Genomic DNA, 143,502 nt, shown 5'->3' on the forward strand with positions numbered 1-143,502 from the left:
TGGAGTCCCCTTGCCCTGCCCTGCTACTTTCCACATAAAGTTGGGCCACAGTTCTGGAATCTCACACAGTGCCAAGCGATCCAGGTGGTAGGAAGCAGGGTAGTGACTATCCCTCAGCAGGAGTGACTGTTGGAGCAATGATCATTATCATGAGCAATAGCCATCATGCTGGGGGATAGTCACGACCCTGTTCACATCACTCTTTGAGTCTGACTTATCTGCTACTTCTGTATGCAGGAATGTCTGTACACCAGCAATGGACATGACTGCCAAGGTATGGAATATGGCTACTCTCTCCCTGGGATCTTGCTGTCTTCCTGGCTGCATGCCCAGAAAGCAGGGCAGAGGTCTCCTCTGCCTCAGAAACTGCTTACCCCACTCTTCTTCTTATATGTTCTCCCCCAGCTAAGGACTCTCTTTCTAGTCTCGGGTAAGTTCACTTTATTTATTTTTAGGGCCAGAAGACTCTTGTTCCACATTGTACTCCTTTTTCTTTTTCCTTCTTAAGTCAGGACTCAGTCATTTGAAACAAACTAAAAGAATTCAGATTCTCGAGACTCTGTCTCAAAAAAAAGAACTCAGATTCTGTCTATTTTCCAACTACAATAGTGACATCAGAGCGGGAAATCCATGTTCAGGAATAGACCTGGCGAGGACACAACTACAAGGACAGATTGGAGGCCATGATGAGGCCGTCGTCACCTAAACTTCTAGGCGTGTCCCTTCAACACCTCCATCAAACCACCACTGCCACTTAGGGATGGCTTCTTAAAGCTCAAGGGTGAAAGAAATATCATGACCACATAAAAAGAAGATTTGGAAATAACTAATTGAAGCTATTTATTGGAATCAATAGATGAAATGACACAAAGGTAGGGCATCTGCAAAGATGTGGAGAGCAGTGAGAATTCTGTGTAAGATATAAAGGTAGACATTACCTTTATTAAAAAAAATAAGAATTGGGAGGCCGAGGTGGGCAGATCATGAGGTCAGGGGATCAAGACCATCCTGACCAACATGGTGAAACCCTGTCTCTTCCAAAAGGCACAAAAATTACCTGGGTGTGGTGGCATATGCCTGTAATCCCACCTACTTGGGAGGCTGAGGCACCAGAATCGCTTGAACCCAGAGGGTGGATGTTGCAGTGAGCCACGATCACACCACTGCACTCCAGTCTGGCAACAGAGTGAGACTCTGTCTCAAAACAAAACAAAACAAAGCAAAAAACCCAACACCCAAAGCTGAAATTCTAATTAAACTACATCCAGGAAACACTGGAATGACTGTGAACCAGCTGATTCTAGATGTCCATCTGATACGCTAGGTAAACAGGGCAACCTCACCCTGTGCTATTCATCATTACTTTCCATCTACTTTGTTCACTCAGGGCAGCCAATGCCTGGGCTAACACAGCAGAAGAGAAAGGGCAGCTTTTGCCTTGAGATTCATGAAGATGACGTTGACTTTGAGTGATATTTGTGAGAGTCATTGCTGCTGTGGTCTCATGAAAGAGCATGAGCAGCTGTGAGTCCTTGGGCAATAACATCCTAATAACATCCCTTCACGTCAGCATTTTTGATGGTAAAATAAGAAGTGGGGTTTGGGGTTCATGTTCAGGCCTTCCGCTACTGAGCATTGATGACTATAAGAATCTATGAACTTGTAATTCTGTCCTGTGAACACTGATCCTGTTTTCAGGAATGGCCAAAGAGATATGTTGTGACATATGAGGGGATGTGTGAGGACTCGGGTCTGCTTCTGTGCTTTGCACATACACTGAGGAAGAGGGTTTTGTTGTGCATGTGGGAGGTGGGTACTCAAATGCCAGGCTCTCTGACACATGAAGATGAATGAGCAAAGATTCAAGACTTCAGTTCCAGAAAATGAGAGGTTCACACTCTCAGGAGTTCCACCACTTTTTCCCTTGAAACTGTTTGGGGTATGGTCACGAAGCTTTAAATAGTTCCGTGCTGGTTCTCTTGAGGATTTTTGGTGCCAACAGGATGCAGCACACAGACGCTAAGAAAATGCAAGTTTTGAGATAAGCTTTGATGAAGGAAACTCCAAATGCATTTTAAATGGACAGTAGAAAGATGATGCTTCTTTTTGCTCTCTCATGTCCGACCTAAGGAAGGCAGGATGCAATGACTCAGCAAGGCCTGAAGAGCCTCTTTCTTACAGGTGATCAGACAGTGTAAGGTAATAGCTACAAGACATTCTCATGAATCTCAGGATCTCAGAGTGATTGATTTTAACTGTATCACACATTCTGGTATGGTAATCTGTTAAATTCTTAATTAATATAAAATCAATCATACAGTGGTATTCAACCCCCATAATGCCATGATTTACATGAATAAAAAGGGTCCCTGCCCTCATGGACTCCATTATTCACTCTTCAGAGAAGAGAAGGGAGACAGGTTCCCCTGGTACTTGATACACCTTCCTCTAAAGAAATTCGAGACATAAAAATAGAGATTTACAATAGGTAGGAGAACATTATTACAGAGACATGGGCTTGGGTCACACTTGCTTTAGTTAACATCTGAACCTCATCACTTAAGAGTCATGTAAGATTACATAAGAAGGCAGTTCCTTAAATTTTTTAACCTTTTTTCACATGTAAAATGAGGTTAGTAACAGCATTAGCTTTCAGGATTCTTGTTAGAATGGAATAAGATGCCCTATGTAGCACACTTCCCAGGTTATTCTTAGCACTTGATAAGTATTGACATCAATGTTTAAATGCCATGAACTCTACCATTTACAAAGCAATGATACCTGTTATCTCATTTAATCTCCCAACAAGGCAATAAAATATGATGCTGACAACTTAAGAGATAAAATACTTGTGACTGGAAGAGGTTTAATGACTTGTTCTCAGGAACACAGACAAGGTGTGATGAAGACATGACTCTGTACCAACAGTGTTGATACTAAAGTACATGCTTTTTTAAAAAAAAAAAAAAAAAAACTTTTTTAAAAAAGAATTATCACAGAATTTTTCAATGGCAAATTTCACTATGATTCTATATACAAAAATTCAATAGGTAAGCTACTGCTGCAGGAGGTTGCTTTAAAGAAAGGTTCTGTATCTTCTCATCTCTCCGGGCAAAACTTTATATTAATGATGCCTCCTCCTCCTTGACAAACACAGAAGGACTGTTTAATATTAGCACTTGATGAGTGGCAGTGGTGGAGGCATCATGAGTAGGAGTTACCACTGAGACTTGGCATCACAGGAAAGGAAGTTCAGCTCTGTTGCTGGCTGCCTGATTCATCTTGAAGAAGTCGTTTACATTCCCAACCCTCGATTTGTCCACCTATAAAATGAAAGTTATTGTCCTTTCCTTCCATTGAGCCCCCATTGCCATTTTCAAACCTTAACTGTGACACTGCCATCTTCTTTCTTCGGCATTGGCCAGTGCCAAGGATAGTCCCATCCTCTTAGATTTCCTCAAGGTAGACTCAAGGATAACAAGCCCTACAGAAAACAAGCCAACTAAGCAATTGAGAATGATGACTTTCCCTCTTTCAGAGTGGACCAAGTCTAGTGAGTTGCAAGAGTGTTGAGTCTCCACTAATATCCAGCTGGAGTCTGAGGGCCCAGGCTACAACCTCACAGCAGAAACTGAACAACCTCCCCTCTCCAGCTGCTTCACTGGACCAGCTGCCTGTTAATCTGAGCCCCTTCCCCCCCATTGTGGCATTTGGAGGAATCAGAGTCAGGCAGCAGATACAGCTCTCCTGGAAGAACTGCTCTCCTGCAAGTTTTTAAAATATTTTGGAGGGTGTGGGAGAAGTGTATATCTGTTAGAGAGGAAGGAACATCCAAAGAAGAAATAGAGAAAGACAAGAGCATATGAGGGTTGTGTCATTACAACTCATTCAATATTAACCTCCTTGAACTGTGAGAGAAAACTGAGGCTCAGAGAATGAGTGGTGTGGCTGGAACTAGACAGTTCCCTGCTCACTCTATGAGGACTCGTGCTCCCACCCAAAGATGTTTTCAGAGCAGCTAGCCGATGTTTGTCATGCATTCTGAAAATGTAACATTAAATTGATTGTGGTATATACAAGTAAAGAAATAAAGACAATGAAGTTGCTCAAAGAATTTTTGAACTCATGTGCATTCAAAAGAGTTTTAAGACATATTGTTATGGGAAAGGTTACAGAACAATATTTAGAAAGAAGTGCAACTGCTAATATTACACCAAAAGTATAAAAACTTTTCCAAGAATTGGGGAGAAATAAGATTTGGAACAAAAGTAAAACCATGTCCAAGTCAGTCAACCTTGAATGAATTTGAAAATACTCCTTGTAGTCAGGACTCTCAGTGCTGAGACTTAGTCATTCCTAGCTTTTATTATTAGGCACAGAATCTAAGGGGAATAAATTAGCCTCAAATTTATTATATAAATGTATATAAAATAAGATGCAAAGCTATATTTTACATCTGTCCCAGAAATCTTAGTTCTATTTTTTACACGAGTACAAAGATTTACTTCATGGAATTTTTTAAATCAGAAACAAAACTGAAAATAATTCAAAATTTGTGTCCCAAGTAAAAGAGAGAGAGAGAGGAAGAAAGAAAGAAAGAAAAGAAAGAAGGAAGGAAGGAAGGAAGGAAGGAAGGAAAGAAAGAAAGAAAGAAAGAAAGAAAGAAAGAAAGAAAGAAAGAAAGAAAGAAAGAAAAGAAAGAAAGACAAAGAAACAAAGAAAACAAGGGGAAAGAGCAGGAAAGTCAATATGAGCATGGCTCCATAGATTTTTAAACATTATAATTTGAGGCCGGGCACAGTGGCTCAAGCCTGTAATCCCAGCACTTTGGGAGGCCGAGGTGGGTGGATCACGATGTCAAGAGATCGAGACCATCCTGGTCAACATGGTGAAACCCCGTCTCTACTCAAAATACAAAAAATTAGCTTGGCATGGTGGCGTGTGCCTGTAATCCCAGCTACTCAGGAGGCTGAGGCAGGAGAATTGCTTGAACCCAGGAGGCGGAGGTTGCAGTGCACTCCAGCCTGGGCAACAAGAGCGAAACTCCATCTCAAAAAAAAAAATTATAATTTGAATAAGGAGGAGATGGAAGAGGTTAAGTGTTCAGCCTTGGAGAGTAATGGTATCAACATCCTCAGACCTCTGTCGAGAATATTAATTTTAAATTACTAGAGTTTTCCAGTTTTCCAATATTGGTCTACAGATGGCTGTCATTACATAGTATACTTTCACCACTCTGTTTTGAAATGGAAAAAGAAGGATGAAAATATTTTTGTATCTAACATTTGTTCCATCCAAGGACTATTCTTTACTCTCACGTGGTGCTTCTGAGGTTTCTATGGTTTTCTTATCTTTGTTATCAAAATATCATTCATTTTGTGAAAGAATGATCGTGGTAGATGATAGTTGTTTATACTTTATCAATTGGGCTAGATAACAATTTTAGAATCTTTTTTATCCTACTTTTCAAATTCATTTGTGGAATCCAAAATCTGAGTGGCATTGGTCTAAATCCAATGTCTAACTTCTCTTAGAAGTTGAATGTCTAGCTTCTCTCTGTGTGTTACATGATAGTACTTATTTTTCTGTCCTTTATCAGACATATACAATCATCAATTATGTGCAACTCCATTTGGCCTATTGCCTCCATCCTGGTGGGTAGGCATGAACATTCTCTGACTGCCAACCCTCCATTTAAGCCCCAAGAATCCAGTGATCATCATCATCCTGACAAGCCATATAAACATAAATTGCCCACTTTCAGCAGATGAAAAAGATGACTCAGACATTAACCACTTCAAGGAGGGGCTCCTCCACTATTGCCCCTCAGGGTCTGGATATAACCATGTCCCTTCTAGCATGATTGGAACTCAAAGTTACTCTCATAATCATAATTCCAGTAAGCCTCATCTTCATGGACACCATCTCCAAGGACACTCACTGTTTCCATGCACAACACCACCATGGCCATGATTTCTGTGACAATGGACCCTGTAACCCACCACCCTGTAGCCAAGGTCCCCAAGGTGACCATCACAATGACCGTGGCCTACCACCTGGGCATTCAGAAGAATGAGGTCAAGGTAAAGGACACTATTCCTTCTATTGCAGACACACTGGATCTGTGTATCAACTCGCTCCTGTAAGGAAAGGTAGGTGCCACCTCTTCCTGAAGCCAGTAGTATCCCCAGATTCCCATTGCCACCCCACAACAACCCTCTCAAGCCAGACATTCAGCCCTCCCTCAGTCAGCCTCTGAATCATGTCCAGGGAAGTTCAAGAGTGAATTTCCAGAAGGTACTCAAGGTTTTTGAATATACATTTCCAAAATAAAATGTGATTTTTTTGTTGGGGAAAAATGAATAATAGTTTGAATTAGAATCGTAAATTAAATGCCCAGCACTCATGAAAATCACAATTCCTTTCACCTTACTTGCATACTCAGGATGCAGCAAAATATGGATGGGGGGGGGGGGATGGCCTGAGAAAATAGATCAAATGGAAAGGAGAGAAAGAACTCAGCACTGCCAACTAGTAGTTAATTCTGTCACTTGCCACTACATCACTTTAGGAAATCTATGCCCCTCAGAATTTCCTTCTTTCCTGGACTTAATGCTAATTCTAGAGTATCCGTTACTGCTTGGGCTATAACTGGGCATAGCAAGAAATTATAGTACCTAAACTATTATTGTTATTATTAAAGTGACCTAAATTCTCTCCTAGTGATTGTTTCCAGTCATCTAAATTTCCTTTAGGAAAAATAAGTTAAATTCAATCATGAAGCAAACAAAACTCTGGGTATAAACTGCAAAGAAGTTTGCTGGCATGTATCATGACCATAAATTCAGGTGCACAAGACGTGTCGCTTCATGTTCAGAACAAATTAATTTCTATCTGAGGCTGCCATCCTATTGGGCTAATAGGAAATTTAACCCTAGTCCTTCTTGGAGTCCCTTTGCCCTGCCCTGATACTTTCCACGGAAAGTGGGGCCACAGTTGTAGAATCCAACACAGTTGCCAAGCTGTTCAGGTGGTGGAACAAGGAGGTCAGATCCTTGCTCACTGGTCCAACAGTTGCCGCTTCGGAGGGATAGTTACAACCCTGTCCACATCACTCTTTGAGTCCAGTTTATCTGCTACATCTGTTGCAAAATGTAAATGCAGAAGTATCTGTACAATAGCAATGGACATGACTGCCAAGCTATGTCATATGGCTACTCTCTCCCAGGATCTTGCTACCTTCCCAGCTGCATGTTCAGAAAGCAGTAGCAGAGGTGTCGTCTGCCTCAGAGACCCCTTACCCCACCTGATTCTTATAACTTCTTCCTCAGCTAAGGACTCTCCCTGTAGTCTTAGGTAAGTTCACTTTATATATTTTTAAGGGCCAAGAGACTCTTTTTTCACAATGTAATCTTCCTTTTTCCTTCTCAAATCAGGGCTTGATCATTTGAAACAAGCTAAAAGAATTCAGATTCTCTACAGTTTCCAACTGCAATGGTAATATTCAAAATATTGCATAACCAATATGAAACAAGCACTGATCAATCAGCCCAGATAAAACAACGAATCAGAACAGCTGCCATCCATAAACAATCAGTGTGGCCACACTGGCAGATGCACTGAATGTGGCCCTGCAGAATCACATTCTGCCGGGAGGCATGGACGCCAGGTCAGCTGCTGGAATGAGGAAGAGTGAAAGCTGAGTCCTGGGGAGGAGGAAAAGGTGAGACCCAGGGAGGACAAAAGACACAGAGGTTAATAACTCAGAATGTATCCTCCGGCAGAAGCACTGGAGTAGGGTGTAATAATTTACCAAGTACTTTCATAAACATTGCTTGAGTTAATGACAATAATACCTGGAATACAGAGGAGCTGAAGCTCTCAATTCATTTCGATTAAGTGCATTCTTCACATGCACACCCAATACTGCAGGAGAATTATAGAGTAAGAAACCATTCCCACACTAAGACTATACGTTCTATGCCAGAGGTTTTACACAATATACCATGGATCATTGTTTTTCTAGACATTTTCTGTGATCATGGCCAAAAGTCCATGTATCTTGTTTGCAAATATTCCAAAAACTTTCATAGGTGAGGTTCACAGACGGAATATAATAGTGGTGCCTCTTCAAATATCTAAAACTCAACCTCCTTCTTCTCTAGAAAATTTCACTTCTTACCATCACCTTTGCTGTCAGTGGCACAATCATTCTTTAAGTCCTACAGGTGAGAAATATGTATTGATTCTCTCTTTTTCTTCATCCGCAATAAACTATCACAGCACAGGTTTTGCTGTGTTTACTGAAGTGCCTCCCACATACTAGGGACAGAAGGAATGTTTGTTTAATGAGCTGGTACAGTAAATGTGTATTGTGACTCTGAAGATTTTTCTATTTTGTAATTTCCAAAAAGTCTCTTATACAGAAAATATCCTTGTATCAAAATAGGTCAGTTGCTAGAACAAACAAACTCAGTGGCCTAGTGATGGAGAATTTGATTTCTCTCTTCATGTTACAGGTCAATATGGGTTATCAGCAGGCAGCCATCCACACAGTGATTCAAGGCTCCTTTTCTCTGTGGCTCTGCCCTCCCTTTGGCCTCAGAATTGGCTCTTGGATTGTCTGCATCCAGCCCACATGGGGAGAGTGGAGCATCATGAAGGTGGTTTCTGTGGGCCAGGCCTGGAAGGCACATGCATGATTCGTGCCCACATTTCACTGGCTAGAGCTCAGTCATATGGCCACACCTAATGCAAGGGAGATGGGGAAACAAAGTCTATCTGTGCTCCAAGGAGGAGAGGGACATAGGAAGGGAAAATGGGCTGCACAGTCACCATTTATTAGGGAAACGAGAGAACCAAAGAGGTTGAATTACTTGCTTAGGATCTTACAGTCGGTAAATGTGGGACTGGGATTGGAACCTTGATTGGCCTCTGCCAAAGCCACATACTGTCTTCTTTACAACACTGCTGGTGATACTGCCCAGGCCTGTTTGTGAGCCTGCACTGGAAACACACTTGCTGGTCAGTCTCGGCCATTCCTGTCCACTTCCCCCTGGACGGTGCTCCCTCATGCATTTCCCCATCCTCCCAGTGTTCAGCTTCTGCATCCCTGCTTCTCCTCCTTCCTCTCTGTCTCAGAACTTCACAAAATCTCTTCCACACTACATGTTTTCCACACAACTCTGCATTACAATCTACCTTCTCCCATGACTATGCACTGAAGCTATTTCAGTCAGGCAGGGATTCTTAGACCCCTTTTCCTAGCACCGGAGATAACTTACAAGAACTAATTACCATGCCTTGCATGTATATTAATATTATCTCATTCACTTCTCAAAAACACCTGGTTAAGATATTATGATTTTCTATCATTTACATATGAGAAACCTAACGCTCAGAAATGTTATGTGACCCTGCCTTGCTTGGGATCACACAGGTAAGTAGCAGAGCTAGATTGGAATCCAAGTTGGACTTACTGCCAAGCTCATGTTCCTGCCCCACCCTACACTGGCCCCATTGGCTCCCCACTGACCATTCTTCTCCAGGGACTCCAGGGAGAATCAATCAACAAGTTGGAGATCCTAACAACAACAGAAAGTCAACCTTTATGTTTGTAAGGCTTGAAGACACACATTTGCTACAGGAAAACACATGTCTCAAACCTACGTTTAAAACTCCTCTCTCTGAACAGTCTAACTTTATTTAAAAGGTTGCTTAGGCTTGGAGAATGCCAAACACCATATCTTCTGAGCAAGAGAAAGCAGAGCATATTTATTTAATCCAAGTTTCCACAACATGAGAGCCTTCAGAATGAAGGCCCAAAGACCCAAGGGACAATTGTCCATTGGTAAGATTAGATTCAATGAAGACTGGACAGCAGTGTGATACAATAACAACAACAATCTGATAGGAATGGACTATCGAGGAAACCCCACAAGGCCTTCAGCATGAGCTCTCCATGGCCTCTCCGTGTGGCATTTCTTGCTCCCAGGTATGGGGCAGGACTCATCTGACATGCAGATCTTAGGACCTTACTATCAGACAGAGTAGGTTAGAGAATTTGTTTTACGGCCAGCTCCCACACAGAAAGTCCTGGATGAAAGGTGAGAGTCATATTTTAGGTTTTATGGCTGCTTTAGGGTCTTTCTGTGACCTGCCTGTGGGAAGAGGAATTCTAGTTTCTATGGCTTGCCTTGGGGGAGAAAGGAGAGTAGGGGAACAAAGAGTGAGAGCAGGTCAGACAGATCTTGCTTCTGAGGCCCTTTTGGTTTCCTTCAGTTCAATGGCTCAGCATGCCAAGGCAACATACTTTGAAGTATCCTTTTCTGAGTCCTAAAGTATTCACGTGAACACAAGAGTGGTAAATGTACTGGGGCAATTTAATGAAGGGGGATCTATTAGGACTGCATGGGAGAAGGCTTCAGCTGAGTAGTGCTGCATGGATAGGATCTGCATAGGAAGAGAGTCTGTGTAAAGGCATTCCCGGTGAACTCATGGCACACCACTTCTAGATGGGTAGGGAATCAGGAAGAAGGGTGCTATACACAGAGGATCTGCATCTATGTGGGCTCTGAAGCTGCCATCACATGGGAGGAGAGACTGTGCGCTTATCTTCAGGCCAAGCAAGTTTACTGTCTTTGTTTAGATTATTTGCCTACCTGAAGTGGATTTGAGAGGCTACTAGACATTACAGAGAGAACTGAAGTCTCCCTCCTGTATCCCGAAATAAACTACCCTCCCTTTGGTAGAACAACTGAAGTCAGGAGGACAGACCGGGAGCACTACAGAGGACAAGCAGAGCAATTTACCCTTCAGCACTTCTTAAAGTATCAGAGAAGGGAGCACTACAGGTTATAGAAAACAGGAGTGCAGGAATTTAGGATTCAACCAGTAATTCAGTGACCATTAGTCCCATGCCAGGCTCGTCGTCACATGTTAGGGCACAGGATGCATCAGCACAGAGCTACCGCTGAGAGCTAGTGTAGAGAGCAGGTGGGTGGGGAAATGACTTGGTGCATCTGGGGAAACTGAGGCAAGAGACAGGGACATGAACTAGGAAGTTATTTTCTGTATGCAGGTGTGAGAGAATAAGTGCCAGACCCAGGCAGTGGGTATTAGGGCAATGAGAATGAGAAATAGACATGAGAGACATTTCCAAGAAAGGCTGTTCAGAGCCTGGTGACTGGATAGCAAAAGCAAGGACAAGGGAGACATCTCGTAGGTTTACATGTTTTACCCCAGAGGCTAAGGCAATATGTAATTAGTGGTGCCACTGACAAAGACAAGGGAAGTGGAGAGGCAGCTGGTTTGTAAGAGAAGAGAGAGGATTTGGCTTTGGACAAGGTGACATCAAAGCAGGAAATCCATGTTCAGGAATAGACCTGGGCAAGGACACAAGTGCAAGGACAGACTGGAGGCCCTGATGAGGCAGTCATCACATAAGCTCCTAGGCGTGTCCCTTCAACACCTCCACCAAACCACCACTGCCACTTAGGGATGGCTTCTTAAAGCTCGAGAGCGGAAGAAACATCATGACCACATAAAAAGAAGATTTGGAAATAACTAACTGAAGCTATTTATTGGAACCAATAGATGAAATGGCCCAAAGGTAGGACATCTGCAAAGACATGGAGAGCAGTGAGAATTCTGTGTAAGATATAAAGGTAGATATTACTTCTATTTAAAAAAAAAAAAACCTCTGGACTGCCATGTGCTACTCACATATTGCTTTTGGCATTTTTCAGGAAACTACAGCTGTGTTGTATTACTCAGGGTTCTTTAGAGGGACAGAACTAATTGGATATATATATATATATATATATATATATATATATATAATGGGTTATATATATAAAATGGGTTCATATATATATATATATATATATATATATACACCCCATAATGCCATGATGTACATGAAAGGAAGGGTCCCTGCCCTCATGGACTCCATTACTCACTCTTCAGAGAAGAGAAGGGAGACAGGTTCCCCTGGTACTGGTACACCTTCCTCTAAAGAAATTCAAGACATAAAAATAGAGATATGAGAGATAGTATAGCATCATTACAGAGACATAGGCTCTGGAGTCAGACTTGCTTTAGTTTGAATCTGAACCTCACCACTTAGGAATTGTGCAAGATCACACAAGAAGGCAGTTACTTAGACTTTTTAACCTTTTCTCACTTGTAAAGTAAGGGTAGTAACAGCATTAGCTCTTAGAATTCTTGTCAGAATTAAGATTCTCTAAAGTAGCACACTTTGCAGAGTATTCTTAGCACTCAGTAAGTATTGATGTCCACATTTAAATGCCAGAAATTACTCTACAGTTTACAAAGCAGTAATACCTGCTATCTCATTTAATCTTCCAACAAGGCAATAAAGTACAGGTTGTGATACTGTCAACTTAAGAAATAAAATAATTGTGACTGGAAGAGGTTTAATGACTTGCCCTTGGGAACACAGCCAAGGTGTGATAAAGATATGACTGTGAACCAACAGTGTTGACGCTAAATTACATGTTCTTTTTCTTTACTGTTTCTTAGTTTTAGCTAAGCCTTTAAGCTGATTCATGTGATATATGAAAGTATATGATTTTATAATATATATGATATATACCTAAACTTAAAACTGGGGTTTTTTTAACCATTCCTTAGAAGGGAGGGAGGAAGCAAGATTCACATAATTTCTCTGCCCTCAGGTTTCCCATCTGCAAACTGGGGATTAAAATAGTATCTATCTCATAGGATGGTGGGAGGGCTAATAATTTACCAAATTTGTAAAGCACTTTTTTCTCATTGTTCAGCTCCTAATTATAGGTGAGAACATGTGGTATTCGGTTTTCTGTTCCTGTGTTAGTTTGCTGAAGATAATGACTTCCAGCTCCATCCATGTCCCCTTAAAGGACGTGATCCTGTTTCTTTCTATGGCTTCATAGTATTCTATGGTTTATAAGTACCATTTTTTCTTTATCTAGTCTATTACTGGTGGGCATTTGGGTTGATTCCCTGTTTTTGCTATTGCAAACAGTGCTGCAATGAACATATGCGTGCATGTATATCTGTAATAGAAGGATTTATATTCCTTTGGATATATACCCAGCAATGGGATTGCTGGGTCAAATGGTATTTTTGGTCCTAGGTCTGTGAGGATCACCACACTGTCTTCCACAATGGTTGAACTAATTTACATTCCCACCAAGAGTGTAAAAGCATTCCTATTTCTCCGTAACCTTGCCAGCATCTGTCGTTTCTTGACTTTTTAATAATTGCCATTCTGACTGGCATGAGATGGTATCTCATTGTGGTTTTGATTTGCATTTCCTTAATGATTAGGGATGCTGACCTTTTCTTTGTATGTTTATAACCAGCTTTTATTAAGGACCTACACAGCAAGTATTTTTATTCATTCTGACTGACTGACACCCATAAAGATCTTATTTGATAAATGAGGAGGTAATTGATGCTCAACAAATGAAGGGTCTTGCCAATATTCACAACCAAGCTGAGATTAAAATCCATTTGTTTTCCTGCATAGTCCCATGGGATTTTCCCCTGATTATTTACAAATTGATACCCATGTACCTGCAGGAAAATGTTGCTAATAATAACTGGTATTTGCATGGTGACCTACAGTTTACAAAACGCTGTCACATATATTACAGCCATTTCAGAACCTTAAGATAATGCCACTGACAAGTAAAAGCAAGTGTCTGCCTCAATTTCCCCACAAAAACGTAGCCTAGAGTTTTAAACATTTACCAAAGGACCATTTTCTATAAAGTTTTAGGACACGGAATTTTAATTCTGATTTCACATTGAGGATTTTTCTGAGGTTTGACAACATATCGTTTGTAGCTGAAAGCTGAAAGGAAGGAATCACATATTAGTTCTTTTTCAGGCTGTAGAAATTTTCAACCCGATGCAGTTTTAGAACTCTGCTTAGTGGCCACCAGAAAAGACACCTCCTTCCCCTATCTCCATCCCCAATGAACTCTTCTTTCTTCATGAAAATATGGTACATATACACCATATGCAGCCATAGAAAGGAACAAGATCATGTCTTTTGCAGGAACATGAACGGAGCTGGAAGCCATTATTTTCATGAAGAGTTCATGAGTTTGGTGTGGGTAATGTAAGCCCAATGGTGAACCATGGAAGTCGGAGAAGAGGCTCAGGACTAAGCGTTTTATAGCTCATTTAACTGAGCCCTTCGCTGTCTGGCGTGATGCCTGTAATCCCAGCACTTTAGGAGGCAGAGAAAGGCAGATCACTTGAGGTCAGGAGTTCAAGACCAGCCTGGCCAATATGGTGAAACCCTGTTTCTACCAAAAAGTACAAGTTAGCAGGGTGTGGTGGCAAGCTCCTATAGTCCCAGGTACTTGGGAGGCTGAGATGGGATAATCACTTGAACCCAGGAGGTGGAGGTTGCAGTGAACTGAGATCTTACCACTGCACTCCAGCCTAGGTGACAGAGTGAGATTCTGCCTCAACAACAACAACAGCAGCAACAACAATACTAGAGCCCTCCTGTACCCATGAGTACATAGTATTATACCAATTTTACAATGGCTGACTTTCAGAAATTTTGTGTAGCTTTCCCAAACTCACAACTAGGAAACGGAGAAGCCAGGATGAACACAGGTCTCTCTGATTCCCAAACCGTACTGAGAACCTCAATACTTAACGATTTCTTCTAGCAGACAGCCATCCTCTTGTCCTAGTCAATCTTTCACAGCTGGGTTTAGGGGCCTCTGGAGCATAGGCGTGCCAGCCAGTTGCAGTCCTCGTACTTAGGGTGGAGCCAGCAGACGCTTGCCTTGACAATGTCCATGAAAAGCCATCTTTATGCTAATCAGATTCCCTCCTGTCTAACACTTTCCTTTAAGGAACCAGCTAAAGTTACAAAAATCCTTCTCCAATGCTATTCTTCATTGTTTCTAGGCATGGGCAACTTAGGTCTCCAGGGCAGAAGGGTTGGCCTAAAGGCAAGGCAGCAATGATGTGGTTTTCCTCACCACCACCCATGGGGAAGCGCAGTGCTGGTGCCCACTCATGAAAGAAACTACAGCAAGTTGAATGATATACCCTTTACTACCTGCACCTTCCCCAAAGTGTTAACAAGGAAAGATTGTTGAACAACTGGTAGAACTATCTGATCATATAACTCTTATTTTTCTAAAGCTCTTCTCTCTTTCCTGAATGTCTGGAAGTTCACACCTCCGGCTGGGCATCTTCACTTCCCCATGTGCGTACATACACACCACACACACACACACACACACACACACACTAACAGGTTTCTGTCTCCTCTGAAAGTCTATGGAGTCTGCAGAGTAGATTTGTCCTATGATGCAGGAGCCTTGAACTTGAAAAGCCCAAAAGACCTTGTCATAATCTGCCAAGTCTTCAACCCTCAGGTGGGTTGTCTAAGCAGACTTTGTCATGAGCAGTGCTAGACGAAGTGATATTTGCACACACATAGTGTAATTGGTTCTTATGACTCTGTAAGAGCGATTGTGTATGCATGTGTGTGAAAGAGAGAGAAAGAAAAAGAAAAGAAAAGAAAAGAAATACAGAGAGTGCCCCATCCCTGGGGAAAGGAGTGCAATTGCTGGTATCACACAAAAAGTATGAATACTTTTCCAAGAACTGGGGAGGAACAAGACTTGGCAGAAAAGTAAAATCATGTCCAATTGAATCAACCTTGAATGAATTTGAAAATGCTCCTTGCAGTCAGGACTCCCAATGTAAGACTTAGTCATTCCTAGCTTTTATTATTAGCCTCTAAGGGGAATAAATTAGCCTCAAATTTATTATACAAATGTATATAAAATAAAATGCAAAACTATATTTTACATCTGTCCCAGAAATCTTAGTTCTATTTTTTACATGAGCACAAAGATTTGCTTCATGGAATTTTTTATATAAGAAACAAAACTGAAAATAATCCAAATATCCACATCCCAAATTTTGAAAAGAAAGAAAGAGAAACAAAGGGCAGGATTGTCACCATGAACATGACTCTGTATATATTTTTGAAAATTAAACTCTAAACAAGGAAAAGGGGGTAGAAGTTAAGTGTTCGGTCTCAGGGAGTAAACAGTGTCAATACCATCCAGCCTCAGACCTCTGTCAAGAATATCAATTAGAAGGCACTAGTTCTCCAACGTTGGTCCACACATGGGTGCCAGGCCATAATATAGTTTCACTACTGTTTGTTAAAATGAAAAAAATAAGGATAATAATGTTTCTTTTTTTTTTTTTTTTTTTTCATAAAGATGGGGGTCTCGCTGTGTTGCCCAGGCTGATCTCAAACTCCTGAGCTCAAGTAATCTGCCTGCCTGGGCCTCCCAAAATGCTGGGATTACAGGCATGAGCCACCATATCTAGCCAATAATAATGTTTCTTATATCTAATATTTATCCATCTATAGGACTATCTTTTACTCTAAAGTTGTATTTTTGACCCTTTTGTGAAACAATGATGATGGAAGATGACAGCTGTTGTTTACATTTTAAATATCAACTGAGTTAGATAACAATTTCAGAATCCTTTTCTAAAATTCTGCTTTTCAAATTCATTTGTGGAAGCTAAGATCTGGGTGGTCGCCATTGGTCTAAATCCAGTTAAATGTCTAACTTCTCACTGCATGTTACATGATGATATTCACTTTTCTGTGTTCCTTCCCAGGAATATAGAATCATCAATGGTGTAAACCCCATTTGGGGTATCCCTTCCACTCTGGTAAGCATGAGCATTCTCCTATTGCTAGGCTTCCATTTAAGCCCCATGGATCCTGAGATCATCATCATCCCCACAAACCAGAAGAACTGAGAAGCCCACCTCCCCCAGATGAAAAAGATTACTCAGACAGACCCCCACTTCAACAAAAGGGCTTATCTGCAATTGCATCCTTCTTGGTCAACAGGTCATCACATCCCTTCTGGCACAGTCACCCTCACAATCATAATTACAATGAGCTCCATCTTCATGACCATCATCTCTGTGGACACCATCTGCATGGACACCGTCCCTACGCACAGCACCACCATGGCCATAATTTCCATGATGTTGGACCCTGTGACCCACCACCCCATAGCCAAGGTCCCCAAGGTCACCATCACCATGGCCATGGCCCACAACCCAGGCACTCAGAAGGATGAGATTCAGGTAAAAGAAACTTTCCCTTCCATTGCAGACAAACTGGATCTGTGTACCAACACCCTCCACTAAGGAAAGGTGAGGTGTTCCCTCTTCCTGAAGCCTATTTTCCCAGCTTCCCATTGCCACCCCACAACCCTCTAAAGCCAGACATTCAGCTCTCCCTCAGTCAGCTTCTGAATCATGCCCAGGGAAGTTCAAGAGTGAGTTTCCACAAATTTCCATGTTTTTTGCATATACATTTCCAAATTAAAATGTAATTTCTTAAATGGAAAAAAAATGAAAATATTTTTGAACTACAACTGCAAATGAAACGACCAATAATAATGAAAACCGCAGTTCCTTTCACCTTTCATGCTTACTCAAGATGCCCCAAAATATGGATGGGAAAGGAGCTCACATGAGCGATTGTGAAATGGAAAGGAAAGCGCTCAGTGCTGCCAATCACTAGTTAATTCTGTCACTCTCCACTACAGCCCTTGAGGCAATCTATGACCTTCAGAATTTCTTTCTCCTTTGGACTTAACTCTGATTCTATTCTATTACTGCTTGGGCTACATCTGGGCATACCAAGAAGGTATGGTGCTTAAAGGATGGATGATTATTATTATTATTTTTATTTCCTCGGGGGTCCCGCATCCGCGGATTCCTCCTCCCTGGTAGCCGCGTCCGTGGCTAGCATCAGAAAAATGGCTACAAGCTTCCTAGTACATGAGAAGATCTGGTACGACAAGCTCAAATATGAAGATGCAGAAAGGAGATTTTACGAGCAGATGGATGGGCGTGTGGCCGGCACCAACATGACCCTCCACGACACTGCGAGAGCCAGAAAGAACATCCAGAAACTCGTGGCCAGAAGCTCAGGCCCCGGGGCCTCCAGTGGCCCCAGCAGAGCCCACAGCGAGCTCGTCGTCCGCATCGTGGGTCTGGAAGTGGTGAACCAGAGCCTGGCGCCCCGCGGCGCGGTGCAGGAGCCGCAGCAGGCCATCTCCAAGCTGGAGGCCGCCTGAACGGGCTGGAGAGGAGCTCGCCCGGCCCCCGGGCCACAGCCCCGCACATCCAGCCACGTGTCTCTCACGCATGCGCCAAGTGGAGCCCCTGGCCAAGAAGGCAGCCACAGCAGCAGAGGACGACGAGGACATTGACTCACCTGGCAGTGAGGATGAAGAGGAGGACCAGGAGGCAGCACAGCTGAGGGAGGAGCGGCTGCGGCAGTCCACGGAGAAGAAGGCCAAGAAGCCTAGGCTGGTGGCCAAGTCCTCCATCCTGCTAGACATCAAGCCTTGGGACGATGAGACGGACGTGGCCCAGCTGGAGGCCTGTGTGCACTCCGTCCAGCTGCACCGGCTGGTCTGGGGAGCCGCCATGCTGCTGCCTGTGGGCTACGGAATCCGGAAGCTGCAGATTCAGTGTGTGCCTGAGGACCGCAAGGTGGAGACACACTCGCTGGAGGAGGAAACCGCCAAGTTTGAGGAGCACGTGCAGAGTGTCCACACCGCAGCTTCCAACATGATCTGAAGCGTGTGTGTGTGTGTGTGTGTGTGTCCCTGCCACGATTAATAACTGAGACCAATGCCTGGCGTGGTGGCTCACGCCTGTAATCCCAGCACTTTGGGAGGCCGAGGTGGGTGGATCACGAGGTCAAGAGGTCGAACATGGTCAACATGGTGAAACCCCATCTCTACTAAAAATACAAAAAATTAGCTGGGCATGGTGGCGCATGCCTGTAATCCCAGCTACTCAGGAGGCTGAGGCAGGGGAATTGCCTGAACCCAGGAGGCAGAGGTTGCGGTGAGCTGAGATCGCGCCATTGCACTCCAGCCTGGGTAACCACGGCGAAACTCTGTCTCAAAAAGAAAATTAAAGTTCGAACAAGGACCAGATTGAATAGGCCAATTTTTATCTTTTAGGAGTAAGGACGCTGATACCATCAAGCCTCAGACATCTGTTGAGATTATCGACTACGTTTTTCCAATGTCGGCCTTCACATGGGGGCCATTCTGAAATATAGTTTCTCCACTCTGTGTTGATGTGAGAAAAAAATAAAGTTTTATTGCTGGCTTTGAGGGAAACCCAGAGGTGGGTCACAGAACACTAGCTTCTATGGCCTGCCTTGAGGGAAGAAGTGGAGCAAGAGAAAGACAGGCAGGAGAAGGCGAGAAAGAGACTTTGCTTCTGCACCCCTTTTAATGTCCTTCAGTTTAAAGTACTCAGCATGCCAAAGAGCCATATTCAGGGCTATCTTTTTCTGTGCCAAACCAACACCACCAAACCAGAAAGAAGCAAGCATAGGGAAACCAAGGCTTCACTCAACTCATCTCTTCCTAGGCTTCTCCTCTCTCTCTCTCTCCCACCCTGGGAGCATTTTCTTTTATAGAACTAATGCAATTGAGCAGAGAGAGGCTGGCCTATGCAGAGACCAGATAGGATGCCCATATGTTATTTTCAGTCCGATGTCCTGCATGGGACTCCTGGAACTCACTGGATGCCCCTGGGCAAGAGCTTTTTAGGCATGTCATATAATTAATAGCAGTCTGCGTCTATGCAGGTAGGTATCCCGCAAAGAAATTTTGTATGAAATGTGTCTGCATATTGCAGTCACTGTTGCATTGTTTACCCATGTAGTGACCTTCATGAATGGCTCTGCAAAAGTCACAAGGGAGTAATCGAGTTAGCAGGCACTTTGTTCCCCTCCTTTATCAGATTCTGCTCTGATTTGCTATATAAAGTGGTGTAATCAACTGGAAATGTGCACTGTGCTCCCACGTGCTTTTCAAATGCAAATGAGCAGGTTAACAACCCCAGTGTTGCAATGTTCTAGCCTTAAATATGTTTGGATAACCCAGCAGAGCCATTTGGCCTTTGGGAACAGGGCAGCTAGCCTATGGCAGCAGGAATCCAACAAGTGCCCTGAGTGCTGAGGCAGAGAGGAGGACAGCTGGAAATTACCAAATTCAGCATCCCGCTTGGCTCCTGATTCTTGGTGAAACCATCTCTCAGCTCCTAGAGGGAGAGTGTTAGATCATGAAACTAATTACCATCCTTTTCCTCTGCTCCAGGCTGCTACTAGGTTTAACCCAGGAATCACAGTCCGAGGAAATTGACTGCAATGACAAGGATTTATTTGAGGCTGTGGATGCTGCTCTGAAGAAATATAACAATGAAAACCTAACTACCAATCAATTTGTATTGTACCGCATAACTGAAGGCACTAAGATGGTGAGTGAACTGTGTTTTTAACCTTGAAATCACTTGGGATCCTAGTGGGTACTATCACTAGGAGCCCAGGCCACACACACACACACACACACACACACACACCCCACCACCACCACCACTACCACCAAAGAGGAGATTATTAAAGGTAGAAGCTTACAACTTGTGGAAAGACCAATACCACTCTCTGGCCTGGGGAGGGAGGACAGAGTATGACTCATCCTCAGGCAGGTTGGCTTCCTGGATGATCAGAGAAGTAGAATCTAGGGTGAAATGAAACAAAAGTAGATGGAGAAATCTGAATAGGACCAAGTAGAGTGGGAGAATTTAGAAATCTAGTTAGACTGCACCAAAAGAATTCACTGCATCTCTGCCCTAAACTAAAAAATATAGACCTCCAAACCTTAAATGGGAGGGGGTGCTTCATAGGGTATGTCTAAGAGGAGTCAGGAATGAGATTAGTGTGATTCTATGGAATGAGACAGAAGTCTGCATGGCTGAATGCATCAGGTTTAACACAACGTTTTAGTTGGTTTTTGATATTTTTATTATTGCAATGATTCACTCCAGTAGGAGACAAATCCTGGCAGAATGCATGGTTCAAAGAAATACCAATCTTTCAAGAGTATGTTTAAATAAATTTCATTATAAAAGACGATATCTCTGGGACAGGTGAGCCACTGGTTGCTTTAGCAGGAAAAAAAACCTCACCACGTGAAAACAAGGGGATCACGAAAAAAACACAGTGGACACATTATTTTTTCTGAAAGTAAAATCAAGCCATTTTGCTTCATAATCTAATATGGTCATGTGAGAAATTCTGCTTCATGGTGATCTCAAACAATTTATTGGAGGTGTGGTTCCCAATAGATTGTGGGTATGATTGTAAATATACTAAAAAACATTAAATTGTATACCTTTAGTGGGTACATTGTATGGCATGTAAATTACATCTCAATAAAGCTGTTTAAAAAAGAAAAAGTAGGCCGGGCGCAGTGGCTCACGCCTGTAATCCCAGCACGTTGGGAGGCCGAGGAGGGTGGATCACGAGGTCAAGAGATCGAGACCATCCTGGTCAACATGGTGAAACCCCGTCTCTACTAAAAAATACAAAAATTAGCTGGGGATGGTGGTGCACGCCTGTAGTCCCAGCTACTCGAGAGGCTGAGGTAGAAGGATTGCCTCAACCCAGGAGGCAGAGGCTGCAGTGAGCAGAGATCGCGCCACTGCACTCCAGCCTGGCAACAGAGTGAGACTCTGTCTCAAAAAAAGAAAAAAGAGAAAGTCGGAAACAAAACAAAACAAATAAAAGTACTTAAATCACCCATAATTAGTTCCACCATACAGCGATAACTGTTAACATTTGTTTAAAGTTCTCTTGTTTACTTTTTCTAATTCATAAAAGTCATATATGTTCATCGGGGGAAAAGACCACTTAGAAATGTTTGCTTGAATAAGAATATGAAGGATAATTGTTATCGTACCACTAAAGACAAAAATTTTATCAGCTTGCTGCGTGTCTTTCCAGATTTTTAAAAGACATAGATTTATGTATAAACCAGTTTTTATAAAAATGGGCTAATACTATGCATATTGCTTTGTACCCTTTAAAAATACATCGTGAGTATATTATAAATATTCTTTCACATAAATGTTTATGATACAAATATAAATATATTTTAAGTGAATGCTTTGCTCTCAAGTCAAAAAGATCAATATTCCTAAGTTTACCAGAACCCACTACAATTATTTGCTATTGGGTCAGTTGGATGAACCCTAAGTATCTTTGGCTGCTTTTTAGGTTGGCTCTGACACATTTTATTCCTTCAAGTACGAAATCAAGGAGGGGGACTGTCCTCATCAAAATGGCAAAACCTGGCAGGACTGTGACTACAAGGACGCTGCAGAAGCGGTAAGTGTATTGGCCATTCTCGGGCCTTTGGTTTTCTCCACTGACCCTGCTAGATTTTTTACTCATGGAGAAATGACGACTATTGGTGAGCCTGTTTATGAGAAATCACATAAACACTCCAAAGTGTAGGAAAGTCAGATGCTTGGCTGGGCACGGTGGTTCACGCCTGTAATCCCTGCACTTTGGAAGGCCAGCGTGGGTGGTCGGAACTTCACCTGAGGTCAGAAGTTCAAGGCCAGTCTGACCAACAGGAAAAAACCCCGTCTCTATTTAAAAATACAAAATTAGCCAGGCATGGTGGCAAATATCTGTAGTCCCAGATACTCAGGAGGCTGAGGCAGGAGAATTGTTTCAATTTAGGAGGTGGAGGTGCAGTGAGCCGAGATCGCACCATTGCACTCCAGCCTGGGCAACAAGAGCGAAACTCTGTCTCAAAAAAAAAAAAAAAAGGAAGAAAAGTCAGATGCTTTATATCTGTGTTCTTGTATAGCCAGAAAAATCATGGAGAAGCCAGCAATAAAACATGAGACGGGGACTCTAGTGTCCAGCAAGTACATGTGGCTCAGACTCCAGAGAGAGAACAGATCGACATTTGGGCCAAGTTGAAGGGCTGGTGAGGGAAGAGCATGGGTGCTTTGATTGCACAACCTTGAGTGCAAATCTTGACTCTGCCTTCTAGGGGCTGTGCCCTGTACTACCTGTTTCTAGAGGCTGTGTGGATAAAGAGAGGTACGATAGTGAGTGACGTGTGACCTCTCAGAACTGGCACTCTCCGCTGTATATGGGAGATAATATTGACCTCATCAGGTTGTTGAAGGATGAAATGAGATGGATTATGCAAATAACATTGATAACAATGGCTATCTCAACCAAATGCCCAACATATAGGCCTGGCACACCACAGCTGGTTGTTTTGCTTTAATTAAGGGAGATTTCAGACAGTATGTGCCTCAGAAGCAAGCCTCTCTTTTCATGGATTGATTCCCTTCTTTGATGTGAGAACCTAGAAGATGACTGCCAGTCATCTGTGGTTACCAAAGAGCACTGGACTCTGAGTCAGGAGTCCAGGATTTTCTACTGCTGCTTCTCCCTTCTCAGTGATCTCATCTGGAAGGTGGAGATAAGTAGCTGCTGTGCCCTATACTACCTACTTCTAGGGGCTGTGTGGATAAAGGGAGGTGTGCTTTATCCTAATAGAATAGTTTCTGTCACTTAGTATCCAATGGCTATGACTGAAGAATGACAAGACAGAACAAAACAAAAACATTGTACAGGCCGGCGCTGTGGCACACACCTGTAATTCAAGCACTTTGGGAGGCCGAGGGGGCAGATCACCTGAGGTTGGGAGTTTGAGACCAGCCTGACCAACATGGAGAAACCACCATCTCTATTAAAAATACAAAAGTAGCCGGACGCTGTGGCGCATGCCTGTAATCCCGGCTACTCAGGAGGCTGAGGCAGGAGAATTGCCTGAATTCAGGAGGTAGAAGTTGCAGTGAGCCAATATTGCGCCATTGCACTCCAGCCTGGGCAACAAGAGCAAAACTGTCTCAAAAAACAAACAAACAAACAAACAGAAACACTGTTAAACAATAACCAACAGCTGCCTCTTGTTAAGTGCCTGCTCTGTGGGGGGACTCTGTTAGATACTTTGTGTGTGCTTACACACACCCTTCACAACAACCCTCAGAGAGAGATGTGTCCAATCTCCTACAAGATGGGTAAACTGAGACTCCGAGACTCAAGGGGACATAACAGAGGTAACAGCTAGCAAGTGACAAGGTTGGAACTGAACAACATTTTGATGCCAAGGTCCTTGCCCTTTCTATTAAGTTAAACTGAAGTTTATGTGAACAGTATTAACCCACTGAAGTTGAGAGGTAGATAAGGAGTGTTTAGCAGGCTGGTTCTAGACCCTGTGTCCATCTTGGTTAGAAAGAAGTATCTCCAGGGCTTAGCCAGGCCCGATGACTCACACCTACCTGTAATCCCAGCACTTTGGGAGGCCAAGGCGAGTGGATCATTTGAGGTCAGGAGTTCGAGACAAGCCTGACCGACATAGTGAAACCCCAACTCTACTAAAAATGCAAAATTAGCTGGGCGTGGTGGCACATAAATGTAATCCCAGCTATTTGGGAGGCCGAGGCAGGAGAGTAACTTGAACCCGGGAGGCAGAGGTTGTGGTGAGCCAAGATTGCACCATTGCACTCCAGCCTGGGCAACAAGAACAACACTTCATATCAAAAGGAAAAAAAAAAAAAAGAAGAAAGAAAAGAAAAAAAAAGAAATATCTCCAGAGCTTGGCCGGGCGCGGTGGCTCACGCCTGTAATCCCAGCACTTTGGGAGGCCAAGGCGGGTGGATCACAAGGTCAAAAGATCAAGACCATCCTGGTCAACATGGTGAAACCCCGTCTCTACTAAAAATACAAAAAATTAGCTGGGCATGGTGGCATGTGCCTGTAATCCCAGCTACTCAGGAGGCTGAGGCAGGAGAATTGCCTCAGCCCAGGAGGCGGAGGTTGTGGTGAGCCGAGATCGCACCATTGCACTCCAGCCTGGGTAACAAGAGCGAAACTCCATCTCAAAAAAAAAAGGTATCTCCAGGGCTCAAAACAAAGACTCAAGCTTTAAAACTACATCAGTGAGGCCAGGTGTGGTGGCTCATGCCTGTAATCCCAGCACTTTGGGAGGCCAAGGCGGACAGATCATGAGGTCAGGAGTTTGAGACCAGCCTGACCAACATGGTGAAACCCCATCTCTACTAAAAATTAAAAAATTAGCTGGGTGTGGTGGCATGTGCCTGTAGTCCCACCTACTCAGGAAGCTGAGGCAGGAGAATCACTTGAACCCAGGAGGCAGAGGTTGCAGTGAGCCGAGAGGGCACCACTGCACTCCAGCCTGGGCAACAGAGCGAGACTCCATCTTAAAAAAAAATAACAACCTTACCATTTACATTGTCTTTCCTCCAACATCTCATGAATATCAGTGGCTTATATAAAGTAATCATTAGGCTACAAAAAAAAAAAATCTATTCTCACATCTCAAAACTCTTTTGGGTAAAATCTTCACAATTTTTGTTTGTTTGTTTGTTTAAGGAAAGCCACATTTAGCAACAGTACTAGGTAGATATTCCCATCTGAAAGATTAGACTAACCGATTTCTTTTTCTTTTTAGGCCACTGGAGAATGCACAGCAACTGTGGGGAAGAGGGGGAATACAAAATTCTCCGTGGCTATGCAGTCCTGCCAGATTACTCCAGGTAGCTGGTTTATCCTCTGGCACTGCCCTGGTGGGAAATTAACCATTTTCCGTGTTCCAGGAACACAACCTTGACCAGGCTCTGCTTGCTCCCACAGGGCGGCAGTAGCAAAGCCATTTGCAGAGTTAGGAAGCACTGGGTGGGGTGGTAGAGCCTGAAGATTTGGCCAGGCTCATGCCCATCACCCCCTTAGGACTATCCCAACCCTTCCCTCATGCTACGTTGTATCCGGTGTGTGCAAGGGCTCTGCAGAAGGACCAGAAGACACAAGACCTGCCGTCCATTGTAGGCAGCATCCCAGAGTGAGGAGCACATAGGCTTTGAGGGCAGACCTGGGCTGGAATCTTTCAGAGCTTGGCTCTCCTATTCCTCGTCTAGAAAAGGGAGGTGACAGTACTTCCCACTTCACAGAACTGTTGTGAGGCTGAGATGAGATGATATGCCTGGAGGGACAATCATAATAACACATTGGCCAGGCGCAGTGGCTCATGCCTATAATCCCAGCACTTTGGGAGGCCAAGGCAGGTGGATCACAAGGTCAGGAGTTTGAGACAAGCCTGGTCAATATGGTGAAACCCTGTCTCTACTAAAACTATAAAAATTAGCTGGGCATGGTGGCAGGCGTCTGTAGTCCCAGCTACTAGGGAGGCTGAGGCAGGAGAATTGCTTGAACTCGGGAGATGGAGTTTGCATTGAGCAGAGATTGCACTACTGCATTCCAGCCTGGGCAACAGAGTGAGACTCTGCCTGAAAAATAAATAAATAAATACAAATAAAAAACATATTAATCATAAAATAACATATTATCAATAATCAGGATAAAAAAATAGCTAACATTTATTGAGTACTTATGTATCAGCCATGATTGTAAGCACCTTACATGTATTAACTTCTTTTTCTTTTCTTTTCTTATACTGATACATAATATTTTACATATTTATGAGATACATATGTTTTTTGCATGCATAGGATGTATAATGATCAAGTCAGGGTATTTGGGGTATCACCTGGAATATTTATCATTTCTATGTATTGGTAATATTTCAAGTCCTCTCTTCTAGCTACGCTGAAATATACAATATATTGTTGCTAACTATAGTCACCTTAGTCTGCTATATAGCATTAGAACTTATTTCTTCTATCTAACTATAATTCAGTACCTATTCACCAACCTCTTCATTTCCGCCTTCTACCCTGACCCTTCTCAGCCTCTGGTATCTGTCATTCTATTCTTTTCTCTATTTCCATGTGATTAAGTGTTTTAGCTTACACATGTGAGTGAGAACAATGTGCAGGTTTATCTTTCTATGCTTGGGTTGTTTCACTTAATGACCTCCAGTTCTGTCCATGTGGCTTCAAATGAAATTATTTCATTCTTTGTTTCTGGACAAATAGTATTTCATTCTGCATACTTACCACATTTTCTTATTTTTATTTTTTTTTTTTGAGATGAAGTCTCTCACTGTTGCCAGGCTGGAGTGCAGTGGCACAATCTCAGCTCACTGAAACCTCCCAGGTTCAAGTGATTCTCCTACCTCAGCCTCCTGAATAGCTGGGATTATGAGCGACTGCCACCACACCCAGCTAATTTTTGTATTTTTAGCAGAGACGGGGCTTCACCATGTTGGCCAGGCTGGTCTTGGACTCCTGGTGATTCACCCACCTCGGCCTCCCAAAGTGCTGAGATTATAGATGTGAGCCACCGTGCCCGGCCCCCCACATTTTCTTTATTCATTCATCCTTTGATGGACACTAAGGTTGATTTCATATCTTTGCTATTGTGAATAGTGTTGCAACAAACATGGGAGTGCAGGTCTCCCTTTGATAGACTGATTTCTCTTCCTCTGGGCAGATGCCCAGTAGCTGAGCTACTGGATATATGGTATTTGATGTTTTCAGCTTTTGAGGAATCTCCATACAATTTTCCATAGGGGTTGTACTAATTTACATTCTCAGCAGCAGTACTTAAGAGTTTCCTTTTCTTTTTGTCATTTTCTTTTTTTCTTTCTTTCTTTTTTTTTTTTTTTTGAAAGACTTTCGCTCTTGTTGCCCAGGCTGGAGTGCAACAGCACAATCTCGGCTCACCACAACCTCCACCTCCCGGGTTCAAGCAATTCTCCTGCCTCGGCCCTGAGTAGCTGGGATTACAGGCATGTGCCACCACGCCCAGCGAATTTAGTACTTTTAGTAGAGATGGGGTTTCTCCATGTTGGTCAGGCTGGTCTCAAACTCCTGACCTCAGGTGACCCACCCATCTCGGCTCCCCAAAGAGCTGGGATTACAGGTGTGAGTCACCGCACCCAGCTAGTTCTCTTTTCTTTTTTTTTTTTTTTGAGATGGAGTTTCGCTCTTGTTACCCAGGCTGGAGTGCAATGGCACGATCTTGGCTCACCGCAACCTCCGCCTCCTGGGCTCAGGCAATTCTCCTGCCTCAGCCTCCTGAGTAGCTGGGATTACAGGCACATGCCACCATGCCCAGCTAATTTTTTGTATTTTTAGTAGAGACGGGGTTTCACCATGTTGACCAGGATGGTCTCGATCTCTTGACCTTGTGATCCACCCGCCTCGGCCTCCCAAAGTGCTGGGATTACAGGCTTGAGACACTGCGCCCGGCCTTAGTTCTCTTTTTTCCACCTCCTCCTGGCTGTGTTTGACTCTTACATGGCAGGCAGCAAGAGCACGGTGGGTGCAGAAGCCCAGGCTCCGGGGGGTCCCTGCGCGTATGCCGCTCACTCTGCAGCTACATTCCCTTTTTTATGGAGTTTGCCTCTATTGACCAGTAGGTTAGGGCTACCTGTTACAAACATTACTTGGTAATTGAATACAAACTTTTAAAAATAATAGCTATTCCAGCTGGGGTGAGATGATATCTCATAATGGTTTTGATTTCCATTTCCCTAATGCTCAGTGATATTGGGCATTTTTTCATGTACCTGTTGGCCATTTGTTTGTCTTCTTTTAAGAAATTCTGGCTCAGATCCTTTGCCCACTTTTTAATGAGATTACTTGTTTTTTTGTATTGGTGAGTTGATTGAATTCCTTGTATATGCTGGATGTTAGTCCCCTGTGGGATGAATGATTTTCAAATTTTTTTTTTTTTTTGAGATGGAGTCTTGCTCTGTCACCCAGGAGAGAGTGCAGTGGCGTGATCTCGGTTCACTGCAACCTCTGTCTCCTGGGTTAAAGCGATTCTCCTGCCCCAGCCTCCCAAGTAGCTGGGATTACAGGCATGGGCCACCACACTCAGCTAATTTTTGTATTTTTAATAGATGGGGTTTCACCATGTTGGCCAGGCTGGTCTTGAACTCCTGACCTCAGGTGATCCACCCACCTTGGCCACCCAAATTGCTGGGATTACAGGAGTGAGCCACCATGCCTGGCCTCTTCTGTGTTTAGGGCAATGTATGTGAATGCTGATTGCGATCATTAATGCTGTCTTTTTGTCTGCCCTTTGTTAAGCCAATGGCCCTGTGATGACAGCCCGGTATTCCTGCCTCGGCTGTGTGCATCCTGTATCAACGAAGAGCCCAGACCTGGACCCCATTCTGAGACACGGTGTTCAGTACTTTAACAACAACACGAATCATTCCTCCCTCTTCATGCTTAGTGAAGTAAAACGGGCCCAAAGACAGGTTTGCCCTTTAATTCTCTATGTCACACAGTATTACCAAAATTTGTTAGATCTTTACATTTAAAATGTATGATTGCATGGCCGGTGCTGTTTTCACCTGACTAGCCCGGGAAGTGAAGGGCTTTCTCATTCATCAAAGTGAGTAGGAAAGTGACAAAAGATGGCTAATCAGACCCCCTTCCGTTGACGTTTGATTTTAACAAATGGGTAATCGTCATTACAGCCTCTTCCTAGAGACATTGAAAAGGAAGTCATACTGGGCTTAAGATTTTAAGAAAACTAGCCAAGGCAGTGGCTCACGCCTGTAATCCCAGCACTTTGGGAGGTCGAGGTAGGCGGATCACCTAAGGTCGGGAGTTTGAGACCAGCCTGACCAACACAGAGAGACCTCATCTCCACCAAAAATACAAAATTAGCCAGGCATGGTGGTACATGCCTGTAATCCCAGCTACTCAGGAGGCTGAGGTGGGAGAATCACTTGGACCCAGGAGGCAGAGGTTGTGGTGAGCCAAGATCACGCCATTGTACTCCAGCCTGGGTAACAAGAGCAAAACTCCATCTCAAAAAAAAAAAAAAAGAAAAGAAAAGAAAAAGAAAACTATATTATCCTCTAGCCACCATGAGTTAAACGCAGCCCCAAAATATTAAATTGTGTCGAAAATGGTTGGCATGGCTTTCTGGGTACCCACTAAGTTACACTTCCCATATCATCAGAAAAAAAAAAAAGTAAATATCCATAAATCTTTTTTTTTTTTTTTTTTTTTCCAGACAATCTCGCTCTGTTGCCTAGGCTGGAGTGCAGTGGCATGATCTTGGCTCACTGCAATTTTTGCCTCTTGGGTTTAAGCGATTCTCTTACCTCAGCCTCCCAAGTAGCTGGGATACAGGCGCACATCACCACGTCTGGCTAATTTTTTGTGTTTTTAGTAGAGACGAGGTTTCACCATGTTGGCCAGGCTGGTCTCGAACCCCCAACCTCAAGTGATCCACCCTTCTTGACCTCCCAAAGTGCTGAGATTACAGTTGTGAGCCACTGCACTCAGCTGTGATCTTCTTTCTTTCTTTTTTGAGATGGAGTCTTGTTCTGGTGCCCAGGCTGGAGGGCATTGGCATAATCTCAGCTCACTGCAAACTCTACCTTCTGAGTTTAAGCAATTCTCCTGCCTCAGCATCCCGAGTAGCTGGGATTACAGGCACTTGCCACCACACCAGGATAATTTTTGTACTTTTAGTAGAGACAAAGTTTCCCCATGTTGGCCAGGCTTGTCTTGAACTCCTGACCTCAGGTGATCTGCCCATCTCAGCCTTCCAAAGTGCTGAGATTACAACAGGCATGAGCCACTGCACCTGGTCCAGCCAGACTTTTCTGATAGTTGACTGGGTCCCTTGTATTTCAGCCTCTTTATGAGTGATTCCCTTTGATCAATAACATTCTCTGCATTTAATAAACCTTACAACTTGCTTTTTTGCAAGTGTGCTTTACTCAATTATGTCCGTATAGAGCTATCTGGGTGGGACCAGCCCAGAATAAAGTAGGAGAAATCTTACTACTTGGTAACCTGGGAGCCTGAGGACTCACCAGTAAAGACCACTCCCCTCCAAAGTCTTCTTTATCCACCTAGAAGGGCATTATTATTTCATGAACTTCAGGAAATATTTCTCTCTGCAGCCTGGCAGAGGAAATATTGTTAGAATTTACTTAAGGAAATCCATGTTCCAAAACTGGCTAAAGAATTTAAAAATATATCTTGTTTGTCATTTTCAGATGGCTAGCGGTGTGTGTGTGTGCGTGTGTGTGTGTGTGCGTGTGGAGTGTGTGTGTATGTGTGAGAGAGATATGAGAGTCTTATGGTGCTCAATATTTATTCAGCATTTTTTGCCTAGTAATAATAATTTCTATTTCTTGGACACTTTTTATGTTGCCATACAGTGTTCTAAACTCCTTGTAACATTCATATCCCACAGTGAATAATATTTAAACTACCATTTAAATATTCAATCTGAAATTGTTTCAGGTGGTATCTGGATGGAACTTTCTAATTACCTACTCGATTGTGCAAACGAATTGTTCCAAAGAGAATTTTCTGTTCTTAACTCCAGACTGCAAGTCCCTTTGGAATGGTGTAAGTAGCCAAAAATTTAATTATGAAGTTCTTAGCATTTTATTTACATCTTGATGGTAACTATCAAGCTGGGTGGGAAGACTGTCACTAAAGTATAGATGACATTCAGTAATTCACATTCACTTTCACCAGGGCCCCCTAAAGCTCACATCACAGGTCAAGCTACCTCACCTACCTGGCCAAAGAATCTGCACAGCTAGCAATAAGTATTATTTATAACTTTATTTTATTTATTTTACTTTTTGAGAAAGAGTCTCACTCTGTTGCTCAGGCTAGAGTGCAGTGGTGCCATCTTGGCTCACTGCAGCCTCCACCTCCCAGGTTCAAGCAATTCTCCTGCCTCAGCTTCCCAAGGAGCTGGGACTACAGGCACCTACCACTGTGCCTGGCTAATTTTTGTATTTATCGTAGAGACAGGGCTTGACCATATTGGCCAGGGAGGTCTTAAACTCCTGACCTCAGGTGATCCACCCGTCTTGGCCTCCCAAAGTGCTGGAATTACAGGCGTGAGCCACTGTGCCAACTGTGTCCAGCCAGCAATAAGTAGTTACAGAGTGAAACCAGGGAGGAGACATAGACAAAATGCTTGACCTGTCAAGTGTATCTGTGTTATGTTTCCACACTTTCCTATTTTCTTTTCTTCCCCATGTGCTCAATGCCCGTGTGTTTGCTCCCTTGCTCTACCCAGGACTATTTTCTTTTCTTTTTTGAGATGGAGTCTTGCTCTGTCACTAGGCTGGAGTGCAGTGGCAGGATCTTGGCTCACCGCAACCTCCGACTCCCTGGTTCAAGCAATTCTCCTGCCTCAGCCTCCCAAGTAGCTGGGATTACAGGCATGTGCCACCATGCCCAGCTAATTTTTGTATTTTTAGTAGAGATGGGTTTTCACCATGTTGGCCAGGCTGGTCTCGATCTCCTGACCTTGTGATCCATCTGCCTCGGCCCCCCAGAGTGCTGGGATTACAGGTGTGAGACACCACGCCCAGCTGCCAGGACTATTCTTCATGTTAAACTTTTCTGTTTGTTTTCTCATCTTCCCTCCCCTACCTTTATCTTTAATAAACAGACCCTGAGTCTCTAGCTTTCAGTGGTCCTTCACAGCATCATATCTTGTTATCTGAACCAAAATTACATTAAAATGGTGTATCTCAATGTAGTAGTATCTAGTGAATGTTAAGATGGCTAAGACATTATACGTTCCCAGGGATGTTTGCATTTGCGCAGACGACTGTGCTTTAGCCAAGGAATTGCTGCAAGTCCTTTAATCTAGGAATTCTGCTTCTAATTCTTTTATATGGGAAATCCAGACCATAAGATGTTAATTTCAGTTGTTTTTAATAGGAAAATATTGTAAATTAATTATTTATACAACATTACAGAATGGCTAAATAAATTACAGTATATCCATACAGTAGAATATGATACAACTATCAAAAATTTTTAGTTTTTAGTAACATAGTAAAATGGTTACAGTGTTAATTTTAAAAAAACATAAAAAATAGGATACAGGCCAGGTGCAGTGGCTCACGCCTGTAATCCCAGCAAAAGGCTGGAGGATCACAAGGTCAGGAGACTGGGACCATCCTGGCCAACATGGTGAAACCCCGTCTCTACTAAAATACAAAAAATTAGCAGGGCGTGGTGGCACGTGTCTGTAGTCCCAGCTACTGGAGAAGCTGAGGTAGGGGAACCGCTTGAACCCAGGAGGCAGAGGTTGCAGTGAGCTGAGATCACACTACTGCATTCCAGCCTGGTGACAGAGCAAGACTCTGTCTAAAAAAAAAAAAAAAAAAAAGTAGGATACAAAACTATACTGTTATACAGATTTATTTAAATATACAAAATAAATGTAAATATAAAAAGTGATGGAAAACAAATTATGACAAAATATAGAATGTAGTTAAATTTCAGTCGGAATTGTGGGTGCTTTATCTGATTCTTCATATTTTTTGGAAATTTTTGATACTTCCCAAATTTTCTAATTGAGAATGCATTAATTTTATAATTGGAGAAAAAAGTAAAAAGGACACAAGAGAGTGAAAATACAAACCAAAGAATGAGAGAAAACGTTTGGAAATCATGTATCTGATAAGGGTTTAACATGTAGAATATATAAATAACTTCTTTTGTTCATAAAATAACAAGTATTAGAAAGGACAGAAAAATTAGAACTTTTGTACATTGCTGGTAGGACTGTAAAATGCTGCAGCCATTATAGAAAATAATTTGGGGCAATTTCTGAAAGTGTAAACCATAGAATTACTACATGACCCAGAAGTTGCACTCCTAGGTATATGCCCAAAAGAACTGGAAACACATATTCAAACACATGCTTATACATGAAAGTTAATAGCAGCAAAATTCATAACAATCAGAAAATCAAAATAACCCAAGTGTACATCAACAGGCGAACAGATAAACAAAATGTGCTTTATATATATACACAATCAAACACTGTTCACCCTTTAAAAAGAATGAAATTCTGATACATGCTACAATGTTGATGAAGCTTGGAAATATTATGCTAAGTGAAATAAGCCAGATACACACACAGAATATTGTATGGATTCCACTTATGTGAAACATCTAGAATAGGCAAATTCATAGAGACAGTGAGTAGATGAAGATTTGTGAGTGGATAGGAGGTGAGAATGGAGGTTTATTGCTCGGTGGGTAAGAACTTCTGTTTGAGGGGGATGAAAACTTTTAGAAATGGTGATGGTTGCATGACATTATGGAATGGAATTAATGCCACTGAACTGTATCCTTTAAAATGGTTAAAATGGCAGATTTTATATTACACATGTTTTATCACATTTATCACACAGAACCTGGCTATTTTTGTTTATTATTCTTTTTTTCTCTTTCTCTTAATTTTTCTCCATCTGTTTTTAAATTATGAAATCGTGTCAAGTCAAAAATTAACTTAGAATGCTGTTCTGACAACATTATATGGAATTCTCATTTTTGTTATTTTGTTTTTTGTTTTTTTTTTTTTCTTATCCAAAGAAGACCCTAACTTTTTAAGCAAGCATGCTTATATTTCCAAGCATATTATTTTTGTTTGTTTGCTTTAAACATGTTACTAATTTTTAGAGATTATTTTTTCTTTTTGATGCTGAGGTGAAAGAACATACCCTGTATTGTGTCTGCTTTGTAAAATGTATTGAATCTTTTTGTAACCTGGTGTAAAAACAATAAAATGTGCTGGGATTGCAGGCATGATACTGGCCGGACGCAATAGCTCATGCCTGCAATCCCAGCACATCGGGAGGCTGAGGTGGGTGAATCACTTGAGATCAGGAGTTCGAGACCAGCCTGGCCAACATGGCAAAACCTTATGTCTACTAAAAATACGAAAAAATTAGCCAGGTGTAGTGGCACACACATGTAATCCCAGGTACTTGGGAGGCTGAGGCAAGAGAATCATTTGAATCCAGGAGGCAGAGGTTGCAGTGAGCCAAGATTGTGCCACTGCACTCCAGCCTGGTGACAGAGCAATACTCCGCCTCAAAAAAAAAAAAAAAACAAAAAAAAAACAAAAACCAACAACAACAACAAAAATACAAATACATACAAATTTGTATAATACTTATGAAAGTATCATTTAAAATCATATGTAGCATATGAAAATACCATTTAAATAAATCTTTATTATGTTATTCAAATCTTCTATGGTCTTTTTTCTTTTCTTTCCTTTTTTTTTTTTTGAGACAGAATTCTACTCTGTCACCCAGGCTGGAGTACAGTGGCTTGATCTTGGCCCACTGCAACCTCCACTTCCCAGGTTCAAGTGAGTCTCCTGTCTTAGCCTCTGGATTACTGGGATTATGGGCAGGTGCCACCACACCTGGCTATTTTTTGTATTTTTAGTAGAGATGGGGTTTCACCATGTTGGCCAGGCTGGTCTCGAGCTCCTGACCTCAGGTGATCCACCCACCTAGGCCTCCCAAAGTGCTGGGATTACAGGCGTGAGCCACCACACACGGCCAACTTGAAATTGCTAATACTGAATTTTCCTACCATGATGATTTCTATCCATTTCTATTCATATGTGTAATTTTTTTACTTTATGTATTTTGATTCCAAGCCTTCTGGTCTGTGCTTTTGAAAAATAAAATTATCATTTTTACTACCTTTATGAGTGTTTTGTTGTGTTGAATTTTACTTTGTCCAATATTACTAACATTGTAGTTCCTCTTATGTTCATAGTTGTCTCATATAGCCTCGCTCATCTTTTATTTTTAAGCTTTACATATTGTTTTTATTGTGAGATAATTCTTGAAACTGTAATACATCAATTTGGTGTCTTAACAGTCTGAAAGTCTTACCTTATTCTTTTTTTTTTTTTTTTTTTTGAGACGGAGTTTCGCTCTTGTTACCCAGGCTGGAGTGCGATGGCGTGATCTCGGCTCACTGCAACCTCCGCCTCCTGGGTTCAGGCAATTCTCCTGCCTCAGCCTCCTGAGTAGCTGGGATTACAGGCACGCGCCACCATGCCCAGCTAAGTTTTTGTATTTTTAGTAGAGACGGGGTTTCACCATGTTGACCAGGATGGTCTCGATCTCTCAACCTCGTGATCTACCCGCCTCGGCCTCCCAAAGTGCTGGGATTACAGGCTTGAGCCACAGCGCCTGGCCGTCTTACCTTATTCTTTTAGAAATTTACCTTTTTACTTACATGGTTGTTATTTCTATACTAGATCTTGTGATCTTATTTCCTGCTTTCCATGTGCTTGTGTACATGCATGTATTTGTTGTTGCTATTGATACTATTACTTAACTGTATTTTAGTCTCTCTTTTGCAGTAAGACTTTTTTTTTTTTTTTTGAGACAGCATCTCACTCTGTTGCCCAGACTGGAGTGCAGTGGCACAATCTCGGCTCACTGCAACCTCTGCCTCCCAGTTACAAGCGATTCTCCTGCCTCATCCTCCTGAGTAGCTGGGACTACAGGTGTGTGCTACCACACCCAGCTAATTTTGTATTTTTCCTAGAGACAGGGTTTCCCTATGTTTCCAGGCTGGTCTCAAACTCCTGATCTTGGGATTATAGGCATGAGCCACCATGCCTGGCTTCTTTCTCTTTTTTTTTATGCAATGATTTGGAAAGTATGCATCCTATTTTTCAATTTTACTAGTTGTATAAAGACTCTAAAAAATGTTTTTAACTTAGCACATATATGCTTTTTAAAAACCAGGATATCGGTGAATGTACAGATGACGCATACATGGATATTCAGCTACGAATTACTTCCTTCTCACAGAAATGTGACATTTATCCAGGTAAGGAATAACACATGTTGACATACCCCTAGAGGAATAGTGGTCCCAGACAACTGGCTGGGTCTTTTCCTATAAGTTGTGTTTTGGTTCCCACGATACACTCCAAAGTCTGTGTAACCTGTGGAAATAGATGCCCCCCTTGATGAGAACACAGTACCTCTTCCCTGCCCAGTTGTACTGCAGCTCAGGCTGTTCTGTAAGTGGCCAGAATGGGTTACAAAGATGGAAGGGAAATACATGACCCCTGGGTGAAGTTGGCATTTGGGTACAATGCCAACTGGTCTCTCTTCTCTACAAGTTGTCAAGTCAGGTGCTTAATTTGGAGAGACCTGTATTTTATTTCTAACCACTCAGAATAAAACCTTTTCAATTAAGGTGGTTTTTTCCTGTATGTTATAATGGGAAGAAATGGCGATAGTATGAGTTTGTGGTCAGGTCAGTATTTCTTATAACAACAGTCGACTTTTCTCATACTTGGAAAACACTTGTATGCGTTCCACAATGAGTAATCTGAAGCTACCCGCTCACCAGAGCCACAGCACTTAAATTTTTCTTATGAGAGTCACTCCTTATGGCCGGGCGTGGTGGCTCATGCCTGTAATCCAAGCACTTTGGAGGCCAAGGTGGGCGAATCACCTGAGGTCAGGAGTTCAAGACCAGCCTGACCAACATGGTGAAACCCCGTCTTTAAAAAAAAAAAAAAAAAAAGAGAGTCACTCCTTTAAATTAAACATTGCTTTTTGCAGTTTCCATCAAAACTGAAAACATTCAAGAAAAGTGTAGCATTTTGATTGAGTCACTCACACCTTCCAATTGAATATGTTTCCCTAAATACAATGGGCTCTGAGGAGGAGAAAAGAATAGAGGCAGGAAGTGAAAGTCAGACAGACAACCTTCACCCACTCACTTCTAAGTCTGGGCTACCATGTGGCCTTTTATAAATGTGGGTGCCGGTTCTTATGCAGGAAGGATGCTAGGCCAGACTGCTACTTCAGTGTACATGCTGACTTAATACCTGATCCTTCCAGGGGAGGATTTTGTACAACCACCTATCAAACTTTGTGTTGGCTGCCCCAGAGATATACCCACCAACAGCCCAGAGCTGGAGGAGACACTGACTCACACCATCACAAAGCTTAATGCAGAGAACAATGAAACTTTCTATTTCAAGATTGACAATGTGAAAAGAGCAAGAGTACAGGTGTGTAAATTATGCTACAAAAGCAGTAACACTATAGTGTATGTGCAAATTGCTTACTAATTTTGCCACTGATCTTGGCTCTGAATTGGGAAACTATCATTTGATAATGTGCTTTGGTAGATTAGATTTGGTAGATTCAGTGCCAATCTCCCTGCATGCTTGATCTTGGACAAGTCTTTTACAACATTCTCTCTGTTTAATATCTGTAAAAGACTGAGGTGAATGTATTTCACATATGTAAAAGACATATGTGAATCAAATAAATTCACATAGATCACTTTTTCAAACTTTAAAGTGCTATATGAATGCAATAGCAACCATGACATAATTAATAAAATTCAGGGCTAGGGCCAGCAAGACTTACTCTATGTCTTTCTTGACTCATCTCTCATAATATCACATAATGCCTTGGGCTCGGCCGTATCAGTCTATCCATCAATGCCCAGGTTCCACACTCTCTTGCTTCCATATCTTTCCCCTACTGTTCTCTCTGCCTGGGATGGCTCTTTTGGAAATGTACACTCTGAGAATTCATCTCTCCTTTCATACCCTGTCAATAGAAGATTGACAGGAGTGTCTTCTGGGAGTCAGGAGACTCAGTTTCACCATAGCATCTGCCGCTCAAATCCCAGATCACTCTGGGTGGTCATTCAAATGTTCTAAGCTTTTGTAGCCCCATCTGTAAAATGAGTGACTGTATTAGAAGAGCCTACATGGGCCATGTGCAGTGGCTCGTGCTTGTAATCCCAGTACTTTGGGAGGTCGAGGCGGGTAGATCACCTGAGGTCAGGAGTTCGAGACCAGCCTGACCAACATGGAGAAATACCATCTCTACTAAGAAGACGAATTAGCCAGGAGTGGTGGTGGGCACCTGTAATCCCAGCTACTCAGGAGGCTGAGGCAGGAGATCGCTTGAACCCCAGAGGCAAAGGTTGCAGTGAGCCGAGATCACGCCAGTGCACTCCAGCCTGGGCGACGGAGCAAGACTCTGTCTCAAAAAAAAAAAAAAAAGAAGAGCCTACATTTCTAGCAACTCCAATAGTCTCTGACTGATGTTTTTTATGGACAGATAAAAAAGAGACTCAAAACTGGCTTTCCTACATACAATTAAAGAAAAATAATCAAAATAGAGCCAAACAATTACAGCAAGCCAACATAATCTTCATAATCTGGTGAAAAGAATTCTCACTAAAAAGTTTATACATTTGGCTCGGAAATTGAATTTCTAGGAATCTAAAATAGGACTCTTTCTATACAATGATATTCACTGAAGTTGTAATTATAACAGCAAAAGTAGTTAACTGTCAAAATGATTAATATGAGAATGATGAGATCATGCCTGGCATATCCTTAGAATAGAGTGTTAAGCAGCAATTTAAAAGGATCTTTGCGAGGCACTCTTGATGTGGGGAATGTCTTGTGTTATAATATTCAGTGAAAAAAAGGAGGCATCAAATTGAATATCCATGATGTTATCAGTTGCATTATTTAAAGGTACAGAAAATAATATAGCAAAAAAGGGGGGTGGGTGCAGTGGCTCACGCTTATAATCCCAGCACTTTGGGAGGCTGAAGTGGGTAGATTGCTTAAGGTCAGGAGTTTGAGACCAGCCTGACCAACATGGAGAAACTCCACCTCTACTAAAAATACAAAAAAAAAAAAAAAATAGCTGGGTGCAGTGGTGCATGCCTGTAATCCCAGCTACTCAGGAGGCTGAGGCAGGAGAATGGCTTGAACCTGGGAGGCGGAGGTTACAGTCAGCCATCACTTGAACTTGTGAGGCGGAGGTTACAGTGAGCCTAGATCATGCCATTGCACTCCAGTCTGGGTGACAAGAGTAAAACCCCATCTCAAAAAATTAAAAAAAGAAAAAGAATCTTAAAAATTAGCTGGGTTTGGTGGTATGTGCTTGTAGACCCAACTACTTTGGGAGGCTGAAGTGGAAGGATCACTTGAGACTGGGAGGATCACTTGAGACCAGGATGTCAAGGCTGCAGTGAGCTATGATCATGCCACTGCACTCCAGCCTAGGTGACAGAGCAAGACCCTTTGGGCAACAGAGCAAACAAAACGAGAGATGGAGATAGATAGATAGAGAGAGAGAGAGAGAGAGAGATGGGGGTCCCATTCTGATGCCCATGTTGGACTCAAACTCCTGGGAGCAAGCAGTCTGCCCATCTCAGCCTCCAGGTGCACACCACTGCACCCAGGTCCCTTATTCTTTATTCTCAATGTTGTAGGAATAATCCATCATGTATTCCATGTCAGAAATTTGCCATCAAAGAGAGAACCACTCATTCTCAAGCATAAATATCTAGTCCTCTTAGTAATTACAGTTCTCTCTGTGGTTTAACAAATCAATATCGTAGTGTGTGTGTGTTTATGTTAAGGATGCCAGGGGACACCAAGAGGTCACCCTTCAGTTAGTTGCCAAGTCAATCTGAATATTGTGAGAATTTCAAACTTACTTTACAGAGATGAATCTTGACTGATTTTTGCATTTAAAGAGAGCAATTTGGCTGCTTGGACATAGTCACCCAAGGAAGCATTGGTGGAAGCAGCCAATTACTGGAAATTAGTTAAACATGATGAATTTGCTAAAAGCTAATCTCCAATCTACCAGGACTGAACTACAAATGACCAGTTTGCCAAATTGCTAAATATTTATTTTATAGTTTTAATCTTGCCTTGGGTTTGCATATTTAGTCCTGTTTGGACACATGTTGATTCCACATCGGATTTATATTTCAGATGCCAAACATTTCTTGAATCTTCCATTTTCACATGTTAGGAATTGCAGCTTCATATACGTTTTATTTTGCCCTGCCATCACTGCTGCTGTCCCCAAGCCTGTTGATGCTCCTTCCTGCCTCTGCTGAGATGAATATACTTCCAAGATATGTGTGTGCACATGCAGAAATGTTGCCTTTAACAAAGTCCTAGAAATGTGAAAAAATATGTATATACCTAAGATATGTAAATATGTATGTACATATCTTAAGTATATACATATGTATATATGTATAAATAAAATTACATATTACATAATTAATGTAAATTACCAAAATCACCAAACTATTTGCAATGATGCCAATTTCCATTCACATCACCTGGGTCTGTGACACCAGTTGAGGATCTTAATTTGAATTCTCTTCCTACCAGCAGTGACTGAGGCCGAAGGTTTCCTATGCCTGGCCAACACCAGGTATCATCAATTTTTGTTTTCATCTTTGCCAGCTTGGAAGATTAACAATGAGGTCTCATTGCTTTTTTTAATGAGCATGTTTTTGTTTATTAATGAAGTTAAACTTTTTTTTCAAGCTTAATGTCTATTTGAATTCATTCTCTGAAATATCTGCTCATGGTTTTTGTCCATTTTTTAGTGTTGGGCTTTATATGCATATAGGTATTGATTCTATGTCATAGTTTTCCCAGTTTGCCCTTTTACTTTGCTTACCTGTCAGGGTCACCACCTGCGGGGGTCAGTCCTGCAGACCCTGACTCAGTGACAGATTCGTACACAGAATACATTCATGCACAGACATACATTCACACACAGAATACAGTGAATGAGCGGGCTGGGTGTCCATGGTCATTTACAGCCTCTCCTGGGAGTACTGTAAACGGTTGTGACTGCCAGTCACATGCTGGCCTCTCTGGTCTTTATTCAGCACACACTAAATGACAAAAGTTTTGAGTCAACACCAGTAGAGGTTGAAGATTAAAGGACAGACTCTGATGCCTAAAGCAAATACCATTTAGTAGGTAATATCCTTTGTTGGCCTCCCCACAAGAGGAGCCATCTGGAATAATCACAGGTTAATTATAGAACCACAAGTAAACAAGTTAGTTAGGTAAACTCCCTGCATTCCTTTGTTTCTGCTCTAATTTATTTAAATAAGGGAACAAGGCTGCCTTCAGCCAGGAACTGTAGAAAAAACCCTTAGGCCTTCCATAAGGGTATGAGACTATATTCTATAACTTTCTCTAATATTTTTCCCTAATATTTTTGTCAGTATCTTGACTGAACTCCTACACTTATTATGATTTTTCAGAAGCAGTTTTCATTTTTGTTTAGTGAAGTTTTAATATTTTCCCCTTCCTTTAGATTTCTTTCTTCTGCTTTTCACCTAAGAAAGGCCTTTCTCCTCATGAGTTTTGGTGAATATTTATTTATTTGTTTTCATTTTTTTTGTTTTGTTTGTTTCATTTTTCTGAGACACAGTCCTACTCTTTTGTTCAGGCTGGAGTGCAGTGGCACAATCTTGGCTCACTGCAACCTCTGCCTCTCAGGTTCAAGTGACTGTCCTGCCTCAGCCTCCCCAGTAGCTGGGATTACAGGCGCCTGCCACCAGGCCCAGCTAATTTTTTGTATTTTTAGTAGAGACAGGGTTTCATCATGTTGGCCAGGCTGATCTTAAACTCTTGGCCTCAAGTGATCCATACACCTTGGCCTCCCAAACTGCAGGAATTACAGGAGTGAGTCATTGTGCCCGGCCTATTTTTACTTTTTATTTCTTTAATTTTTTTTGAAGGTAAGCTTAAACGAGGAAGACTTCTGATAAGCATGACCCCTGAGAAAGGTGGCAATGTGGATGCAATTTTTAGGCCCTCAAATGGAAGATGTTATTTAAGGTCTATTTAATTCCTCTCCTCTGGACCCTGAATAGAGTTGAGCCATCAGCTGTGGTTTGCATTACAACTTGTCAGCTTCCTTAGGCTACATTACATTGATCAACTTTAATTAAGGTATACTCTGAAATTAGCAAGATAATTCCTGCGTACAAAGGGAAAACTCTGAGTCCCTCTTGGAACCTCTTCGCAACTTCCACACATACCGAGATTTTCCAAAGTTAATCACTAAATTCATTTTAAAAATGTAACCATACTTAGCCAGGAAAACAATGTCAGAAAAGAGAAGTTTAGTTCTTCCAATGACTCCTCCCTGCAATCATCTCACATCATGCTTTTATCTTTTTTTTTCCTTTTATCTCATTTACACTGAAGGTCTACACATCGTGCTTTAAAAAAAAATCAGGAGATAGAGAAGACTGTTGTAGTTTGCTTTTACGAAAATGGGATTGGCCGGGCACAATGGCTCGAGCCTGTAATCCCAGCACTTCGGGAGGCCAAGGTGGATAGATCACGAGGTCGAGAGATGGAGACCATGCTGGTCAACATGGTGAAATCCCGTCTCTACTAAAAATACAAAAAATTAGCTGGGCATGGTGGCGCGTGCCTGTAATCCCAGCTACTCAGGAGGCTGAGGCAGAAGAATTGCCTGAACCCAGGAGGCAGAGGTTGTGGTGAGCCGAGATTGCGCCATTGCACTCCAACCTGGGTAACCCACCAGAGCGAAACTCCATCTCAAAAAAAAAAAGAAAATGGGATTACACTATCACCCCGTAACTTCCATTTTTTCAATAGTGGCTGTCCCTGTAGGTAAATAGATATAGGTAGCATGCATCCTTTTTAATAGCTACATACTACTACAAACACACCCACACCCACACACATTTATTTATTTATTTATTTTGAGACAGAGTCTCACCCTGTTGCCCAGGCTGGAGTGCAATGATGGGATCTTGGCTTACTTTAACCTCCACCACCCAGGTCAAGTGATTCTCCTGCCTCAGCCTCCATAGTAGCTGGGATTACAGATGCCTGCCACCATGCGCAGCTAATTTTTTGTACTTTTAGTAGAGATGGGGTTTCACCATATGCTGGCCAGGCTGGTCTCAAACCCCAGACCTTAGGTGATCTGCCCGCCTCGGCCTCCCAAAGTGCTGGGATTACAGGCATGAGCCAGTGTAACTGGCCAACACATTTAAAATGTAACTTAGCCAGTAAAACAACACCAGAAAAGAGTTTAATTCTTCCAATGACTCCTCCCCACAATCACCTCACATTGTGCTTTTAGCAACCAAATATTAAATAATTTGGTTGAGAAACTGGGCCACAAAATATTTAATGAAAGATAGTGTTGTATAGTGATTAAAACTGTTGCTAGAGATTAAAATAATTAATTTTTTTTTTTGAGACAGAGTCTTACTCCATTGCCCAGGCTGGAGTGCAGTGGTATAATGTCAGCTCACTGAAACGTCCCCCTCGTGGGTTCAAGTGACTCTTCTGCCTCACTCTGCCAAATAGCTGGAATTACAGGCAGGCACCATGATGCCCATCTAATGTTTATATTTTTAGTAGAGATAGGGTTTGACCATGTTGGTCAGGCTGGTCTTGAACACCTGGCCTTAAATGATCCACCTGCCTCTGCCTCCCAAAGTGCTGGGATTCCAGGCATGAGCCACCATGCCCAGCCGAAAATAATTTCTTAATATTAAAAATAGTAGGAGAAGCAATAAAAAAACAAATAATTTTTCTAATTACATAATTTAATCCACATAATTACTACTATATTAGTACTTCACCAAGTCAAGAGTCGGCAGAACAAGACATGTTTAAAGAGTCTTAAGTTTTTCTTCCTATTCCTCTTAGATTCTTGGATATTACAACTTGAACTCTTGAATTACTAGTGAATTTAACAGCTGTTGGACAATAACACTCAAATAAATACATACATAAATAAAAATTGTAGCTTGCTTTTTTTCTTCCTTCATTTAGAAAAGGAAATGGAACCAACCAATTGCCAAATATTTTAAATATGCAGGTAAGATTTAATTCCAAACATTTGTACTTTTTATGTGTAACTCTCTAAGTTGATCAATTAAAATTTCAAGATTCTCCCTTAAAATTTCTTAAAGATAAATGATTTCTTATGCAAATATTTCTTAAGCATTTATTTTGTGCTAATTAATTTTTCAGGTGGTGGCTGGCAAGAAATATTTTATTGACTTTGTGGCCAGGGAAACCACATGTTCCAAGGAAAGTAATGAAGAGTTGACCAAGAGCTGTGAGGCCAGAAACCCTGGCGTGAGTAGTCATGCACCTGTCTACGTTTTCACTGGAAGCTTATGTGATGTCTTAAAAATCATTTGCTTAAATATCTCATGAATAACACCGTCTCTCTTTTGACTTCTGTTTTCATGGATAGCAAAGCCTAGATTGCAGTGCTGAAGTTTATGTGGTACCTTGGGAGAAAAAAATTTACCCTACGGTCAAGTGTGAACCACTGGGAATGGTATGATTCTAATTACAGTCTGCATGGGGTCAGTTCTGCTCAATCTGAAAATTCATATCTAGGGGTTGAAAATGAACCATTACTGAAATGAATTGTGGAGCTATCTTCTTTTTTTTTTCTTTTTTTTTCAGACGGAGTTTCGCTCTTGTTACCCAGACTGGAGTGCAATGGCGTGATCTCGGCTCACTGCAACCTCCGCCTTCTGGGTTCAAGCAATTCTCCTGCCTCAGCCTCCCGAGTAGCTGGGACTACAGGCACGCGCCACCGTGCCCAGCTAAGTTTTGTATTTTTAGTAGAGACGGGGTTTCACCATGTTGACCAGGATGGTCTCGATCTCTTGACCTCGTGATCCACCCGCCTCGGCCTCCCAAAGTGCTGGGATTACAGGCTTGAGCCACCGCGCCCGGCCTGGGAGCTATCTTCTTAAAATGGGGAGTAACTCTCACACTTCTGTCATCTCTGTTCAATGGCCAGAAAGGAGAGTAATAATCCTCTTGCCCACTTCTCACATATTGTCAGTGTCTCAGTGACACTGCTATAGACCCTCTCCTAGTGCACTGCAGTCCTGATGTGGAGGAGCAACATCGGCTATGCCAGGTGCACCTGAGGCCAGATGCAGCACTCCACTGCATTCTGCTGACATGCAAGGATCATGTGAAAAATGCACAGCCGGGCATGGTGGCTCATGCCTGTAATCCCAGCATTTTGGGAGGCCAAGGTGGGCAGATCACCTGAGGCCAGGAGTTCGAGGCCAGTTTAGCCAACATGGTGAAACTCCGTCTCTACTAAAAATACAAAAATTAGCCAGGTGTGGTGGCATGTATCTGTAATCCCAGCTACTAGGGAGGCTGAGACAGGAGAATCACTTGAACCCAGGAGGCAGAGGTTGGTATGAGCCAAGATCTCATCACTGCACAACAGCCTAGGCAACAAAGTTCTGTCAAAAAAAGAAGGGAAAGGGAGGGGTGGGGAAGGGAGGGGAGGGGAGGAAAGGGTAAAGAAAGAAAAGAAAGAGAAAAATGCAGACTTGCTGACTGGGTAATGCAGAAAAATGCAGACTCACCGGCCTGTAATCCCAGCAGTTTGGGAAGCCCAGGCAGGCAGATCGCCTGAGGTCAGGAGTTCAAGACCAGTCTGACCAACATGGAGAAAACCCCATCTCTATTAAAAATACAAAAAAATCAGCAAAGCATGGTGGCAGGCCCCTGTAGTCCCAGCTACTCGGAAGCCTGAGGCAGGAGAATCGCTTGAACCCAGGGGGCAGAGGTTGTGGTGAGCTAAGATCGTGCCACTGCACTCCAGCCTGGGCAACAAGAGCGAGACTCCATCTCAAAAAAAAAAAGAGAAAAGAAAATAAAAATGTAGACTCACAAACCCCACTTCACAGCTACCAAATTTTAACAAGATGCCCGGGGATTCGTATGTACGAATCAAGTTTGAGAAGCATTTGTTGATGTCATCTTTCTTTTTTAAATCTTAAAAGAACCCTGGGAAGTAGTGACCCTTTCCCTCTTGTCAAGGATGAGACACTAAAAACTAGAAAGACTTTGAGGTCCTGAGTGAATAATGACACTATCAAATACTTCCTCTGTCCCAGGCACTATACTGAAGGCTTCATACATTTTCCATTAGTTTTCCTTGTAACTCAATGAGGCAGGTGCTGTTATTATTTCTATTTTACAGAGGGGAAAAGTGAAGCTAGTAGCACCTGGATTTAAATATTGGTCAATTCAGAGTCTACCCTTTTCATGAGGATGCTGATGACCAGTAGGGTCTGGCTTGACTCCAAAGACCATGTTCTTTGCATCACCAAAGATGACGTTAATCATTGCCTCCGATTAACACCTTCTCACGGGTAGTAAGTGTAGGTAGAATTAATCCACAAATCAACATCTTTGATGCAAGTTGCCTCTTCTCCCTCTTTTCTGATTTAGTCTTTTGTCATGTGTAGGTATGTAGATGGACTAACACAAACATTGTACAAAGGCTGCATTTCAAGCTTGTGAATATGTCTTAATGTATTTCAGCACAACAAAGTGATCATGGATACATGCTCCCTATATATTCAGTTCATAAAGCCACTTGGGGCCTTTTAGGATGAAGGCAGTGATGACGGTAACAATAGTATCAATAATTAAATGCTGTGCTTGCATAATCATAGGCTTAGAAGATACCCTAGAGATTAGCTACTTCAACCACCCAATTTTTCCAGATGAAGAAAAAGCTCTCTATCTTACTTTACTGTTTGTTTGTTTGGTTTTGAGACAGAAACTCACTGTCACCCAGGCTGGAGTGCAGTGGCGCCATCTCAGCTCACTGCAACCTCCACCTCTTGGATTCAAGCAATTCTCCTGCCTCAGCCTCCTGAGTAGCTGGGGTTACAGGCACGTGCCAACATACCCAGCTAATTTTTGTATTTTTAGTAGAGATGGTGTTTCACCATGTTGGCCAGGCTGGTCTCGAACTCCTGACCTCAAGTGATCTGCCCTCCTTGGCTTCCCAAAGTGTTGGCATTACAGGTGTGAGTCACTGCGCCCAGCCATTTTACAGTATCATTAAGAACAAAAAACAATGTCCACAAATTTTAAGACCAATTGAAAGAGAAAAAAGTACTATTCATCCTTTCTGGTATATTAATGTAGTATTTAAAATCTGGAAACACTCCCCCATTGTAAACTAAGATAGCATTGTCAAATATCTGTGTTTGTTTCCCTCATTGATAGCACAATTTTTGCAGTAATACATTCATTTTATGTTTTCTGTTTAGATCTCACTGATGAAAAGACCTCCAGGTTTTTCACCTTTCCGAACATTACAAGCAGGGGAAATAAGAGAAGAAACAACTGTAAGTCCACCCCACACTTCCATGGCACCTGTACAAGACGAAGAGCAGGATTCAGGAAAAGAACAAGGGCATACTCGTAGACATGACTGGGGCCATGAAAAGCAAAGAAAACATGGTCTTAGCCATGGCCATAAACATGAACGTGACCATGGGCATGGGCACCAAAGGGGACATGGCCTTGGCTGGGGGCACCAACAACAACATGCTCTTGGTCTTGGACATAAGTTCAAACTTGACGATCTTGAACACCAAAGGGGCCATGGCCTTGACCATGGACATAAGCATAAGCATGGTCATGGCCACGGAAAACATAAAAATAAAGGCAAAAAGAATGGAAAGCACAATGGTTGGAAAACAGAGCATTTGGCAAGCTCTTCTGAAGATAGTACTACATCTTCCGCACACACCCAAGAGAAGACAGAAGGGCCAACACCCATCCCTTCCCTAAGCCAGCCAGGTGTAGCAGTTACACCTGACTTTCAGGACGTGCAGGACTCTGATCGCATTGCAACTATGATGCCTAATATACCACCAACTCCCACAGAGAGCGATGATGATTGGATCCCTGATATCCAGATACAACCAAATGGCCTTTCATTTAACCAGATATCAGATTTTCCAGACACAGCCTCCCCCAAATGTCCTGGACGGCCCTGGAAGTCAGTTAGTGAAATTAATCCAACCACAAAAATGAAAGAATCATATGATTTTGATCTCGCTGATGCTCTTTATTAATTTATGCAGCCATGGGTATTTCTTTAATACTTTTATTAAGGTATCAATATCCCTCTCGCCATTGTCCAAATACAAATATCCTGATATAATGGACCAAAAACTGTGAAGCTTCAGAACAGCCTAAAGAGAAGTGGTAGATTCCCTGTGGAGACACCATCAATCTCCACGGACTGCATAAAATTGTGTGCCACAATTCTAAATCTTTTCAGAATCTTCTTCACAAGTGTTCTAAACTAGCACAGAAAATGGACAAACTAATGTGCCTTATGACCTGCTGCAATTTGGCTTCTGTGATAACAAATATGTACTTACAACGTATGTCATAAATTTTCATACAAAGATTCTTGACATTCTGAATGAACTGTGGCAGCTGCTCTTTGAATGTGCGTGAAAATAAGGGAAGTCGAGAGATTAAATGCTGAGCTTATTAATGGAGTAGAAATAATTAAAAAAAAAAAAAAAACTTCCAGATGTCAAAGAGAAGTAACAAGAAAGAAAGACAGGTTGGCCAAAGGGAGGAAAAGGGGGACATAAATTAATTGACTTTCTGTTCCCAAAATGGGCTAGTTATATCAAATAAGTACTCCCACTTGACAAAGCTATTCTGATAATTCCCTTTCTGGGTGAGAGTGTTTCTTATAAGTCAATAATTTCGGTTTACTCATTAACTACTCTTTGCATCAGGCTTTCATATAGGAGTATTCTGTTTATTTTTTGCTGAGGCTACATTGAGTAATGCTTAATTTACAGAAGCTCTGAGCTTAATGATAAGGCTGAAAAGCAGAGAAAGCAATATAGAACCAGGCTTGCTAAGGAAGCTTTTTAAAATAATTGACAAGGGAATATTATGGAATGTGATGCAGTTGGTTCAGAAATTTAATGAGGAAATTCTTCTCTAGTCTCACTTTATAATCATATCACTTTTTTGCTATGACATTGAAGACCATTGAGTTTTGCAAAAGAGAATAATAGGATTGTCTTTCATTGCCTTATTGTGCAAAGAAGGTTTATGTTTTATAACCAATGTTTTACTTTTGCCTAGAGAAACAAGATATGGCTTTAAATAGCTATAGTCATCTTTGGATGCGTATGTCACTGCTGCTTCGATTTGCTGGATGTATTTGAACCTCTGAGTTTGTCTTTCATCTTATATATTATTGCCTGTACTTTTAAATAAACAGCCAAAGACATCAGGAAAATGTCTTACCTTGTCAACTGGATGCTCCACTTTTTAAAAAAGATTGAATGATAACATCAGATTAACTAAGTTTTACTATACTTACAGAGTCACCTAAGGTCCTGCGAGTACAAGGGTCGACCCCCAAAGGCAGGGGCAGAGCCAGCATCTGAGAGGGAGGTCTCTTGACCAGTGGGCAGAATCTTCACTCCAGGCACATAGCCCCAACCACCTCTGCCAGCAACCTTGAGAGGAAGGACAAGAAGAAAGATGGGGTAGAATTTAAATAGAGAAGAATGCCATTTTATCATTCTGCCTCTGGGTGAAATAAAGATCAGTTTTGATGTTCTTACTCCTGGTTAATTCACACTGGTCTCCTTTCAGCCATACCTATCCTGCATCAAATTCCAGCTGGTCAGAGACTCAGTGCTGTGGCTCTGCTGTGGAGGCTCATAACCCAACACTGGAACACTCTCTAACCAAGGCAGAAAGCCTTAGGAAGGACTTCCTTACCATGGTGGGTGCTAAATTAAGTCAGTAGGTCATGCTTCAACCAGGACCTTCTCTTCTTCCCTCTCCTCCTGATTCCCAAGCCTTTAGCTAACAGTAATTTGGCTTGTCTAGTATTGTTTTCTTATGGTCCAGATAATTACCAAAAATATTTTTTAAATCATCTCTGTTAATATGATGTCTACCAACTTCTCATTATCAGAAAATACCTAATCTCCAAAAAAGTTTAAAGAAAATTTGAAATTGCGGGGTATGGTGGCTCACATCTGTAATCCCAGCACTTTGGGAGGCCAAGGTAGGCCGATCACAAGATCAGGAAATGGAGAACATCCTGGCTAACACAGTCAAGCCTCATCTCTACTAAAAATACAAAAAATGAGCCAAGCGTCATAGCACGTGCCTATAGTCCCAGCTACTCGGGAGGCTGAGGCTGGAGAATCACTTGAACACGGGATGCGGAAGTTGCAGTGAACTGAGATTGTCCACTGCACTCCAGCCTGGCCAAAAGAGCGAGACTCCATTTCAAAAAAAAAAAAGAAAGAAAAGAAAAATTGAAATTATCTTTGTGATCTAGGTAAAGAAGAAAACAGAAAATCAGGGCCGGGCGCAGTGGCTCACGCCTGTAATCCCAGCACTTTGGGAGGCTGAGGCGGGTGGATCACGAGGTCAAGAGAGCGAGACCATCCTGGTCAACATGGTGAAACCCTGTCCCTACTAAAAATACAAAAACTTAGCTGGGCACGGTGGTGCATGCCTGTAATCCCAGCTACTCAGGAGGCTGAGGCAGGAGAATTGCCTGAACCCAGGAGGCAGAGGTTGCAGTGAGCCGAGATCACGCCATTGCACTCCAGCCTGGGTAACAAGAGCAAAACTCGGTCTCAAAAAAAAGAAAGAAAGAAAGAAAAGAAAATAGAAAATCAATAAAATAAAAAGTGACAGATTTTAAATTTTCTGTAATAAAAAATCCCAGCACTTCAGGAGGGTGAGGCAGGTAGATGACATGTGGTCAGGACTTCAAGACCAACAAATCTGGCAAACACCTCCCCCATGGTAAACTAAGATAGCATGGCCACATGGTGAAACCCCGTGTCTAATAAAAGTACAAAATTAGCCGGGTGTGGTGGCTTGTGCCTGTAGTCCCAGATGCTCCAGAGGCTGAGGCAGGAGATTCACTCGAGCCTGGGATACAGAGGTTGCAGTGAGCTGAGATCATGCCACTGCACTCCAGCCTGGGTGACAGAATAAAACTTAGTGTCAAAAAAAGAAAAAAAAAATATTTAACATCTATTACCATCATTTGCTGTGGTAGACAATTTATTTTTGGCATATAACTTAATCCTCACAACCATTCTAAGGTGCCCATGCTCATCACTCTTTTTTTTTTTTTTTTTTTTTTGAGACAGGGTCTAACTGTTGCTCAGGCTGTAGTGCAGTGGCACAATCAGAGCTCACTGAAGCCTCCACTTCCCCAAGCTCAGGTGAGCCTCTCATCTCAGCCTCCCAGATAGTTTCGCTCTCTCGCCCAGGCTGGAGTGCAGTGGCACAATCTTAGCTTACTGCAACCTCCACCTCCAGGGTTCAAGTGACTCTCCTGCCTCAGCCTCCCAAGTAGCTGGGATTACAGGTGTGTGCCACCACTCCCGACTAATTTTATATTTTTAGTAGATACAAAAAAACTAATTTTTGTATTTTAGTTTCTCCATGTTGGTCAGGCTGGTCTCGAACTCCCAATCTCAGGTGATCCGCCCACCTTGGCCTCCCAAAGTGTTGGGATTACAGGTGTGAGCCACTGCGCCCAGCGATCGTTGTTCTTTTATGAGGAAACTGTAGTTCACAATGCCCTGCCCAAGGTCACATAGTTAATAAGTGACAGGGCTGGCATCCAAACTTGGACCTTTTGAACTCCATTACGCCATGTCATTTTAAGGCTTTATTATTAACGCTGTCATCACAAGAAATACACCAAGTCACTGACCAGAGTCACAGAGACCCAATAAATTAAAAACAAAACAAAACAAAAAGACATTCCAAGATAATTTCTGACTCTGAGAGGATCCTTGTCTCAATCCCAAATATTCTTATTTAATACCTAATTGTGGCTGGTGCTGTTCTGAGTATTGGTCAGGGTAAACTGACATAAACAGCAGCCACTAACTATTTCCCATATGCTTTGCCTGAGGTCCTGAGAGGAAATGAAATAAATTTTAAGATATAAATCTTTTCCCTAAAAGATCTTGCAATCCCATTGGTAAGTCAAGATGAAAGCATATGGAACAAAGACTTGATCCAGGCTGCAGTCTTCTGAGGAACAGTGAGCGGATGCAACCAATGTGGTTGGAAGAAGTTGACGAGGTGGAGGGAGCAGCTGTGAAAGGCAGCATGGAGCCTAGGTGGGAGTTCAGGCTGAAATAGGCAGTAGAGTTCCTTCTACAGTCTTTGTTATACTCAAAGAGTGTGTGAGAGAGAGTATTCTGAAGGTTCTGGGTACGGTATCAGAATGAGAATGGAGTCAGGATATTTCCCGACGATCACGTTTTAGCAGAAGAATGACCACTCAGGGCTGATATATAAAGCCTATCTTCTCAGTTTACTCAACAACCTGAAGTATTTCCACTTCAAGCCTTTGTTAGGTAACATAAACACGTTTCCTGTAACCCAGAAACTAACTTTCTTACTTTTCAAATATCTATACCAGCTGGGCGTGGCTCACATCTATAATCCCAGCATCTTGGGAGGACGAGGTGGCCAGATCACCAGGTCAGGAGTTCGAGACCAGCCTGGCCAACATAGTGAAACCCCACCTCTACTAAAAATACAAAAATTAGCCAGGCATGGTGGCGGGTGCCTGTAGTCCCGGCTACTCGGGAGGCTGAGGCGGAAAAATTGCTTGAACCCAGGAGGCGGAGGTTTCAGTGAGCCGAGATCATGCCACTGCACTCCAGCCTAGGCAACAGAGAGAGACTCTATCTTAAAAAACAACAACAACAAAAACAATTTGTTGGTGTGGCAGCGGGCACCTGTAATCCCAGCTATTGGGGTGCCTAAGGCAGAAGAATCGCTTGAACTGGGGAAGCAGAGGTTGCAGTGAGCTGAGATCATGCCACTGCTCTCCAGCCTCAGTGACAGAGAAAGACTCCACCTCAAACAAACAAACAAACCCCAACTCCCAAACCAAAGTCACACCCCAAGTGTCTGGCCCTGGCCCTGGGGCCACACAGCTCCATTGCTCTGTGCTTCTCTTCCGGGCAGCATTTCCTCTCGTCCAATCCAACCCACATTCCTCACATTGTCTACACCTAGCTCCTCAAACAGGAAAACCCTCTTGGCTTTTTATTCCACTCTCCACCTCCTGCTTCTAAGCCTGGCTCCAAAGGACTTAATTCATAGGAGGACACGTGCTTTTTGGCCTCAGCCTAGTCTGTCCCACACCCACGCTCTGTACTTTCTGCTGGTGCTCTGTACCTTCACCTTTCTGGAGAGCCCAGACCTCCCAAGGCTCCTCTGAGAAGACTTGAGAGGATCCAGTAGTTATGTTAAAAGCCCACTCCTGTAATCCCAACACTTTGGGAAGCCAAGGTGAGCGCACCGCCTGAGGTCAGGAATTCGAGACCAACCTGGCGAAACCCTGTCTTAACTAAAAATACAAAAAATTAGCTGGCATGGGGGTGTGCGCCTGTAGTTCCAGCTACTCAGGAAGCTGAGACACGAGAATCGCTTGAACCCAGGAGGTGGAGGCTGCAGTCAGCCAAGATCACGCCACTGCACTCCAGCCTGGGCAACAGAGTGAGACTCTGTCTCAAAAAACAATACAAAACAAAAACAAAAACCACTCTTCCGGAAGCCCAGTCTCTCTCTCTCTCTCTCTCTCTCTCTCTGTATATATATAGAATGTTAAGTGATCAAAGGCAAAATGCCACTTCAACCTCTTGAAAAATGTTGTGTTAAGTTATTTAAGGTTATACTTTCATGTTTTATTTCTTTTCTTTTCTTTTTTTTTTTTTTGAGACGGAGTCTTGCTCTGTCACCAGGCTGTAGTGCAATGGTGCAATCTCGGCTCACTGCAGTCTCTGTCTCCTGGGTTCAAGCGATTCTTCCACCTCAGCCTCCTGAGTAGCTGGGACCACAGCCGCGTGCCACCACACCCGGCTAATTTTTTTGTCTTTTTAGTAGAGACGGGGTTTCACCATGTTGGTCAGGCTGGTCTTGAACTCCCGACCTCATGTGATCTGCCCACCTTGGCCTCCAAAGTGCTTGGATTACAGGCGTGAGCCACCACGCCCGGCCTAATTTTTGTATTTTTAGTAGAGACGTTTAGTATGGGTTTCACCATGTTGGTCAGGCTGGTCTTGAACTCCTGACCTCAGTTGATCCACCCGTCTCAGTCTTCTAAAGTGCTGAGATTACAGGCATAAGCAATTGTGCCCAGCCATTAATAACATATTTATGCAAATATAACTTGAGCAAATATTGAACATAATCAAAATTACAAATCATAACATATTCAATTTGTATAAATGTATAAAATTTTTGGAACATGTATATTAACAACATACCATAAATATAACTGAGATGAGATCTAATATCACCTCGTTTGACAATGCCCTCCCACGCAGTATCACCACATTTGATAATGACCACCAATACAATCTATCAAGTAAACTGAATAATTTCATATCTTTACAAAATGAGAGACACATTCTTTAGACTCCCTGAGGGACCCAGCTGAAAAATCCCAAGGTTAATTTTAAGCCAAAAAGACTTTAGGATTTTGATGATGGAGAAACCCATCAAAGATGTCATGTTGGAAAACATTTGATGAAAACAGAATCATAGGTCACTATTAGAAGAATATTCATGGCCGGGCGTGGTGGCTCAAGCCTGTAATCCCAGCACTTTGGAAGGCCGAGGCAGGTGGATCACGAGGTCGAGAGATCGAGACCATCCTGGTCAACATGGTGAAACCCCGTCTCTACTAAAAATACAAAAAATTAGCTCGGTATGGTGGTGCGTGCCTGTAATCCCAGCTACTCAGGAGGCTGAGGCAGGAGAATTGCCTGAACCCAGGAGGCAGAAGGTTGCAGTGAGCCGAGATCGCGCCATTGCACTCCAGCCTGGGTAACAAGAGCGAAACCCCGTCTCAGGGAAAAAATAAAAAAGAAGAAGAATATTCATTTACCCAGAGACTTCAAAAGCAATACAGAAAGTTACATGGATATAAAAACCTTAACCCTTTATATATATATGTGTGTATATATATATATATGTGTGTATATATATATATATGTGTGTATATATATATATATATACACACATACACACACGTATACATATATATGTATATATATACACACACATATACATATATATGTATATATAATGTTTATATATATGTATGTAAATACAAAATCTTGCTCTGTTGCCAGACTGGAGTGCAGTGGCATGACCTCAGCTCACTGCAACCTCTGCATCCCAGGTTCAAGCAATTCTCCTTCCTCAGCCTCCCAAGTAGTTGGGATTACAGGCACGCGCCACCACACCCAGCTAATTTTTGTATTTTTAGTAGAGATGGGGTTTCACCATGTTGGCCAGGATGGTCTCGATCTCTTGACCTTGTGATCAACCCGCCTCGGCCTCCCAAAGTGCTGGGATTATAGGCTTGAGCCACTACGCCTGGTGAAACCTTAACCGTTTTCAAGCTCAGTGTTGCTAAGTAATCAAACAGCGTACTTGAATTTCATCAGACACAGGAAGTGTGTATGGGTGTACACACATGATGACTTTGCTCCCATCTCCATTTGCCACATGGTTACACATTACAGTGGCATCTTTACTGACCAGAAGGCCAGTACTATAGAAGGTATAGGAGGCACTCTTGGGCTTGAGACAAGAACATTGTTGTGTAGAAATGTCATTGATTGTGTTACAATTATTCTCCAGGGGCCAGAGAACACATAGCATGGCCTGTAGAATGAGCTAGGCTTTGGTTGGATGCCAGGTCTCAACACTTACTAGCTGAGTCATATTGGACAAAGTACTTCATCATTCTGAGACTCAGTTTGTTTGTTTTTTGAAATGGAGTTTTGCACTTGTTGCCTAGGCTGGAGTGCAATGGCACTATCTCGGCCCATTGCAACCTCCTTCTCCCAGGTTCAAGTGATTCTCCTGCCTCAACCTCCTGAGTAGCTGGGATTACAGGTGCCTGCAACCATGCCCAACTAATTTTTGCATTTTTAGTAGAAATGGGATTTCACCATGTTAGCCAGGCTGGTATGGAACTCCTGACTTCAGGTGATTCACCCACCTCAGCCCCGAAAAGTGCTGGGATTATAGCATGAGCCACTTCACTTGGCTGAGACTCAGTTTTGTTGTTGTTGTTGTTGATGTCTGTTTTTAGACGGAGTCTTGCTCTGTTGCCCAGGCTGTAGTGCAGTGGCACACTCTCGGCTCGCTGCAACCTCCACCCCCTGGGTCAAGCAATTCTCCTGCTTCAGCCTCCCTAATAGGTGGAATTACAGGCATGCACTGTCGCACCCGGCTAATTTTTGTATTTTTAGTAGAGACAGGGTTTCACCATGTTGGCCAGGCTGGTCTCGAACTCCTGCCTCAAGTGATCTGCCCTCCTTGGCCTCCCACAGTATTGGCATCACAGGTTTAATCCACTGTACCTGGCCCATAGTAGGCATTTAATTATGTTTCTTCAACAAGTATTTGGCATTCTTGGAGGTCAGAAATGGGGTAGGAAAGATTTTTAAATAACAGTTGTTTTTTCTGAGACAGAATTTTGCTCTTGTTGCCCAGGCTGGAGTGCAATGGAGTGATCTCAGCTCACTGCAACCTTTGCCTCCCAGGTTTAAGCGATTCTCCTGCCTCAGCCTCTTGAGTAGCTGGGATTACAGGGATGTGCCACAACGCCCAGCCAATTTTGTAATTTTAGTAGAGATGGGATTTCTCCTTGTTGGTCAGGCTGGTCTCTAACTCCTGACCTCAGGTGATCCGCCCACCTCAGCCTCCCAAAGTGCTGAGATTACAGGCATGAGCCACCATGCCCAGCCTAATAACATGTTTTAAAGTCACATTGTCCTACAATATCCATTTCTCTTGCATATTTAGGAAATTGAGATTTTTTTCCTAAAACATGCTGACATATTGGAAATAAGATGTAAAATGTACACAAATGTTTTAGACACAGTTTGAGGTTTCCAGGAGATTTCGTGCTGGGGAGCCTGCTTGCTATAAGCTCCCAAAGCTCTGGGATGACATAGTATTCATCCTCCCTCAGCAGAGGCTGTGAGGCAAGAAGCCCTGGGGAGCACCTGAGCCTTGGACTTCTAGCATAGAGAGTTCAGTCTTTATAGTTTGGGCCCACAGCACAGAGAGGTCATGGGTCTCTGGCTTCCTGTGACCTTTGCCTGCCTTGCCAGCAGAAAATGTGACCCTCCAAAGCACAAAACTTGAGGGTATGGGTCACCCCCACCCTGGCATCTGCCCAGAGCATGAGAAGGAAGGAACAATGGTCCTCCAGCGATCTCACAGGGTTGGCACAGGCGGTCACTGCCCTGTGTGGAACCCAGTTGTGTTGGGCAACCTGAACCCCACCTGCAGGGATGCGAGGAGGAAAATACAAAGTCTTTATGTGAGCACTGAGAAGGCAGATGCAGCAGAAACCTCCAGGCAGTAACTACCCAGTCTGGCACCTATGGTGGAGAGAGAGCCTAGTGGGCGACTCTAGGGTCACCAGGTGGCAGTGTGGCCTTATCTGTGGCTCTGTAAAGGAAGATATGGAAGGAGATAATCACAGCTAATGTTCAACAAGCACCTACTATGTGCCAAATCATTTCACCATTGGCAACAACCTAAGGAGCTAGGGATTCTTATTATGTATCTTTTATAGAGAAGGCAGCAAAGACATAAAGAGGTGAATTATCTCGCCCAGATCACTCAGCTAATAAGTGGTGGAGGCAGAATAGAACCTAAACAGTGTGGCTGTGGAGCCCACATGCATTGATTCCACAAGTGTTTATTGAGCACCTGCCATGTACAAGGCCTTATGTAATTAAATACGGTTATGATTAATAATATAACAATGACAAATCACACGTTTTAGATGTAAGATTTTCTTTTTTTTGTAGGTTTCAGGCACAAAACTGTATATCCAATAATAGTGAAATTGATCCCACTAGTTATGACAGAAATGATGATACATTTAAATGAGTTGGATGCTTTAGAGGAATTATCTCATGAATCCTTGACAGAAACTGAATGAGGAATGAAATTTATTGTTCCCATTTCACACAAAAGGAAACTGAGGTGAAGAGGGGTAAAGTAATTTTGCATGGCATGAAGTAGAAATTCCAAACCCAGGAATTTGAACTTGGATCTGTCTTTTTCTGAGGTCCCCATGCTCTTGACCACCATAGACTCAAGCATCACCTTGTTTTTCCACTCATTCAAGAAACTTTTTTAGAATTCTCTCATAGGTTGGTGCTCATCATGAGCTTCCGTTCCCATTCTGCAGGTGGTAAAGCCCTCTATTGTCCTGACCCCACAGTTCCTGTCCCATGACCAGGGCCAGCTCACCAAGGAGCCGCAGCAGCACGTAAAGTAAGTGCCCTCCCCCATGCGAGTACCTGAGGAAGGTGAGTGAGTGCAGACAGACGGGGCCTGGCACCCTCGAACAGTTCCTGGGTCTTGGCCACCACGAGTCTCACAGGGGCCATGCTTGGGGAAGCATAGGCAGTCACAGTACTGGATTTTTCCTCCTTTTTCCTTCCATACAAGTGGCTTAGTATGGAATGGCTTAGTATGGGATGGGGTAGAGTAGTTAACTTATTTGGATAAAAACTGCTATTTTGTGTCAGAAACTCAAAAAGAATTATTGCTAGCATGTTAACCTAAAGAAAAGCAATGAGACAAGTGCCTAGCAGGACTTCAAAAGGCTATTTCTTATCCTGCAAAATTCGGGCTGGGAGTTGTGTCCCACACCTGTAATCGCAGCACTTTGGGAGGCTAAGTTGAGTGGATCACCTGAGGTCAGGAGTTTGAGACCAGCCTGACCAACACGGAGAAAACCTTGTCTCTACTAAAAATACAAAATTAGCCAGGCATGGTGGCATGTGGCTGTAGTTCCAGCTGCTCAGGAGGCTGAGGCAGGAGAATCGCTTGGACCTGGGAGGCAGAGGTTGAAGTGAGCTGAGATTGCACCACAGCACTCCAGCCTGAGAGACAGAGAGACTCTGTCTTAAAATATATATATATATTTATATATTGCAAAAATATATATTATTTTCTGAAGCAGAAATCAAAATGAGCAGCTTCCAAACTATTTTTAACATGATTCATAATTAGAAATACATTTTATATTACACATGTAGTTCTATATTTTTGAATAAAATAATTAATAAAATCACGTTTATTTTACAACATGCAACACATTTTTTTATTCTCCCTCATTTGTTTGGAATGCTCTGTGCAATGTATAAAAAGTCCAATGGCAATAATTAAATTATTCATTTAATTAAACATTATCTTGTCACTTAAAATGATAATTTCAAAAACGATCTCTTGTATTTGAGATTATGTGTGTATATACATATATTTTTTCTTTGAAAGAATATCTTGCTCTTTCACCCAGCCTGGAGTGCAGTGGTACAATCTTGGCTCACTGCAACCTCCGCCTCCCGGGATGAAGAGATTCTTCTGCCTCCCAAGTAGCTGGGACTACAGGTGCTTGCCATCACACCCAGCAATTTTTGTATTTTTAGTAGAGACAGGGATTTCACCATATTGGCCAGGCTGGTCTCAAACTCCTGACTTCATGATCCGCCCGCCCCGCCTCCCAAAGTGCTGCGAAGGCCCGAGATAAAAAAATGTCAACAATTGACTATTAAGAGAAAATCACTGGCTATGAAAGAATATACATAGTTTTATCCTATCTTTTTAAAAATAAAGATTGAAAGAATACATACGCAAATAAGTTTACATTTTTTTGGTAATACTTTGCTGCATTGTCTGCATATTGACAATCAATACACATTCTGAAGCTACATGGCTAACACTGAGTACTCACTGTGTGTGCCAGGCCCTGGGCTTAGTGCTCTACAGGCATTTTCATTTCATTTCATTCTCTCCACAACCTGAAATAGTATAGCCAACCCATTTTACAGAGTTGGAACTGAGGCTGAGAGACTGAAAGTTAAATGCCTGAGCTTGCAGTCAGTAAGAGGCAGGACTGGAACTGAAACCAATGTGTGCCTGACAATCAGTTCATGTTCTGACGGTAGTCTTGTCTGCTTCACAGAGCATGGAATAGATGGTGCGTGCCTGCTAGGGTGGAGGAGGTATCACTGTAGGTAATAAACAGCCCCAAACAATGGAAATTTACAACACTGAAGGCTCTTTGTCTGCTCATGCTGCATGTCCTCTATGGCTCTCCTGGGCCCTGTGCTCTACATCCCCTCATCTGCCACCAGAATAAAGGAGCAGCCTCCATATGGGACCTGTCAGTGGCTCTAAGAGATGAAGGAGAGGGTGGGGTCTCAGTGGCTCCCAACTCATTTGACTCTCGGTGACACACTTCACTTCCTCTCACATCTCCCGAGTCAAAGCAAATCCCATAACTACATCCACCTTCAAGGGTCCCAGAGGAGAACCTGAAATACTCGGTGGACTCCATTAAGGCCACCATACGGTGTCAGCCTGCATGGGAGACTGCGGAGAAGCAGAGGAGGAGAGTGGAGAATTGATGGGAAATGACAGAAGGACTGAGTCACCACGGATTTGCTTTATCCTCAACTGGGTAGATTTAAAGAGTTGTTGTGATGACAAAAGGAAGGCGAGTGGGGAGGAGGAAGAGACTAAGAGGTAAAAAAACTTCCAATGGGGCATTCGACCTGACTGTTAACAGGAAGGCCTTGTTTCAGACTTTGTTTTTAAGAATTTAGATTGTACTGGCCAGGCACAGTGGCTCACACCTATAATCTCAGCACTCTGGGAGGCCTATCTGGGTGGGTCACCGGGTCAGGAGATCAAGACTAACCTGGTCAACACGGTGAAACCCCGTCTCTACTAAAATACAAAAATTAGCTGGGCTTGGTGGTACGTCCCTGTAATCCCCAGCTGCTTGGGAGGCTGAAGCAGGAGTACTGCTTAAACCCAGGAGTCAGAGGTTGTAGTGAGATGAGATCACTCACTGGGCACAGTGGCTCCTGCCTGTAATCCCAGCACTTTGGGAGACCGAGCGGGTAGATCACTTGAGATCAGGAGTTTGAGACCAGCCTGGCCAAAATCCTGTCTCTATAGTAGAAATGCGGTCTCTACTAAAATTACAGAAATTAGCAGGGTATGGTGGTGCAGTTACTCAACTCAGGAGACTGAGGCAAGAGAATTGTTTGAACCTGGGAGGCAAAGGTTGCAGTGAGCCAAGATTGTGCCACTGCACTCCAGCTTGGGTGACAAAGTGAGACTCTGTCATTTAATATCTCCATATTACATGAAGCCTGTAGAATACTAAAGCCAATTCAAACCTTAGGTATTTTGAAAGGAAAATAAATTTCCCCAAAATCAAAGTCAAGCTGGGAACTGCGTAGGGCAAACCTGCCTCCCATTCTATTCCTAAATAAGATAGCTACAAAGATTTTTTTTTTTTGAGACGGAGTTTCGCTCTTGTTACCCAGGCTGGAGTGCAATGGTGCGATCTCGGCTCACCGCAATCTCTGCCTCCTGGGTTTAGGCAATTCTCCTACCTCAGCCTCCTGAGCAGCCGGGATTACAGGCACGCACCACCATGCCCAGCTGTTTTTTTGTATCTTTAGTAGAGACAGGGTTTCACCATGTTGACCAGGATGGTCTTGATCTCTTGACCTTGTGATCCACCCGCCTCGGCCTCCCAAAGTGCTGGGATTACAGGCTTGAGCCACCGCGCCCAGCCAGCTACAAAGATTTTTAAAAGCTGCACACCTCCCTCACAATTTGCCCATGAGGAAATTCCCTGCGGTCAAAGCACAGGCTGAACTCAGAGTCATCCCTCTACTCACATGTGACAAATGCATATCTGACTGCTTCCTGTGCCCTACTGTTTCACTAAGGCGGACTAAGTCATAAGTGACTATTACTGAAATTGTGGATTCAGTGAAAGGCTAATCAGAAACTCAAAAGAAACCATTTGTCTACCTATGACCTGGAAACCTCCTCCCCACTTCTAGTTGTCCCGCCTTTCCAGACTGAACCAATGTATATCTTACGATATACATCTTACACGTCTCATGCCTCCCTAAAATGTATAAAGCCAAACTTTGCCTTAACCACCTTGGGGCACCTGTTGTCAGGACCTCCTGAGGCTGTGTCATGGGTGCATCCTTAACCCTGGCAAAATTAACTTTCTCAATTATTTTTTGTCCCTCCAGCTTAGCTTTACTGCATTATCATTTTTTTTTTTTTTTTTGAGACGGAGTCTTGCACTGTTGCCTGGGCTGGAGTGCACTGGTGCGATCTCAGCTCACTGCAACCTCCGCCTCCTGGGTGCAAGTGATTCTCCTGCCTCAGCCTCCCAAGCAGCTGGGATTACAGGCACCTGCCACGATGCCCAGCTAATTTTTCGTATTTTTAGTAGAGACGGAGTTTCACTATGTTGGCCAGGCTGGTCTCAAACTGCTGACTTTGTGATCTACCCACCTCGACCTCCCAAAGTGCTGGGATTATAGGCGCGAGGCACGACTACAGATAGTCCTTTTTCCTTGCAAGCTCAGCTATGAATTTAAAATAATTTGTGTTCACCAGGTTCAGTGGCTCACACCTGTAATTCCAGCAACTCAGGAGGCTGAGACAGGAGGATTGCTTGAGATCAGGAATTCAAGAGCAGCCTAGGCAAGAGAGCAAGACCCCATTTCTTAAAAAATTAGCCAGGCATGGTGGCACATGCCTGTAGTCCCAGCTACTCAGGAGGCTGAGGTGAGACTAACTTGAGCCCAGGAGTGTGAGGCTATGGTGAGCTATGACTGCATCACTACACTCCAACCTGGGCAACAGGGTGATATCCTGTCTCTAAAAAAAGAAAAAATTGTGTCATTTATCTAGTATTTATGACAGTTATCAGGTCATATTAATTCACCACACATAGCCTTAATCCCATATTTTCTCAATAACCTGCACTAACCAAGCTTTCATCCCTACCACTGAATCTGTCCCAGTCAACATTACCAATAGCATCCATCTTGCAAATCCAGTGGTCATTTCTCAGTAGTCAGATTAATCTTTCATAGGTATTGAAACCTTCAAGAAATCCCTCCTTGAAACTCCATATTCTCTTGGTTTGTCACACTCTCTTCCTTTTCGCATGTCTCCTCAGTCTTCTCTGTGGACTCCTACTGCTTTGCTGACCTTTAAATGTTGACTATGGCTGGGTGCGGTGGCTCATGCCTGTAATCCCAGCACTTTGGGAGGCCAAGATGGGTGGATCACCTAAGGTTTGGAGTTCGAGACCAGCCTGGCCAACATGGTGAAACCCTGTCTCTACTAAAAATACAAAAATTAGCTGGGCATGGTAATGGGCACCTGGAATCCCAGCTACTTGGGAAGCTGAGGCAAGAGAATCGCTTGAACCCGGGAGGCGGAGGTTTTAGTGAGCCCAGACCATGCCATTGCACTCCAGCCTGGGCAACGAGAGTGAAACTCTGTCTCAAAATAATAATAATAAATGTTGAATATTTCTAGGTCCAGTCCTCTATCTAGTCTCATAATTCTATGCTCCTTCTCTAGGTGATCCCATCCAGTCTAATGATTTTCAATACTATATATATGCCAATGACTCCCATACTGAGATCTTCCAATCTGATCTCTAACACAAAACCTCTGTGGCAGGCTTATATATACGACTGTTTATGACTGCCCACTCGACATCTCTGTTTGAATGTCAGACCTAATATGACCCAAACCAAACTCTCAGTTTGGTGTCAACAATAGTAGCAAACAGAACAAAGAAGTAAAGTACTCTGGCATAGCAAAAGCCTCTTCATGGGATACTAGGTAGGCTTTTGAGTGTACACATGATCCTCCCCCCAGTCTAGCAGTATGACACGGAAAAAAACAGTATTCTACATGACCACCAAACATCAGGTGTACCTTCATGAGGGCCCTCAATCCAGAGGCCTTTTTATTATTCACTATTTTTGTTGTTGTTGAGATATCTCAATTGTCACCCAGTCTAAAGTACAGTGGCAAGCTCTTGGCTCACTGCAACCTCCGCCTCCCAGGTTCAAGCAATTCTCCTGCCTTAGGCTCCAGAGTAGTTGGGATTACAGGTGTGCCCCACCATGCCTGGCTAATTATTTATTTTTATTTATTTATTTTTGCTTTGGAGTTTTGTTCTTGTTGCCCAGGCTGGAGTGCAATGGCTCAATCTTGGCTCACTGCAACCTCCACCTCCTGGGTTCAAGCAATTCTCCTGCCTCAGCCTCCCGAGAAGCTGGAATTACAGGCATGCACCGCCACACCTGGCTAATTTTGTATTTTTGGTAGAGACAGGGTTTCTCCATGTTGGTCAGGCTGGTTTTGAACTCCTGATTTCAGGTGATCCATTCGCCTCAGCCTCCCAAAGTGCTGGGATTACAGGCGTGAGCCACTGCGCCTGGTCTTTATTCACTATTTTTGGAGAATAAACCTCTAGACTAGCCACAGTGGAGGAGGAAAAGCTGCCAAATTCCGTGGAGTAGGGGAGAAATTCCTGGAATTCCATTGCGTTTTCAACAGATTTTCAACGAGCGTGCAGATTTTACTCTCAAGTCCCCATGTCGAAAGACACACAGTGCCGCCAGTTCCGGGTCTTCGGTTGCTCCGCAGCTTAGGTGGGGTTGCTTATCGGCTTTCCTCACTTCCCTTTTAGGACAAGCTTTCTCCCATCTGCTAATTTCGTCATTTTCCCATTTTTGCTTTCCAATTTAAGCAGCTTTGTGGGCTGTTGTCTCTTTTCCAATTTTAGTGTTTAAGTACTTTTTTTTTTTTTTCTAAGACAGGGTTTTTCTCTCCCCCAGGCTGGAGTGCTGTGGCATGATCTTGACTGACAGCAGCCTCCACCTCCCTGGGCTCAGGTGATCTTCCCACCTGCGATACCATATCCAATTCATTTTGTTGTTGTTGTTGTTGAGGCCGGTTTCATCACATTGCCCAGGCTGGTTTCAAACTTCTGAACTCAAGGCATCCGCCTGCCTTAGCCTCCCAAAGTGCTGGGATTATAGGTGTGAGCCACCACACCCAGACTTCAACTCTATTTTTGTTTTTTTTGAGATGGAGACTCGCCCTGGCTGGAGTGCAATGGTGATCTCGGCTCACCGCAACCTCCGCCTCCCAGGTTCAGGCAATTCTCCTGCCTCAGCCTCCCGAGTACCTGGGATTACAGGCGTGTGCCACCATGCCCGGCTAATTTTTTGTGTCTTTAGTAGAGACAGGGTTTCACCATATTGGCCAGGCTGGCTCAAACTCCTGACCTCGTGATCCACTGGCCTCGGCCTCCCAAAGTGCTGGGATTACAGGTGGGAGCCACCTTACCGGGCCCTTAAGTCTTTTTAATAACACGTTTTACTGTACTTTAGTGAGTTTTCAGGACAGAGTAGAAGCTAAGTATGAATCTTCTGATTTTAACCAAAAATCAAGACTGTAATCCATAGAGACGAAGTCCCCATTTGAAGAGGAAGGGCAAAGGAGGAGCCCAGGTAGGGCCATGGGAGCCCCTGCGAGCCTCAAAATCTACCTAGATCCACACACTACTCAGAGTTTCCTGGGAAGCACTGAAACCTCAATTCACACTAATTAGCCGAAGGGACTGCCCGGGGAAACTCCGATCTCAGTTCACTCAAGTGGAGCACTTAAGTAATCATGTTGAGAGAAAGCCTTTAATCTCTGTACAATCCATCCCTTTCCAGGCCTTTTACCTGAACCAAGGGCACTGCAAAGAAAGAAGCCAAAGTTGGAAAATCGGTGCCCTGAAGGCAAACTTAGTAATTATGCCTCAGCTGTACCCTGTTGAATATCTATTCCTAATGATTCCTCACTTTCTATAAACATAGCTTGAGAGATCAGATAGAGATTGCCTACCGCTATTTTATCAGACTGACTGAGATCTGATTAGTCTAAATTCCCATATACTTATAGAAATACATCCCTTGACTCTGCTTTTGAAAAACTTGGAACCTCACTAGGTTCACTTTCTTTTCTTTTCTTTCTTCTTTTTGAAACAGGGTTTCACTCTGTTGCCCAAGTTGGAGTGCAGTGGTACCATATCAGCTCACTGCAACCCCTAACTCCCAGATTCAAGCAATTCTTGTACCTCGGCCTCCAGAGTAGCTGGGATTACAGGCACCTGCCACCCTGACCAGCTAACTTTTTTGTATTTTTAGTAGAGCGGGGGTTTCACTACGTTGGCTAGGCTGGTCTTGAACTCCTGACCTCCAGCAACCCACCTGCCTCGGGCTCCCAATGTGCTGGGATTACAGGTGTGAGCCACAGCGCCTGGCCTACTTAGTTCACTTTCAGTAGATTTTTCTTTCAATATCTACTTCAGTGAATCTAACAGATTCGACAGTTAATCCAAAATTCGAGAAGGCAGGAAAATCATGAAGTTTCCATTGAAGAACTCCAAAGGATCTTTTGCCTTTTACTTATTCTGGAATGAGAGAGTTCAGCCAGGGAGCATCTCCTTTGCTTTCTGCAGGGAGTTTGCCAGCTAAGTTTATCACAGCACCGCCTTGTCCCAAAACCAGGTTTTGAGGTGTGTTTAGATTAGAAGCACCCTGGGACAGGCAGCTTGAGATCGGGAGTTTGAGACCAGCCTCAACAACATGGCAAAACCCTGTCTCTACACAAAATACCAAAATTAGCTGGGTGTGGTGGTGTGAGCCTGTAGTCCCAGCTACTGGGGGTTGGGGTCTCAGGGGTGCTGAGGCAGGAGGATGGCTTGAGCCCAGGAAGTTGAGGCTACAGTGAGCCGTGATCACACCACTGCACTCCAGCTTGGACCGCAGAGTGAGACCCTGTCTCCAAAAAAGAAAAAAAAAAAGACCAGATGTGGTGGTGTGCACCTGTAATCCCAGCTTCTTGGGAGGCTGACTTGGGAGGATCATTAGCAGGGGAGCTGAGGGAACATCTCAGGAAAAGTTTCAAAGTTTCAGTGTTTCTTTCTTTCTTTTTTTTTTTTTTTTTTTGAGACAGAGTTTCACTCTTGTTGTCCAGGCTGGAGTGCAATTGCACCGTCTTGGCTCACTGCAACTTCTGCCTCCCAGGTTCAAGCAATTCTCCTGCCTCAGCCTCCCAAGTAGCTGGGATTACAGGCATGTACCATCACACCCAGCCAATTTTATATTTTTAGTAGAGATGGAGTTTCTCCATGTTGGTCAAGCTGGTCTCGAACTCCTAACCTTGTTGATCCACCCACCTCAGGCTCCCAAAGTGCTGAGATTACAGGCATGAGCCACCACACTCAGCCTTTTTTTTTTTTTTGAAGACAGAGTCTCACTCTGTTGCCTAGGCTGGAGTGCAGTGACTCAATCTCGGCTCACTGCAACCTCCACCTCTCTGGTTCAAGTGATTCTCCTGCCTCAGCCTCCCAAGTAACTGGAATTACAGGTGTGTGCCACCACAACCAGCTAAGTTTTGTATTTTTAGTAGAGACAGCATTTCACTATGTTGGCCAGGATGGTCTTGGTGTCCTAACCTCGTGATCTGCCTGCCTCGGCCTCCCAAAGTGCTGGGATTACAGGCGTGAGCCACCGTGCCCAGTTGGTGTTTCTTATTATATATAACAAGAGACAGAGCCTTGTGTTAGAAAAAAGAAAAAAAAAAACACTTTTTCTTTAATGTCACACTACAACAATCGATATAGAAGACTTCTGTCACCAAGCAGAGGACACCAGCTGAGTGTCTTCCAGTTTAATTCAATTCCAAAATTATCTACTTGGAGATTGCCTCAGAAACCACAGGTCAAGGGCTTGGCCCCCCAAGTCTGCCCTGCTCCTTCTTACCACTCGAGTCCATGCTTCAGGAACTTCTAACCAACAGACTTCAAGTTGGGGTTCCCACAAACTCCTCTTTGGGTTTGATTAATTTGCTAAAGTGGCTCACAGAACTCAAGTAAACATTTAGGTTTATTACAAAGGATATTTTTAAAAATATGAATAAACAGCCAGGAGTGGAGGCTCACGCCTGTAATCCCAGCATTTTGAGAGGTCGAGGTGGGTGGATCACCCGAGGTCGGGAGTTCAAGACCAGCCTGACCAACATGGTGAAACCCCATCTCTATTAAAAATACAAAATTAGCAGGGCATGGTGGTGCGTGCCTGTAATCCCAGCTACTCAGGAGGCTGAGGCAGGAGAATCGCTGAACTTAGGAGGTGGAGGTTGCAGTGAGCTCAGATCTCATCATTGCACTCCAACTTGGGCAACAAGAGCAAAACTCTATCTCAAAAAAAATAAATTTTATGTATATATATGAATAAACAGTCAGATGAAAATATGTGTATATATGGAGAGGTCTGGAAGGGTCCCAAGGGCAGGAACTTCTGTGCCTGAGGAGTTGTTGAATGAGTTCTTATTCACCTTCCTGTCAGCTTCCATTGCTCAGGTCTCCAAAACTCCCTGAACTCTGTCCTCTTGGGCCTTTTATGGAGATTTCTTGGATAGGCCTGACTGAAGTATGGACAATCATGTTAAAATGTGATTGGATGGACTGGGCACAGTGACTCACACCTGTAATCCCAGCACTTTGGGAGGCTCAGGTGGGCGGATCACCTGAGGGAAGGAGTTCAAGCCGACATGGAGAAACCCTGTCTCTACTAAAAATATGAAATTAGCTGCGCTTGGTGGCACATGCCCGTAATCCCAGGGACTCAGGAGGCTGAGGCAGGAGAATCGCTTGAACCTGAGAGGCAGAAACTGCAGTGGGCCAAGATCACGCCACTGCACTCCAGCCTGGGCGACAGAGCGAGACTCCCATCTCAAAAAAAAGAGTGATTAGACAAAAAGAGAATGATCTGAACCCAGCAAGGCCTGTTTGTTCAGATTCTTCTTGCTCCTTCAGTGCAGCATTCTTCCCTCCAGGTTATCAGGCAGGACTTCCTCTGGAATGAGAGTTTTATGATTCACAATGAGATTAGAGTCCTGTGTCAGGCAGGTGGAGGAAGGGCGGGAGAAGGTCAAAGAAAGAGATTCTGTTTACTGTAACACGGGCTATGGGAGTTGTGAGTCACGAACCATGGATGAAAACGCAAATATTGGCCGGGTGTTGCGGCTCACGACTGTAATTCTGCAGCACTTTGGGAGGCTGAAGTGGGAGGATCACTTGAGCTCAGGAGTTCCAGACCAGCCTGGGTAACATAGTGAGACCTCATCTCTAAAAATAAATAAATAACACACACAGACATATAGAATATAATATCACGAGTTCCTGGGAAGGCCAAATGAAGGGGTGTGTGTCTGACCTAATGGTCTGCAACCCAGCCTATGGAGGAAGCTAGAAGAGTTGAAGGAGTATTCTGGCTGATAAATTCCTGGCTACTAGAACTGACCAGGACAGCAGAACTGCATTGCACTGGGCATGCTCAGCCAGACATGCAGAAATTGTTGAATTTTTGTTGCAACATGGAGTGAATGATAAAGACGATGCAGGTTGGTCTTTTCTCCGTACTGCGGCTTCCACTGAGCAAGATGAGATTGTAAAAGCTGGTCTGGGACTGGGCACCGTGGCTCACGCCTGTAATTCCAACATTTTGGGAGGCCAAGGTGGGTGGATCATGAGGTCGGGAGTTCGAGATCAGCCTGATCAACATGGTGCAACCCCATCTCTACTAAAAATACAAAAATTAGCTGGGTGTAGTGGTGCATGCCTGTAATCCCAGGTACTCAGGAGGCTGAGGCAGGCCAGGAGGTGGAAGTTGCAGGGAGCAGAGATCCTGCCACTGCACTCCAGCCTGGACGACAGAGCAAGACTCTGTCTCAAAAAAAAAAAAAAACCCTTTTGGGAAAATGTGCTCAAGTGAATACTGTCGGTCAAAATGGCTGCACTCTCCTACATCATACAGCTTCCGGAAACAGGCATGAGATTGCTGTCATGTTACTAGAGGGGCTTATCCAGATGCTAAGGACCATTGTGAGGCTACAGCAATGCACAGGGCAGCAGCCAAAGGTAACTTGAAGATTATTCTTATTCTTCTGTACCACAGAACATCCACGAACATCCAAGACGTGGAGGGTAAACACTCTTTAACACTTAGCCTGCGCTGAGGAGAGAGTGGAAGAAGCAAAACTGCTGGTGTCCCAAGGAGCAGACATTTACATTGAGAATAAAAAAGAAAAGACACCCCTGCAAATGACCAAAGGTGGCCTGGGTTTCATACTCAAGAGAATGGTGGAAGAGAATGCTTGGATTTATTTTACTTTTTTTTTTTTTAAGATGGAGTCTCACTCTGTCACCAAGGCTGAAGTGCAATGGCTCTATCTCAGCTCACTGCAACCTCCACCTCCTGAGTTCAAGTGATTCTCCTGCCTCAGCCTCCTAAGTAGCTGAGATTAAAGGCATGCACCCTCCCCCCACTAATTTTGTATTTTTAGTAAGACGGGGTTTCTCCATGTTTGTCAGCCTGGTCTTGAACTCCTGACCTCAAGTGGTCCGCCCACCTCAGCCTCCCAAAGTGCTGGGATTACAGGCGTGAGCCACCGTGCCCTGCCAATTTTTGTATTTTTAGTAGAGACGGGGTTTCACCATGTTGCCCAGGCTGGTCTTGAACTCCTGACCTCAAGTGGTCCGCCCACCTCAGCCTCCCAAAGTCCTGGATTACAGGTGACAGCCACCATGTTCAGCCCTATTTTTACTTTGTATGTTGTGTTGTTGTTCCCAGTGTCTTGGAAACTAATTGTCTTGTGTACTTGTGCACAGGACATCATCTATAAATGATGACGTTTTTTCACCCTCAAAGTCGTATAAACACGTTGACTGTTGTTCCTGTTGAGTTACTTGTTCTGAGCCTATAACTTGGTTTCTAGGCAGCAAATAACTGTTGAGATTGTTCTACTGCTGTCATACATTCTTCTATATTGAATTCCGGTTAATTTTGAGTAACTAATTCTGTTGTGAGTCTTCAGCACCCTCCCGTGTACCTTATATCTCTCTCTGAAACAGAACAGCTCCAATAGAAACAAGACAGTTGTTCTATCACGTTTCTACGTGTATTCTGTAATGTGCCTCCATACAGTTAAAACATCCTAACTTACATTTCTGTTTTGTTCAGCCATGAGATTTAATTTATTTTTGTGAGAGGAGGAGCATTTCCTTTTTTAAAATATTTTTTTGAGATGGAGTTTTGCTCTTGTGCCCCAGGCTGAAGTGAGAAGCCAGGATCTCGGCTCACTGCAACTTCCACTTCCCAGGTTCAAGCGATTCTCCTGCCTCTGCCTCCCAAGTAGGTGAGACTATAGGCTTGCGCCACCATGCCTGGCTAGTTTTTTTTTTTTTTTTTTTGCATTTCTAGTAGAGACGAGGTTTCACCATGTTGGCCAGGCTGGTCTCCAACCTCCTGACTTCAGGTGATCCACACACCTTGGCCTCCCAAAGTGCTGGCATTACAGTCATGAGTCACTGCACCCAGCCGAACATTTACATATTTTTGTGGATCAAATTTTAAGTTTGAGGGTGTGCTCTAAAATAATGAAAAACTATAGCCCATATACAAATGTATTTTTTTTGATGAGCTGTTTACCCTAAAACAAAATGTATGGCTTTTTTAAAAGCAAGTTTTAAAGTACTTACATTGAGTCATCTTATATTAATAACAATGTCAAGCTTGTTAAAATGGTGTGTAACAAAATATATTTTGATTTGTATTTCAGAAACTAAAAAATAAAACGTTGAAAGAAAAAAATAATTGCCGGGCACTGTGGCTCACTTTTGTAATCCCAGCACTTTGGGAGGCCAAGGCAGGCAGACCACAAGGTCAGGAATTCGAGACCAGCCTGGCTAATGCAGTGAAACTCCCTCCCTACTAAAAATACAAAAACTAGCTGCATGTGGTGGCGGGCACCTGTAATCCCAGCTACTCGGGAGGCTAAGGCAGGAGAATCCCTTGAACCTGGGAAGCAGAGTTTGCAGTGAGCCTAGATAGTGCCACTGCACTCCGGCTTGGGTGACAGAGCTAGACTCCGTTTCAAAAAAAAAAAAAGAACAAAAAAACCACAAGCCTTATAAATTATAATGAAATTTTCCTCACCAATCCATTTCCTTTAATTTTGATATCACCAGACTGTACATATTCCTCACCCCTAACTTTTTTTTTTTTTTTTAACCAGGGCCTCACTCTGTCACCCAGGCTGGAGTGCAGTGGAAGATAATGAAGTAACAGTTGATACTTTGAAAATTTGAAGTACTCGACATAATAGCTTTCTTACAAAGCATATTACATGATATTGTGACTTATAGTTTCTTTCATTTAGATCAAGGCTAAGCCCAGAATTTTAAAGGAAAATAAAAATAAAGGGGCACTACCCCCTGACTCGTTTCTCTCTTTAGGGAAGACTCAAAGACCTTCCAAGAGAAAGTCTCAGAAAGTTCCAGCGACTTGTGCACCACTTCAAATGTTTCAATGGGGACAGACAGGAAAATGGCAGAGTGGTGGTTCTAGGAGATATTTTTTCTTCTAAAATCCTATTAGCATAATCAAAAATAATTTTCACCAGCAACAACTAAAAATACTTACGTGGCTAGTCACAGACTTCAGCGGTCCCACTATTTAGAATTTTACATTGAAAACAAGATCTAGCCGGACTCGGTGGCTCACACCTGTAACCCAGCACTTTGGGAGGCTGAGGTGGGTGGATCACCTGAGGTCAGGAGTTTGCGACCAGCGTGGTCAACATGGTAAAAACCCATCTCTACTAAAAATACAAACAATTAACTGGGCATGGTGGTGGGTGCCTGTAATCCCACCACCATGACAGAGGCAGCGGCAGAGGCAGAGGCAGAGGCAGAGGCAAAGGCAGAATTGCTCGAACCTGGGAGGCAGAGGCTGCAGTGAGCCGAGATTTCGCCATTGCACTCCAGCCAGGGTGACAGAGAGCGAGACTGTCTTAAAAAAAAAAAAAAAAATTGGGCCAGGTGCGGTGGCTCACGCCTGTAATCCCAGCACTTTGGGAGGCCGAGGCGGGTGGATCACGAGGTCAAGAGATCAAGACCATCCTGGTCAACATGGTGAAACCCCGTCTCTACTAAAAATACAAAAAAAAAAAATTAGCTGGCCATGGTGGCTCGTGCCTGTAATCCCAGCTACTCAGGAGGCTGAGGCAGGAGAATTGCTTGAACCCAGGAGGCGGAAGTTGCGGTGAGCCGAGATTGCACCATTGCACTCCAGCCCGGGTAACAAGAGCGAAACTCCATCTCAAAAAAAAAAAAAAAAAAAAAAATTTACATGTGCCTCTGTCATGGTTTGGCTAATGACTGCGGATTCCAATAAGCTACAATCTGTCAGTACCACCATATCCCAAACAGTCAGAAGATTTCAGATGGAGTGTTTATTTTGATACTTATGTGATATTTTAATCAGCATTGGAAAAAATATATAACAAATTAAACCTGTGATTTCACTGAAGCTAAGTGAATACAGATTGTAACCTATAGTTACAATAATTTGTTAAGAAAAATTAGGCATGCCAATATTTTTGGAGGCTGAAGTGGAGGATTGCTTGAGACCAAGAGTTTGAGACCAGCCTGGGTAACATAGCAAGACCTCATGTCTTTAAAAAAAAAAAAAAAAGAGGCCAGACTCGGTGGCTGCTCACCCCTGTAATCCCAGCACTTTGGGAGGCTGAGTTGGGTGGATCACCTGAGGTCAGGAGTTCGAGACCAGCCTGGCCAACATGGTGAAAGCCCATCCCTACTAAAAATACAAAAATTAGCTGGGCATGGTGGTGGGCGCCTGTAGTCCTGGCTACTTGGGAAGCTGAGGCAGGAGAATCACTTGAGCCTGGGAGGCGGAGGTTGCAGTGAGCCGAGACCGTGCCACTGCACTCAAGTCTGGGCAACAGAGCACGACTCCATATCTATCAATTAATCAATACAATTAGGAAAAGAAATTGTTATTGCTTTCCAGGTAGCTACCTCATTCCACATTTCCACCAGCAGAGGACGAGAGATACAGTTTCTCTGCATCCTTCCCAGAATTTATTGTAGTTACTTTGTTATTTTAGCCATTCTAACAAGTGCATAACGATATTTCATTGTGGTTTTTATTTGCATTTCTCAAATGGTTAATAGTGTTAAACATCTTTTCGTTGCTTGTTTGCCATCTGTATATCCTCTTCAATGAATTTTTTAAAATTTTGTTTAATATTTTAAAAATATGGAACGCTTCATGAATCTGCATGTCATCTTTGGGCAGGAGCCATGCTAATCTCTATACAGTTCCAATTTCTTAGTGTATGTGCTGCACGGAATGTTTTTCAAATCTTTTGTTCACGCTGTATTAGGACTTTGTTTGTTTGTTTTGAGATGGAGTCTCGCTCTGTTGCCCAGGCTGGAGTGCAATGGTTTGATCTCGGCTCACTGCAACTTCCGCCTCCCGGGTTCAAGCGATTCTCCTACCTCAGCTTTCTGAGTAGCTGGGATTACAGGTGCCCGCTACCACTCCCGGCTAATTTTTGTACTTTTAGTAGAGACGGGTTTCACCATGTTGGTCAGGCTGGTTTCCAACTTCCGACCTTAGGCGATCCAGCCGTCTTCACTTCCCAAAGTGCTGGGATTACAGGCGTGAGCCATCGCCACTGCGCCGAGCAAGACTGCTGTTTTTACCTTTTTTTTTTTTTTTAATCTATTCTAGATACCAGTACTTTGCCAGATATGTGGTTTGCACATATTTTCTCCTCTATAGCTTGTTTTTTCATCCTTATTTTAACAGGGTCTTTCAAAAGCCAAGGTTTTCCTGTACACTCGGAGGACCAGTGGCTGCCGGCTGGGCTGGCGGGGGATGCCCCGAGCCCCTGTGGCTGGCGGGGCGAGCTGGCCTGGGTTGGACGCGGCCTCCCCGAGTGCCCGCTTTCCCCCCAGGCCCCGTGGGGGGTCGCGCAGGATGTGTACCCGGAGTGCCCCCAGCTGGAGCGCAGGCTGCGGGAAGAGAGGGAGGAGGTGGAGGCGGATAAGGTGTTGGCGAGAAGAGAGAGGAAGAGCAGGACGAAGGAAGAGAGAGGAGATGAAAGAGAGAATGTCACCAGAGGAGACCGAAGGAACAAATTCTGACGATGCAGAAGCAGCTCTGGGCCAGACAGAAAGAAAAGAACCAGCTTTTTCTGCGGCTCAAGAAAGTTTCTATACGGAAGAAAAACGGAGGCGAAAGGAGCAGAGCGAACTGACCTTCCGACATCCGCTGTAAGCCGGCAGAGCCCGATCATTCACCCGGGGACTCGCCTCCTCTTCGGCAGGCAGGCAGCGCTGGAGGGCACTATCGCCCGGGCATTGTAATAGCAGCTGACCCAGTCAGGCAGATGTTCAGACCCCACGTGCCTACGACCCGGAAGTCCGTGGGCTCGGCGGCTGCTTTTGCAGGGACCCCAGAGCAGGCAGCTTGGGCGGTGCCGCTGGGACTGCTCACCCGCCACCTCAATACGGCCCCACATGGCCAGTTTAAGGCCCTAGTCGGCAGCTCAGAGCAGTTCAGTACCTGTCCCAGCCACAGCCTTATGCTCTGCTGGGCCATTTTTAGCACGCCCAGACAGGGTTCCTCCTCTGGTGGTGCTCTATCCTTGAAACCGCGGATAGACCATGCTAACCAGAGCACAAGTTTCTCTGGTCTATCCTCCCTGTGCCCCATGCATCCCCAGGCTCTGCATCCAGGCCCTTGACTTCTTGCCTAATCTCAGCTGCCCGTGAAGATACAGCCAGCAGGACCCTCTGGGCTTTGCAGCTACCAACCAATCAGACTCTCTACTGGCAGGACCTGTTTTTTGGGGGGGAGGGCGGGGGGAGTGGGGGAGGTGGCTTGAGACGGGGCCTCGCTCTGTTGCCCCGGCTGGAGTGCAGCGGAGCAATCTCGCCTCACTGCAACCTCCGCCTCCCAGGTTCAAGCAATTCTTCTGCCTTAGCCTCCCAAGTAGCTGGGATTACAGGTGCGTGACACGACACCTGGCAAATTTTTGTATTTTTTCATAGAGATGTGGTTTCACCATGTTGGTCAGGCAGGTCTCCAACTCCTGACCTCTTGATCCACCCGCCTCCGACTCCCAAAGTGCTGGGATTACAGGTGTGAGCTACCTCCCCCAGCCCAGAATCTGTTATTCCGCAAGTGACCATCAGATAGCTTCAATCTCATCTTGCCCACACCCACCCCATGGGTGTGGGTTCCTCCTCTCAGTGTTCCAGTCCAAGGCCAATATATTCTACCTGCCATTGGGAGAAGGAGGAGGAAGAAAAGAAGAGAGCAAAGGTTTTAAGGATGAGTCCAATTTATCAATTTTTCCTTTTTTCGCTCTTGTTACCCAGGATGGAGTGCAATGGCTCCATCTCGGCTCACTGCAACTTCTGCCTCCTGGGTTCAAGCGATTCTCCTGCCTCAGCCTCCCGAGTTGCTGGGACTACAGGCGTGTGCCACCATGCCCAGCTAATTTTTGTATTTTTAGTAGAGACGGTGTTTCACCTTGTTGACCAGGATGGTCTTGATCTCTTGACCTCGTGATCCACCCGCCTCGGCCTCCCAAAGTGCTGGGATTATAGGCGTGAGCCACCGGGCCTGGCCCTCCTTTTTATTTTTCATTTGACTCAAGCATGTTAATAATTGGTCACTGAAGCATTTTCGTCATAGCAGCTTTACAATCTTCACTAGCTAATTCTAACATTTCTGTCATCTCAGAGTTGGCATCTTTTTCATTCCGTTTGAGATCTTCACGATTTTTAGCTTAAGTGATTTTCTGTTGACACCTGTAGACTTGGCCGGGTGTGGTGGCTCATGCCTGTAATCCAAGCACTTTGGAGGCCAAGGCGGGCAGATCACCTGAGGTCAGGAGTTCAAGACCAGCCTGACCAACATGGTGAAACACCGTCTTAAAAAAAAAAAAAAAAAGAAAAGAAAAGAAACCCGTAGACTTCTGTATTGTTATGTGATTCAAGATTTTTTTTTCTCTCTCTGTGTATACATATATATATTTTGAGATAGAGTCTCACTCTGTTGTCCAGGCTGGAGTGCAGTGATGTGCTCTTGGCTCACTGCAACCTTCACCTCCCAGGTTCAAGCAATTCTCCTGCCTCAGCCTCCCAAGAAGCTGGGACTACTGGTGCGTGCCACCACGCCCAGCTAATTTTTGTAGTTTTTTTTTTGAGACGGAGTTTCACTCTTGTTACACAGGCTGGAGTGCAATGGCGCGATCTCGGCTCACTGCAACCTCCACCTCCTGGGTTCAAGCAATTCTCCTGCCTCAGCCTCCCGAGTAGCTGGGACTACAGGCGTGCGCCATCATGCCTAGCTAATTTTTGTAGTTTTAGTAGAGACGGGGTTTCACCTTGTTGACCAGGATGGTCTTGATTTCTTGACCTCGTGATCCACCCGCCTCGGCCTCCCAAAGTGCTGGGATTAGAGGTGTGAGCCACTGCGCCCGGCCTTGTAGTTTTAGTAGAGATGGAGTTTCACCATGTTGGCCAGGATGTCTCTATATCTTGACCTCGTGATTTGCCTGCCTTGACTCCCAAAGTGCTAGAATTCCAGGCATGAGCCACTGAGCCTGGCCCATGTATTGTTTTTTTTTTCATCAGCAGACTAACAACTACAATTAGGTGGGAAAACTTCATTCTAATGGATTAACTTCATACTTTTTTTCATTATCCCCCTATCCATGAGACAGAGTTTTGCTCTTATTGCCCAGGCTGGAGTGCAATAACTTGATCTTGGCTCATTGCAACCTCTGCCACCTGGGTTCAGGTAATTCTCCTGCCTCAGCCTCCCAAGTAGCTGGGATTACAGGCACCTGCCAACACACCCAACTAATTTTTTGTATTTTTAGTAGAGTTGGGTTTCATCATGTTGGCTAGGCTGGTCTTGAACTCCTGACCTCAGGTGATCCACGTGCCTCGGCCTCCCAAAGTGCTGGTATTACAGGTGTGAGCCACTGTGCATAGCCAGATTAACTTTATTCTAACTAGATTATCTGGTAGGAATATATTGTTATTTTGGTAAAATAGACATAACATAAAAGATACCATTTTAACCATTTTTAAATGTATACTTCAGTAGCACTGTGTATATTCATGATATTGTACAACCATGACAGCTATTCATCTGCAAACCTTTTTCCCCAAACTGGAACTCTGTACACATTAAACAGTAACTCCCCATTCTTCCCTCCCCCAGTTCCTGATAACTCTCTTACTTTCTGTTTCTGTGTTCATAGAAGAGGAACATATACTACCTGTCCTTCTGTGTCTGGCTTATTTCACTTAGCGTAATGTCTTCAAAGGTCCATTCATACTGTAGCATGTATCAGAATTTCATTTTTTTTAAGGCTGAATAATATTCCATTGATGTATAAAGCACAATAGGATTTTCTGGGTTCTTTGGTTTTTGGAGACAGGGTCTTGTTTTGCTGCCTCTAGACTGGAGTGCAGCGGCGTAATCATGGCTCACTGCAGCCTTCACCTCCCAGGCTCAAGCAAGCCTCCTGCCTCAGCCTCCTGAGTAGCTGGAACCACGTGCCACAACACTTGGCTGATTATTTGATTTTTTCTTTTTTTTTTTTGTAGAGATGGAGTCTCCCTGTATCGCCCAGGCTGGTCTCAAGCTTCTGGGCTCAAGCGATTTCATGTCTCAGGCTCCCAAAGTGCTGGAATTACAGGCGTAAACCACCACGCCCAGCCACATTTGTTTTATCTACTGATCCATCAATGGATACTTGGATTGCTGTCATCTTTTGGCTATTGTGTATAATGCTGCTATGAACACTGGTATACAAATACCTGTTTGCATCCCTGCTGTCAATCATTTTATGTATAAACTCAGAAGTGGAATTGATGGATCGTATGGTAATTCTTTAATTTGTTTTTGTTTTTGAGATGGAATCTCACTCTGTTGCCCAGGCTGGAGTGCAGTGGAGTAATCTTGGCTCACTGCAACCTCCGCCTTTCAGGTTCAAGAGATTCTCCTGCATCAGCCTCCTGAGTAGCTGGGATTATAGGTACCCGCCACCACGCCTGGCCAATTTTTGTATTTTTAGTAGAGACGGGGTTTTACCGTGTTGGTCAGGCTGGTTTCAAACTGCTGACCTCACGATCCACCTACTTTGGCCTCCCAACGTGCTGGGATTATAGGCGTGAGTCACTGAGCCTGGCCTAGGTAATTCTTTAATTTTTTGAGGAACTGCCGTACTGTTCACAGTGAGTACACCATTTTACAGTTCTACTAGCAATCTACAAGGATTTTGGTTTTCCATATCCACACCAATTGTTATTTGCTATTTTAAAAAAATAGTCATTTTGGTCATCGTTGCTTCGGGAGCCTAAGGCAGGAGGATCGCTTAAGCCTAGGAGTTCAAGACCAGCCTGGGCATTATGTTGAGATCCACCTCCCCGCAACCCCCTATCTCTATTTAAAATAGTAATAGTCATCTTAGTGGATGTGAAATAGTATCTCATTGTGATTTTGATTTGCATTCCTCTAGTAATTAGTGGTGCAGAGTTCATTAGATCTTACTTCAGTCTCTGGCTCTGGCTGGCTTCCTCTGATGCTGCTCTGGCAGGGGAAGGATATCATGGTCTCCCTACTGCCAGGAGGAGGTGGAAGTCCAGATTTCTCACTCACACCAGCTAGTATGATCCTTGTTACTGCTGGGTGGGGGCAGGAGTTCCTTATGTGGTCTCCACTACACTGAGGTGGCCTCATTATGACTGTGTGATAAAGTCCTGATTTCCCACCAGGCCTTCTCTGACACTACCCTAGTGGGATCTGAAGGAGCACCTTTGTTCCTGCCCAGTGGGCCTGGAAGTTGAACCTACCCCCTGGTCTCCTCTGACAATGCAGTGGTGGTAGTGGTGGGGGTTTTGGGGGGGTGGAGGTTGTCAGGGAACTTCATTACAGCCTTGCAAGGGTAGAATCATGGGTTCCCCACTTGGCTTTTGCTGGCATGGGTGTAGGTAGGAACACAGCTGCTTCTGTGGTATTTAGCTGAAGGAATGGAATTAATGTCTAAAACTTGTCTGTCTTCCTAGAATGCCTCTGTCCTGACAGCCTTTTGCGGGGCCTTTTCTTGTCTGTGCCTGTTGGCTTTTCTGGGTTGCTAGCTTCTTCAGTTTCACCTCAAGATGTGTGAAGCAAGAGGAAAACCCAGGGAATTCACAATCATGTGTATCCTGAGGTTCCTAGCCTGTCTGCCTTCTTGTGTTCGCTTTATATAAAATGTCCCGGGTTTTTAGTCGCACTTAATAATAGGAACAGGGAAAACGTCTACTCCATCTTTCTAGAAGTAGAAGTGTACCTCATTGTTTTTAATGACTAATACACACAGCATACAATGTACTGATGAATCTCATTTTGATAGCCATTTAGGTTTATAGTTTTATTATTTTAATAGTTTTTTTTCCTATTAAAATAATGAAGGGTGGCTCATGCTGGTAATCCCAGTACTTTGGGAGGCCGAGGCGGGTGGATTGCCTGAGGTCGGGAGTTTGAGACCAGCCTGGCCAGCATTGTGAAACCCGGTCTCTACTAAAAAAATACAAACATTAGCTGGGTATGGTGGCAGCCGCCTGCATATATATATATATATGTATGCAAAAATTAGCTGGGTGTGGCCAGGCATGGTGGCTCACACCTGTAACCCCAGCACTTTGGGAGGCTAAGGCCAGCAGATCATGAGGTCAAGAGATCAAGACCATCCTGGCCAACATGGCGAAACTCCATCTCTACTAAAAATATAAAAATTAGCTGTGTGTGGTTGTACATGCCTGTAGTCCCAGCTACTCAGGAGGCGGAGGCAGGAAAATCACTTGAACTTGGGAGGCAGAGGTTGCGGTGAGCTGAGATCACACCATTGTACTCCAGCCTAGGCAACAAGAGTGAAATTCTGTCTCAAAGAAAAAATAAAAAATGAAAGATGAGTTGGTTGTGTCACATGAAGAAGGCAGTACAGAACCCCAGGTAACTGGGCATAGGAGTGGGATTCCAGATACCAAGCCCACATTTTTTGCTGCCAGTCAAGGTCTTTCTTCCATCCCTCACAGAGGAGTAGGTTTCTCCTTAAGACAAACCTAATTCTGGAGACTTCATATAATTTAGAAGAGATGAGCAAACTGATGAAAAATAATGAATCTTTTTTTTCCTCTGAGACAGAGTCTTGCTCTGTCGCCCAAGCTGGAGTGCAGTGGTGCAATCTTGACTCACTGTAACCTCCGCCTCCTGGGTTCAAGCAATTCTCCTGCCTCAGCCTCCTGAGCAGCTGGGATTACAGGTGCATGCCACCATGCCCAGCTAAATTTTGTATTTTTAGTAGAAAGGGGGTTTCACCAGGTTGGCCAGGCTGGTCACGAACTCCTGACCTCAAGTGACCTGCCTGCCTTGGCCTCCCAAAGTGTTGGGATTAGGCATGAGCCAGTGCACCTGGCCTAATTTTTGTGTTTTTAGTTGCCCAGGCTGGTCTCAAACTCCTGATCTTAGTTGATCGGCCTGCCTTGGCGTCCCAAAGTGCTGGGATCACAGGTGTGAGCCACCATGCCTGGCCGCAAATGTTTTTATGTTATAAAGAAGAACATAGCAGTGAGTGCCACTCTCCAAATTGTGTCAGGGGTCACATGCAAGCAGAATGTAGCCTCTAATTTCCTCAGAAACCGTATAATAAAAAGAGGTTACAGAGATTATCCTGGTTTTACCAAAAATACAAAAGAAAAAAAACAAAAACAAAAGAGGCGAATAGCACCACCATATCCAGCTCCAGGCAGGTTTTTTTTTTTTTTTTTTTTTTTTCTTGAGCCAGAATCTCCATCTGTCAGTCACCCAGGCTGGAATGCAGTGGAGTGCAGTGGCTCACTGCAACCTCCACCTCCCAGGTTCAAGCGAGTCTCCTGCCTCAGCCTCCCAAGTAGTTGGGACTACAGATGCGTGCCACCATGTGTGGCTAATTTATTTTTAGTTGAGACAGGGTTTCACCATGTTAGCTGGGATGGTCTTGATCTTCTGATCTCGTAATCTGCCTGCACTGGCCTCCCAAAGTGCTGGGATTACAGGCATGAGCCACCATGCCTGGCCCAGTTCTTTTTAAACACTGAAATTACAGATATAAGGACAGCACGTAGTATACTTTGTGCTTACTAAATAATAAATAACATTAATAATTAGATCTAAAACACATACCTTAACAAATGTCTATATGTCAATAGATTATCCAGACATTGCTTTAAATGTGCAGCTATCACTTAAAATTAACGGATGGTTTCAAATAATGTAATCTCAAGATGGCATACCAATGCTCCCTGAGTGATGAGGATACATGGTACTTTCTATAGGAAGATGTCACTGTCAACACAAAACACTCTTCTAAGGTTTTGTTGTTTTTCCACATAGCACTGATGGATTTGTACTAATTCTTTGCTTCTCTGGTTGCTAGATGGCTTTAGAATTGTCAGCTGAGGCTCTTGAAGAGCAAAACTAAACTACCCTAGTTGGTTTAGAGAGGGAAATAATCTGAGTTTTAGGATTATTTACAGTATAAATGGTTTCAAACACTAAAGATTGGCAAAGAAGCATTGATAGTCCACTGAGAAGGCTATCTAATTTCAGATTCCAGGTAGTTAGAATCACTTAAATATAAAAGCACGCCGTGTTGATATGCAAAACTTTGTTAAAGTATATGTTTTGATCTTTAATTCATTTATTAGTTACTAATGTTATTAATTAGTAAGCACATGCAAATGTGGTAAGCACCGCATTTATTAGGAACACACTGTAAGGTCACAGGCAGTGTGTGGATTTTAACTGTATTTGAAGTTTTCTTACCTTGAAACTTACTTGGCACTTGTAAACCTAAACCAGAGAGTTCAGCCCTTGATTATTTCCTTTTAAGAGACTCTTGAAAATTTTCCACAGCATCTAGTGATAGTGCTAATCCTAAATAAAACAACCAACAATTAAGTATTAATTGTTGATTTATATCACCCTTTGATCAATTGTTTTCATCTTTTTTTTTTTTTTTTTTTTTTTTTAAAGATGGGGTTTCACCATGATGACCAGGCTGGTCTTGAACTCCTGACCTCAGGTGATCCACCCACCTCGGCCTCCCAAAGTGCTAGGATTACAGGCATGAGCCACCATGCCCAGCTCAACTGTTTTCATCCTAAGACTCAAGTGAAACCAAGTGGTCACTTTTTAATTTAGTTTTTTTTTTTCGATTTCTTAGATCTCAGGATATTTTTAGTAGATTCTGGATGAGACAGAACCATCATTCTCAGACAACCATCATTCTGACAACCATCATTCTCAGAATATGTCTGGCATCACTTCAAGTCTGGATTTCAAACATAACAGGGATGAATGAGGAGCAGCACCACTAGACTGACGGCTAGGCCCACTTTGCCATCTTGGTATACTTAATCTTTGTCCCACTTCCTAGCATAATAAGAATTTTCAAATAAATAACTTTGTATTAAAAAAGCAGTATTTAGAACCAGTAACTTCTATAATATAGAAAACTGAGTCAACTAGTAATCATTCTTTAAGTCGGCCTTCTGAATCAATAAGAAAATGTTTCCCGATAGTCTCGATGATATTTTGCACCATGGGTAGGGTTGTAATTTAAAGTTAAATGACTATATACGTTATTTTTTATTTTTACCGAGGGACCTGAGATGGGGCTAATTGAAAACATCTGGAGCTTAAAGACCCGTGCAGTTTACGCAGCGAGGATATAGCTCTGAATTCCAATAAATCAACATTTCACTATATATCGGCAATCAAAACTCAAAGCCTTTTTAAAAAATGATGAATACAGACGGAATCAAAATCAATGTAGTCCCAAAGCGTCCATTAACATTCGTGCGTTCCAAGGAAAATTACTGCTTCTTGGCTTCTATCCATTTGCAAAAGTTTGATTCTTTTAGGCATTCTTCACACCTGTTAGGTTAGAATCAGCTTTCTTTTTAAGAAAAAGAGAACGAAACACTAGAAGCGATATGAGAATAGAATTGGCTATTCCAGAGACATCTGCAAATGACACTCCCATTTTTTTCCTCGCGCTGCAAAATGTACCGGTAAACCGGACTTTCCGGGACTCGCTGGGTGGCCGACATTTTCCCTAGCAGGAATTTTATGTTTCCGAGAGCTGAATGGATGTTAACGTCAGGCTAGACGCCAGGCAGGTCTTCATTGTCAAATTAAACAGCGGTGGGAGCAAGCGGAATAACCGAATTCCCCTCCCGCACCCGAGCGCCGGCAGCCAGCAGAGAACCGGGACCCCTCGCCCGCGGGAAGCCCCGGTCGCCCAGCAAGCAGCGCCTCCGGCTCCAGCTGGGCTCCTCTGGCCCGCCTCTGCGTCAGGGACGCGGAAACCCCGTAGGAGCTGGGCGGGCGGGGAGCGCGGTGTTTGAGAAACGCTGCAGCGATATTCTTCCGCCGCGAGGCAAAGAGTCCCAACCCAACCCTGGGCCCTAGGATTTCCAGCGACCCTGGAGTATCTAGAAATTGCCACATTTGTATTTTCCTACCGACTTGCTTAGGATTTTATCCGAAGTAATGACCCCAGGATCACAATTTTGTGGCTGGCCGCAGAACGGTGAGAAAATTCCTCCGCGAGAAACGGGTTCCGGCCACGAGCCTATAAAAAACGGGTGGCGCGGTGGTGCTGTCTTTTCAGTCGAGAGCTGAGTGGGTTTATCGGATCATGTCTGGTGGCTCCGCGGATTATAACAGGTATGGCGCTCTGTTGGCGGTCGCGGTCTGTAGTGAAGGTCATAGGGCGCCAGGGGAGGTGATAGTGGATGGCACGGAAACAAGAAACTAAAAATTCATGGACGCTTCCTTGGGGTACAGCACCCCTGTGCCCTTCGAGAAGCTTCCATGATGGGTAGGGCCCGGATTGTGGGGAGACAGGACGAGGGTGCGGAAACAGTGGCCAAGGGGCGTTTTTCCTCCCTAAGACATGAGGAAATTTCAGCTGCTTCCTCTCCCAGTGTAGAGGACGGCAAACAAGCAGCAAAAAGTCTTGGCGCAGACCGTGTTCGGTACAGTGTAACTAGGACCTGAACCTTGTGGTCAACCGCACGACTTGAGGGTCCTAGGCTTTAGTTGGCGAAGGGTTGGAGGCAGCGGTCTGCATTCGGCCACCGCGCGGAGGCGACGGGACCGGACCGGCACTGGTGCCGGCGAACCGTTGGCATCGCCCTCGCCAGGCCGCTCCGCCCGCGTCAATCACCCGGCTTGCGCATTGTTGGGGGCGGAGCTCAGGGCGCGGAGCTCTCGCGAGACGCTCCGCCGCCGAAACGGGAGCGCCGTGCGCTCGGGCCTGGGGGGCTGCCTACACGGGCGGCTGCAGCCCCCAACCTTTAGAGAGGCGCACAGTGTGATACTCGCCGTGCAGCGGCTGCTTTAGGTCGGGCACGGAAGGGTAACGTGCAGAGACGGGTTGCAAAGGGCTATCCCTTTAATATGCAGTTAGGAGGCTTGGAAGGGATGTTGTCTGACTGCAGTGTTATTGTCAGCAGAGAACATGGCGGCCCAGAGGGAATGGACCCCGATGGTGTCATCGAGGTAAGAAACGGTTTTGGATCTTGAAGCTTTGAAAAGGTGAGTGTGTTCATCTCATTTATGCCTGCATTATTTTTTTCTAATTTACAGAGCAACTGGAATGAGATTGTTGATAACTTTGATGATATGAATTTAAAGGAGTCTCTTCTTCGGGGCATCTATGCTTACGGTTTTGAGAAGCCTTCCGCTATTCAGCAGAGAGCTATTATTCCCTGTATTAAAGGTAAAAGAAACTTCGATATTTTTAGGAAATGAATTTTTGTTCTACATAGATCTGAACCATGAAAGGGAAAGTAACCTCTGGGGGACTAGCACCTGTTTGTATTCCTTAAAGTGAAATGATGGCAATCATCTTTCGGGACTGACCTGAAATGAAGAGAATACTCATTGCTGATCACTTGATTATTTGGGCATAATTCATGTTCCAAATGGAATACATGGTGTGAAGTAGAAGTGACAATTTGATGTGGGATCGGTAAATATGTATCCTACTTTTTTTAGGGTATGATGTGATTGCTCAAGCTCAGTCAGGTACTGGCAAGACAGCCACATTTGCTATTTCCATCCTGCAACAGTTGGAGATTGAGTTCAAGGAGACCCAAGCACTAGTATTGGCCCCCACCAGAGAACTGGCTCAACAGGTATTGATAGTGTAGTTCAAAAAAACTGCTTGCGTGTTGCATAGGTTTCAGGTTTCACAACTGTGAAGAATTTAAAACTTAGTATAAATTGGTCCTACCAGATCCCTCCATTTAATTGTCCATGCATGCAGGGAGTTTTTGTTGAAAGTTTTAAAAGAACTGGGTATGCAGGTACGGTTTGTAGGGTTGTACATGAATAGCTTGAGAATCGGAAGCTCTCTGGATATACTAGATCTGTCCCCATTTTTTAAGTTTGAATGCAGTTGTGCAACATGAAAACTGCAGTGACATGTTACCATTTGACTGTCTCCGTAGTTTGTGATGCATCTGTTGCATGCTATGTTTTCAAAGCTCACTGCTATATTGGCTTTGAAGTAAACCTTCCTAATAAAGCTGTAGGCTTTATTGAGGTCAAGATTATGTAGGGCACAATACTCTCTGGGGAAGAAAAAAATCAACATTTGCCCTAGCTGTAATTACAGAACATATATTTCACTATGGATTCCTTCGTTCACACAGTGAAGAATAATGTAGGAAATGTTATTCTTGAATTGTCTAGCTGATGTGTGGGGCAACAGCATCCCAAGTCTGACAAGGCACAAGAAAGACATAAAGGGAATTTTACATTGAAGCAGTTAGGTCAGTGTGCATTTTAAGCTTGGAAGTAGATTTGTGCTGTGCATGCATAAAAGCTGTTGGCAGACCAGATTATATTTGCCATTATGCTTTAAAAATTAGTCATTGACCCTGGAATTCTGCAGGATAATAATTAAGCCTTGGTTTTTAGATCCAAAAGGTAATTCTGGCACTTGGAGACTATATGGGAGCAACTTGCCATGCCTGCATTGGTGGAACAAATGTTCGAAATGAAATGCAAAAACTGCAGGCTGAAGCACCACATATTGTTGTTGGTACCCCTGGGAGAGTGTTTGATATGTTAAACAGAAGATACCTTTGTAAGTATTGTCTTTAAATGTATGCTTTTTTTTTTTAACTGTTACATAGTTGAAAAGTCGTACTATCACCCAGTAGATCTAGAGATGACATATGGCCTTTTTCTAACAGCTCCAAAATGGATCAAAATGTTTGTTTTGGATGAAGCAGATGAAATGTTGAGTCGTGGGTTTAAGGATCAAATCTATGAGATTTTCCAAAAACTAAATACAAGTATTCAGGTAAGGATTACTTCACCCCTCTCTTAAAGAGATGTGGTTTAATGCAGGTGCTGTTACAAATACATCTGGCATGTTTTATTGTCGTTCCCCCTGCTTAAAGCACTTGATGCATAACTATTTCTGTCTTAACTACATACCATAATAAGACAATCGTCCTTTGGGTATTACTGTGTAAGCTGTGCTTCAACATAATTGTCTCTCTTTAAGGTTGTGTTGCTTTCTGCCACAATGCCAACTGATGTGTTGGAAGTGACCAAAAAATTCATGAGAGATCCAATTCGAATTCTGGTGAAAAAGGAAGAATTGACCCTTGAAGGAATCAAACAGTTTTATATTAATGTTGAGAGAGAGGTAACTGTCTGATTGTTAGATGTTATTTTGCCTTCTTGTATAAGCACTGTGCTAAAATTGCAGATACTAGGACTGTATCTTGGTTTTTGCAATAATGCTAGCAGAGTACACACAAGAAGAAAAGTAACAGCACTAGATTGTAAAGACTCGGGTGGACCTCTTTCTTAATGTCCAGTGTCCTTTGTCTTAAGATTTGGTGCAATAGCTCATTAGACCTACAGAATAAATTTAATTTCTAAAATTTCTGTATTACAAGACTGGTTAATTTTGGTATTTTTGGTGGAGACAGGGTATCACTATCTTAGCCAGGGTGGTCTGGAACTTCCTGGGCTGAAGTGATCCGCCTGCTTTCCAAAGTGCTGGGAGTACAGGTATAAGCTACCATACCTGCACCAGAGTGAATTCTTTTTTTTTTAAACACTGGGGACAGGGGCATCTGGATTTGAACTAGGGCCAGAATGAATTTTTAACTGAAGAAAGTTGGAAACTAAATGACTGTTAATTTTCTCTTCTAAACATAGGAATGGAAGTTGGATACACTTTGTGACTTGTATGAGACACTGACCATTACACAGGCTGTTATTTTTCTCAATACAAGGCGCAAGGTGGACTGGCTGACTGAGAAAATGCATGCCAGAGACTTCACAGTTTCTGCTCTGGTAAGAGGTTTTCTAAATTAAAATGTCTAGATTTCCACTAAAGCAGGATTTAGACTACAATATAGCTGTTAAGTGCTGTGTTGTCGTTCCCCCTGCTTAAAATAACGTTGTTTCTTAACTATACCTGTCTGCTATTCTCCTTGTAGCAGCCAGGGACGCTTGGTCTCATACATGTTAATTAGAATTAAATACTGACCTGACTGGTGATTCTTGAATTAAGGTTTATTAATTTGCAGCATGGTGACATGGACCAGAAGGAGAGAGATGTTATCATGAGGGAATTCCGATCAGGGTCAAGCCGTGTTCTGATAACTACTGACTTGTTGGTAAGTCTCAGTGCTTCTTAAAAATCTACCAAAAGTTAACTTTTTGGGGGGAAGGTTTATTAAGTAACCTTTACCAGGTTGGGCTATTGGAAGAATAAATGACCACACTCCACAGTGGACTGTACCACTTATTATAGTTCGCTACTATTCTGTGGCCTACATTATTAGGTAGGTGTTCAGTTTTTTGGATTATAATTTTTAACATATGCCATTGTGTTTCAGGCTCGCGGGATTGATGTGCAACAAGTGTCTTTGGTTATAAATTATGATCTCCCTACCAATCGTGAAAACTATATTCACAGGTGAGAAGCCAGCATCTTGGCTGTATTGGAAAAAACTTTGTTTTTCTAATGTGGTTTGTATGAAAGAGTACATGTCAAATCAAGGAATAGATTGAGTAAAGTCAATAGTGTTCAGTAAGATGTAATTAAATTTGTACTAGGGAAGGCCGAAGAGAACAAAGTGGGAAAACTTGTAAACATTGCCCCGATTGTGGACATAGGTTTTTTACTCCCCACAGTTGTTGGTCTTAGTTTATGCTTGAGCTTTTAGTGATGTTCTTGTTTTCATGTGCTTTTTCTTGGTGATTTTTTTATAGTTGGGATTTTCGTGGTGTCGCCTGATAGCAGTTTGAGTGAACCCTGGTTTAGTTATAGTGGCTTTATCCCTAAATAAATTGAATTGTACTTTGTTATATGATGTAAAAAAAGACTTTTTAAAAAATACAGGAGTCGATAGCAGCAGTTGATGACGAGATGGCACTCAGAAACGGCGTTGACGTAATTTAGGACGTGGAATCATAAGCGAAACAGCACACTGTTTGAATAAAGAGCGAGTCGGTATTTATATTTGTTTTTCTTTTGTCATGATTATTTGATTACTTTAAGTTGTTCCAGCTAAGGCATTTTATTAGTATTTCTATTAGGGAACCTTTCCTATTAGGTGGTTTGTATTGTCTGGTTTCTAACATGGAAGGTAGCTATTTTGGAGGTTAAACACGTTTTGAGTAACTTGAGTTACAACGTGTGAAACTGAGCAAAAAAGCAGTGATTAAGTTTGGGTTACCATACCAAGTAATTGTTTTCCCACTGGAAAAAAGTAAGTTTTAGAATATAGTTAACCTTTGCAGCATTTGTTTACAGTTTACAGTTCCAGAGGTGCGTCGAAATGGATTACATAACTGCTCTTTGTTTTATTCCTGGTGTTTACATCTGTCCCAGGCTGACACCTGCTCTTGGCTGGCCCACTTTGGTATGGGCTTTAATTTCACTACCCCAAACACAATACTGTCATCTGCTTTGTAATAATGCTCAAGATGCCTGATAAAATCTCATTTTGCAGCCAGACAAGCCTTGAATCCTTTTGGCACTAACTGCAAAGGAAGATTTTTTTCTCTAGATATTAGCAGCTAGTGCTCCAGTTAGAAGCACGAACTATAACCTTGATAAGTAAACAGCAGCTGATGGTTAACAAGTGGATCGTCATGTTCAGTAGTTTATAATTACATGAGAAGTAACATTCTGACTGTGGTTTCTTTTTTCTTACACAGAATTGGCAGAGGGGGTCGATTTGGGAGGAAAGGTGTGGCTATAAACTTTGTTACCGAAGAAGACAAGAGGATTCTTCGTGACATTGAGACTTTCTACAATACTACAGTGGAGGAGATGCCCATGAATGTGGCTGATCTTATTTAATTCCTGGGATGAGAGTTTTGGATGCAGTGCTCGCTGTTGCTGAATAGGCGATCACAACGTGCATTGTGCTTCTTTCTTTGGGAATATTTGAATCTTGTCTCAATGCTCATAACGGATCAGAAATACAGATTTTGATAGCAAAGCGACATTAGTCGTGAGCTCTTGTGAGGAAAGTCATTGGCTTTATCCTCTTTAGAGTTAGACTGTTGGGGTGGGTATAAAAGATGGGGTCTGTAAAATCTTTCTTTCTTAGAAATTTATTTCCTAGTTCTGTAGAAATGGTTGTATTAGATGTTCTCTATCATTTAATAATCTACTTGTGGACTAAAAGATATAAGTGCTGTATAAAATCAGCCAATTATGTTAAACTAGCATATCTGCCTTTATTGTGTTTGTCATTAGCCTGAGTAGAAAGGCCTTTAAAATTTTTTTTTAGAAAGCATTTGACTGCATTTTGTTTGGTATTGTATTTATTCAATAAAGTATTTAATTAGTGCTAAGTGTGAACTGGACCCTGTTGCTAAGCCCCAGCAAGCAATCATCCTAGGTAGGGTTTAATCCCCAGTTAAATTGCCATATTGCACATGTCTTAATGAAGTTTGAATGTTAAATAAATTGTATATTCACTTTAAAGGTGCTTTTTGGTCATTTTATTTTTATAACCTCTATTTGCAAACAAAGAAATTGACGCTAACAGTTCTGAGATAACTGCTGCATCACAGTTGCACAAAGGCTGATCAGTTGCAAATGTTCATCGGCACCATCTGCTAGGCATTTGTCAGCTTCCTGCAAGAAAAACTCAGAAATTAGCATCCTTCAAGTATAAATGTTTCATTGACATGTGCAAAGTACCTACTTACAGCAAGTTTTTCTGTAATAATGGACTTCTGTTTATCAGGTAAGTTGTTCTCTACAACCACATCGTGGAGTTGACTGACAAGCTGAGTTGCTGCATGACCCTCGTCTATTAAGTCCTATAATTAAAAAAAAGTGTTTTTGGTAATGATCACTTAATACTCCTTGCCCAAAAGTTAGTAAGCTGACTTTACCTTGACCACAGCTTCTAGTTTGTCGAAAGAGCCACTCTGACAAGCAGCAAGTACTCCATCGATTTTCTCAGCTGGTATTACCTAGGTAATTAAACGTTAAGACTAGACAGAATGCAAATTCACCTCCCTGACCTCAGTCCCTTCTGTTCCACACTTGGAATACCTAGCTAATGTCCTGTTAATGCTGCAAAGTTGGGAAGGCACTGGGAGAATGAAAAGGGAGGACCAGAGTAACTCCAGTTACTAAGCAACCAAGGTGATAACAGCTGTGTTTGTAAAGCCCTTTCATGGCTGCTTTGTGACATATGAAACAATCGGCCCAAGTGATTATTACAGCTTGTTCTGGTCAGTGGATGAACATTAAGTTTTCCCCCAGTGACTTTCTAAAATTTTCGCCAAGTAAAAATGCCACTAATAATGGTTTAAAAAGTCTGCAATATCTGAAAATTAGAGGATTACCATTAATCTTAAATTTTTAAGTAGTAGTGATTCTGAGGTGAGTTTTGACATGGGTATCCAAAGACAGATGGAGTGCTCCATTTTATTAATATCACTATAAATTGGATACGCCTTTTGTTTATATACAACTGGCAAAATAGTTTTCACCTATAAGAACAGGACATCTGCTAAAACTGATTCAACTGCCAAAGAAAAGCATCTCATAAAATCTAAAACTGAAGGCCAGGCATGGTGGCTCCCACCTCCTGCAATCCCAGCACTTTGGGAGGCCGAGGTGGGTTGCGGTGGGGGCAGATAGATCACCTGAGGTCAGGAGTTCAAGACCAACCTGGTCAACATGGTGAAATGCCATCTCTACTAAAAATAGAAAAATTAGCCAGATGTGGTGGCAGGTACCTGTAATCCCAGCTACTTGTGAGGTGGAGGTTGCAGTGAGCTGGTATTGTGTCACTGCAATCAAGTCTGGGCAATAGAGCAAGACTCCATCTCAAAAAAAAAAAAAAAAAAAAAAAAAATAGAGGAAATCAAAGTGTCCTTTTCCTTCCTGAAATGTCTATTACATGCCTGACAATCTGAAAAGTCAGCGTTATCTCCTCACCTGAAACACTGATACTCCCAGGCTGTTCCCTTATACCTAGTGCAGTACTTGGTACATGCTAAACATTCGGTATTAGCTGGATGAAAATTTCTTAAAAGTCACAAAAGCCAACTAAAATTCAGAATATCCAGTACTCTTACCCCAGCAATGTCTGTAATCACTTTCTCTGTGATCTCCTTTCCACCTGTTAATCGAGTAGCACTTTGAAGAAACGTAATGGCTTTTCTTAAGTCTCCTTCTGACACCTTAACAAGATAAGCTATTCCCTGAAGAGAAAAGAGTTGTTCTTAACCTATGAAGGTCAATTAAGGATTTATGACTTCAAAAATGTTTAATAGGGGACGAGTGCTGTGGCTCACGCCTGTAATCCCAGCACCTTGAAAGGCCTAGGGAGGCGGATCATGAGGTCAGGAGCTCCAGACCATCCTGGCTAACGCGGTGAAACCCCGTCTCTACTAAAAATACAAAAGATTAGCCCGGCGTGGTGGCACATGCCTGTAGTCTCAGCTACTCGGGAGGCTGAAGCAGGAGAATCGCTTGAACCTGGGAGGTGGAGGATGATGCAGTGAGCTGAGATCACGCCACTGCACTCCAGCCTGGGCGACAGAGTAAGACTGTCTCAAAAATTAAAATGCTTAATAAAAGTGAAAACCCTATGTTTTAGTCTAGAGTTAATGAGAAAAAAACATTTGTTTTGGGAGGGAACATGATCAGTCCTACGGGGCAGAAGTTATGGAGAGACAACATCAGCATAATGGAAGAATAGAGATCTCTTGCTTCTGAAAGAAATTTGCGGAGATGAAAAAATGTTCCATATTCATCCCATTTTCTTGCTCATATAAAGCAAATTCAAATTATGGTTAAATTCTGTTATAATGAATAAGGGCCTTATGCTTCTGTCAATTTTAGGGAAGTACTAAAGTATTAGCTTAGAAGACTAAAATCTAGTCATCACGTAGAGATTTATGTTGCAGAATTTGCATTATATGTATGAAATCCACCTCAGTTGTGGGTCTCTGAAATATTAAGAGAATTAACTCAAAAAGTAATATAAAGACCAAACCTTGTAATTCCTAGACATTTCAACTGTTGCTCCTTTAGCTTAAGTTTGTCTGAAGAACTGGCATCAGGACTGAGGCAATACATATTTAACTCAGGGCCTCTTTATATGCATTCATGGAAAGAACTAGAAACCCTGATAATTGTAATAACTGGTACTTACCTCATCGCTAATTTTGACATTTTCCCTCTCAGCAATGTCTAGTAATCGCTGCTGTTGAATTTTATCTGACAGAGGCTTGAAGCGGAATTTTGAACATCTTGAGGTCAGGGGTTCAATTATTCTGTGGAAGATGAGAAAAATCAAGTTGGTGTCTAAAGAAAAATTTCCCCAAAAGAACTCATTTTTATCAAGAACAAATCACAATTTGCTGGAGGAAAAATAATGTAGCCTTGAATAATTTAAATTTCTTTTCCCTAACTGGGTTATCAAAATAAGGCTGCTTAGCATCTATCTTCAGGGCAATATACATACCGACTGACATAGTTACAGATAAGACAGAATCGGGTGGTTTTAGACTCCTTTTCCATGGTACGTCTTAAAGCTGCCTGAGCAGCTGAGGTCATAGAATCTGCCTCATCCAGGATTACAATCTTAAAAGGTGGACATGGCTTCCCACTGATTCAGAGAAACACACAGGAGTTGAACATTAATATGCACACTGGTTTTAACAGCTTTGTTGAAATATACACATATCATACAATTCACACATTTAAATCATAGGATTCAGTGTCTTTCTGTATATTCGTGAAGTTGTGCAACCATTACTACAATCTAATTTTAGAACATTTTATGTTCTAAAAGAAACTTTGGACCTATTAAGAGTTACTCTTCCTCCCCGATCTTTCCCAGCTCTAGGCAATCATTTTTTACTTTGTCTCTATAGAACTGCCTATTCCGGACATTATATGAATGGGACCATATAATATGCGGTCTTTTGTGGCTGACTTCTTCCACTTAATATATTTTTTTAAAGAGACAGGGTTTTGCCATGTTGGCTGGCCTGGTTGGTCTCAAACTCTTGACCTCCGGTGATCCACCTGCCTCGGCCCCACAAAGTGCTGGGATTACAGGCGCGAGCTACCGCGCCTGGCCTGATTTTTTTTTTTTTTTTTGAGACGGAGTTTTGCTGTTGTTACCCAGACTGGAGTGCAACGGCGCAATCTCGGCTCACCGCAACCTCCGCCTTCTGGGTTCAAGCAATTCTCCTGCCTCAGCCTCCCGAGTAGCTGGGACTACAGGCGCGCACCACCATGCCCAGCTAATTTTTGTATTTTTTTTTTTAGTACAGATGGGGTTTCACTTCGTTGACTAGGATGGTCTTGATCTCTTGACCTCGTGATCCACCCGCCTCGGCCTCCCAAAGTGCTGGGATTATAGGCATGAGCCACCGCGACCGGCCGGTTTTGATTTTCATTTCCCAAATGGCTAATGATGTTGATGAGCATCTTCTAATGTGCTTATTAGACATGCATATATTCTTTGGAGAAATGTCTATGCAGATCCTTTGCCCATTTTTATTAGGTTATTTGTTTTATTACTGAGTTTTTAAAGTTCTTCATATGTTCTAAATATAAGTACCTTTTTAGATATATGATTTCTAAATATTTTCTCCCATCTTGAGGGTTATTATGTTCTGTTCATTGATTTTTGGTAATCTGCCATTAAAATTTTTCTCCCTTCATTGGAACCGAGTCATTGAATAGAGAAAAAAAAAGAAAAAATAATTTTTCTCCCAACATAAGTGGCATTAACATAATTGTATGAAAATTACATCAAGAAAACAGATTTCAAGTATTAATGGTAGAAGGGATCTCAGAGTCTTTTAGTCCATATCCCAGTCTTCATTTCACACAAAAGTAAATTAGGTACTAGAGAGGTTATGACTGACTGTACCATCAATTCAAGGTAGATATTAAAAATGAGTCATTCACAAATTTTGAAATGTACTCATGTCAAATTTACATACGTGTCTAGGTACCACCAATGTAATCCTGGACCTTTGCCACCTAAGGAGTATAAGTAGTTGATTAAATCCCTGTTAACCTCAGGCAGGATAGTCCTTTTTTTTTTGAGATGGAGTTTCACTCTTGTTGCCCAGGCTGGAGGGCAATGGCGCAATCTTGGCTCACCGCAACCTCCGCCTCTTGGGTTCAAGCGATTCTCCCACCTTAGCCTCCCAAGTAGCTGGGATTACAGGCACGTGCCACCACACCTGGCTATTTTGTATTTTTAGTAGAGATGGGGTTTCACCATGTTGGTCAGACTGGACTTGAACTCCTGTCCTCAGGTGATCTGCCCACCTCGGCCTCCCAATGTGCTGGGATTACAGGCGTGAGCCACTGTGCCTGGCCTAATCTTATTTTAATTATTAATATCTTCTTTCACTCCAAAAGTGTCACAGTTTGGGCAAGAACTTAAATGGTCATCCCAACTATGAAATAAACAATGGAGCTCAAGGTATCTGACAGAAGGAAGGGTATACTTTTTTCCTTAAGACAACTGCAAAAATGAGGATTCTGATTATTAGGTACAGTTTCACACCAAACTATGGAATTCCATTAATAAATTTCCTTAGATAAAAATCTCAGTAAAAACCTTTGACGGCTAAACAATTTAATTATTACAATAGAAAGTCATTTCTGGGCTTAAAAAAATTAGATAAAAATATGATCAAACATGAAAAGGGAGTTGATAATTTGGCAGAAATACACTTGATCTTAACCAAAAGGCTGAGAAGCGATGACAGAAACACATATTTAAAATAATACATGCTATGGAGAAGGGAGGGCAAATTTACTTACTCTGAACGACTTCCTGACACAGTTAACTGAGCAAAATTTTTCACTTTCTCTCGAACTACTTGTATTCCACGTTCATCAGATGCATTTAACTCAAGCACTCTTAATCGAAAAAGTTCAGGCCTATCTCAAAATGAAACAAATATGAAACATAGAGCATACAAGCAACCTAAGCTTAAATCACATTTTAACATCTGCACACTTTGCATATGTTTAAAATCCACCTAGTAAACAGTATGCATAGAATGCACAATCACTTTTGTATTCTTTCTTCCGCAGAGTGCTGCAGTTAACATTTTGGCTTTTTTCCATGCATTTAAAAAAAGGTAGATATTATTACATAACATACAAAATGCCTTTTCTTTTTATGTTTTGGAGACAGGGTCTCGCTCTGCTCCCAGGCTGGAGAACAGTGGCATGATCATGGCTCACAGAAGCCTTGAGCTCTTGGGCTCAAGTTATCCTTCCACCTTAGCTTCTCAACTAGCTGGGACTATAGGCACATGCCATCACATCTGGTTAATTTTTTTTTACTTTTTGTTTGTAGAGGCAGGGACTCATTATGTTGAACAGCCTGGTCTCAAGTGATCCTTTCACCTTGGCCTCACAAAATGTTGGGATTACAGGTGTGAGGCACCATACCTGGCCCCACATATGAAATTTTAAATCAATTTTCCACTTTGCATTTATAATAAGTATCTTGGCATATTATCAAAACCACTGTAGATGCCATTTTAATAGTCATATGATGTTCCATCCTATGACTGTACCATCATTTACTTAGCACTCTTCTATTGTTAGCATCTAGATAGTTTTAAATGTTATAAATAATGTTACAATATAGCACATTTTAAATTATTTCCATAGGGTCGTTTGCTATAAGGAAACTTACTGGATTAAGGAAAATTAATAGATTAAAACATGAACAGTTTTTAAAAGTCAGTTTTAATAAAAAGTAAAAGCATATACTAAAAGTAATATATGCTTACTGTAGAGAAATCTGAGAAATCAAAATAAAATAAACAAAAAAACTGGCACGCTGTCAAAACACTATTTTGAAACTTCTCTCTAGTCTTTTACACACACACACACACAACTTTTAAATAAAAAAGCAAGAGTTGTGATTGAGTTTCATCTCTATTTTTCTTAATCAGCATGATATCCTAAGGATGCTTATGAACATAAACATTTACATGCATGTATTTTCTAGTTTAAAACCACAATATTAAATATGAAATTCACTGTTAAAGTAAGTTCTTTAAAGACAAACATTATTTTAGAAAAGGAAATAGAAAAGGTTATATAATCTGTACTGACTAAGTAATAACTGCTAAGGCTGATTCAGATTGGTTCTATCTCACTGAGTTGTGGAATAATCAAAAAAGCTCTTTCATAATTTTACTGAGAACCAAAAGTTGCTGTCAAATAAAATACTAGGCGCATAGCAGCAGCTTCTCCCTGTGTCTTTTACATTTTGACATGACCAATTATCCTTATACCTTTGGTGATTTCAGAGGCATCTATCTATTTTCTTTTTTTTTGAGACAGAGTCTTGCTCTGTCACCCAGGCTGGAGTGCAGTGGTGTGATCTGGATTCACGGCAACCTCTGCCTCCTGGGTTCAAGCGATTCTCCTGCCTTAGCCTCGAGAGTAGCTGGGACTATAGGCACATGTCACCATGTCCAGCTAAATTTTATATTTTTAGTAGAGATGGGGTTTTGACATGTTGGCCAGGCTGGTCTCGAACTCCTGACCTTAGGTGATCTGCCCACCTCAGTCTCCCAAAGTGCTGAGATTACAGGCATGAGCCACCATGTCTGGCCTCTTTTTATATGTAGGATTTCAGGTATTTCCATTGGTTGTATGCCTGATATTAATTCTGGATAAACTCAAGAAGGCCTTTGATATGTGTGTGCATGTTTCATATATATCAGGCCCGGCCCACTACACATCTTTTAACTCGAGGTAAAGGGCTCCTCTAAAATGGCTGGTTAAACCAAGATAGTCAGTCTAGGAAGAGGAACCTAAGAAGATGACTTGCACAAAGATTTTCTGGTGTACCACCTACTCTGCTTACACTCAGGAGACCTGAGGGAAAAGAGCTGGCTTAGCTACTCCAGAGTCAGAGACTAGGAAGTCCAGAGCAGAAGGAACTCAAAAATGGATGGTGTAAACAATACCACCAGATACAGCAGATTCTACCACAGGGTCACACAGATGCGAACATAATCATTAAGGGGGTGAGGCCGGGCGTGGTGGCTCACGCCTGTAATCCCAGCACACTGCGGGGCCAAGGTGGGCAGATCACAAAGTCAAGAGATCGAGACCATCCTGGCAAACATGGTAAAACCCTGTCTCTACTAAAAGTAGAAAAAATTATCCGGGCGTGGTGGCACACGCCTGTAGTCCCAGCTGCTTGGGAGGCTGAGGCAGGAAAATCGCTTGAACCCAGGAGGCGAAGGTTGCAGTGAGCCGAGATCATGACACTGCACCCCAGCCTGGCCACAGAGTGAGACTCCGCCTCAAAAAAAAAAAAAAAAAGAGGGTGAAAAAACTATCAGCATAATTCGAGATTAAGTTGTGCCCGCTGGCTCCAAAATTATAGTGGAAAATGTAAAGGAAGGGATGGAAAAAATCATAGGCTCCCAGTGTTGTAGTATATTCAAACACTTGAAGAAGATTCAGAATGGAGGTTAAAAGATGCAGGCAAGCTGATTTCTTCAGGGGAGTGTCAGAGGAACAAAATGGGCTCATGGGGTTTTTAAAATTCAGAATTAAAAGGAAAACGATTCTACAGAAAAACTCTATGTAAATTCTTAGAGGAAAAAAAGCAGTGTCAGAGAATTTTGGTGTCAAATCTTAAAAATAAAAGTAAAAAGAGACTGATTTCAACGTACCCAAAGAGTTCTCTAGCTGCTGCCAAAATAGTGGATGTTTTTCCGGTTCCAGGTGGCCCATAAAACAAGAGATTAGGGAGCTGTAGAAATTAAATTTTAGTTTTTATAAATGGTATTCTAGCACAAACAGATAAAAAGGATGATTGAAAAAAATGTCTGTGGAATAAGGCAACTATAAAGATTTCTTAATATAACTGATATCGTAGTGCTGACAGATCTAAATCCTGCTTTTTCATATACTATCCCTTTTTTCCCAAAGTATCTTTTAAATCTTGTAGCTGAACTAATATTTATGCTTGCTCTATAGCTAATCCACTTAGGAGAAATTTTCAAAGCTGGAATGAGATACCTTTTATTTCTAAAGGGAATAGCAGTTTCCTAACCCACCTCTATACTCAATATTAGGTAAGATTTTATATTACATAAAATGTCAGCTGCTTCAAAGGGGAAGCAGACCAAAAGAGTAATGAGATTTGGCCAAAACTGAAGAAAAAGGACTAAGAAAGATACAATAGGGCTCTGAATGAGCAGAAGTACCAAAAACAGAAATTTTTTTTTTTTTTTTTTTGAGACGGAGTTTCGCTCTTGTTACCCAGGCTGGAGTGCAATGGCGCGATCTCGGCTCACCGCAACCTCTGCCTCCTGGGTTCAGGGAATTCTCCTGCCTCAGCCTCCTGAGTAGCTGGGATTACAGGCACGCGCCACCATGTCCAGCTAATTTTTTGTATTTTTAGTAGAGATGGGGTTTCACCATGTTGACCAGGTCTCGATCTCTTGACCTCGTGATCCACCCGCCTCGGCCTCCCATAGTGCTGGGATTACAGGTGTGAGCCACCGCGCCCGGCCCAAAAACAGAAATATTAACAAAAAATTATGTACTCTGTAAGGATGCTTGTATGTATCAGGGAGAATTCATTAGAATAGGAAAGGATAAGATTAAATAACCAGCTATCTTCTTTCATAACTTATATCTAGCTAGTCTGGCTCCTATTAAGTAGGTAACTGATCTGTGGCCAAGATTAATGAGTGTCTTTATTAGAATTAATAAATTCTAATGAGCAGTTATGAAACCGTACATTCTTCAGTATGTCCTTTCACATAAGGACATCACTGTACACAGGAAAAAAGGCATTAGAGTTTATTTGTTTCCACTCTTGCCTAACCCTCCCTCTTCCTGTCCATTCATTCTTCATCCAAATCAGACACCACTCTGCTTGCTACTTAAAACTATTCACTGGCTTTGCACTCCATTTAGAAAAACAAAACAAACAAAAAAACCCTCAGCTTTTTACCACGGCCTAAAGGACTTTCATGATCTGTCTACCACCTCCTTCACCTTCCAGGCTCCAGCTTACCAAGGCCTCTAACAACTTGGCACTTTTTGGTCTGAACATATGTTGTTCCCATAACCTGGAGTCTGATCCTCTTCTTTCTGCCTGGCCAACTCCTAATGCATTACAAATCAGAAACCATTCAATCTAAAGCAGGTCTCCCTTCTTCTCTCATCAGTCTTTGTTGTATTTTGCACTGGTTTATTGTTATTTATTTAACTGTGGGGTTTAATTGTGAAATGCCTGTCTGCTTCATTAAAAGACCAAGAACCTTATTTGTTCTCTTCACATCTGTATCCTAGCATCTACTACAGTAGTCAGTATTGGCCAAATGAATGAATAAAGCAACACTCAGACAAATAAGTTAATTAGAAGACTATTACTATTACATTCATAACATATAGCTGAAGGTACAAACTATGAGGTTCGTAACTTAAAAACAAAACACAAAAAGCCACCTAGCCTTCTTAGTAATTAAGGTCTAGAACTATTATTTTGATTTGTGCATACCTTAACAATGTAACAATTCATCCAGGTAACTATTAGATACCATAATTTAAATTCTTGGAAACAGGGTAAAATTATTAAACCTTACATTACATACTAGTCTAATATATTTAGTATGTTCAAGAACTGTATGTGGAATACCAGTTCTTAAAATCAATTTCTGAAAGAATTATCTTCTTATAATTCTTTAAAACCTTTCAAAGTAAATTGAATGAATTGTTTTCCTTTACTCTTTTGAATTAAAACAACTATTTCACTTCTTTACAAAACTTAGTCTGAAAAGATGCACAAAACATTAAACTGAAGTTCTTACTTCAACATCATAAATTAGAAGGCATCAAGTCAAGAATCAGATCTTAGGCTGGGCATGGTGGCTCACACCTGTAATCTCAGCATTTTAGGAGGCCAAAGCAGGCAGGTCACTTGAGGCCAGGAGTTCGAGACCAGCCTGGCCAACATGGCGAAACACCATCTCTACTAAAAATCCAAAATGAGCTGGGTGTGGTAGTGCAGACCTGTAGTCCCAGCTACTCAGGAGGTGGAGATGAGAGGATCACTTGAGCCTGGGAGGTGGAGGTTGCAGGGAGCTGAGACCAGGCCACTGCACTCCAGATTGGGGGACAGAGCAAAACTCTGTCTAAATTTAAAAACAAAACAAAACTACATTTGCTGAAGATACTAGTAATTAAATTAGATATTTATTGTCCTGCAATATCAACTTAAAATCTGTGTAATTACTATGCAATTGCAATTGAAATGTATATACTGTTACCAAGATATGCTAGCAGAATATATAAAAAAATAAAATGATATACTATTTATAAAATTAAAAGGTATAAGAATATTTGTGTTATTTTTTTTTATTACTTATTTATTCATTTTTGAGACCAGAGTCTCACTCCGTTACCCAGGCTGGAGTGCAGTGGTACAATCTTGGCTTGCTGCAATCTCCGCCTCCCAGGTTCAAGTGATTCTCCAGCTTTAGCCTACTGGGTACCTGGGACTACAGGTGCGCACCAGCAAGCCTGGCTACTTTTTGTAATTTTTGGTAGAGATGGGGTTTCATCATGTTGACCAGGCTGTTCTTGAACTCCTAACCTCAAGTGATCCTCTTATTTTGGCCTCCTGAAGCGCTGGGATTACAGGCGTGAGCCACCCTGCCCAGCCAAAAAGGTGTAAGAGTATACGAATCAAATCAAAACACATACTGGTAAAGAAAAAGATTCTAAATGGTTTTGTAAATTTAACTTCTTTGAAAATGTGTACTGTAGTAGTAAAACTTCAGCAAGAGAATGATGGCAGCAAAACCCAAAAGAACCTCTAATTAAAAGCAGTCAGTTTGAGGAAAAGGGAGCAAATCTTGAAAATAAAGCAAAAATCACATCCCATGTCACCACTTGGCTAAGCTGTTAAAGCACTTTGGATATTCATAAGAAGACAACTTTAAGTTGCTAATTCTTCACATGGATTTATCTTACCTCAGAATAATTTACAATGCAAGTTATTCATGGATATTTTATCCCCCATATCACAGCAGAAGAGAGTGCTACAAGCAGAATTCAAAGCTTGATTTTTTTTTGTATTATAGGTAAATCCAAATCCTAAAGTTAGATAAGCAATTATACTTTAGAGGAATCCCTGGCTCTTCTTTATAGCACATATTACTATCTATAATTATTTATTTGGTTTACTTGTTTATTCTATCTTTCCCCACCAATAAAAACTCACAAAGCTGAGGGTGGTGGCTCATGCTTGTAATCCTAGCACTTTGGGAGGCTGAGGTAGACAGATCACCAGGTCAGGAGTTCCAGACCAGCCTGACCAACATGTCTCTACTAAAAATACAAAAAATTAGCCGGGCATGGTGGTGCACACCTGTAATCCCAGCTACTCAGGAGGCTGAGGCAGGAGAACCACTTGAACCCGGGAGGCAGAGGTTACAGGGAGCGAAGATCGCGCCACTACACTCCAGCCTGGGTTGCAGAGCAAGACTTCATCTCAAAACAAAATGAAAAAAAAAAAAAAAAAAAAACCATGAAAAAAGGGGCATAGTGTGTCTTGTTCAAAGACTTTTATTTGAATACTACGTAACAATCCTATGTAAGATTAAATAGGAGATGCTCAATACATAGTTCAACTAATCATCATTGTACCAATATTATCAAGGACCTACTATGCATACAGCATGATATTTAAGGAGGGCTAGAAGGTATAAAGGGAGGAAGAAGGTAAATAAGTTAAATCTTAAACATCCCAATGACATTAAACAGCATTTGTTACTCACATCGGCTCCTTCTAAAGACTTTTTTAGCACTGCAACCACTTCTTCCTGGAAAGCAACTTCATCCACACATTTTGGGCGACTTGTGGGGTGGGGAGGAGGAAAGATTTATTTAGTATATTATAGTAGCCACAGAAAAGCCTCAAGTGTTCCTCCTACTAAAATACCAATGACAATTCTCAAACATCAGCAATGAAATGAGAAACTTTCTCATAATTGGAATAAGGTAGAAACCCCATTTGTTTTTACCATTAAGTGAACACATCTGAATTGCTTATATCTGCTATACCCACAAAAATTAAGCAAAAGGATTTTATTTTACATACTACAAACACTAACTAAAAATTAAAGTGGGGCCAGGCGCTATGGCTCACACCTCTAATCCCAGCACTTTGGGAGGTCAAGGTGGGTGGATCACCTGAGGTCAGGAGTTCAAGACCAGCCTGACCAACATGAAGAAACTCCATCTCCACTAAAAATTCAAAATTAGCTGGGCGTGGTGGTGCATGCCTATAATCCCAGCTACTTGGGAGGCTGAGGCAGAAGAATCTCTTGAACCCGGGAGGCGGAGGTTGCAGTGAGCTGAGATCATGCCATTGCACTCTAGCCCGAGCAACAAGAGTAAAACTCCGTCTCAAAAAAAAAAAAAAAAAAAAAATTAAAATGAACACTTTGCTTAGAAAGCATTATTATTGGCCAAACATGGCAGCTCATGCCTGTAATCCCAGCAATTTGGGAGGCCAAGGCAGGCAGATCACCTGAGGTTAGGAGTTCGAGATCAGACTGGTGAACATGGTGAAACCCCATCTGTACTAAAAATTCAAAAAACAAATTAGCCAGGCATGGTGGCACATGCCTGTAGTCTCAGCTACATGGAAGGCTGAGGCAGGAGAATCATTTGAACCCAGGAGGTGGAAGTTGCAGTGAGCCAAGATTGTGCCACTGCATTTCAGCCTGGGCGACAGAACCAAACTATCTCAAAAAAACAAAAAACAAACAAAAAGACCCATTATTATATTTTGACAAAATAAGATCATGAACCTAAGTTGAAAAGGGAAAACTATTTAGTAACCTTAGGACAGGTAACTATTTTGGTTAATGTAGTTACATATATACTTAGTATGTTATTGACTAGTGGTGAGCCGAGATCGCGCCATTGTAATCCAGCCTGGGTGACAGAGTGAAATTCTGCTTTTAAAAAAAACGAGTGATCAGAACTGGATAGAGAGATAATATCTTAAGTATTTTAACAAAGACACAAGTGTTCTTACTATTTTTCCACCCAGGGAACAGGTTTGGCTTTCTTGTTCTCTCCACTACTTCCCGCAGTGGCAGCTACTCCTCGCTCCTTGGTCAGCGGTGGTTTGGTACTGATAGATGTGCCTTTAAGAAATGCCTGCATGGTTACTTCACCCTGGTCAGGTGCAAGACAGAAATAAAAAAGCTTTTTTTGAAACCATTATGAGAATCAGCACCACAGGAAAGGGGGGAAAATTATGAGAAAGTACAGTTTGAAGGCTGGGCACGGTGGCTAAACCTATAATACAAGTACTTTGGGAGGCTGAGGCACGTGGATCACTCAGGAGTTTGAGACCAGCCTGGCCAGCTACTTGGGAGGCTGAGGCAGGAGAATCACTTAACTGTGGAGGCAGAGGTTGCAGTGAGCCAAGATGGCGCCACTGCACTCTAGCCTAGGCGACAGAGGAAGACTTAGTCTCAAACAAACGAATAAAAAAACAAAAAAAGGAGACACAGTACAGCCTGAAAGCACACTTAGCCTTGTGCAAAGGTGTTCCTTAATAGAGGACATCACCCCATGACCTGTGACACTCTGAATGTGCTATACTGAGGTCTATAAGGACAGAAAAGCGGTCAAAGTCCTTAAGGAACTTAGAATCTATTTCTGGTGCAGGAGTTACAGAACAATGATCCTATGTCACAAAAATGTTTAATGTGTTTCCAATGCATTGCTAAATATGATGCTGCTAATGACCAAACCACATGGGCCTCCATGGTTTCTTTCACAGTCATGGGCCTAGCTTTAGCTCAGAGCCTGAAATGGACTCTTCCACAATTAAAGGTGCTGGGCTCATACCACAAATGAGAACCTTCACTCCTTTCCTTGGGCCAGAATTCACTCAAGGACCTCCCCACAACTTTTTTTTTTTTTGAGAGAGGGTCTCACTCTTTTGCCCAGGATGGAGTGTAGTGGTGTAATCACGGCTCCCTGCAGCCTTGACATCCCAGGCTCTTGTGATCTTCCCACTTCAGCCTCCCCAGTAGCTGGGAATACAGGTGCATACTTACTACTACCTACGCATTCCCGCCCGCCAGCCCCTCTCCACCCCCCCCCGCCCCCGCAACCGGCTAATTTTTAAAATGTTTGATAGAGACAGGGTTTCACCATGTTGCCCAGGCTGATCTGGAACAACTCCTGGGCTCAAGTAATCCTCCTGCCCCGGCTTCCCGAAGTGCTGGGATTACAGGTGTGAGCCACCGTGCCTGCTCTGGACCTGTTTTTAATGACAGTCAGTGCCTACCTACCTTCAGAGACTTTCTGTGGGGAAGGGAAGGTGGGGGGCGGGGCGGGGGCGGGACTCTGTTGTTAAAATAGGAACAGCTGTTTTTCTAACACACTCAAAAAAATTTTTAAAAAAAGGCAGAAAGCATGAGGAATTTAAGAAATGAATACAAAATCCCACCCAGAAGGTAACTGTTTCTAATATGCAGGTAAACAGTCTTCCAGGCTGTTTTCAGGGATAAAAACCATCATTAGCTTGCCTGAAAAATCCCCAGTAATTTTATGTTTTTCACTGCTACATGCCCTGGTACCTAGAACAGTGCCTGGTACATGGAAGATGCCCCATAATACTTGGTGAATGGGCCGGGCACTGTGGCTCATGCCTGTAATCTCAGCACTTTGAGAGGCCCAGGTGGGTAGATCACACGGTCAGGACCGGCCAACATAATGAAACACTGTTGTATTAAAATATAAAACAAAAACAAAAACTAGCTGGGCGTGATGGCACGCGCCTGTAGTTCCAGCTACTCGGGTGGCTGAGGCAGAGGTTGCAGTGTGCCAAGACCGCGCCACTGCACTCCAGCCTGGCGACAGAGCAAGACTCTGTCTCAAAAAAAAAAAAAAAAAAATTGGTGAATGAATTACCATCTATGAGAGCCAGTTTCCTTTTCTGTTAAAGCAGCTAAGGCCTATTCCATAGGACAAGAGAGTTAAATAAAAGAATGTGTGCAAATATATAGTTCTGTGCTTGGCATATGGGGATATGCTCAATAGAATAAAACAAAATAAAATAGATTTTCAATATCTGTAAACTGCCAAGATTTTTATAAGGTTATTGGATTAGTCCATCCCTGCCTCGGGCTGTTAAATAGTAATACAGCCCTAAGCGGGGCTCTGCAAGACGCTGTCCGGAATCCCCATTTCACCCCCAAAGGGCGCCGCCAGGGCATGAAAGGGCGGCTAAGCTGGGGCCCCGAAGGAGGTGGCAGACCTCACAGGGTCATCAAAGGAAGGAGTAGGGAAGGCGAAGCGGGCTTGCAGTTCCTCCAGCCTGTCACCAGTTAGCCTGGCTTCCCGAGCAGGTTACCGCCGCCGGCTCGTTCCTGAGGTTTCCGCGATACAAAAAGGACGAGATGGTCTCGAAGTCTTAATTCCGTCCCCTAATCTGAGAATAATGGGCCCAGGGGACTTACGATCACCGCTGTCCCCGCAAGTCGCTTCAGTTCCCGCCACGGAACGGCGGGCGAAGTGCATAGCGGGAATACGCCGGCAGGACTACGTGGGCACGTCAACGTCACTTCCGGTCCGGGTGCGCGCCGCCGGCAGAGAGGTTTGCACCTCTATTGTTTCATTTAAGCAGGTGATGAGCCAGACGGTTTTTCAGGGAGAACTGGACTGGAACAGGCATGGCCTAGAAGGTGGAAATACAGTTTCGCCCTGTCCCGGTACATTACTCCCACTTGAGACGTGAGCGCGAGGTGCCGCACGGGCACGGCCCTGGGGCCGCTTACCGGGCATGCTCAGCAACGAGTGTTGGGCGGCGGCGCGCCGGCCTCGGGAGCCCGCTCTCTTCGTAGGTGCGGGTCCCTGTCCTCCCTGTCCTGCTTCGCCGCAGAGCAGAACGTGTGTGCTTTAAGGGCAGAGACATCTGAAGAAGATGCCTTGCCTTGCTCTCTGGAGGGTACGTGGCTTATACTTCTAATAGTGTCTGCCTGTTGCGGCGAGGGAAGACCATGCAGCTGTGGGCATCTATTATAATTCCTGGGCCCGATTTAGGAATCTGGAAGTGCAGGAGTTCAATAAAAGTTAAAGGATTGAGAATCATGTTTAACCCCACCAAGGTTCATACCCTGTGGACTCTCGGCAGGTGTCTAAGGCCACGGCTTTTTTTTTTTTTTTGAGGCGGAGTCTTGCTCTGTCACCCAGGCTGAAGGGCAGTGGCGCGGTCTCGGCTCACTGCAGCCTCCGCCTCCCAGATTCAAGCTATTCTCCTGCCTCCGCTTCCGGAGTAGCTGGGATTACAAGAATGCGCCACCACGCCCGGCTAATTTTTTTTTTTTTTTTTAGTAGAGACGCGGTTTCACCATGTTGGTCAGGATGGTCTCAAACTCCTGACCTCATGATCTGCCCGCCTTGGCCTCCCAAAGTGCTGGGATTGCAGCCGTGAGCCACCGTGCCCAGCCAAGGCCACGGTTTTTAATCTTTTCCAAGTACTTGGTTTAGCTCTAAAGTGCTCCTTAATCCTATTGAAACCTGACTCTTCTCAAAGGCCCCCTTCTCCACAAGCCTTTGCTACTTACTAACCCATAAGGTTGATCCAGGTCTTCATCAAATGAATGACTGTTTTGTTTGGCACAAGCTCACCAATATATCCTTGTTAAGTTTACATGTTTATTCATTTATCTTGCAACAAATGCTTACGAAATGTCCACACACTGTGCTAGATGCCTGCAGATGCAGCAGAGAAAATGCTAGAAGATGTCCTCAAATAGCTTTATGGACTAGGAGGGTGGTGACAGACAATGTGATACGTGGTCATACAGAGAAAGTAAGGGGCTGTGAGAACTTATATCCCAGGCCTAACCCAATGTAACCACGGTAACCAAGGATGCTTTATTCTGCTTTGTAACTTCACAGGGTCTGATACAATCTCTGCACAATATAAAAAGCACACAGGGGCCGGACGCGGTGGCTCACTCCTGTAATCCCAGCACTTTGGGAGGCTGAGGTGGGTGGATCACGAGGTCAAGAGATCGAGACCATCCTGGTCAACGTGGTAAAACCCCATCTCTACTAAAAATACAAAAAATTAGCTGGGCAGCTACTCAGGAGGCTGAGGCAGGAGAATTGCTTGAATCCAGGAGGTGGAGGTTGCGGTGAGCCGAGATCCCGCCATTGCACTCCAGCCTGGGTAACGAGCGAAACTCCGTCTCAAAAAAAAAAAAAAAGAAAAAAAGCACACAGGTTACCTATATGGTCACTGGCTTAACATTACCAAAACTCATCAAACTGTATACTTAATGCTTGTACATTTTATTGTATGTAAATTATACTGCAGTAAAGTTGATAAAACAGAGATCTTTGAAAATAGATGGTACCCATTTGCTACCTGAACAAACACCACAACCACACAGAGGGAGATGTTATGATCCCATTTAACAGATAAGCTGGTCCAGGCGCGGTGGCTCATACCTGTAATCCCAGCATTTTGGGAGGCTGAGGAGGGCAGATCACCTGAGATCAGGAGTTCAAGACCAGTCTGGCCAACATGGCTAAACAAGGTCTCTACAAAAATATAAAAATTAGCTGGGCATGATGGCAGGTCCCTATAATCCCAGCTACTTGGGAGGCTGAGGCAAGAGAATCACTTGAACGCAGGAGGCAGAGGCTGCAATGAGCCAAGATTGTGCCATTGCATTCCAGCCTGGGTGACAGAGTGAGACTCTGTCTTAAAAACAAACAAACCAAAACAGACAATCTGGTGGATAAGGTGGTCTTTGTCCATTTGGGCTGCTAGACAACCATAGACTGAGTGACTTATAAACATCATAAATTTTTTTCTCACAGTTTTAGTGGCTGGGAAGTTCAAGGCACTGTAAGATTCATTGGTGAGGGTTCACTTCCTCATTGACAGCTGTCTCGCTACTGTAATCTCACTTGGTGGAAGGGCTAACTAGTTTTTTCCACCCGTCTCCTTCATAAAGGCATTTCTCCTATTCATGAGGGTTCCACTCTCATGACCCAATCACCTCCCAAAGGCCCCACCTCCTGATATCATCACCTTGGGAATTATAATTTCAATATGTTAATTTGGGGGGTTGGGACAAACAGACTACAACAAAGGTTAATAACAAATAAGTGGCAAAGCCAGAATCTGTGTCTTGGACTGACTCCAGACTCAAAGCTTGTGATCGGTCACTGGGCAGGTCCAGGGCTGGCATCAAGGTGACTTAAGGTTAAATAGAAAAGAGAGACCTGGCTGGGCGCGGTGGCTCAACGCCTGTAAACCCAGCACTTTGGGGGGCTGAGGCGGGCAGATCACGAGGTTGGAGTTCAAGACCAGCCTGACCAACATGGTGAAACCCCCATCTCTACTAAGAAAATACAAAAATTAGCCATGCATGGTGGTGTGTGCCTGTAATCCCAGCTACTCAGGAGGCTGAGGCAGGATAATCACTTGATCCCGGGAGGTGGAGGCTGCGGTGAGCCAGGAGCACACCACCGTAATCCCACCTGGGTGACAGAGTGAGCCTCATTCTCAAATAAATAAATAAGTAAAATATAAAATAAAAATAGAGAGACAGGAGATCTCCCTATGTTTGTTTCCTAGGCTGGTCTTGAACTCCTTGGCTCACGGGACCCTCCCACTGCAGCCTCCCAAAGGGCTGGCATTACAGGTGTGAGCCACTGCCTCTGGCCCTGGATTATATATACACATATTGACAATTTTTTTTTTTTTTTGAGACAGAGTTTCGCTCTTGTTACCCAGGCTGGAGTGCAATGGCGCGATCCCGGGTCACCGCAACCTCCACCTCCTGGGTTCAAGCAATTCTCCTGCCTCAGCCTCCCAAGTAGCTGGGACTACAGGCGTGTGCCACCATGCCCAGCTAATTTTTGTATTTTTAGTAGAGATGGTGTTTCACCTTGTTGACCCGGATGGTCTCGATCTCTTGACCTTGTGATCCACCCACCTCGGCCTCCCAAAGTGCTGGGATTATAGGCATGAGCCACCGCGCCTGACCCATATTGGTTTTTTTTTTTTTTGAGAGAGAGTCTCACTCTGTTGCCCACGCTGAAGTGCAGTGGCACGATCTCAGCTCATTGCAACCTCCACCTTTTGGGTTCAAATGATTCTTGTGCCTCAGCCACTCGAAAAGCTGGGATTACAGGCACATGCCACCATACTTGGCTAACTTTTGTATTTTTAGTAGAGACAGTGTTTTACCACATTGTTCAGGCTGGTCTCAAACTCCTGACCTCAAGTGATTCTCCTACCTCAGCTTCCTAAAGTGGTGGGATTACAGGTGTGAGCCACTGTGTCCAGCCTGGATGATGTTTTATAAGGCCATGAGGAAAGGAGAAGACTTGGGTAGCGAATGAAAAAAGAGAGCTATCAGGAGTGGAAAGGATCAGAGAGTGGATGATAGTGTCATTTTGAAATCCGAAAGTGCAGGCTGAGTGTAGTAGCTCATGCCTATAATCCTAGCACTTTGATAGGCCAGAGTGGGAGGATTACTTGAGCCCAGGAGTTCAAGACCAGTCTGGGCAACACAGCTGAAACCCCCATCTCTACAAAAATAACAAATAAATAAAGTAGAAGAAAAAATCTGAAAATGCAGGTGTAGTGGATACGCTGGTGTGCTACGTTTCAGGCCTGAGATACTTACTTCCTCAGCTGCCAGGAGGGTTGCCAGCTAACAACTCTTGAATGAGTCCCTGTCCAGCAACTGTCTTCAGCCAACAAAACCACTTTACAAAAAATTGCATTCCTTTCGTTGGGGCAGCCCATCTCCAAGGGCTAGTCTAGGAGGATGCTATAGTTTGGATGTGGTTTGTTCCCACGCAAACTCATGTTGAAGTTTAATTGCCAGTGTGGCAGTGTTGGAGCTGGGGCCTAGTGTGAGGTGTTGGCTCATGGTGGTGGACTCATAGTGAATAGATTGGAACAAACTCTTGTTCCTAGGAAACTGGATTTATTCTTATGGGAATGGATTAGCTCCTGAGAGAGCAAGTTTCTTTTATTTATTTATTTATTTTTTTGAGATGGAGTCTCTGTTGCCCAGTCTGCAGTGCAGTAGCACGATTTTGGCTTACTGCAACCTCTGCCTCCTGGGTTCAAGCGATTCTCCTGTCTCAGTCTTCCAAGTAGCTGGGATTACAGGTGCCTCCTGCCAGGCCCAACTAATTTTGGTATTTTTATTAGAGACAGGGTTTCACCGTGTTGGCCAGGCTGGTCTCAAACTCCTGATCTTGTGATCCACCCGCCTCGGCCTCCCACAGTACTGGGATTACAAGTATGAGCCACTGCGCCCAGCCGAGAGCAAGTTGTTATAAAGTGGGTCAGCCTCTTTGATCCCCTCACTCAGCACACACCTGCTCACCTTTCTGCTTTTCCTCCATGTTATGAGACAGCATGAAACCCTCACTAGCAGCTGAATAGATGCTGGCGTCATGTTCTTAGACTTTCCAGCTATCAGAATTGTGAACTAAATAAATCTCTTTTCTTAGTAAATTACCCAGCCTGACTGTCTGTTTTAGCAACAAAATGGCCAAAGACGGAGGGGTATAAAGCTTTAGTCCTTTAGTCTTAAGGTGGCACAATTTTTATGCGTTATTCAACTCCAGATCTTCGTTGCACCTGCATCACAATACAACTTCTGCTCAGTCCTGCCTCCCTCCTCTTTCTCGTGTGTTGTTTCTTAGAATACCACACCATTAAAAGCATGCATGCAAATTGCAAAATCTGTTTCCTAAGGAATGCAACCCAGAAGTGGTCCTTGAAAAAGGCTCTAAGATGAAATTTTGAAGCTGTTTACCCTCCCAATCTGTTAGTGATGGAAACCCCATCACTGGTGGTAGTGGAGCTCTCATGGCCCCTGGCATCCTATGGCAATTGTTAAAATGTTCATCAGTGGCAAACTGGAAAGGGGCGCCAGTGGGAGGAAGTGCGCAACAGATGTAATATCCCAGGGGTTTTAAGACAGAGTAATTATAAGAACTTTGGAATTGGGTGGACATGGCTGGGGGGCTGTTATTCATTTTTTAAAGGCAGTGAAGGGTCGAGTGTCACCAGTTGCCAATATGAGACCAAGGATGAAAGCCAGAGGGTCTGGCTGGGCTCTGGGGCTCACAGCTGTAATCCTGGCACTTTGGGAGGCCAAGGCAGGCAGATCATCTGAGGTCAGGAGTGCAAAACCAGCCTGGCCAACATGGTGAAACCCCATCTCTACTAAAAATACAAAGACTAGCTGGGCATGGTGGCATGTGCCGGTAGTCCCAGCTACTCAGGAGGCTGAAGCACAAGAATCACTAGAACCTGGGAGGTGGAGGATACAGTGAGATGAGATGGCACCATTGCACTCTACCCTGGATGACAAGAGCGAAACTCCGTCTCCAAAATAAAAAGAGAAAAGAAAAAAGAAAAGAGCTAGAGGGTCTGTTTGTCTATTTTGCAGCATATAAAATTACTCACATATTTTGCAACTAGAGGGGAAAACAATCTGTGAGCTGGACTCCAAATATCAATTATATTAGTGGCAGGGTTTGAGATGTTAACTTCTCAACTCCTGTAAATCTACACCAAGTTCAAGACCCTGATTGTGGAAAAAAAAGCTGAGATGCTGAGACTTGTAATGAGACCATCTGGGTCAATGCATTTGAAAATCTTAAATTTTCAGATTCCTCTGAATGCTATTGATCTGCAGAAGTAGCCTATTCCTCTCTGTTAAGTGCTGCTGCTCCTTATTTTTTATTTATGTTTTTCAGAGTCTTGCACTGTTGCCTGGGCTGGAGTGCAATGGCATAATCTCAGCTCGCTGCAACCTCCACCTCCTGGTTTCAAGTGTTTCTCCTACCTCAGCCTCCTGAGTAGCTGGGACTACAGGTGCCCGCCACCATGCCCGGCTAATTTTTTGTATTTTTAGTAGAGACATATTTCACTATGTTGGCCAGGCTGGTCTTGAACTCCTGACCTCAGGTGATCCTACTGCCTCAGCCTCCAAAGTGCTGGGATTACAGGCATGAACCACCACACCCGGCCAGATGCTCCTCTCTTAAGGGTATATGTACATGCTCCTGCCTTAAAAGAACACATATCTTCCCTCACCCCCCATCATTTTGCCCTCTTCTCCACTCCACCACCACTGAAAGGGAGGTGATTACCCACAAGTGTGAATCCCTGGAGGTAGGGACGATGGGAGCCACTCTAGAGTCTGCCTGTCACAGAATGCATGGCATTCCTTATTACCAGCTGACAGAGGGAAAAAAGCTAACCCTGGTTCGTGGATGGGTCAGTTGGTATGTAGGTATAAGACAAAGATGGGCAACTGCTGCACTACAGCTTCCCTTAAGGGTAGACCTCAGGGATGGCAGTGAAGGAATGTCCTCCTAATGACAGAGCATCGGATAGTGCATCTGTTTATCCACTTTGTGAAGGGAGAGAAGGGCCTGAGGCAAGGACATACAGAAGACTCATGGGCAGGGTAACTTGGCCAATTGGTCAGGGACTACTTGAAAGGAGGAAGATTGGAAGATCAGGGATGAAGGTGTCTGGAGAGGAGATGTGTAGCATGTGTACTAAGGCAGTGGGAATGAAATGTGAACATCTTTGTAACATGTCATTTTTTTTTTTTTTTTTGAGATGGAGTCTTGCTCTGTCATCCAGGCTGGAGTGCAATGGCGTGATCTTGGCTCACTGCAACCTCCGCCTCACCCCAATTCTCCATCTGCACTCCTCACCCCATTGCACTCCAGTCTGGGAAACGACAGCGAAACTCCGTCTCAAAAAAAAAAAAAAAAAAAAAAAAAGATTTGGGTAGGGACAAATATCCAAACTATATCAGTTGGACAAATCCACAATTAACTTACCAATAAATATAGAACCTCATTTTCAGGATCCCATGTGAGCCTGGCATTGTCTCCAGGTTGTGGGCAGAAATCAAAAGCATGAAGTTTAGATGAAGAAGAAAAAAAAATGATATATGACAGTTCCCTCTTACCTGTGGGCGATGGGTTCCAAGACCCACAGTGGATGACTGAAACCATGGAGAGTACCGAACACCTCGTAGACTATGTTTTTTCCTATACAAACATACCTCTGATAAAGTTTATTAATTAGGCACAGTAACAGATTAACAACAATAATAACAAAGCAGAACAATTATAAAAACATTCTGTAATAAGTTGTGTGAATGTGGCCTCTCTCTCAAAATACCTTATTGTACTGTACTGTACATTTAATTTTTTTCTTTTTTTGAGATGGAGTTTTGCTCTTGTCACTCCAGCTGGAGTTCAATGGCACGATCGCAGCTCACCGCAACCTCTACCTCCCAGTTTCAAGCGATTCTCCTGACTCAGACTGCTGAGTAGCTGGGATTACAGGTGCCAGCAAATTTTTAGATTTTTAGTAGAGACAGGGTTTCACCATGTTAGCCAAGCTGGTCTCAAACTCCTGACCTCAGGTGATTCCTCCCCGCTCAGCCTCCCAAAGTGCTGGGATTCCAGGTGTGAGCCACCATGCCTGGCTAGCAGTGAAAGTTCTAACATACACAGTCTAACCTGCTGTCACGTTAGACTTTCAGTAGCGCAGCAACTATAACAGTTCATGCTGTTGGATCCATGTATAGCCTCCTTCTTTGCCACCATGGCTACTGTGTTCATGAACTTATTATGCCAACCCTAAGGCAGCTGAGGGAAGAAGGCGGCTGAGAATAACCGGAAAAGCCATTCTGTTTCATTGGTTGATGAGTGCCTCCCCCATAGGAAATGCTGTCCGTTGGGTATTAACATAAGTTACAACCAGGCTCGGTGGCTCACGCCTGCAATCCCAGCACTCTGGGAGGCGGGAGGCAGACGGATCATGAGGTCCAGAGATTGAGACCATCCTAGCTTACATGGTGAAACCCCATATGTACTAAAATACAAAAAATTAGCCGGGTGTGGTGGCACTCATCTCCTGATGAGTACTCCTCCTGAGTAGTCCCAGCTACTCAGGAGGCTGAGGCTCAGCTCACTGCAACCTCCGCCTTCTGGGTTCAAGCAATTCTGCCTCAGCCTCCCGAGTAGCTGGGACTACAGGCGCGCACCACCATGCCCAGCTAATTTTTGTATTTTTAGTAGAGACGGGGTTTCACCTTGTTGACCAGGATGCTCTCGATCTCTTGACCTCATGATCCACCTGCCTCAGCCTCCCAAAGTGCTGGGATTACAGGCGTGAGCCACCGCGCCTGGCCCCTTGTCCAAATCTTATATTGAAATGTAATCCCCAGTGTTGGAGGCGGGGTCTGGTGGGAAGTATCTGGGTGATGGGGGTGGATTCTCATGGCTTGGTGCTGTCCTCACAATAGTGAGTTCTCACAAAATCTAGTTGTGTGGCACTTCCCCCCACCCCAACCCGCTTGCTGCTGCTCTCACCGAATGAGATGCCAGCTCTCCCTTTGCCTTCTGCCATGAGTAAAAGCTCCCTGAGGCTTCCCTAGAAGCGAAACAAACCATAGTGCCAGGCTTCCTGTACAGCCTGCAGAACTATGAGCAATTCAACCTCTTTTCTTTATAAATTACTCCGTCTCAGCTGTTTCTTTATAGCAATGCAAGAACCATCCTGTTGATATGGTAAGGTATTTTTTTCCATTTGCATGTACCTAATTTATGTTTTTATTTTTTCATCTCATAACAACTGAATTCTTTTCTGAAAGAAATTTAGTTAGAAAATTAAATAGTGTTGTGAAAGACCACGTCTTAGTCCATTTTGTGCTGCTGTAAGAGAATACTTGAGACTAGGTAATTTATAATGAATGTAAATGTATTGGTTCACAGTTCTGGAGGCTGGAAAGTTCAAGGCAGCAGCATCTTTCAAGAGCCTTCTTGCTGAGGCGTCACATGATGGAAGGTGGAAGGGCAAGTGTGCAAGAGCAAAACCACTCCCCAAAGCCCATTTTATTACAGCATTACTCCATTCAGGAGGACAGAGACCTCATGGTCTCAACACATGGGTGGCTCACACCTGTGGTCTCAGCACTTTGGGAGGCTGAGGTGGGTGGATCACTGGAGGTCAGGAGTTCAATACCAGCCTGGCCAACATGGTGAAACCCCATCTCTGCTAAAAATACAAAAATTATCCGGGCGTGGTGGTGGGCACCTGTAGTCTCAGCTACTTGGGAGGCTGAGGCAGGAGAATCACTTGAACCCGGGAGGCAGAGGTTGCAGTGAGCCAAGATTGTGCCACTGCACTCCAGTCTGGGCCACAAGAGCAAGGCTCTGTTTCAAACAAAACAGAATAAAAAACTGCAGAAAGTGAACTGCGAATAAGAGGTGGCTACTGTACGTAAATCATTGTAACCAAAAGGCCCAGAAGTATTGGCCCAGCCCCTTCCTTTTACAAAGTGCAGGCAGGGGGTCAATTTCACACAACTTACTGACAGAGAGCTGAGTCTACTGTGCCTCGTGCACTAGCAGGATCTGATGATATATCATGGTGAGTGATGCAAACAGTGAGGGCTTTAAGAATTCAGCAGGGATCCACAGTGGATGGTGAGGGAGCAGGAGCAAATGCCTTGGGCTGGACCCTAGGAGGGAGTGAGACTCTAGGAGCAGAATGCAGACTCAGGGGTATCCAGGCAATGGTAAGAGGGTGGTGTCCATGATCCCAGATCAGAAATATTGGGAATATCAGTACCTTACATCTGTCTAGCACTTTACAAAGCTCTGACATACAAATGCAATCACCTCAGTTTATTATTTTTTTTTGGAGACTGAGTCTTGCTGCTCTGTCACCCAGGCTGGAGTACAGTGGCGTGATCTCAGCTGACTGCAAACTCTGCCTCCCGGATTCAAGTGATTCTCCTACTTCAGCCTCCCGAGTGGCTGGGATTACACGTGCCCACCACCACAGCTAGCTAATTTTTGTATTTTTAGTAGAGATGGGGATTTCACCATGTTGACCAGGCTGGTCTTAAACTCCTGATCTTGTGATTCATCCACCTCGCCTCTCAAAGCGTTGTGATTACAGACATGAGCCACCGCACCCGGCTCCTCAGTTCATTCTTATACCACCCTACAATGCCTTTCAAACTTTGGGGATTGTTAAGCATAATAACCCTATACCCTGGGCAAAGCATACAGGGACCTTGGGGCCGTGGGTGAGAGGAAGGACTCTGGGAGCCAATGAGGGATGTAGAGAGTGCCGCTTGGAAATAACAAGGTAGAAGAGGACATTGTGCCCAGGTGTTATGGAGTCAGTTAGGGCTTGGGCAGGGAAGAGAAGAGTGTCACTGATGGGTGAGACACAGAAGCAGGAGAAACCAGGAGGGAGGCAGGCGCTGAGGTTTGGGACAAGCTTCTCAGCTGTGGCATGACTACCTGTGATTGGGAGGTGTAGGGAGACCGCAGGGAAAGATCAGCCCCCACCCAGAAGAATGCAGGAGCAGGCAGCGCGGTGGGTGGGATATGAGGCAAAGCCCCAGTCCTGGCAGAAATCAAGGCCACAGTCCCATCCTAGCAACTGGGCAACACATGCCAGTCACATCGGTAGTAAAAGGTGGCTTAGACCTTGAAAACCACAGAGCTTCCTCAGAGTGAGCATATTCAGTGATGATCTGGAGCCTAGTTTGAGAGGGTGGAAGGAAATAAGATTGGGGAGAGGTGCATGGTGTGGTGGCTCACGCCTGTAATCCCAGCCCTTTGGGAGGCTGAGGCAAGCGGATCGTCTGAGATCTGGAGTTCGAGACCAGCCTGACCAATATGGAGAAATCCTGTTTCTACTAAATATACAATATTAGCTGGGCATGGTGGCACATGCCTGTAATCCCAGCCACTTGGGAGGCTGAGGCAGGAGAATTACTTGAACCTGGAGGGGACGGTTGAGGTGAGCCAAGAGCGAGCTATTGCACTCTCCAGCCTGGGCAACAAGAGGAAAACTCTGTCTCAAAAAAAAAAAAAAAAAAAAAAAAAAGAGGTGACACTTTTTAGTCTCTGTATGAAGATTAAATGAGACGGGAGCACCAAGCACATCACCTGGCTCAGAATAAACTTTCACTCATGTTAGCACAATGGTACCTGCCAACACTCCTCTAAAGGATAAAGCCCCAACTCAGCTCCGCAGTGAATAAGAAGTTTCTTTAAGGCAGCTCCAACTCTTTCAGTCAAAATGAAGTGGGGGTCCTGAAATCTGCATATGCAATGTTTACCTTTCTTTTTCATTAAATGAGAGAAGGAACGAAAACAAAAATATAGTTTGACCATTTTAAAATAGGTTGGGAGAAGAGCTGCGGCCTTGCTGGCACTATTTAGAGTGGCTCCATTCTGCCATCTAGTGGAAGAAAAAGACAAATTTAGAACAAAATATTTCCATCTTTAATGTACAAAAGAAGTTATGTTCTTTTGTTTTCTGTTTTTTAAAGTTGGGGTCTTGCTCTGTTACCTAGACTGGAGTGCAAGCGGTGTGAGTTCCAGGCTCAACAGTGTGGAACTCCTGGGCTGAAGTGATCCTCCCACTTCAGCCTTCCCAGTCACTGGGATTACAGGCATAAACCACAGCACCAGGCTGTGTTTTCTGATGAGCATAATGTAAACTCTCTACTAAATTCGCTTGTTAATAGATTCATTTTGTAAAGGAAACCCACACAGTATTCTAAACACTCGTCACTAAAACTAAACACTAAACCCAAAACCATTTATATTTATAAAATATGATTTTCAAAGATCTGCGGAGGAGAGAACATTCTCGAATTCTTATCATCATACATTTTCCTGCCCCCTTTCCCATTTATATTATATATTTCTACACAGTACTCTTTATGTTTATTTTGGCACATAGACTGGGAGTAGCCCAGAGTCTCTGAGGATAATGTCTTTCCTAAAATACTGAGGGAAATCAGTGGGGGAATAAGATCATTCCATTCATTTTTCAAAAATGTACACTTATTCTAGACAGGATTCTGGAAAACAAAAAGAAAAAAATGTACACTCAGTTAAAATGTTGATGTAACCAAGTATTTCTTAAGGCCTGTGTTCTTGAATTCGCTTTTTGCTGGTGTTTATACACATGTATTTCCTTTGATTTCCATGGACATTATCTAAATATTTATGATGATTTCCATCATCTAGGATGAAGATATTGGCAGCCAAAACTCCCTGAAAAGTTAGTAACAGCAGCATACCTAAAGTGACTGGTGCTATTCTGAGGCTGTTACTCTTTTTTTGAGACAGGGTCTTGCTCTGTCGCTCAGCCTGAGTGCAACGGCACGATTTTGGCTCACTGCAGCCTCAACCTCACAGGCTCAAGCAATCCTCCTGCCTCAGCCTCCCAATGTTCTGGGATGACAGGCATGGGTCACCACACTCGACTAATTGTTAAATTTTTTTTGAGAGATGGGGGTCTCCCTGTGTTGCCCAGGCTGGTCCCAAACTCCTGGGCTCAAGAGATCTTCTTGCCTTGGCCTCCCAAAGTGTTGGGATTACAGGTGTGAGCCAATGCACCTGGCTGGTTATTAGTCTTATTACTAGAAAATGTTATTTATTGAGCTTCTAACGTGTTTTTTCTTTCTTTCTTTCTTTTTTGAGATGGAGTCTTGCTCTGTCCCCCAGGCTGGAGTGCGATGGTGCGGTCTCGGCTCACTGCAATCTCCACCTCCTGGGTTTAAGCAATCTCTTCCCTCAGCCTCCTGAATAGCTGGATTACAGGTGCCCACCATCATGCCCAGCTAATTTTTGTACTTTTTTTTTTAGTAGAGACAGGGTTTCACCATGTTGGCCAGGCTGGTCTTGAACTCCTAACCTCAAGTGATCCACCCATCTTGGCCTCCCAAAGTGCTGGGATTATAGACGTGAGCCACGGCACCTGGCCCAGACACTGTTCTTGATGTACATTTTGCTAATCCTTCCACTAAATCTCCAAAGGAGACATTATTGTCTTCACTTTAGAAATAAAAAAATTGATGCTTGTGACCACCTACCAGCAAATCTTGATTCTCCAGGGTCTGGTGAGGATAATCATTGACTGGCTGCCTGACCATTATGAGTCAGATTCCTTTTCTGCAAAATGAGAATTTTTTGACTGAGGGGTAGGGGTATTCTCTAAGCTTTTTGCCTGATTTTAGTTCTGCTAGAAGCTATAGGTTTATGGAGGTGAAAAAGATATCCCTTCTGCCAAACAGCCCAGGGTCCAGTGGAAAAGACTTCAGGGTAGACACAGAGTGGGGTTCAGTTTATATTAGGAGAGCCCTGGAGGGACATCATGGCAGGCATTTGTGTGACTTCCCACAAAACACCCTCCTCCACTCTGTCTTCACTTCTTCACTTTCTCTCTCTGTTCTTCCTTCCCTTTGTCCTTATTATTTCCCTTCTGCTTCTCTTTCTTTTCTGTCTTTCTCTGCCCTGCCCTAGAATGGTGCTTTTCTAATTATGGGTTATCACATACTCTTAGTAAGTCATAAAATCAATTCAGTGGATGTGGATCAGCATTTAAAAAAGTGAATTAATAGAATATAAACTCATTAAAAGGCATCACTTATACTCAGGATAATACTGTTGTGTAAGACTTATTTTAATACATTTGTCAGCATGTGTACACTGTGTCAAGATGTAACACCTTTTATTTTTTATTTATTTTTTTGAGATGGAGTCTTGCTCTGTTGCCCAGGCTGGAGTGCAGTGGCATGATCTTGGCTCACTGCAACCTCTGCCTTCCAGGTTCAAGTAGTTCTCCTGCCTCAGCCTCCCAAGTAGCTGGGATTACAGGTGTCTGCCACCATACCTAAGTTTTATATTTTTAGTAGATGGGGGTTTCACCATCTTGGTCAGCCTGGCCTCGAACTCCTGACCTCATGATCCACCCACCTTGGCCTCCCAAAGTGCTGGGATTACAGGCCTGAACCACCACACCCAGCCAAGATGTAACACTTATATCCTATTTTAAGACCATGCTGTAGACTAAACCGGGACCTCTGCAGTGCTCTAGGCACTCCCACCCTCACCTGTGGCATTGGGAGCTCCTGCTGTCACTGGTCCAGGTGGGTCCTGTGCCTTTTTCTGCATTGTCAGGGCCTGTGCTGACAGTCCACCCACAGGGAAATGGAATCTGGGGCTTGAGGGCACTGGAAGGATCCTTCCTTTTTCTAGGCTCAGGCAACTCCTCACCTGGAGGCGGGAAATGGGCTAGATGACCCCTGAAACAGTTCAGTCCAGCATCTGAGAGCTCCTCTGGGTCCAGCCCTGTGCTGCCTTCCCACACTTCCCTGTAGGGACCTCGGGAAAGCAGGGAAAGCAGCTGCCAGCTCCAGGCAGTCATTTTACTCCAGGTGCCATTTACCCTGAGGAGGCGCTGGAACCAGCTGATCCTTTTACCTGCAGGTGCTACTTACCCTGCGGAGGTGCTGGAGCTTCTCAGGCTTTTCAGTTCCTGTGTTGCCTTTCAGCCCTGCCCACCTCAGGCTGTGGGTGTCTATGGATGACAAAGGCCCCTGGGCCAGGCCAACCCCCACCCTCCCAGTGGGTGGCTCTGTGGTCCCTGGCAGCCCCAGCATCATCCAGGGCACAGAGGCCATGGACCCTGGAGACACAGCCCTTCCCATTCACTCAGGGGATGGTCAAGGGCACAGCTCCCTCCTTCCGTCACAGAGCTTTCAGCAAGATAGATGGTCATTCTCCTGTCCTCACTGTTTGCTCCTGGCATAAGGGGACCCCAGGATGACTCCCTGGAGAGGAATCTCTTGAAGTTTCCTCAGATGCCCCTAAGTCCCGTCTGGAGGATGAAGGTAGGGGGGCACATCCCTGAGGCAGTTTCTCCTCTGCCCTCCACCCTCACCCCTCCCACCTCCTGGGACTAGGAAGGCAACCAGGACTTGCTTCAACCAGAGAGGACGGTGTCCAGCCCCTCGGAGCCTGCCAGCCAGGCGGGATTTCACAGGGGCCTCCAGGGAGGCGCTGCCCAGCTGCCCCCGTGTTGCTCACACAGCCCCCAATGATCTGCTCTGGGGAGGGCCTGGGCCCCAGAATGAGGCCATTAGGGGCCTGGGGCAGCAGGCCAGAGCCCCCACGTGTTCGCTTCCTGCTTACCAAGATCACTACAGCTCCCTGCACTGCTGCCTACCTCTCTCTGCCAGGCCTCTGTCCAGAATGCCCTCCTTCCCCAGTTCTGCCCATCCCCCCTCCCACTCCCCCACCTCCACGCTCCGTGGAACCTGCCCAAACCTCCCTGAGTTCTCGCCTGAGCAGACACTCTTCCTGCACGATTCCCACCGCGTGGATTACTCAGCTGACCCTCCGTCTGCGGCCGCCCTGTGCTGGGACCTTTATGCAGATGCTTGATTCCATACCTGGCTTGTGAGCCATGTGGTGCAGAGACTGCATCTCACGCAGAGTGGGGGTAAAGAGCAGGAGTGCTGTAGAATCCAGCTGCCCTGCCACAGGCCCACAGGAATCGGCCAAGTGAACATTGCTGTCTGTTTCCCCAGCTGTAAAGGGGGCCCAGACCCTTGCAGGGTTGTGACAAACGCCTAACATCCCACCAGGCACCGGGCAGTTGCTCAGTATTTGGCAGGAGCTGCTGTTCCCCACAGTGTCCAACACTGCCCTGGGGATGTAATGGGTGCGCCGAGGACAAGACTGATGGGTTAATTAATCAGTTCACTGAGGAGAGGGGCAGGATGGGTGCTCTTGCTTGTTCCTCTGGTTTTCCCTTATGGGGAGCAGTGACACTTGGCAGAGGCTGCCAGGGAGATGGGAAATGGACATTAATTAGGGGAGAGAAAGGGAGGCAAGGAGGGGAGAGTGGGAAAGAGACAGGGGAGGAAGAAGGGAAGGAAGCATGGTTAGAAGACTGGCGAACACAAAAAACAATGACTGTTTGCTCAGAGCTGGCAACAGGAAGGTAGGGCCATGAACAGCATGTGGACGCTTCTCAGCGCTGGAAAGGAAGCCTGGAGATCACAGACCCCTTCACAGCCCAGAGAAGTGCAGGGCCTGGGAAAGCAAGAGTTAGAGATGAGGAGGACCGTGCCTGCCACAGGCAGTACCTGCCACACCCTGCCATGGGTGGAGGGGCTGTGTTCCCACCCCACAGAGGCCCCTTCTTCCCTTTCTCTCCCCAGGACTGCCCCAGCGGCACGTTTAGCTCCATGGACACCTTTGAAGGCTGTGAAGGTGCAGAAAGCATGGAAAAGGAGAGCAGCGCTCTGAGTGTAATTTACCTCGTTTCACCTCCTCCCTCCTTACTATTCATCACCTCCTCCTGCCTCCTGCCCCTCACCTCCATCCCACTCCCGATCTTCAGGATTCTCGCCCAGAAGGGGCTGGCTAAGCCAGGGAGCCGAGGTCACTAGACCCTCAAAGTGGCCCTGACCCTCCTGGCCCTGCCTCCTTAATGGTGCGCTGGTGTGCGGCCATCACTGGGGCTCCTGCTGGGAACTCCATGGTCCAGGTGGGAGGGCTGGGCTGGGCGCACCCTGCCAGCGGGAGTCGCCACCTTGCCCGGCCTGGCCACAGCCTCCAGCAATAACTCTGAGGGTGCACCCGCCCCTCCCTTCTCGCTCGCCGGCCTTTTCCAGTCGGACGACAGGCAAGAAACCTGTTCCTCCAAATCCGCTTTCCTGGAGAGGGGAAAAAGCACCCGGCGAGAAACAAGAGCGCGGTGCGGAGGAAGCGTGAGTGTGAGCGACGAAGGCTGAGCGCCTCCGCGGGCCACGGCGTCTCGGACTTTCTTCTGGGAATTGCAGGGCTGCCGGCAACGCCGAAGAGGAGCGCGCGGGGGCGAAGACTCGTTTCCTGGCGAGGGCGGCGCCCAGGACCTCAGCCCGGGAGAGCTGACCCCCTGCGAACGCCCCCGCTCCTCCGCTCCAGAGCGCCCGCATTCCCAGGAGAGGCGGCGGGGGGCCCGGGCCCTGCCCAGATACGCAGAAGGCAGCCAGGGCCTCGGCGGCGGCAGAAACACGATGCCCAGGGCCGTCTCCCGAGAGCCCGAGGGGTGCGCGCCCAGCTCGGACAGGTGCAGCCGACTCTTCCCCGGCAGGTGCGGGTGTGGGAACCTCGGAGCGCCTTAGTGCGCCTGCGCGAGCGCGGAGGGCGGAGACGAGGGCTCGGCCAAGCCTAGGAGGAGCGGGAGTCCGCTAGGGGCTGCTCTCACTCTGCAGCGCCAGCGGTCCCGCCCGGTCTCGGACACATGCGCGAGCCACTTAGCACCTGACAAGTTAATTCAGAGAGGGTGGTTCCAAGCTAGCTGCTCAGAGACTTACGTTTAGATGTGTTAGTTTAAAAATTAGTGTTCCAATGATTCTTTATTTTTTGAGACGGAATCTCGCTCTGTCGTCCAGGCTGGAGTGTAATGGTGCGATTTCGGCTCACTGCAACCTCCACCTACCAGGTTTAAGCAATTCTCCTGCCTTAGCCTCCCAAGAAGCTGGGATTACAGTCATGTGTCACCATGCCGGGCTGATTTCACTGTGTTGGCCAGGCTGGTCTAGAACTCCTGATCTCAGGTGATCCGCCCACCTCGGCCTCCCAAAGTACTGGGAGTCACAGGTGTGAGCCACTGCGGCCTGCCAATTTTCAGAAATGTTTGTCAGAGATTTGCATCTGTTTAGTTTTTTCGTTATCTTCACAATAGTCGTCACGGTTTTTCTTTCTTTTTTAAGTTACAAATTAAATTTTCTGTTTTTAATTTTTATTTATTTAGTTTTAAGGTGTATTTCAGAATTTCTTAGGTTTACCATTGCTGTCAGTCAGGATCCAATCACTGAAATAGACCCCACATCGATTATTTTATTTATTTATTTTTTTGACACGGAGTCTTGCTCTGTCGCCCAGGCTGAAGTGCAGTGGCGCGATCTCGGCTTACTGCAACCTCTGCCTCCCAGGTTCAAGCAGTTCTCCTGCTTCAGCCTCCCGAGTAGCTAGAATTACAGGCGCGTGCCACCATGCCCGGCTAATTTTTTGTATTTTTAGTAGAGATGGGGTTTCAGATGTTAGCCAGGCTGGTCTCCAACTCCTGACCTCGTGATCCGCTCACCTCAGCCCCTAAAGTGCTGGGATTACACGCCCGACCCACACCAATTATTTTAACAGAAAATTTAATATAAAGAATTGTTACCTAACTTTTGGAGAACTAAAAAGTAAAAAAAAAAAAAAAAAAAAAGAATGATATTGAGGTATCAAGGAGATTTCAATTGCAAGAAGCAGCTACTACCTCAAGAGCTAAGGGAACAAAAAAGTTGGAATAATCAAAACTCAGAAGTTTGAAGATGGCCCCAGGGCTGGTGGTTCGTTCTCTGAGGAGGAGGCAGAGTCTGAGAGTCCGGAGTCTGGGAGCTGTGTGTAGAACTCTGGGGAGAGGACATGGCCAGCCCGTGCAGGTGTCTCTGAATGGGCATCATCAGGCTGGTTATGCAAGTGCTGGGAAAATGGCAAGGTGGAGCCAACTGCTGCTACTGACACCGACTGTCATTCTCAGGGTGGAGACCCGTTGCTAAAAGAATGCTGACAGGAACCCAGGAGCGCAGGAAGGAGCCCTTGGTGACCCTGCACCACGGAGCAGAGGCGGGGTGGGGGGTGGGGAGGTGTAGAAGCTGAGGACCATGGTTTAATTACCCAGCACTCTTACCTTTGGAGTTACTTAGAGCTTTGCTAGGATTCAGTTAGTTTTGGAATTTTTAGGGGTGATTTGATTTCGCTGCACGCGGTATCTGGCGGAGTCTTCAGTCTCCTGGTCTGTTTCTGGAATGGAGTGGGTCACGAACACCTCACAGGGGTAGAAAAGATCACGTTAGAATTCAAGAAAACAAAAATAACATGTCTCACTTTGTTCATAAAGACGCTCTTTGATGATGTGGCCAAAAAAGGGCAGAGGCTTAGAGACAGACTCTTAGGGAGGGGGCCTCGGAATAGTGTCCGGCAGAGTGTTCCTCTTTCCAATTCTTTAGAACTTCCCAGTGTTTTGTGGGGCCACCCTCTCCCACTCCCCTTCCTAACAACACAGTGCCTTTCTTGTTTTTTTTGTTTTTTGTTTTCAAAGACTCACTCTGTTGCTCAGGGTGGAGTGCAGTGGCATGATCTCGGCTCACTGCAACCTCCACCCCCTGGGTTCCAGTGATTCTCCTGCCTCAGCCTCCCAAGTAGCTGGGCTTACAGGAGACCGCCACCACACCCGACTAATTTTTGTATCTTTTTTAGAGACGGGGTTTCACCATCTTGTCCAGGCTGGTCTTGAACTCCTGACCTCGTGATCCACCCAACTCAGCCTCCCAAAGTGCTAGGATTACAGGCGTGAGCCACCGCACCTAGCCGCCTTTCTTGTTTTGAAGTCATAGACTGTTTGCACAATAAAATAAAGTTCCTCCCAAATCAATAATCTGTCGTCTTAGGTTCTTCTACCTGCATTATCCTTCAGCCCACATTGTTTCATTTGACCATCAGAACGTTTATATATATGTGTACATCTGTATGTACATATGTTGTATGTATGTATTCTGTTTATTCAATACCTTTTTCCTGAGCACTTCTTTGCACTGAGGATCGCCTGCCACCAGGTAGAGACCAGGGAGGTATGAAGATGAGTGAAACTTTCAGTCCTGTGGTGAAGACAGATGTGGGAACATGATCACAACACAATGTGACAAATTCTCTGCGAGCACAGAACAACATCACTCTTCCTGATACAGTCAGGAAGGGGTGACATTGAAACTGGGTCTTACAGGCATGTGCCTTCTCCTGGTGGAGAAGAAGGGCACCCTGGCAGAGGGAATAGCATGAGCTCAGGTACAGGGGCACGGGTGTGCAAGGCAGGGAGGATGAGTTGATGGGGCTGCTAGGTTGCAGGGTTCAGAAAGGCACTAAGTTTAAGGGCTGACCCTGGTGCTTGACAGATCCCACCTCGTTTGTTTTTGCCACAAGTCTGCAAGATAGTAGGGAGTCTCATGCTTCTCTTGACTTTACTGTTCCAAACACAACTTACGTTTCTGGATATCTTAAGCACTTTCCCAACTTTCTTCTTCTCCTGCCTTTATTTTCATTTGTCTACTGAAGGTGAGCCCTCCTTCCTTCAACTTTTGATTGCTGCTTCTTAAACATCTGAAGGGATGGAGGAGGGTTGAGACCAGCAGGCTGTGAAGCCCAGGAGACTTCAGCTGAAAAGGGAGGTGGAGACGAGCAGATCAGAGTCGTGCTTGTGGGAATGGAGTGCAGAAGTTCTACGACCAGCATGGTGGGGAGTGGGCTCCGGGCATCACCAACTGTGACTGCCTCCAGCTGCATTCAGCAGCCATTGAAAGATCACAGGGATGCTTTTCCCAAGGGGGAAGTCTGCTTTAGATCCAATCCAGGCAAGTAAATACAACAGATTGGAATTTTTAAAAGCACACAGGGTTCTTTGCAGCATTAACAGCAATGGACATGTCTCCCAAGTCAAAAGAAAACATGGTCTTACACAGTCTGTGGTGTTATATTTTCACACTTTTTATAATATACATTTATGCAGTCTTGACGTGTGTGTTTCTGTGTGCATGTGTGTGTATGTGTGTGTGACTAACTTAACACACCGAATGCATTAGAATACATTAAAAAGTTTCTCAGCAGGCCTCTCTGCTTTGGCCTCTGCTATGGTTCGAATGTTTGTGCACCCACCACATTCACTTGTTGAAATCCTAACCCCCAGGGTGATGGTGTTAGAAGGTGGGGACATAGGGAGGTGATCAGGTTGTAAGGGCAGAGCCTTCATGGATGGGATTATTACCCTTATAAAGGAGGCCTCACTTATAAAGGAGGCTTTCTTTTTTTTTTCTTGAGACGGAGTTTCGCTCTTGTTACCCAGGCTGGAGTGCAATGGCGAGATCTCAGCTCACCACAACCTCCGCCTCCTGGGTTCAGGCAGTTCTCCTGCTTCAGCGAAAAGGAGGCTTTCTTAAAGCCCTTTGAAAGATAAGAAAATGAATGACTCTTCTGTGGGAGAAACTTTTGTCATCTTTCCACTTGTTTAGATGAGAAAGAATACAGAGCAATGAGATTAAAGTCTCCTAAAACTTTTGGAAAAATTGTTCATATCCTCTACAGTGTTATAATTTTACTATTGTCCCCCAAAGGGACTCAGATAACAGTCTTTGGATGGAATGGTGGGACTAAAGGCAGATTTGAATCTGTACAATTTCATGATGTTCTGAATACAAACTAAACCCTAGCTATGCATTATGCAATATTTAAAGGAAGTAGAAATCTTCCAAATCAGCATTTCCAGAGTGTTTTTCAGAATAAGCAAGAGAATACAAGAGATCAGCAGTTTTCTCCTTCAAGTTGTTCTATAGAAAAAAAAACTATCCGGGCTCAGAGAAATTCTATAGGAAGGAAATCTGCATGCTTTACTAACCCTGTCATTTTCCAATCTCTTTGAACTCAGAAGTCATGGTGGAGTGCCACATGGCGTGTGTGTTAGTAAGCTGCTATACCAGAGACTCAGCCATATAATGACATAAACAATAAGTTTTCTTCTTCTTCTCCTCCTCCTCCTCCTCCTCCTCCTCCTCCTTCTTCTTCTTCTTTCTTCTTCTTCTTCTTCTTCTTCTTTTGAGATAGAGTCTCACTCTGTTGCCCAGGCTGGAGTGCAGTGGTGTGATCTTGGCTCACTGCAGCCTCTGCCTCCCAGTTTCAAGCGACTCTCCTGCCTCAGCCCCCTGAGTAGCTGGGATTACAGGCATGTGCCACCATGCCTGGCTGATTTTTGTATTTTTAGTAGAGATGGGATTTCACCATGTTGGACAGGCTGGTCTTGAACTCCTGACCTCCGTTGATTACCTGCCTTGGTCTCCCAAAGTGCTGGGGTTACAGGTGTGACCTACCGCAGCTGGCCTTAAGTTTATTTCTATCTCATGTCACAGTCTAGGACAGATTGGAAGACTGCTTGCTCCATGCAGTTATTCATGATTCTCCAGTTTCTTCCATATGGGTTTTCCATCATGCCCTAGAACAACGTCTTTATCTGTATGGTCAAAACTGAGTCACAGGCATATCTGTGTTCACAGGTAGGGGAAAGAGACTGAAGGATCACATGTGCAATATTTTATGACTCAACCTGGAGGTGGCACACATCACCTTCTCTCACATTTCATTAGTAAAAACTTAGTCACATAGTCACACCTCACTTCAAGGAGGGATAGGAATTATGGTCCCTAATGGGGAGGCCATTTCTGTATTATTTCTCACAGCTACAAGTATGTTATTGTGTATCATGGTTGCCCCACTAGCCTGCAGCAGAGCAGGGGCTGGAAGCTAGGTCTTCCAACTCCTAGTCCAGAGTTCCCATTGCCACACTAGCATTTCTGTAGAGTAAGCGCTCACTTAATTTTGTCAGTAGCTTCTTGGAAACTGCAATTTTAGGTGAAATAATGTATAACAAAACCAATTTTGAAATTTCTCATCAACATTATAACTAAGTGATGTTACTTGAGGACCTGCTTACGTAATTTTGCTTGAAGTCCAAGTTTCCAAGAACCTATGGATGACATTAACTGAGGACTGTGTTCAGCTGACATATATCAAGTCCTCCTATGTGCCAGGCTCTATGTCAATATGAGAGTGGAAAGTGTTATGAAACAGAATCTCCTAATTACATATTTACTCTAGTATCAAGCTTTATTAATGGATAAATGTTCAGATAGCTTTATAAAGCTATCCCAAGCTATCTGATAGATTCGTATGATATTCCTTTCATTTACCAAGAACATATATATTCTTAATGAGGAATTAACACATATAATGAACAGAGTAGAGAATCTGGAAGGAGACCCGAATGCATTTGAAAAATGGGTATATAAAAAGGATATTTAAGGCTGGGCATGGTGGCTCATGACCGTAATCCCAGCACTTTGGGAGGCCGAGGTGGGCGGATCACAAGGTCAGGAGTTTGAGACCAACCTAACAAACATGGTGAAAACCCATCTCTACTAAAAATACAAAAAAAATTAGCTGGGCATGGTGGCATGTGCATATAATCCCAGATACTCAGGAGGCTAAAACAGGAGAATCACTTGACCCTGGGAAATGAAGGTTGCAGTGAACTGAGATTGCATCACTGCACTCCAGCCTGGGTGACAGAGTGACACTACGTCTCAAAAAAAAAAAAAAGAAAAAGACATTTAAAAAATGGAACCAAAAACATAAAAAACATAAATATGCATTAAAATGGAGGATGTTGGGTCCACTAACTGAGAATATATATATATATTCTATATACACATATTCTATATTCTATATACATATATTCTATAGATATTCTATATACATTTATATTCTGTATATATTCTATATACATATATATTCTCTCCCTCTATATTCTATCTATCTATCTATATATCTATCTATCTATCTATCTATGGCTGGATTTTCCTTCAATTCCCTCTTGAACAAGGAATTGCTTATGCAAGACTCCAAAGCTGAGAACCAGATTGTCTTTCAGTTGAAACAGGAAAACTGTATGACCTTGTGCAACCTGGAAAGCTCCCACTTATGTGCCAATAGATAGTGAAGTAAAGAATGAAATAGTGGCCTTTACGGCAACATGGATGCAGCTAGAGACCATTATCCTAAGTAAATGAATGCAGAAACAGAAAATCAAATGCCACATGTTCTCACTTGTAAGTGAGAAAGCCACCCAGAAAGACTCCCTCACTTCCAACTATCTTACCCTATTAGAACTAGAATATCTCACCTTAAAAGAACACTCACCAAAGATTTGCTTAAGTCTTCCTCTTTTAGTCTGTAAAACTTACTCTTCTAGGCTGGGCATAGTGGCTCACACCTGTAATGCCAGCACTTTGGAAAGCCAAGGTGGGTGGATCATGAGGTCAGGAGATTGAGACCATCCTAGCCAACATGGTGAAACCCTATATCTACTAAAAATACCAAAATTAGCCAGGAGTGGTGGTGGGGGCCTATAATCCCAGCTATTTGGGAAGCTGAGGCAGGAGAATCGCTTGAACCTGGGAGGCAGAGATTGAAGTGAGCTGAGATCTGGCAACTGCACTCCAACCTGAGCAACAGAGTAAGAATCCATCTCAAAACAAATGAACAAATAAAAACAACAAGAATAACAAAACCTCTTCTTTCAAACTCTTTCCAACCTCTCTTATAATGGAAGTGATGGTAGCTGACTCCTTGACAACAGTTAAGTTTTGTATAAACAGCCTTTGATTAATTCTATGTTGTTTGTCAAAGAAAATAATAAGTTAGGTCAAATAAAATAATTAAAATAAAAAGAAATCATGGACATTCTAGAAGAAAACTTTTATTTGAGATTTACTGCTGAAAAAGAAAACATATTTTAAAAAGTAACCTTGACTGCACAGCAAAAGAAACTATCAACAGAGTAAGCAGACGACCTACAGAATGGGAGAAAATATGCACAAACTCTATATCTGACAAAGGTCTAATGTTCAGAATCTATAAGGAACTTAAATCAACAAGCAAAAAACAAACAACCCCATTTATGTCCTTTGCTCACTTCTTGGGCAATTCTCAAAAGAAGACTTACAAATTATAAACAATCATATGAAGAGATGCTCATCACTAATCATCAGAGAAAAGCAAGTTAAAACCACAATGAAATATTATCACACACCAGTCAAAATGGCTATTACTAAAAATAGTAGATGTTAACAGTGCTGCAGAGAAAAGGGATTGCTGTTGGTGGGAATGTAAATTTGTTTAGCTACTGTGGAAAGCAGAAGATTTCTCAAAGAACTAAAATATTATTCAACCCAACAATCCCATTACTGGCTATATACCCAAAGGAAACTAAATGGTTCTACCAAAAGACAAATGCACCCATATGTTCATTACAGCACTATTCACAATAGCAAATACATGGAATCAACCAAGATGTTATTCAACAGAGGAACAGATAGAGAAAATGTGGTACATATACACCATGGAATACTATGCATCCAGAAAAAAGAATGAAATAGTGGCCTTTACAGCAACATGGATGCAGCTAGAGACCATTATCCTAAGTAAATGAATGCAGAAACAGAAAATCAAATGCCACACGTTCTCACTTGTAAGTGGAAGCCATATGCTCACTTATAAGTGAGTATACATGGACATAAAAATGGGAACAATAGACTCTTGGGACTACAAGAGAAGGGAGAGGGACAAGGATTGAAAAACTACCTGTCCAGTACCATGCTCAGTACTTGAGTAATGGGTTCAATAGTATCCCAAACTTCAGCATCATGCAATATACCCTTGTAACAAACCTGCACATGTACACCTTGAATCCAAAATAAAAGTGGAAAAAAGAAAAAAAAAACACCTTGGAATGGGAGGAGTCTTTTTAGACAAGACAAGAGATCCAGAAGACAAAAGTAAAATGTTAATAAGTTAGGCTGCAGAGCAAGCCAAAAGTTTTATATAAAACATTTTTTAAAGTGAAAATATAGATAATTTTTTTTTGAGATGGAGTCTCTCTCTGTCCCCCAGGCTGCAGTGCAGTGGCATGATCTCAGCTCACTGCAACCTCTGCCTCCCAGGTTCAAGTGATTCTCCCACCTCAGCCTCCTGAGTAGCTGGGATTAGAGGCACATACCACCGTGCCCGACTAATTTTTATTTAGTAGAGACTAGAGTTAAAAATAATTTATTGTACATGTCAAAATACCTAGAAGAGAACAATTCAAATGTTCCTAGCATAAAAAAGATAAATATTGCAGGTGATGAATATCCTGATTACCCTTGTTAGATTGTTTTTTTTTGTTTTTGAGCAGAATTTCGCTCTGTCGCTCAGGCTGGAGTGCAGTGGTGCAGTCTTGGCTGCTGCAACCTCCACCTCCCGGGTTCCAGCGATTCTCCTGTCTCAGCCTCCCGAGTAGCTGGGGTTACAGGTGCCCACTGCCATGCCCAGCTAACTTTTGTATTTTTAGCAGAGACTGGGTTTCACCATGTTGGTCAGGCTGGTCTCAAACTCCTGATCTCAGGTGATCCATCCACTTTGGCCTCCTGAAGTGCTGGGATTATAGGCATGAGCCACTGCACCCGACCTCATTAGATCCTTACACATTATGTGAATTTGTTAAACTATTACATCTATCTCAAAAATATGTACATTTATTACATAGTCATAAAAATATTTTCAAAATTAATAAGAATAATTCAATAAGAAAAATAGACAAGGAAAGAAGCAATTCCAGGAAAAAATACATGTAATCAATAAGTATGTGATGTATTTAATAGAAGAAATACAATAGAAGAAATACAAATAAAAGAGACACTTTTAAACACAATCTATTAGAATACCATATATTTAAGTTTCACAGTATTTAGTATTGGTGAGGGGATAGAGAAATGAGTACTCTTATGCTACATCGGGAAAACTATGAATCAATACTGGAGTCTTGAGATTCAGTTTACAATAACTATCAATTTAAGATGTGCATATCTCTTTACCCTGCAATTCCAGTTCTAGAAATCTATCCTAAATATTTACTCACAAATGAGCAAAGACCTATAAGTACAGGGATGTTCAGATGTTTATGTACAGGTTTTTGTATGGACATAGTGTTTAGTTCTTTGAGATAAATGCCCGAGTGTTACTGCTTTTTTTTTTTTGAGATGGGAAAAAAAAAAACTCTTGTTGCCCAGGCTGGAGTGCAATGGTGTGCTCTCAGCTCAAGGCTACCTCTGTCTCCAGGGTTCAAGCGATTGTCTTGTCTCAGCCTCCCACGTAGTTGGGATTACAGGCATGGACCATCACGCCCAGCTAATTTTTTATTTTGAGTAGAGATGAGATTTCTTTATGTTGGTCAGGCTGGTCTTAAATTCCTGACCTCAGGTGATCCACCTGCCTTGGCCTCCCAAAGTGTTGGGATTGCAGGCATGAGCCACTGATGTTACTACTATTTCTTTTTTTTTTGAGACGGAGTTTTGCTGTTGTTACCCAGGCTGGAGTGCAATGGTGTGCAATCTCAGCTCACCGCAACCTCCACCTCCTGGGTTCAAGCAGTTCTCCTGCTTCAGCCTCCCGAGTAGCTGGGACTACAGGTGCGCACCACCATGCCCAGCTAATTTTTGTATTTTTAGTAGAGACGGGGTTTCACCATGTTGACCAGGATGGTCTTGATCTCTTGACCTCGTGATCCACCCGCCTCAGCCTCCCAAAGTGCTGGGATTACAGGCGTGAGCCACCGCGCCTGGCCCGATGTTACTACTATTAATTAATTAATTAATTTTTGAGATGGAGTTTCACTCTTGTTGCCCAGGCTGGAGGGCAATGGCATGTTCTTGGCTCAATGCAACCTCTGCTTCTCGGGTTCAAGCGATTCTTCTGTCTCAGTCTCTGAGTAGCTGGGATTACAGGTGCTTGTCACCGTGCCCGGCTAAGTTTTTTGTATTTTTAGTAGAGACAAGATTTCACCACGTTGGCCAGGCTGGTCTTGAACTCCTGACCTCAGGTGATCTGCCTGCTTTGGCCTGCCAATGCTGGAATTACAGGTGTGAGCCACCATGCCTGGCCTGCTATTTAATCTTTAAAGAAACTGCGAAACTATTATTCAGAGTGGCTGCATTATTTTCCATTTCCACCAGCAAAGTATGAATGATCTATTTTTAATGCACTCTTGCCCAAATTTAGTATTTTCACTTTTTTTTTTTTTTGAGCTAGGGTCTTGCTCAGTTTCCCAGGCTGGATTGCAGTGGTGCGGTCTAGGCTCACTGCAACCTTTGTCTCCCAGGCTCAAGTGATCCTCACACCTCAGCATCTTAAGTAGCTGGGACTACAGGCAAGTACTATCACCCATGGCTGATTTTTTTTTGTGTGTGTCTTTTTAGTAGAGGCAGAGTTCCACTCTGTTGCCCAGGCTGGTCTCAAACTCCTGGCCTCAAGTGATCCACCTGCCTTGGCCTCCCGAAGTGCTGGGTTACTGGCATGCACCACTGCACCCAGCCATTCTCACTATTTTTAATTCAAAAAAAGTTTCTGTTCTCTATTCTCCACATCTTTTTGTTCTTTCGATCATCTGAAGTCCACAGTTTGTATTAGGGTTAATTTAGTGTTGTACATTTTCTTTCTATCTTTTCATTTTTAAAATGAGACAGAGTTTCACTCTTTTTCACCCAAGTTGGAGTGCAGTTGTGTGAACTCAGCTTACTGCAACCTCTGCCTCCTGGATTCAAGTGATTCTCTTGCCTCAGCCTTCAGAGTAGCTGGGATTACAGGCACGCACCACCACACCCAGCTGATTTTGTATTTTTAGTAGAGATGGGGGTTTAACATATTGACCAGGCTTGTCTCAAACTCCTGACCTCAGGTGATCCACCCGCCTCGGTCTCCCAAAGTGCTGGGATTACAGGCATGAGCCACCGTGCCTGGCCTAGTATTGTACATTCTATGGGTTTTGACAATTTTATCTAACCACATGTATCCACCGTTATAGTATTTCTATTTTTCATTTTAGCCATTGTAGTAGGTATGTAGTGATATCTCATGGTGATTTGCATTTGCGTTTCCCTAATGGTTAGTAATGCCGAACATCTTTGCATGTGCTTGTTTGTCATTTGTTTTCTACTTGGTGAAATCATTGTTTATGTCCTTTGTCCATTTTCGAATTGAATTTTTTTACCATTTAGTTTTGAGAGTTCTTTATACAATCTAGATCCAAATCTTTTGCCTCAAATACGGCTTGCAAGTATTTTCTTCCAATCTATAGAGTGCCTTTTCCTTCTCTTAACAGGATGTTTCAGAGCAAATGTTTTAGTTTTGTTGAAATCTCACTTTCTATTTTTTGCTTTAATGGATCGTGCTTTCGTTGTCATATGTAAGGAATCTTCACTGGCCCTAGTCCTGTATTAGTTTCCTAAGATTGCCACAACAAATCACCACAAACTTGGTGACAAAAAAACAGAAATTTATTTTCACCTTTTACTGTGGGCAGACTAGACTTTAATTATTTTCATGTATGCTCATTCCTATCTCCTTCCTTCCTTCCTCTCTCTCTCTCTCTCTTTCTTCCTCCCTCCCTCTCTCTTCCTCCCTCCCTCCCTCCCTCCCTCCCTCCCTCCCTCCTTCCCTCCCTTCCTTCCTTCCTTCCTTCCTTCTTTCTTTTTTTTTCAGATAGAGTTTCATTCCAGTGCAATGGTGTGATCTTGGCTCACCACAACCTCTGCCTCCCGGGTTCAAGTGATTCTCCTGCATCAGCCTCCTGAGTAGCTGGGATCACAGGCATGTGCCACCATGCCCAGCTAATTTGGTATTTTTAGTAGAGATGGGGTTTCTCCATGTTGGTCAGACTGGGCTTGAACTCCCAACCTCAGGTGATCTGCCCACCTCAGCTTCCCAAACTGCTGGGATTATAGGCGTGAGCCACCGCGCCCAGCCCACATCTTTCTAAATATAATAATTATACTTATTCTTAAGCTTCATCTTTTTTTCTATTAGTTTTGTTTCCTTGGGTGTCACTTCTTCTTTTTTGACATTGTGACCTATACCAGATCAGGTTTGTTGGTGCTTAGTCCTCCATTCACCTCTCCATAATCCCTTTTGTTTTCCTGGAGCTTGATGCCTGAAATGACACATCCTACATTCCTTTGCCAGATGGGTACCAGTTAGGTTGTGCACATGGGAGACAACCGTGAAAAGACTGAAGTGGGGAAGAAGGGAGGAGTTACTGTGTTTCAGTGAGTGCCATTAGCGGTGGCAGTGACAGTGGCTGCTGTCAGTGGCAACGGTGGGGCAGCTAGCAAGACATGTGGTAAGCGCAGGTTCATAGGCTTTGATCCAGGGACAGTCACCCATTCCTGGTCCTTAGGCAGTGCCATTTCCTTTTGCTTCTCCAACCTTCCTGAAATTATTGTAACAAATTCCTTGACTAGTACAATTTTTACAGTGGTCCGGGGACACAGGCTTTCAAAAGTGTACATGCAGCGTTGTCTACCTTCATTGACTGGGCTTGAATCATCATGGTGTTCTGGCCAGTGGAAGGAGGTGACAGTCTAAAGCATGCAATGGCAAACCAGATACTTAAATTATCATCTGAGATACCTTGGAAGAACTGCAGCTGTAGCCATGTCTTCAGAAGAGATAAAGAAATGTGCTCCTGGCTGGGCGTGGTGGCTCATGCCTGTAATCTCAGCACTTTGGGAGGCCGAGGTGGGTGGATCACCTGAGGTCAAGAATTCGAGACCAGACTGACCAACATGGAGAAACCCCATCTCCACTAAAAATACAAAATTAGCCGGGTGTGGTGGTGCATACCTGTAATTCCAATCTTGGGAGGCTGAGGCAGGAGAATTGCTGGAACCTGGAAAGGCGGAGGTTGTGGTGAGCTGAGATTGTGCCATTGCACTCCAGCCTGAGCAACAAGAGAGAAACTCCATCTCAAAAAAACAAAAACAAGCAGACAAAAAAGAAATGTTCTGGTTTTTTGCCATGTCTAGGGATTTGGGGATGGCGTAGATTGCTGCTGGGCACGCTGACTCTACCAGCTTGCTCCCTTCTGTATTATTATCTTGCTTGGTTACTTCAGTTAAGATTATTTTTAAAAATAATAATCAAGCAAAAATATATGGCAATACTTAACCATACTTAAGAGAAAGTAAGTGATTTGGCCTGTTTCAGTATCCCAACTCACACACTAACAAGGGCTTGAACTGTAGCTACAGCACCCTGGGGAAAATGATTACATTTCTTTGGTTATTCCAGTCTAGGTAGTAATAGTTCTGTCCTGGGAAAAAGATGAACCTCAAGGCATTTCTGATTGAACATTTTTTAAATTACAGTCTTTAACCAGTAAGCCACAGAACTGCCTCTTTCTACATGACAGCCTTTGTGGTGGATGGCAGATTTCCCTGAGGCCTCACAAAATGACAGGCTTTCACAATGTCACTGGCTGACAGCCACAGCCAGACCCAGCACAGTCTTGGTGTGGTTTTGGGGCTAAAGTTATTCCACCTTGTGCAATAGCTAAAGCCTGCTCTAGCCGGCTGCATTCTTATAAGTTTAGAAGAAAATAGTTTTTTTTTTTTTTTTTTTTTTTTGAGATGGAGTCTCACTCTGTCCCCCAGGCTGGAGTGCAATGGCTTGATCTCAGCTCACTGCAATCTCTGCCTACCGGGTTCAAGTGATTCTCCTGCCTTAGCTTCTGGAGTAGCTGGGACTACAGGCGCACACCACCACACCTGTCTACTTTTTTGGAATTTTTAGTAGAAATGAAGTTTCATCATGTTGGTCAGGCTGGTTTTGAACTCCTGACCTCAGATGATCTGCCCGCCTTGGCCTCCTAAAATGCTGGCATTATAGGCATGAGTCACCTTGCCTGGCCAAAGAAAATACTTTTTATGCTAACCCTGAATCACATACATCAACCTTGAGGCCTCACAGTCCATCAGGAGGGGTGAAGGATGTGGGGAATTAGAAAGCATATGGATTTTGTCATTAAGCAGATCTGGTTCAAATCTCAGATTTGTGCCTTAAACGAATTACTTACACTCATTGAACTCTAGATTCCTTATTTGTAAAATGAAAGACAATAATAGTTATCACCAAAGGGAAATTGAATATGGTCATTCATTTATTTACTAATTCAACATTTATTATTGCCTACCTTGTGCAAAATCTCTGCTGTACTGAAGTTTACATTCTTTTTTTTAAAATTTTTTATTGGATTTTAGGTTTTGGGGTACATGAGCAGAGCATGCAAGACAGTTGCGTAGGTACACACATGGCAGTGTGCTTTGCTTTCCTTTTCCCCTTCACCCACGTTTGGCATTTCTCCCCAGGCTATCCCTCCCCACCTCCCCCTCCCACTGGCCCTCCCCTTTTCCCCCCAATAGACCCCAGTGTTTAGTACTCCCCTTTCTGTGTCCATGTGTTCTCATTTTTCATCACCCGCCTATGAGTGAGAATATGCGGTGTTTCATTTTCTGTTCTTGTGTCAGTTTGCTGAGGATGACGTTCTCCAGATTCATCCATGTCCCTACAAACGACACAAACTCATCATTTCTGATTGCTGCATAATATTCCATGGTGTATATGTGCCACATTTTTCCAATCCAGTCTATTATCAATGGGCATTTGGGTTGATTCCAGGTCTTTGCTATTGTAAACAGTGCTGCAATGAACATTCGTGTACATGTGTCCTTATAGTAGAACGATTTATAGTCTTTTGGATATATACCCAGTAATGGGATTGCTGGGTCAAATGGAATTTCTATTTCTAAGGCCTTGAGGAATCGCCACACTGTCTTCCACAATGGTTGAACTAATTTACACTCCCACCAACAGTGTAAAAGTGTTCCTTTTTCTCCACATCCTCTCCAGCATCTGTTGTCTCCAGATTTTTTTTTTTTTTTGAGACAGAGACTCGCACTGTTGCTTGGGCTGGAGTGTGTAGTGGCACGATCTTGGCTCATTGCAACCTCTGTCTCCAGGGTTCAAGGGATTATTCTGCCTCAGCCTCCCGAGTAGCTGGGAGCTACCATGCCCAGCTATTTTTTTGTATTTTTAGTAGGGATGGGGTTTCACCATGTTGGCCAGGCTGGTCTCAAACTCCTGACTTAGTGATTTGCCCACCTCGGCCTCCCAAAGTGCTGAGATTACAGGTGTGAGCCACCGTGCCTGGCCATTTTTTTTTTTTGAGACAGAGTTTTACTCTTGTCACTCAGGCTGGAGTGCAATGGCGTGATCTCAGCTCACTGCAACCTCTACCTCCTGGGTTCAAGTGATTCTCCTGCCTGAACCTTCGAAGTAGTTGGGACTGCAGGCATGTGCCACCATGCCCAGCTATTTTTGTATTTTTAGTAGAGATGGGATTTCACCATTTTGGCTGGGCTGATCTTGAACGCCTGACCTCAGGTGATCTGCCTGTCTCAGCCTCTGAAAGTGCTGGGATTACAGGCGTGAGCCACTGCACCTGACCTGAAGTTTACATTCTAATAAGTAGCAACAGATGGTAACACAAACCAGAAATAAATAGGAAACACCATAACAAACGAAATGGTGATATAATTGACAGTTTCTTCTGTTCCTCTTTGTTTTCTTCTTGTTCAATCAGCCTGCTAAACTATATGGAACCTAATTTTCATGGGCCACTTGTCTAAGCTGGGGGCCCTTGGAAAGTCTCTCGTGTCTCTAATCTCAATGTCCTAATGTGACTTCTCTAGAAATATTTGGACATTAGCAGGAGGCCAAGGCTTTAGATCAGCTTTTTACTTTAATGGTGGACTTGACTTTCCTGGTAGAATTTTAGGCTTTGTGTGGACTGTGGAGATGATATTTGGGGACAGGCAGACACTTGCCCTGCCTCTGCCTGAGAAAATTCTGTTTTGGATGTCTTGTTGAAGTTGTTGCTTTAATTTAATTCTTTAATTTAATTCATCAGAATGTGTGGCTCCCAAGAACCGCCTCTGATTCTTCCCTTCAAACACAAAACGTGAGTGTGCCAAGAAAGTCCAAGGTGTTGAATGTTGCCACTTCCACCCTAAACTTTCTAGGAACACGTAAGTGGGTGGCAGCTTCCAGTCCTCCAGCTGCTTCTAGGCCAGAGCTGGGATCCACGAGAGGCAGAGTAGGCATATACATGCTTAAGGAACTGGCAAAACAGATTCTCTCTCTCTCTCTTTCTCTCTCTCTCTCTCTCTCTCTCACACACACACACACACACACACACACACACACACACACACTGACCCACACCCCAAGGTAGCTCTCAACATGTTCTCCTAAATTTTGGAACCAAAAAATCTTGAAAGATGATATTTCAATATCACATTTTGTGTATGTTTTCGATTATATTAGATTCAAATTACAATTCGAGGCCACAGTCTTTTAAATTCAGGGCCTTTTTAACTTGCCAAGCCCCACACCACTCCCCCACACCCCAGTTCTCAGAATTCATTCACAAGGTCTTTCCTAAATCCAGGGTCCAGGCCAGAGAGTGGAGGATGTGTTCTCCTTCCTTCCTTCCTTCCTTTCTTCCTTTCTTTCTTTCTTTCTTTCTTTCTTTCTTTCTTTCTTTCTTTCTTTCTTTCTTTCTTTCTTTCTTCTTTCTTTCTTTTTTTTCTTTCTTTCTTTTTTTTTCTTGTTTTTTTTATTGGATTTTAGGTTTTGAGGTACATGAGCAGAGCATGCAAGACAGTTGCGTAGGTACACACATGGCAGTGTGCTTTGCTTTCCTTCTCCCCTTCACCCACATTTGGCATTTCTCCCCAGGCTATCCCTCCCCACCTCCCCCTCCCACTGGCCCTCCCCTTTTCCCCCCAATAGACCCCAGTGTTTAGTACTCCCCTTTCTGTGTCCATGTGTTCTCATTTTTCATCACCCGCCTATGAGTGAGAATATGCGGTGTTTCATTTTCTGTTCTTGTGTCAGTTTGCTGAGGATGATGTTCTCCAGATTCATCCATGTCCCTACAAACGACACAAACTCATCATTTCTGATTGCTGCATAATATTCCATGGTGTATATGTGCCACATTTTTCCAATACAGTCTATTATCAGTGGGCATTTGGGTTGATTCCAGGTCTTTGCTATTGTAAACAGTGCTGCAATGAACATTCGTGTACGTGTGTCCTTATAGTAGGACGATTTATAGTCTTTTGGATATATACCCAGTAATGGGATTGCTGGGTCAAATGGAATTTCTATTTCTAAGGCCTTGAGGAATCGCCACACTGTCTTCCACAATGGTTGAACTAATTTACACTCCCACCAACAGTGTAAAAGTGTTCCTTTTTCTCCACATCCTCTCCAGCATCTGTTGTCTCCAGATTTTTTAATGATCGCCATTCTAACTGGCGTGAGATGGTATCTCAATGTGGTTTTGATTTGCATCTCTCTGATGACCAGTGACGATGAGCATTTTTTCATATGATTGTTGGCCTCATATATGTCTTCTTTCGTAAAGTGTCTGTTCATATCCTTTGCCCACTTTTGAATGGGCTTGTTTGTTTTTTTCCTGTAAATCTGTTTGAGTTCTTTGTAAATTCTGGATATCAGCCCTTTGTCAGATGGGTAAACTGCAAAAATTTTTTCCCATTCTGTTGGTTGCCGATCCACTCTAGTGACTGTTTCTTTTGCCGTGCAGAATCTGTGGAGTTTCATTAGGTCCCATTTGTCTATTTTGGCTTTTGTTGCCAATGCTTTTGGTGTTTTGTTCATGAAGTCCTTGTCTACTCCTATGTCCTAGATATGGAACCAAAAGAGAGCTCGCATAGCCAAGTCAATTCTAAGCAAAAAGAACACAGCGGGGGGCATCACACTACCGGATTTCAAACTATACCACAAGGCTACAGTAATCAAAACAGCATGGTACTGGTACCAAAACAGAGATATAGACCAATGGAACAAAACAGAGGCACCGGAGGCAACACAACATATATACAACCATACAATCTTTGATAAACCTGACAGAAACAAGCAATGGGGAAAGAATTCCCTGTTTAATAAATGGTGTTGGGAAAACTGGCTAGCTATGTGCAGAAGGCAGAAACTGGACCCCTTCCTAACACCTTACACTAAAATTAACTCCAGATGGATTAAAGACTTAAACATAAGACCTG

General features: G+C 43.6%; 3 protein-coding genes, 1 long non-coding RNA gene, 4 other non-coding genes and 2 pseudogenes across 13 annotated transcripts; 7 read left to right on the forward strand and 3 right to left on the reverse strand.

The window, feature by feature from the left end:
• The first annotated feature begins 17,834 nt into the window (after positions 1 to 17,834).
• Positions 17,835 to 18,794, forward strand: LOC100405055 (elongation factor 1-delta pseudogene; annotated as a pseudogene).
• A 1,219-nt stretch (positions 18,795 to 20,013) lies between these two features.
• KNG1 (kininogen 1) lies at positions 20,014 to 49,697 on the forward strand. Its single transcript, XM_002758158.6, has 10 exons — positions 20,014 to 20,379; positions 22,178 to 22,288; positions 25,464 to 25,548; positions 29,008 to 29,180; positions 31,195 to 31,302; positions 36,501 to 36,585; positions 37,614 to 37,786; positions 44,609 to 44,716; positions 44,838 to 44,924; positions 47,692 to 49,697. Exons 1-10 carry the CDS (start codon positions 20,185 to 20,187, stop codon positions 48,502 to 48,504), a joined length of 1,938 nt encoding a protein of 645 aa, XP_002758204.3. The 5' UTR covers positions 20,014 to 20,184; the 3' UTR covers positions 48,505 to 49,697.
• Positions 20,513 to 85,052, reverse strand: LOC144579623 (uncharacterized; the record flags this gene model as incomplete). The annotated part of the gene is made up of 4 exons (XR_013527761.1): positions 20,513 to 20,639; positions 49,788 to 49,926; positions 78,459 to 78,466; positions 84,946 to 85,052. It is a non-coding gene; the product is annotated as an uncharacterized LOC144579623 (long non-coding RNA).
• On the reverse strand, positions 74,551 to 74,646 carry LOC118148147 (U6 spliceosomal RNA; annotated as a pseudogene).
• On the forward strand, positions 85,020 to 91,396 carry EIF4A2 (eukaryotic translation initiation factor 4A2). Of its 5 annotated transcripts, none has more exons than XR_004734340.3 (12): positions 85,020 to 85,083; positions 85,872 to 85,920; positions 86,008 to 86,140; positions 86,419 to 86,558; positions 87,346 to 87,514; positions 87,624 to 87,733; positions 87,941 to 88,084; positions 88,606 to 88,743; positions 88,980 to 89,069; positions 89,292 to 89,371; positions 89,798 to 89,908; positions 90,619 to 91,396. XR_004734340.3 is itself a non-coding variant. In XM_035274705.2 (11 exons), exons 1-11 carry the CDS (start codon positions 85,055 to 85,057, stop codon positions 90,761 to 90,763), a joined length of 1,227 nt encoding a protein of 408 aa, XP_035130596.1. In that variant the 5' UTR covers positions 85,020 to 85,054; the 3' UTR covers positions 90,764 to 91,396. The 5 variants fall into 5 exon arrangements, 2 of the variants coding, with proteins under 2 accessions (XP_035130596.1, XP_035130597.1); XR_013527194.1 differs by having other exon boundaries at positions 89,798 to 89,904; XR_013527195.1 differs by having other exon boundaries at positions 85,875 to 85,920.
• Positions 86,249 to 86,317, forward strand: LOC118148235 (small nucleolar RNA SNORD2). The gene has a single exon (XR_004734999.1). It is a non-coding gene; the product is annotated as a small nucleolar RNA SNORD2 (small nucleolar RNA).
• LOC118148233 (small nucleolar RNA SNORA81) lies at positions 88,114 to 88,291 on the forward strand. The gene has a single exon (XR_004734997.2). It is a non-coding gene; the product is annotated as a small nucleolar RNA SNORA81 (small nucleolar RNA).
• On the forward strand, positions 88,784 to 88,916 carry LOC118148174 (small nucleolar RNA SNORA63). The gene has a single exon (XR_004734950.1). It is a non-coding gene; the product is annotated as a small nucleolar RNA SNORA63 (small nucleolar RNA).
• On the forward strand, positions 89,095 to 89,232 carry LOC118148181 (small nucleolar RNA SNORA4). Its single transcript, XR_004734958.1, has one exon. It is a non-coding gene; the product is annotated as a small nucleolar RNA SNORA4 (small nucleolar RNA).
• Positions 91,397 to 91,398: 2 nt separating the features above from the next.
• RFC4 (replication factor C subunit 4) lies at positions 91,399 to 107,519 on the reverse strand. 2 transcript variants are annotated; one of them, XM_002758161.7, is made up of 11 exons: positions 107,461 to 107,519; positions 105,018 to 105,160; positions 103,750 to 103,828; positions 99,628 to 99,707; positions 96,734 to 96,853; positions 94,404 to 94,547; positions 94,092 to 94,212; positions 93,010 to 93,135; positions 91,813 to 91,893; positions 91,624 to 91,737; positions 91,399 to 91,549 (listed from the first exon to the last, which is right to left on the reverse strand). In XM_002758161.7, the coding sequence occupies exons 2-11, from the start codon at positions 105,146 to 105,148 to the stop codon at positions 91,454 to 91,456; spliced, it is 1,092 nt and encodes a 363-aa protein (XP_002758207.3). In that variant the 5' UTR covers positions 105,149 to 105,160; positions 107,461 to 107,519; the 3' UTR covers positions 91,399 to 91,453. The 2 variants fall into 2 exon arrangements, with proteins under 2 accessions (XP_002758207.3, XP_008979606.3); XM_008981358.5 differs by having other exon boundaries at positions 107,259 to 107,519.
• Positions 107,520 to 143,502: the final 35,983 nt, after the last annotated feature.

Source organism: Callithrix jacchus, chromosome 15 (assembly GCF_049354715.1).
Source record: "Callithrix jacchus isolate 240 chromosome 15, calJac240_pri, whole genome shotgun sequence".
Classification (NCBI taxonomy): Eukaryota; Metazoa; Chordata; class Mammalia; order Primates; family Cebidae; genus Callithrix; species Callithrix jacchus.

What these genes read in the sequence shown, in the direction of transcription:
- RFC4 (XM_002758161.7), bottom strand. Translation starts at nt 105,148, where the DNA reads ATGCAGGCATTTCTTAAAGGCACATCTATCAGTACCAAACCACCGCTG. An exon ending in AGTCTTTAGAAGGAGCCGAT is followed by an intron (nt 99,708 to 103,749) that starts GTGAGTAACAAA and finishes TAATTTCTACAG; the next exon opens with CTCCCTAATCTCTTGTTTTA. An exon ending in GCAGCTAGAGAACTCTTTGG is followed by an intron (nt 96,854 to 99,627) that starts GTACGTTGAAAT and finishes ATTTTGAGATAG; the next exon opens with GCCTGAACTTTTTCGATTAA.
- KNG1 (XM_002758158.6), top strand. Translation starts at nt 20,185, where the DNA reads ATGAAACTAATTACCATCCTTTTCCTCTGCTCCAGGCTGCTACTAGGT. An exon ending in GTCCTGCCAGATTACTCCAG is followed by an intron (nt 25,549 to 29,007) that starts GTAGCTGGTTTA and finishes CCCTTTGTTAAG; the next exon opens with CCAATGGCCCTGTGATGACA. An exon ending in GCAAGTCCCTTTGGAATGGT is followed by an intron (nt 31,303 to 36,500) that starts GTAAGTAGCCAA and finishes TTTAAAAACCAG; the next exon opens with GATATCGGTGAATGTACAGA.
- EIF4A2 (XM_035274705.2), top strand. Translation starts at nt 85,055, where the DNA reads ATGTCTGGTGGCTCCGCGGATTATAACAG. An exon ending in CCAGAGAACTGGCTCAACAG is followed by an intron (nt 86,559 to 87,345) that starts GTATTGATAGTG and finishes CTTGGTTTTTAG; the next exon opens with ATCCAAAAGGTAATTCTGGC. An exon ending in ATATTAATGTTGAGAGAGAG is followed by an intron (nt 88,085 to 88,605) that starts GTAACTGTCTGA and finishes TTCTAAACATAG; the next exon opens with GAATGGAAGTTGGATACACT.